The 141,048-nt window shown below is 41.2% G+C and overlaps 8 protein-coding genes across 14 annotated transcripts; 6 read left to right on the top strand and 2 right to left on the bottom strand.

The window, feature by feature from the left end:
* The first annotated feature begins 36,446 nt into the window (after nucleotides 1–36,446).
* Nucleotides 36,447–45,374, top strand: LOC130180159 (thrombospondin-1-like). Its single transcript, XM_056393560.1, has 22 exons — nucleotides 36,447–36,808; nucleotides 36,912–36,995; nucleotides 37,315–37,874; nucleotides 38,017–38,095; nucleotides 38,231–38,320; nucleotides 38,430–38,539; nucleotides 38,833–38,952; nucleotides 39,347–39,443; nucleotides 39,546–39,719; nucleotides 39,811–39,987; nucleotides 40,074–40,247; nucleotides 40,339–40,619; nucleotides 40,706–40,924; nucleotides 41,030–41,137; nucleotides 41,562–41,721; nucleotides 41,833–41,951; nucleotides 42,395–42,629; nucleotides 42,751–42,978; nucleotides 43,072–43,343; nucleotides 43,445–43,542; nucleotides 43,658–43,797; nucleotides 43,897–45,374. The coding sequence occupies exons 2-22, from the start codon at nucleotides 36,932–36,934 to the stop codon at nucleotides 43,905–43,907; spliced, it is 3,516 nt and encodes a 1,171-aa protein (XP_056249535.1). The 5' UTR covers nucleotides 36,447–36,808; nucleotides 36,912–36,931; the 3' UTR covers nucleotides 43,908–45,374.
* Nucleotides 45,375–47,100: 1,726 nt separating this feature from the next.
* fsip1 (fibrous sheath interacting protein 1) lies at nucleotides 47,101–74,203 on the bottom strand. 4 transcript variants are annotated; one of them, XM_056393839.1, is made up of 10 exons: nucleotides 73,890–74,203; nucleotides 73,732–73,789; nucleotides 73,453–73,622; nucleotides 73,248–73,329; nucleotides 73,051–73,146; nucleotides 72,204–72,328; nucleotides 71,858–71,977; nucleotides 69,031–69,192; nucleotides 56,011–56,163; nucleotides 47,101–47,775 (listed from the first exon to the last, which is right to left on the bottom strand). In XM_056393839.1, the coding sequence occupies exons 1-10, from the start codon at nucleotides 74,049–74,051 to the stop codon at nucleotides 47,668–47,670; spliced, it is 1,236 nt and encodes a 411-aa protein (XP_056249814.1). In that variant the 5' UTR covers nucleotides 74,052–74,203; the 3' UTR covers nucleotides 47,101–47,667. The 4 variants fall into 4 exon arrangements, with proteins under 4 accessions (XP_056249814.1, XP_056249815.1, XP_056249816.1 ...); XM_056393840.1 differs by having other exon boundaries at nucleotides 73,248–73,326; XM_056393841.1 differs by having other exon boundaries at nucleotides 73,453–73,598.
* Nucleotides 74,204–74,307: 104 nt separating this feature from the next.
* On the top strand, nucleotides 74,308–81,687 carry LOC130180338 (sushi domain-containing protein 6-like). Of its 3 annotated transcripts, none has more exons than XM_056393836.1 (11): nucleotides 74,308–74,485; nucleotides 75,127–75,268; nucleotides 77,238–77,429; nucleotides 77,639–77,830; nucleotides 78,653–78,844; nucleotides 79,237–79,437; nucleotides 79,715–79,906; nucleotides 80,430–80,624; nucleotides 80,708–80,840; nucleotides 80,964–81,361; nucleotides 81,445–81,687. In XM_056393836.1, the coding sequence occupies exons 2-11, from the start codon at nucleotides 75,151–75,153 to the stop codon at nucleotides 81,468–81,470; spliced, it is 1,839 nt and encodes a 612-aa protein (XP_056249811.1). In that variant the 5' UTR covers nucleotides 74,308–74,485; nucleotides 75,127–75,150; the 3' UTR covers nucleotides 81,471–81,687. The 3 variants fall into 3 exon arrangements, with proteins under 3 accessions (XP_056249811.1, XP_056249812.1, XP_056249813.1); XM_056393837.1 differs by having other exon boundaries at nucleotides 74,309–74,485; nucleotides 79,237–79,431; XM_056393838.1 differs by lacking the exons at nucleotides 74,308–74,485; nucleotides 75,127–75,268 and having other exon boundaries at nucleotides 77,352–77,490.
* Nucleotides 81,688–82,922: 1,235 nt separating this feature from the next.
* On the bottom strand, nucleotides 82,923–87,880 carry LOC130180337 (hepatic sodium/bile acid cotransporter-like). The gene is made up of 6 exons (XM_056393835.1): nucleotides 87,608–87,880; nucleotides 85,988–86,425; nucleotides 84,974–85,178; nucleotides 84,400–84,578; nucleotides 83,377–83,576; nucleotides 82,923–83,220 (listed from the first exon to the last, which is right to left on the bottom strand). Exons 2-6 carry the CDS (start codon nucleotides 86,374–86,376, stop codon nucleotides 83,171–83,173), a joined length of 1,023 nt encoding a protein of 340 aa, XP_056249810.1. The 5' UTR covers nucleotides 86,377–86,425; nucleotides 87,608–87,880; the 3' UTR covers nucleotides 82,923–83,170.
* Nucleotides 87,881–89,452: 1,572 nt separating this feature from the next.
* Nucleotides 89,453–94,996, top strand: LOC130180544 (protein max-like). 2 transcript variants are annotated; one of them, XM_056394117.1, is made up of 4 exons: nucleotides 89,453–89,643; nucleotides 91,846–91,953; nucleotides 93,410–93,533; nucleotides 93,666–94,996. In XM_056394117.1, exons 1-4 carry the CDS (start codon nucleotides 89,608–89,610, stop codon nucleotides 93,848–93,850), a joined length of 453 nt encoding a protein of 150 aa, XP_056250092.1. In that variant the 5' UTR covers nucleotides 89,453–89,607; the 3' UTR covers nucleotides 93,851–94,996. The 2 variants fall into 2 exon arrangements, with proteins under 2 accessions (XP_056250092.1, XP_056250091.1); XM_056394116.1 differs by having other exon boundaries at nucleotides 93,395–93,533.
* A 1,204-nt stretch (nucleotides 94,997–96,200) lies between these two features.
* On the top strand, nucleotides 96,201–100,777 carry LOC130179643 (ras-related protein Rab-15-like). The gene is made up of 7 exons (XM_056392594.1): nucleotides 96,201–96,410; nucleotides 98,687–98,747; nucleotides 98,846–98,906; nucleotides 98,989–99,066; nucleotides 99,266–99,355; nucleotides 99,595–99,660; nucleotides 99,800–100,777. Exons 1-7 carry the CDS (start codon nucleotides 96,287–96,289, stop codon nucleotides 99,956–99,958), a joined length of 639 nt encoding a protein of 212 aa, XP_056248569.1. The 5' UTR covers nucleotides 96,201–96,286; the 3' UTR covers nucleotides 99,959–100,777.
* A 199-nt stretch (nucleotides 100,778–100,976) lies between these two features.
* On the top strand, nucleotides 100,977–102,993 carry gpx2 (glutathione peroxidase 2). Its single transcript, XM_056392595.1, has 2 exons — nucleotides 100,977–101,598; nucleotides 102,081–102,993. The coding sequence occupies exons 1-2, from the start codon at nucleotides 101,377–101,379 to the stop codon at nucleotides 102,432–102,434; spliced, it is 576 nt and encodes a 191-aa protein (XP_056248570.1). The 5' UTR covers nucleotides 100,977–101,376; the 3' UTR covers nucleotides 102,435–102,993.
* Nucleotides 102,994–104,571: 1,578 nt separating this feature from the next.
* Nucleotides 104,572–138,786, top strand: LOC130180160 (signal-induced proliferation-associated 1-like protein 1). The gene is made up of 21 exons (XM_056393561.1): nucleotides 104,572–104,705; nucleotides 120,870–122,577; nucleotides 122,717–122,847; nucleotides 123,953–124,141; nucleotides 124,288–124,462; nucleotides 124,953–125,056; nucleotides 125,356–125,513; nucleotides 128,723–129,302; nucleotides 130,406–130,680; nucleotides 130,790–131,047; nucleotides 131,154–131,297; nucleotides 131,409–131,557; nucleotides 131,677–131,759; nucleotides 131,986–132,404; nucleotides 133,343–133,567; nucleotides 134,223–134,385; nucleotides 134,748–134,949; nucleotides 135,255–135,404; nucleotides 135,594–135,711; nucleotides 136,005–136,083; nucleotides 136,711–138,786. Exons 2-21 carry the CDS (start codon nucleotides 121,089–121,091, stop codon nucleotides 136,852–136,854), a joined length of 5,235 nt encoding a protein of 1,744 aa, XP_056249536.1. The 5' UTR covers nucleotides 104,572–104,705; nucleotides 120,870–121,088; the 3' UTR covers nucleotides 136,855–138,786.
* The last annotated feature ends 2,262 nt before the right edge of the window (nucleotides 138,787–141,048 follow it).

The raw sequence follows: 141,048 nt of genomic DNA, 5'->3' as shown, positions 1-141,048 counted from the left end.
TTTTTTTTTTTTTTTTAAACAGGTGACTGAAAAATACCAAAAAATAACATGTATGAGCCGATGTAGTTTCAGTTGGGTTGTAGTCACATGCAAAACAAGCACATTTCCAGAAACTAGAATATGTTACCTTTCAAATGAGGTTTCATAAATGCATTACACTTTATATCTGCAAAATAGGTTTAAAACAGGTGGACTCCAAGAGGATATAGAGAGGTAAAGAATGAAAATACATTGGTTGGCTATTGTGGGAAAGAGACAGACCATAAATACTATCAAATACAGAGTTTGGAAGTTAAGGATTATAATTTCAATTGCATTCACTACATAATTTGCATTATACTGTGAAGAACACAGCTCTCTATTTGGAAGAGTATGCTTCTACTTGAATTAATGATTTTAATTTCTCATTATGGGTTAATTCTGCAAAGCTTTTAGTCATCAGAGACTTTGTCACCTGAGGGCAGGAATGATCTGTTGAACAAAACTGTGCCCAGTCATCCTCAAAGTTAATCTTTTGGATCAATGAGAGTCTTTGCTTCAGGCAACATCAACCACTATTGAGCTGAAAAACAAAAGTGCCCTGTGCTATAATACTAAAACGTCTTCAGCTTGCCAAAGTCAATGAAGCCAGAAGGTTGAACAAGAGGCTCCAAGCAACAATTAATACGTAATGTAGAGATTTTATCTTCCCTTTCTCCAGAAGGTAAAACACATTTGGTTCTTTCCACTGGCTTTGCTTTTACTTAAGTAACTGAGGACAGATGCGGTGGAGCGATAAACTACACAAGAAGAAGTGGAGAAGGGGCTTCGGGTAGGCCCAGCAGTTCTCCACCTGGAAAACAAAACAGGTGAAATGGTGTCTCCAAGAACCATGGCTGTATTTTCCACAAAGCCCTGTGGATAAACATCAAGCACAATGGGCTGTCTGACAGCGGGCTGTCAGTGGGCAGTGACAGATCCAGGCTCTCATCTCCACTGTCATGGCTGCCTGGTCAAAATAGAAGGGACAGCAGATTCCATAGAGGCTCCTCAAATAAGCAGCACACGGCACGACACCTCCCCTCACAGGAAAACGGGAAGGAAGATGAGATGGAGCGAGACAGAGACCTGACTGTCCTTTCAGCCAGTGGAATGGGAAAACTAAACACCTCGGTTTAAACATTCAATAATGGAAGCCACTCATCCGTACTCAACAGCTCTGACAAAAACGGATATGTCCCTTTTGTTTTTATGATTCATTTTTGCTCTATGCAGTAAAACAGAAAAAGAAAGTACAAGAATTCGCTGGAGACTCCAACTCCAAAACAAAGTTGACCATATCCTCTTTTCCAAGACACAGTACAGCTGCTTCGTAAAGGTTATTTTTTTAGCCATGCTAGCAGCATGGATGGATATCCCTAGGAAATCAGCCCATCACTTTGGTCCATACTGAAATATTTCATTAACTATTGGATGGATTACCATGAAATTTTCTCCAGATGTAAACAGTCCACACAGAGTGAATCATACTTGGTTTGGTGATTCCCTGACTTTTGCACTAGTGCTACTGGAAGGTTTGACTTTTGGATGGATTGTCTTTAATTTTGAAATAGAAAAGGTTATTTCAGTCATATAGATGGGGGAATATGTTGACCCCATGATTCCACTGTTTTTTTTTTATGTCACCTAAGAAATATAAGTGGGACTCTTAATATAACACATAGCAGCTAATGAGAAGCCAAGTCGCTGTAAAAATAATGTATGGAGGTCCTCAAAGAGTCACTGAGGCTTTTGCCTCTTAAGAGTGAGTGTTATTGTAAACCCCTGCCCTGCTGTCGGGGCCTGTTTCCTGCTGATGTAGGTGGCCTCAGACAGAAAAACAGCACTGATTTCTATGATGTACACCTTCAGTGGCTTCTATTGGGGAATGAACTCTTGAGAGGAGGCAGTAAAATGAATTTGCAGCGTAGGTTGAAAACACAGGGTTTGTTTAAACAAAAAGCCAAAACATGTAAATTACAAATCGACTTACGTTAACAAAAATCTAATCATCATAGATCTTATCATTACAGGCCTTTATGCCGGCAGAGAATATGTCTATAAAAGGGTAAAGGGGAAGTGATGTTGTCAGAGAGTAACGATTCGGCAGCTGGTCTCCTGTGGAATCCTGGGCGATATTGGGGATGACGGAGACCAGCTGCTGCTGACTCAGTGACTCATTTTTACCTCAGCAGGGAGAAGGAGGGAAGGAGAAAGGGAAATGGCAGAGCAGTAACTCGCGCCCAGACAAAGAACAGACACAGCCAGCTCCGGCAGGGAGAGTGGCCAACATAACACTTCACTAAACAATTTTAAATCTGCTATATCAGTTTGTACTGTCCTTTTCCTCTGGCACTGGACTTTGATCATACTGCAATGCAATCATTCGGTTTATAAACAAGATATGATGGAAAAAAAGTCATCATAAAAGTATTCATTTTTTGGTTATTTCAGTAATTAGTGTGGGATATCTGGAATGTGAAACTTCGGAGAAAGAGTTTTGCATGTAGCCTTCAGCCATCTTTGTGGCCAAATGACAGCGACCCAAATATTTGTTTCTCTTTCTTCCCTTTCTCTGTCCCTGTTTTGTTCTACAAACTACATGTGCAAGCTTGTGCTGTGTCTGGATATTGGCTTTAGCAATAATTTCATGTTCTGACAGATGAAAATGGATCAGCGGTTCACAGTCCCGACACTCAGGCTTCAGATAAAGGTTTGGAAAACAAAGTGGTACAGACTACTTCGATACTTGGACAGAGAGAAAAATAGCTTACATTCATTACAATACTGCTCAAACAAAAGTAGCAAAGCAGCCTTCAAAACCTCTATTGAACCTAATGTGTATAACACTACTACTTACTATTATATTGTATCTGCAGGTTGAAACACTTATCTCTAAGTACGTTCTCCAACTTTTTCTATCCTTTTTAAACTAAGTTATGTACTGTTATAAAGATTAAACCTGCTCTGATCAATATTAATAATATATATAAACATATATTCATTAAGTCGCCTGAGACACAACTCCGAATGACTGCTCTGTATAGGCTGGATGCGTGAAAAGGCAACTGTCTGCTAACACGTTAGCTACATCAACTATATAAGATGTCAGTGTTGAGCTTACACAGCTTGTAATGCTACCTCAAAGCTACCTTAAAGTGGCCGAAAATCAACTGCTGCAGGAGTGATGCTGTCAAACTGTGACTTTCATCGACTGTTTCCTGGAAGAAGAGGGAAAATTGCTTACAGAATACTCACAACGAAGAGACAGACAGGGCAGACAGCTTGACTTGTCATAAGTGGAAAAGCACAGTTATGCTTTATAGCATTAGTGACAGCTTTGTTGCATGAAGCGTCCCAGTAAGCTCTTTCTAGTGATGCAGCATGCACAATACCAGGAACATGGAAATGGCTCACCTAAATGGAATGCAGCCACTGTCAGTGTTATTCATTACACCTGCGCTTCCCCTGCTGTGACCTGTCAAAGGTCTTGTCCTAAACTGACTGCATCAAAACACTATAACCCTGTCTTCCCCTTTCAAAAGTAGTTGGAGAAATAAAAATAGATAATAGTACAACAAGTGCATGAAGAAGCTCAGTTTAGTCAGTTTAACTCAGTAAGCACTGTTGACAGCATCTGAACCCAATCAAATACATGAACTCTGGCACACCTCAGAGAGCCCCGCACACACACACACACACACACACACACACACACACACACACACACACACACACACAAACACACACACACAAACACACGCAAAATGTACCACAAAAATGTTACAGATCTCTTTCCCCTGTTGAATCCGGGAAAAGAGCATCTTACCCCCGTAAGATTATGATTATTAAAGTATTCAATGGCTTTTAGATCTGATCGGGTGTTCCACTCTGATGTACCAGATGTTTTATTTCACGCCTCTAAAGTGGTAAATCCTCACCACAGAGAGTCTGGGAGTGTATGTGTAGGTATCTTTGAAGATTAATCCAAATGATAACAGTCTTGACTTGGTGGCCCCCTTGCACTGTTTGCCATCCATAAATAAAGTGAGACTGTGATTACAGACGCGTTGTTTTTGATTAAATTCTTCCCAAAACTGGGAGCAGATCATTCTGAAACGCCATCTTAATCATCATTGGACAATACAATGAAATGTTGCGGTGGCTCAGTAGCATATTTCCAGCTACCACAATGAATATGACTCTGTTTGAGCAACAATCAATCAATGTGCATTCAGTGCGCAAAAAATCCCATTACGTCAGCCGTGAATGCATTGGAAAAAAACTCTTAATATAAACAAATTACAGGCTCGCAGCTCTCACAGTCTCACAGACAGAAACGACTGAACGCACACATGTAACTGTTCCTCAAGGAAATATGAAAGAATTAATGCAAAAGGAACAAACAGGACACAGGCACACATGCCAGCACAGATTAAAGACAGCTGAAAAGTAAAAATTGTCATTTTCCCCGGGTACATACCATTCCTGCCTAGGAGATTATGGGAAGTTTTGCGATGACACAGTAGCCTTACCCTTATATGGCCGCCGCTGTCCTCATATTGTGTGAGAGCTGAGAGGGACGACCACGGTAAAAGTCTCAGGAACAGCAGACTTTAATTACATAACAGACTTGGCAGTGACTAAGTGTGTATGCTAAGGACTTAAACCTTGAGCCACGCATGATTTGTCAATGGAGGTGGCTGGAATGTCTGGTATGACTGGTGGTACCAACAGCACACAACCCAGAAAAATCTGCTGTTTGTTAATCCTGAAAAGAACAAACAAGCCTTCATAATTTAGGCTGTGTAACTAAATCAAGCAAAAAGAGAAAAAATATAAAAGAACATCCCGAACTGTGGGTTCTGACAGTGTTGCCAATAATTGTTCTGTAAAGACATCTGCAGTCGAGAATTAGTGAGTTGTTTTCTCGAAATAAGTCCAATTTAGCTTTTCCACTCTGCCAATAAAGTCTGAAGACGGCCTCTGGTTCGTTGATAATCTGATGATACTTTTACTGAAATCACCATGATTCACAGTGTTTGTTTTTTTTGTTTTTTTTTTTAAATGAAAACACACCCTGTTCGGATTTTGTCTTATTTTGGTGTGCTCGTCATTAGCCTGCACCTGAATGATACACACCATTTGGAACAACATGTCCAGAGTGACGATGTGGTTTGTCATTTTATGATCAATGATATAAAAACAACACTGACGCTGATTCCAGAAATGAGACGTGATGGACCTACATTTTTGTTCATTTATTGCAAGTTTTATTGTATAGTACCAGAGAGAAGAATGTGTGAAAAAAACTAATTTTTTTTCTACCCAAATTGCATTTCTTATCACACATCTGCAACAAGTTAGCCATATAAGTACACAGCCAAAAAGAATACAGATTCCTTGTAGCAGTGTGGAGTGGCCTCTGGGAGTCTTTGTTGAGAGGCCTGAGTAAACATTGTTGCTATGCAATGAAAGAAACTGAAGAAAATCCTCAAAACATAGCTTCTGCTGTTCCAGCTATTCAGATATCTATATTTACTATATTTATACAGACTTACATCAGATGGAGCTTGTTTATGTCAGACTGACTGGCACTCTCTTCGTGGCGACTAATACTGTCAAATTTGCGGTATATTAACGTGAAATATGTGTTTGGTAATAATATTAAATAAAAAAAACTTTACTTTTATAGTTCAAATGAAAAGTAATAGAGTATTCTGGTTAAAAAGGAAATGCAATTTTATTAAGGTCAGTAAAGGACAAAAAGAGGTGCTTTGTTTTATGGACTTTTTTATTTGAGAAATCACACTAAAGCTAAAGCCACTGCAGAACAGAAACCCTCAGGCATTCTGGTCATTTATTACTGGCAGACAACTTTCAATGATCCCATTGCTCGATAATTTGCAATCTGTCGACATTGACATGTCTGGAGGACTCGATCCAGCTCTGGACGTATAATATGAAATACATTCAATGTCAGGGAAAATATGGAAAGTAAGCGTCAGATTTTTTTCCTAAGGATGCAGTGTTACACAACAGCGTGTTTCAGTGAAAACATGTTTCATCTTTTTATTGGACAAATCACTGTTTTGGAATTTGCCAAAGGAAGTGCAAATGTTTGATGAGAGGGAGAGTGGAGCCTGCCTTTTGTCTTTATTTTAGAGATTACTGGAACTGCTTCTCCTCGAGTCCAGTCACTCACTAAAACTTCACCAAAAGTTCATAGTGTTTCCCACCAGGAGCATTAACATGATTGTTAGCGTTGGCTGATTGTTCAGTTTTAAAATTTAGAAAAAGAGTTTGTGAAAACAGCTTCAAAATTTGCATACTTGATCTGATTACTGAGCAACACTGTGACAATAGTTAACTTCAAACGCCACCAGGGAAGAAAGATCTGATTTTAAGTTTAAAGGGGCTATGTGAGGGAGCTGGCAAGCATCCCCCTCACTAAGGTGAAAACTATGCACATTGGCTAAGACAGGAAGTTTATTTTTTGTTGTGCTTTTATTTTGGGAACCCCTACTAACCACTCTCTCTGTTTGAGGTCTACTTCCGGGGGGCATGTTTTCATGGAGTGCACACATGGGAATGCTGCCAGACTCAGCAGGTGTCAATTACCTCATCAGGCTGTACCAAGTGGGCAGGAAGGAGAGAGGGGAGTGGGTAGAGGGGTTTTACTTAAGTTTGGCTTTTGTTGGGTATTTCTTTAGTTTATTATGTATTCTATTTTGATCTGTGTTAGGCCAAAGGTTAGTTTATGTAAATATCAGTGTGGTTAAATTGTAAAGGTATTCAATATGTGTGGTGCTAGTGTCTAGGGTCCCTGCACTAGGTGATGTTTGGTAGAGGCTATGGGTACTTATACCAGGTGGGAAAGCAGGGTATGGTGTCAGAGAATGGCGGTCAGGTTGGACATCACCACTGCCGCTGCTGCTATCCAATGTAACCTGCTACACCAGTCAGACTGCTTTGGTTGTCCAGCCATCCTGTGACCTCTATGTAAGAACTGTTGAATGTTGTTTGTGTCATTTGCCTCAGCTCACCAGTAAACTAAGAGCTCTGCAACCAACTTTTGTGTGCCTGATTCTGTCCTCTCTCATGCTTGTACTCCAATCCTGCTGGCCTTCATCCTGATTGTAAGGATTCACCATCATCCAAACCTTACAGGCTATAATCAATATTTTATATTACAAAATGGATCAAATGACTACTTGTTTGTGAAGAGAGACCAAGTAGTGATGAACCTGCAGGAAATTATCACCAGACTCTACAGTGCCTCTCAGCTCTATGGAGCCTTTTAGTGTCTTTCAGCTCATTGTTTTGGTTTTCTGACCTGCATTTTTCCTGTTTGGGTTCAGTCTTGCAGCTTTTGTCAGCATTGTTTTCACCTGCAGCTGATTTCAGCAAGAAAGCTCTAAAAACCCACCCTACACTACCTGCTCAGCACCAAACAGCAAACACACATTTGAAAACATAGTGCAGAGCCAGATATTTCTCGAAGGAGTTGGTGGAGACCAAAAACAAAGCTAAAAGGAATGAAGATGCATTCATCATGTTGACACAAACACAGCTCCAAATACTAATGTTGCTACATGTCAGCTGGATGGTAAATAGGCACCTGTTTTCTAACTAATACGGCATATCACCTTAATACACTGAAAATTGTGTTGTTTACAGCTTGTTTCTCTTCCCTATGGCCAAACGTATCTGTGAATGCAGGTTTATGAAGGTTTAAGCAGGTTTAGGTTTCTGGTGTGGATGGGAAACTAGTGCTCATCAAAGATCTTGTGTGAACCAGAAACTAGCTTGGTGCTAACCAAAAACAAGCTAATGCTTACCAGAAACTGCACTACGTGATGCACAACTGAGATTGGGACTGGTGCAGAGCAGAAATCAGAAATGATCTAATGCGCATGGCTAGATTTTCATACACACCAAATGATATCCAATGTGCAACATATATGTCCTTGTGCACAATAGGAAGTTGATGGTGTGCATTAAAAAGTATCTGGTTCACACAGGACATCATCTGGTGAAAAGTAGAAATATTTTTTAGTCATGTCCTATTCCTTTTTATTATGTGAATAAATCAAATATTCAAATTCAGAACATACCAAACTCTATGCTTTTAATGCATGGGTAATTCACCTTGCTGTATATGTTACACCATAATATTCAATTGGTACTCAGTGGAAATCTTCATTATACTTACAACATAATTAGAGCCACTTTTTCCCAGCGTTGTCCAGTTCTTTGGTTTCACGTATAGTTGAGTAAAACTTTCAAGTTGGGGCATGACATTGTGCATTCAGTGTTAAGAGAGAACGGCTGAACTAGGTCCCCATTTTAGACATAAATGCTGCAAAATGTTACACTGAGTCAACACAGCTAATTTTCATGTTGAAGAAAGAGGCTTTATTTTCCTCTCCAGCTGTGGTTGTTCTTGTTGGCAGCACGTTTCTTCTTAAGAAGAATCCTGGCCGTGATCTGAACAGTCTCTGCAACTGAAGTTTGAACCCTGGGCTGTGATAAATGAGCGAGAAGTGCTGTAATTCACTCTTACTCTCAAGTGGGCCCTAAAACACTGGTGGTACTATTTTCACCCAGACGATTTGCCTGGTAGCTGATGTTGTCACAAACTGTGCTTAACGTATTGTTCAGCAAAGGATGACTGGAGTAGAAAAATCATTCTGAATATCAAAATTAAATCCAAAGGAGTGAAATGTCAGAGATCTATTTTTCAGGCTGAAAAGAGTGACAGGTTGCTGTTTGAAAATTATTTGAGGGGGGTCTGTCTGTAACCTTTGGAAAGTCAGACAGTTGACTCAAAGCCCAGTGAGAAACCTGACATGATATATACAGTATTAAAGCTGTCTTGTTTGAATTATATGAATCTGGATTAAAACAAGGCAACTTTGTTTATGTGAAGCTTCTCTCCATACATAGCTGTGGTAAGCCACAGCATTCCTGCCACAGACACCATTTTAGTCATACCTGCTTCCATGCACAAGCCACAGGAGCAGACAGACACCCAAGTAATCATTCCATTTGTCCAGATGACTATACCATTCAGCCACCCAAGAAATGGTGCAAAGTTTAAAACTGCTTCTATTTGAGTGAGGGAAAGTGAGAACGTTTAGTCCCAGTGAGCAACACAAACTGAAGTATTAGTCTCCAGCACTGATTCATCACAGCGACGATCAGAACACAAAGCTTTCGTTTCTCATGGAAGGTTAGATGGATTTTACGATGGATTTATGGAAATGAGAATTCTGTAATTATAGCTCCATAAAGGGAGCATTTGGGGAAAAATAAATCCTGGTGGTGTGATACGCCTTGACTTTAAAGATGTTGCGGTTTTTAATTCCTGGTGTGTGGTGCACTAATAAATGTCAAGGAGGATATGTTATCTGAACCCCCTTATGCTATTTGTGGGCAAATAAAACTGTGGCCAAATTATTTTACTCAATTTTTAAGTATCAAAACATTCCTTCTTTCCTTCTCTAAGTTTAAGAAAAGTGAAGAACTGAAGGAACTAAAGATGTTAAGACTGAGAGTTTACAGCCATGCTAACAGCTCTATGACGAGCTAAATGCTAACAACATCATGACATGCTCAAAATGACAATGCTAAGATGCTGATGTTGAGCAAATATTATGTTTACTGTAATCACCATCTTTTTCTAAAGTGTTAGCATGTTGCTAATAATTAGCACGAAACACAAACAGGTAAGGCTGACAGGAATGCCGCTGACCGTACTCTAAAGAGCTTATTATAATAGCAGTAAGAATTAGGAAATATTCACATTTGAAACATTTGAAACAACTAATCAATTAATTGACTAAGCATGTCAGCTATTAAGTATTGTTTAGGAAATAATGATACTGCCATGTATAGTGGGTTCAACAGGGGCCTGAAAACAGACCTCCCCTTGGAGGTCAGTCCAGCCCTGGATAGATGAAGTGGTGCTAGATGAAACATCAGGTTATCACCAGAGTCATGAGGATTAATCCTTTGATCATTATATTTGAAAATTTCACAATTCATGGCAATCCATCCAGTGGTTGCAGAGTTACTTCAGTGTGTGCTAAAGGCTGGACATACGGACATTAAGAACTTACTTTTGTATGAGTTTGTTATTTATAGTGTAATGGAGGCCTGTGTTATGATGCAGTTCAGCTTTGCATGAGTCATTTGTCCCTTTGGGTGGCAGTATTCACCTTCACAGCTGAAGTCATTGCTCTTTTATTAGAATACAGGTTATTCTGAATATCATCCAAATGAATGACCTCACCTAATACTTTTTAATTTTAACAATCTGGAAAAACCATTTGTGAATTTGTTAGTGAAGTTGGTGAATCAATGTCTGTGATTAGTATCAAAATTCACTTTCCTTTCTTTTGCTCCTGAATAGACTGTTATTCCAAAAGTTATTAGGGACTTTGTTTTGGCTTTAAAGGTTCAATATTTCATGTGGAGTATTGAGTAGCACGTGCCTCAGAGACGTTTTTATTTCTGTAATACAACACGTTTATTTTATGTGTAAAAAAACAAAACAAATTTCCAGTAAAAACCACTATGACAGGTTGCAAATTCTGAAATGAATAGAACGTTTTCATTTCTTCCTTTTACTCATGTTCAGTGTCACATGAGGCCAAACTCCAGAGACAGGGTTCATTATTGTAGCATCAGTTTTAGCATGGTGACCAAATGTATTTATTTCATTCCCTGCCTGTGTGATTAATGTGGATATTTTAATAAAATATACTCCCTTTCATAGACAGACACTGTTGTGCTTGTGTCGCTAGGCAATATAAAGGTATTACAGTACTTTCAGGTTGAAACCAACATTGGTCTGCTTTTCATCATTTTGCTCTGATGTCTTTGAAGTTTGTCTTTTTTTTGGGGGGGGGGGGGGTTAAATGAAACACTGAAATATTAAATGGCAATAACACTTTAATTAAAATAAACAGAGAAAGAAGAAAAAAACATTCAGATGTCTAGAAATATATATTTTTGTTCAACTGGTGTCCATCTAACGATGAGTTTATGGTGTAATCACGGCGCGTATGGCAGCTTTTTGATTTAAATTCTACTGCCAAACAATCCTTGAAGAATCCTCCCTCTGTTATTTCAATAGAACTGAAATAATGAAAGTTACAAACTACTGTAACAATGCTCTTAAAATTTTGCAACTAAATCAACCATCCATCACTATTCAGTACCCCTTACACCTAAATTACCGACAGAGAATAAAATAATTCCTAGGTAATATCTTGCTCCAGACATTTAATTAGATCCATTTAAGAAAGCCATTCATTATGAGTCTATTCTCCTGAATCAAGGAGGTGTGCCAAGGGCATTTACATGATAAAACTGAGGACAGTTTCATGGTAAAAGGCCTTGGAAAAATCTCCTTATTAAGGAGGATAATTGAGCTTCTGCGGTTGTCTCATATTCCCCTGTTGTCTGTTTACAATGAAGCCTTCTTACTAGACAGCGAATAATTTTGGTGTTGATGACTGGAACATTTATCAAATTCTGATGTGTTTATGGCTGTCCTCTCTTCCTCACATTGTTAAAATAATGAAAGCAGTCATGCTCTGGGAGGATAAGGCCAAACCACAGGCCTGTTCATAACCTCACTGAAGACCTCACTCAAGAAAAACTACAATGTCCTCACTGACTGGATTGTTTGAATTATTACTTAATTAATATAAATGTATTCTGTTATGGTGTCAAAACGCTATAAACTATTTTCCATTTCTCTACCAGGAGCACAATCTAAAGAAGTTGTTTCCAATTTAATATGATATGGGTTGATTTCATTTATTTAGAAGAATGTCACATTTATAATTATTTATTAAAATCTTTTTTTTTTTGTCTGTATTAAAGCGGTAGTGATCAGTGTTTTTGGCCATTGACTAAAAGCTCAACATCACATACGTGTTCGACGTACTGTGGCATTATAAGTATAAATATAAATATTAGCAAAGAGTTGATTTGTCTGTTTGTTAGAAGTATTTGACTGGAAACTTGCATGTTGCAGCTGGAAACAGGTTTGGTGAGAACCACAAATGAAGCAATGGACAAAATTATGTGGTAATTTGGTCCATTGTTTATGTAAAAATGATTAGTGCAGCATCAATCACATTCAAGTGATTGTTAAAGACACACAAGTTGAGGGTATCATGAGGTGACCATTGTTGATGTCTGTTATAGTCTAGTTGAAAATGTCTCTGTTTAACATAGAACCAGGCGAAAGGCAGCATGTAATCCTCTGAGCTGATCAGTAAAGCACATGTTGTTTTCATAGCGAGAAATGGAATAACTGATAAGTAGCCATCACTCTGTGATCTGGATCCTCACATGTATCGAAATGTGTTTCCCTTTTGTCTCGGGATATTATTGAAACAACAGATGGAGCGCAATCCATCGTATCACCCTGATTTGGTTGCAGAGCAGAACTAGTCCAAGTGTGGTGTCTTTTATCAAGAACCTTTTGTACAGCAACCACAAGATGAAGAAAACAGCAGGCCAGCAGTGGTTTGAACGAGGCTGAATGGTGTCTTCACGCAAACTCACAAACCGCCACTCTGAAGTAATCTGTGAACCTCAGACATGACGTGTCAGAGACGACCTGGCCATTGACAAGGCTTCAGATGTTTATTAATGAGCCCGTCAGACTCACCGCAGTCATGCCGCTGGATGCTTACAAAGACATGATCTAATTGAATAACCTTCTCAAGCAGATTACAGCTTCACTCTTCTCTTTGCAGCCTGCAGATCACTTTGCAGTGTCATCTAAGATGATATTGTCACAGATGTTAATCGTCATACTAGGAGTATTGGAGAGTTTTTTCTGACTTTTACTGCCCTGCTGAGGAAGTTGTGTTGGAAATATTAACATGTCGGTGAGGCCAAACGCAAGTCAAAATCATTAACGGCCCAATACCCAGCATTTGTGGTATGGATATCTCTTTCTCTAGGTCTCAAGAGCAAGATCAACACAACAGCAGTGGAGCTATCGAAGCACTAAGTGACTTAGCAGAAGGAAATTGGTTGTCTAATGTCTACAGAGAGGTTTGTGCAGAGGTATGCTCGCAAGTTTTCCATGATTGCATGTTCAAATCACAATAAATATCCCTCTCTGTCGAGCTACTGAGCCCGAGGTAAAATGTTCTGTTGAACGTCCAGATGTAAATGCCATTTAGAGCCTGGCAAGGTGGTTACAGTGTTAAATACCTGCAGCGGTTTGAGCTGCTCGCACCACTAGAGGGGAGAAAGTGAGACCTGGCTGCAGAGCAGAGCTTTGAGTCATTCTTAACCTGAAGTAAAAGAGAAGTCTACCTAAAGGTATAATATGTGACTTTATTTTATTTTTTTTTAAAGTGTCTGCAAACAACAAGACCTGTCATACTTTTTTTTGAGTTGTGTACTCACATTATCCCAAATGTTTCCACTAATTTTCAAACCTAGGGAAATGCGTAATTTTCATCAAGGTAATGGTCCGTTTTATTTGGTCGCCTGTCAGTGACATGAGTCAGCTTTGTGGTTGTCTGTCGGTTCAAATTGAGTTTTTATCCAGTTTTAAACCACGTTTTTATGATACACTTTTAGATCTTGGTCATTTTTAACTGTATATTTTACCCGGATGAATGATTTTAGTCATCAGACGTCTGGACGTTCAGTTATCAGAGAATCAGAAAAGCTGGGCAAATCCTAGCAGCAGGCTCTGAGCCCCTCCGAGACCTCCTGTGTCTGCAACACATTTTAAATGTGAAACTGGATTAAATCATATGGTCTGTTTGTTCTGGAGAGGAGGAGACCTCTGCAGAAGCTGACTGCAATGATGGCAATGGTGGAGAAGACTACCATGATCCCACGCTACTTCACCATCACCAAAACGACTGACTGATTGAGAGACCCCTAGCGGCAGAAAATTACGCATTGTGCATTCAACAGAGGTGCACGTAAGTGCTTTTTGACACACATGCCCTCAACATGTGTATTTACATCATATCCAGTCTGGTAATCATCATATCCTGCAGGTAAATTCACAAATAGTGCAGTCATATTTCCTTGAATCGAAAGGGAAACTTTTGGCCTCTTGAAGAAAATAGGTGCACTCCTCTTGAGTTTACAATTCTCTTCATTACCCCTGCTGTCTCCATGTTCTCGTACTGAAAAACAGAAGAACTTTCCTCACCATATAAGAACTGTGCCATAAACTCAGCCTTACGGTAAATGATATCATCGGAATAAAGACGGAAACGAGGTACGAAAACGGCTCATGGCAGCCCTGAAATTCTTTTCGCTGTAGATAATTTGCAGTGCAGACAGACACCACATGGAATTGCATTTTTGCAAAGCTGTAATCCCAACACAACTACATCAGAAAACGTAACAGTAAATTCCTGCTGTCTCATAATCTGACTTTGTGTGTAACGTGGAGATCAGACAAAAAAAAAAGAAAAAATTAATGCTTTGCCTCAATTTGAAAACCTTGCTTAGCAAAGCCACAAGGTGAACAAAACCACAGAAAAGAGCTTGATGCGGGAGGCTTCTCTCAGGGTGTTAATCCCACAACTTTCCAGAAGGTTTTTTTTTTCAGCTCTGTTGAGTAGACTTTTGGCTGTTATGTTCCCTATTATTGTAGAGGTATAGGCACAATCAGCTTTTCCATGTGGTGGACATTCCAGGCCACATGTGCTTTCAATATATCCACATGTCCAGCTGTTTCAGACCTATAAGCTGCCAGTCTTTTCCCAGTTAGACCACTGAAGATATAAATATGAATGGCATCAGCGCTGCATATAAATACATGCGCTGCTGTGTAGTATGGAAAATAATCAATGAAATACACAGTCATATATCTGGTCGACTTTGGGTGTATCTCTTCAATATAACCGCAGGCAGCGCAGAGCCAGGAGGGATTTGTGTAATTGCTGTTGTGTACACCTTTCTACAAGCCATAACCATGTGTATAATTGAAGTAGCATTCAGAGCACCGTCATTTGTTTGGGTGGCGGACGATGAACAAATTACAACTCTCTGTGGAAGGAAAGGAGTGTACATCCCACAGGAACACCTGCCAGTGCTGAACATTAAGAAATCAAAGGAAACAACCACGTCTTCTGCTCGTCTAGACGCAGTCCTGTGATGAGCCGGGGACAAATTGTGAGGAGCTGATAGAATCTACATCAGACATCAGCAGCTGCCGGCTGGCCCCTGTTCAAAGTTAAACTAGAGGGAGACGTGACAAGGTGCAAGCACGCCTGGCTTTTAAAGGGAATGGGTTATGGCACTCGGGTTTTTTTTTCTTTTTGTATGTTACATGAGACAATATCCATTCAACAACCATTCACATCTACAGGTAATGTAGAGTACCCAGAGGTGACAGCGCCCGCCACCGTGCCACAGCTGTGCTACCACCGTGCTACCTCATGAAATAAACTTACTTCTTCTTTCCTATCTTATCACTTTTCCTCATCTTTTCTTTATTGTTGTTTTGGCAAATGTTCGTCTGGTTAACTTCCCCACTTCTCATAAAGAGCTGACCACAGTTATATTCTCTCGGGGTTCGCCACTGAGATTGACGTCTTTTATCATTACACCATCTATTGTTGATCCATCGTTATTATTGAACTAAGGATTATAACCGCTTTAAACTTTTGAAATGTATTTTATGTTCTTTTATCATCAAGGGAGAGGGATTAAATACTATTTTTAATTTTTTTGTCCAAGGTTATTGAACTGTATTGTGGGAAAAGAATCAGACACTATTAATATTCAAAATATTTATCCATCATATTAGCTGTGTGTTTGATGCTCCGCAGGCTTGACTGTGGAATTTGATCATTTTATGATAAATATCAATGATAAGGAGTGTCAAGCTGATGATGAAGTTTTTTCTATCAGAAACTGATTTGATGTCCAGCGCATCAATTCAAAGTATTAAAAGATGCTTTTAACAACCCACATCAGTGCACCAGAGCCTTGCTTCAGTCTCTCATCAGTCACCTTCTGGCAGGACCCAAGAGAGGCTTTTCTGATGATTCCTCACGCAGCTGTTGCTGAAGATAAACACCATAAACATAAATGCTATTTTCAACTCCCTCGTACATGAAATGCCCTGTCAGTTCACACAATGCATTCGAAAATGAAATGAAACGGCACCTTTGATCCCACACGTCACGTTTCTCTGTTACGCAGTCAACATTTCCTGCCTGACTGGTTAATGTGTCCCTTCATGCAGTGTGTGTTTCACTCTGTCCATTACCACCTTTATCTTTGTTACTGGCTGTCAAGCAACTATTCCCTCCCCTCATCAACCCAAAATGGCCTTTTGCCATTAACTCGCCATCGCCGACCGGGGAGTTCATGCGGTGATAGAGTCTGGACTCGTCTGACCCTGGTTTTCATCTGGACTTTGGAACTGTGTCAAGCTGCCCTGGAGGGGAGCTGGTCAGACTGGAAAGACCCTTCCTGGGGTGTTTCAGAGGGATCGCAGCCAATTGCTCTTTAGCTGTTTATTTGTCTTTTCCCAGGCAATCTTTGACACATTCCTAAGCTTTTCCCATGTTTGTTGCATTTGGTTGTGAAAGATAAGACTAATTATTACATTTTTCTGCCTATAGTGTACGAATGACTGTTTTTAATCGTCCAGCGGTCAAACTAAATCACACAAGTCTCAGCCCAGGGACTCGAGCCCTGATTTACAGTAGTAGACAAGCTTGGCAAGTATACATCCAACTGCTTAAGTCAATAATGCCTTGATCTGCTTCCAGCACAGCCTCACCAACGTTAAACTGTTTCACAGATGAGACGCACAATGCTCTTTCTCAGCAGATAAATTTGCCCCCCGGAGCAGTGTCCGCATTTTTAAGTTGACAGCTGATGCTTGTGGGTCAAGTTCTCTTGTGTGTTTAGACCATCCCCTTCAATCAAAGGGGTCAGTCTCATTGATGATCCCTGAGGCCAGAAGCATGCTGCAGCTTCCACTGGTCTGTGCAGATGGTGAGGAGTCAAGCCGTGGAATTTTAACCTGAGAGGCTTGATCTGTCGAAAAACAAAATGCTCTCACGTTGAGCTGAAATTCAAGTGAAATTAAAATAATGTTGCAGGGATGAAACAATGTGCAGCTCCTTCTTGGGAATCTATTTTTTGGCCATGCATGAGCAACCAGTCAAGTGCACAATAGACTTGAAAAGTTTTCCACTGGAGAGACATTTCAAAATAAAACAGAAGACCTGTAAAAGTGCTGCCGTGTCAGCAGTTTTAAAATTTGAATTCCAGATAAAGACAGCTCCCATATGGGTGGGAATTTCCAGCTTGGAAACTACTTGTTTCTGACCTGTGAAATTGCTTGTAAATGTAGAAAGATGTACAGCATCGCTGTTTTCATATTCCTCTGTCAGTTCATGCAGTGCACAGATAAAAACTGTTCTCACATTGAAACACGTCAAAAACAGGATAAACTGACATAACAGCCCGAGAAGTGTTGAGTAAAACGTTATAAAAGCTATATGGTGGTGCTTGGCAATAATAACGGAAAAGGACTAAATGTGGTCAAGACTTTCATATGCTTTCACCAGAAATATTTACTAAATTGTAGGTTTTAAAACATCCTTTCAATTCATGCCCCAGATATGCCACCCAGGCTCTTTTCATGTATCTTAACAAGTTATGTCTTTTTCCTTTTTCAAATATCCATCTCTCTGCTCCAAATACTGTCCATGTCCATGACATTCATTTGTTCTGATCCTTTGCTGATGGTTGACTTGGTCTTGGTACTGCACTGACACGCCTCTGCAGGAGCGGCAAGAACCCCAGTAATAGGTCGGAGTGTTTTACAAAAGTTAACTGAGAAAGTTTTCAATTTTAAAGGATAAGGCTTGTGTTGGTTTACATTTTTCTTACTGTGAACAAATCCCATGAAAAAAACAAAACCCAAAATGTGTTAGCCGGTCTCTCAGTTCAGTCAGACTTCTCAACTCTGTCTGTAGCTCTCAGCCCAGAGATCATTTGTTCCTTTTGACAATATAAGTCTTATAAATCTCATAAATAAATCTTAAAAAGCTAGATAATTTTCTAAAACAGCTGTGCACTGTTGTTTATAGCAAAAATTACTCAGTCTGGAGGAAATGATGGATTTGCTGGGGACTATTTTCAGCCGCAGATTAATACAAATTTGGTGGAATTTAGTGAGTATTTACCGCTGCAGGACAGTGTATGTGAGACTGATGCAAAATATGTGACAGTGTTTATAGTAATTAAAAAACATTTTCTCACATGTGTTTTTAATACTTTTTGGACAACAATGCCTGTTTATGGTGGGGAAATATTGGATACACAGGCCGTACGTGTTAGTAAGATCAATCTATTGTTGGTTTTTGGTCTTTCCATGGGATTTGTAGACAATGAGAAAAATACCGATATCGCCAGCCTTCCCAAAGGCTGAAGTCAACACTGTCTGCCCCATCTTCTCTGTCAGCACAATATGATGTTTCCAGGACTGTTTGTAATTCATAATTTTGTGATCGCTGTCCTGAGTGGCACTTAAGCAGGAGCTTGTCCAGCAATCATTTACCGTCATCCAACCTGGAATGTCCAGAACGTCAATAATTCCCACTTTGGAAAACTAAAGGACAAAAACCACATAAAATCACATCCCCATATTTCTGCAATTGCATAAAAATATCAGTCACACTTAACCACAATCCCTCGATGGGCTTAAAACAATATTATGATGGAAACTGAGCAATACTGCCCCGTCTAAATTTGAGACTTCAAAGCTATGAATTTTAAGACGACATTTTCCAGTTGTACTCCCTCAAAAGAAATTTTTTCACAGATTACAATGCTGCTCAAATTCTTGGTGGATAGCTGTGCGTTTTAAACCATATTCTCATAGCAGTCATGTTGTGACTATTTTATTCTGGCAGAATGATAGCTCGATTTATTTGCCAACGTAGACCTCGTCAAACTCGTCCACCATCCGGTAAGCAAATTCAAACATCACACATCTGTCAGATGTGTTGCTTGGTGTTGAAAGAAGCCTGGTCAGAAAGTGGAGTTAGGTCAGCGTAAAAAGAGCAGTTATTGTCTGAGAGGTCGCACCAACAGATGTTAAAGTGATCCATGTGCTGATCAAGGATGTGAGGGACATTTATTTGTCCTCTGTAACTGTCTGCAGTGTGATGCCTTCATCAGACCTCTGTCCTGCTGGATAGTTCACATTCCTGTCTGCCTCTTGGATGCCGGATCAGTCAGACAGGATCTGCACACACAGCACAAACACAACGTTACTCTCCCTTAGGAAGACCAAAAAGGCTTTTTGTGTTAAGGTCCCTTTTATTTTGCAAAGTGCTCATGATCAGGGAAGGTTTGCTCTCTTCTGAGCTTCTCTGTGATATAAATCCCCTTGTGATGTCTGTAAAACCTTCAAATTTTTATGGAGAGTGAAGTCAAAACACACAAAAATAACAGTTACAGTACTCGGGTGCCGCTTGAGTATTTTTTATACATACTTGACACCGAATATTCAAGTTAACAAAGTCTAACAAGGGTCTACTTGAATGCTTCCACTTGAACACATCTCTCTCAGGTTCATATATCTGCCTGTAAAACCTAAGTATAGTGCAAAAACAGCAATGTAGGTATTGCTTTAGTGCTTAATGTTGCAGATTTTTCTACTGATACCAGAACAGAAATGCATTCAAGCATGGTTAAGCATAATGCGACAGCTGTTCAAGCTTATTTTTATTGACTGAAGAATATTTCCAAGGTCTTTAATGGTTGTCTGACAGATTGTTCGGAATGGTGGTCAGTAAAAATGTGTTTTATTTTTATTTCTATTTATAGAATTCCTTTCATAGACTATAATTCAACTCAGAATTAGGCAAGATTAGACATGTATGTCTCAAGAGCAAAGCCCTGTTAAATAAACTCACAACCTAATGACCTCTCGTGATGATATGCAGAGGCAAGAAATTAGCAGGTGTGGAGTCCTGAAAAATAAAGACAATACAGCTCTAAATGAGGCTGTGGTCTGAGGTAGACATCAGAGAGGAAGGATCCTTCCCAGGGATTGCAATTATGGTTTTGATCCTTTATAACGTGCTCTACAAATTCATTTAGAAAAGTTATATATAAAGCAGAGTTTGTCTTATAAGTTCAGTCATTTTATATTTTTCCAAAACACCTACCTAGATAATTCGGTAATGTGTAGACTCGACCAGATCAGCCTCCACGGTGGCCCACACTGGGAGACCTCATGTTATCTACTCCCATCAGGCACCCATTCACCCAGGGGTTCTGACGAAGCGTGCATTTTTCTACAGCACAACCTGAGACAGACTGCATGCTGTATGACCGGTCAACAAAGGAGCCAGACAGATAAGTGTACCTTTACACAAACTCAGTGAAACTGCGTTATGCAGTGGTGACTCAGTGAGGTTCGCTTCCAACGAAGTGTTACCTCCAAGTCTGTTAGAAGAGTCACTGTGTTACTCAGACCACAGCTGCCAAAATTAATCTTCACTGTCCACCTGTTCTAAAAAACACGGACATAAGAAACAAAAAAATGTGTGTGTATATAATATTATATACAAGTAGTTATAATACTGCTGCTTTTGGGGGTATAACAACAGTTATTGTTCTGCTAGCAAACTTTATTGACCAGTAAAATGTAACAGGTTAAACAACAGGTCAACATTTTACAAGGACTCATGACTGTGTTGTGAATCCTTACCTACCTCCCAGCCCTGGTAGCAGGAGCAGACACTCACCACATACATTAGACACACTCACTTGAGGTTTCTGTTGCTGGGGTGTACAGTAGCACATTGGTCCTGTGCACACAACAGAGGCTGCAGCGCTGGCTTGGAAACGTGAGAGCCCCTCAGGAGGAAAAAGGGGATTCTAATAAATCCTTCAGATGGGGGAGAGAGACCTCTATAAAAAGTGTCCTCCATTAAACACTCAGCTGTCATGGCTCGTCTTTGTACTCAACACTGTGAGTGATTTCAGTGTCAACCTCTTTACTGCTGGTGCTTTTCTAAGAGCAAAAGTGATTGGGGCAATTTAAATGTGTATTTGTTTAGGCATTACTAACGAACAGTTTTTGCAAAGAGGGTATTTATACAATACCATGTGATACCCTTTAGGAAATTATGTCTTATTATCTTTTATCATACACAATGAAAATATGTTAAGGGTTTTGGAAACATGTCCCACTTGCATAAAATTCTAAATCTGTGAGGAAAGGAAACTTGAAAGTAAAGCATTTTCAAACAATTGAGGGAATCCCAGTCAAACCAGAAAGTATCTCAGCAAATGCTGGAAGCTCCAGGGACGACTCACTACTGTAGCTGAGGAACTGACTTAGATCGGCTTAAACAGGAATTTTGGGAGATAAAAGTCTGCAATGTTTTGGATGTCATGTGACTACTTATATCATGTCATGTGAATTAAATGCAGAAAAAGTGGTTCCATTTCACTTTTGTGAAAAAATATCATTTTTTAAATTTTTTTCAAAATTCACGTTTCCATAACTTTTTTTTTTAGTTCACAATTTCAAAATGCTAAAGACTCCTGTCTCATAACCGTCTACAAACCCTTCCTCCCTTTTGGAGTGTTAAAAAAGTGAAGTGAATGGTGACACAGCTACCGTAGCTTCCTACACTTCGGTCAGTAACATCAGTATGGCTTCCTCCTGAAAGTATTTTTCTCTACTCTAGATGTATTTTTTTCTTTAATAATGATATCTTTAATGTTCCTAAACTAATAAATACAGGTAATGTAAGAACCCTATACGTTTATGTTCTCATCACCAACGTCATTGTAGCTTTCACCCACTATTGGCAATACAGGTAAATTCAGTTTTAAGCTTAATTAGCAACAAGAGTTGAGGTTGTTAAGACGGAACTTCACCTTCACATTTTTAAGTATGTACCTTGGATTTTCTTTTTTTTCCGAAGAACCAAATTTTTTCTGATGCAGTGGTTAATCTTTTATACTGATGATTCAACCAGAAGCGTTTTATGAAGCGGTAGAAGTGCTTCAACTGTGAGTTACATAACATTGTCTATAGGAATAATGAATAGGACAAGTACTTGCACACGGAGGGGGAAACTGAAATAACATTTTTGAAACTGCACCAAAGTTGAACTCTACGATTCCCACAACAGGCGAATCCACTGATCACAGCTATTCCATTGAGATTCCATTAAATTGATCTTGCTGTGAAATTTTGACATTTAAAATACTGATGTCATCGTCAGGCCTTCCCTCTCTTTCTCTAGATTTGTTGCAGCTGTGAGCGATATGATCTTGGTTTGTTTGGAAAAAGCACAGAGTGGAACATGTATATGCCATTAAGCATCTACCTTCCAAATGACTTGAGGCATGATGGAGACAACATTATAGAAGCTGCTCTGAAAGCTCCTCGTAATCCTTTTGATGTTTCAAACACTAGAGGCCTGATTTTAGTCTTAGACAAGGCAGCCGCAGCAAGATTTAGAGCTTTATCTGTTTTGGGTTTTCCGACACTTCAAATGTCAGTTTCACCTTTTGGAGTGCCAAGATCAAATTACATCACAGCCCTTAATCCACTAAAGGAAGATGTCCTCTTCCTCTCCTCACTTTGGTGCTCTTTCCTGGGAATACATACCTGTTCTTATGTTGATTGTCATGTTTGTGTCCTGTTGTCAATATCCTGAATTGCGATGTCAGTAGTTTGTCTCGATCATCACGTTAAGCCACCAGGTAATGAGCTTCAGTGGCTGGAAAGAAAACACATGGTCCCTTCAAAAGTCTGGTCTTAGTCTTCTTTGATGGACATTTTAAAGTTCACGTTTATGTAGGAAACAGTTTACCGATTTGCTGTAGCTATGGCAACACATTAATTCTTCAGTTTCACATTCCGCAATGGCGCTCAGATGGTCAGTTTTAATTATAGGGCTTCTGGGATTCATCAGCTGAGACAGCAAAGTTTACAAAAATATTATGAGAAGTTATAATGAGATTAGAATGATTAATGGAAAATAATTGGGCTCTGTTGTCGTTATTAGGATTATTATTATTACTGGCTCATTCTTCATGATACATCGACTTGTTGACATCTATGTAATGTGGTCATTGTGCTTGTATGTCAGGACCTACAGGCGACGATGGAGGCCTGATCTGTCCGTGCTGGAGACAAGGGCTTTTTCCTCAGGGATCAATAATAAAATACAGTAGATTTATTTACATTGGTATTTGCAGCATTTGAAATGTACCATCTGGTCTGTTTCCACTTAGTATGTTTCATGTATCATTTCAGGTCAGGGTCTAGCATTGTCACTTACTGTGTGTGAGTGTGTGAGACGTGATCATACATTCAGGAAATCCTCTATTTACCTTAATTACAACCTTTAAAAAACAGTATCAATCATGCTATTGTTATCCCAAGATATAGTCGATTTGGAAACAAACTCATGAAAATAATATGGGGCTGCTTGAATTTTTCTGCAGGGCATGAGAGCCCCACCAGCAGCTTTGCTTGGCTGTGTTTCTGCCTCCTGATGGGTCTGGAAAACATATATCCCTGCAAGGGGCTCCACTAGATGCTGCTCTTCATTGCTGCGGCCCAGCAGGCAGCGCACCCCTGTATTATGCCTCCCGATGGGAGCACCACCGGAAAGTGTCAGTCACGAGACTTTGGCATCTGCAAACTGAGGAAAGCAAAACACTTAGCTTCTGTTTCTCCACTCTCCCTGACACAGCACATTGCCAAGGGCACATGTCCACTGTGCAGGACCTCCAGTGAAGCATCACATATAATGAAGAGTGCTGGGACGTGGTGGTGGAGCTGGACATGGAGTATGTTGGTTAGTTTGAGACTGGCTCCACTGGAGAAACGTTTGCTCAGTGTCATACAAAGTCTCGTTTATCTGCAACTTCGGTTCCTCACTTGTGCCATGTCTTCTCTTGGCAGATGACAAAATACCCTCACAGGGCCAATACTCACAGGCCCAGCCGTCTGTAAACATAACATTGCACGAAAGGAGTGTCAGTTACAGTGTTTCCTTGAGCCACACAGAGCTTGGTACCGTCTATCTTCAACTTGTTCTGGATCTGTGATGTTGGCTCTGGTGCATGGTGTGGAAAGCCTCTTAGTCTTTTGATATGAATATCAAAATTAAACTGACATTTCAGAGGAAATATCCTGAATAAGTGACTCGGGGGTTGAGATGTTTCCTGGCGCACTTCTTGTCCAATCAGTGCTGTCTGAGCAAAGTTGTCGGGGAAACAAAAGGGCTTCAGTGCAGGAGTGCAGTTCAGTGCAATCTCTGATTGATTCTCCAGTTTGTCTTCATCAGCATTTAGAGGAGTTTGATGAAAGATGCTTTGACCTTCCTGCTGACTTGGAACATTATTCATCTCTTGCTATTTTTAAAGCTCTAGATGGAGTTTTCTCTTCTCCTCTTCAGCCTGGAATCATCTGCTAAAGAAATCTCACTTTAGACTTTTGGAAATGGATTTGATCCATCAAGTTGCACCAAAGAAATGCACTAGAGAATAAAACTAGTTGAGAGGACCTTTAGTGAGACAGCAAACATCATACTAATGGTGATCTGCCATGGGCCATAAACTAAGAAGGTACAGTAATGTATATCCTAATAAGCCCAAATAATCACGAGGAACCAGCCTTTAAAACCGGCAGGAAGCGATAGGTCAAATGCAGGAATGTGTCTGAGCATGTGTTTTTGTTTAGCAGTGCTATCTGTTACCTTTCACCAAAATAAAGACAGGGATTACACTGATTCCTTCACTGCTCCACAGCTCTGTCCAGTGTCAACCTTCATCACTATCTACTGGAATAAACGCACATGTTTACTCTCATATTTGTTCACTGACTTTAATGTGGATTCATGTGTATATTGTACATGCAGCCAAAGCTCCCAGTTGGAAAATATTGCACGCTGCTGTTCTGGTGACTGGTCATTGTGTTCCCCACGTGCCGAACAAATTACACAGCTTAATACGGTGCCTAACATTTGTTCTTGGCAGTTCATTAGAGATCGTATGATTGCCTATAGGAACTGCAGCGCTCCAAGCAGAGATCTTAACTGATAAATTGTCATAAGGAATAAGAATGGTGTATGCATTTCCACATGAGGTTTAAAGAAGGCTAGTTGCACACGGCACCTTATCTATGCTACAGTTTCAACAGCGATCTTACGCAGATACAACACAGTTCTACTGGCGTCCACGCTCACTCATCAGTAGGCATGCAAGAAACGTGTAGTCTCCATTTGCTCCCCAGAGACATAGCATGTGCATGCTTCAGCTTTACCGTAAATGCTCTGACATGACAAAAAGAGTTATGACTCCACCAGTGGAGATATCCCCCGATTTGTGGACCATGGAAAGAAACGACCAAGTGAGAGGGGAACAAGGGGAGGGGTAGGAAGGGGTTCCCGGCACTCTTAAAGGGTGATGACCCGATATTCCATCCCCTTTTTTCTGAGAAATTACCATATTTTTTTCTTGTCTGTCAGTTTGTGAAGGGAGAAGCCCCCAAAACATTTGGGAAATTCATCAAATTCTTGCATGTTCTAGTAAATCTGGTTGGGTGTTCAGCATGTTCCACTATTCTGAATGACTCTTGATGCAAATATTTATTTTACTAAACCCCTGATAAAATAAATACTTTGTAATTATGAATAGCAGGAAGACACAATCAGCCTGTGTGTGTGTGTGTGTGTGTGTGTGTGTGTGTGTGTGTTGTGTGTGTGTGTGTGTGTGTGTGTGTGTGTGTGTGTGTGGTGCTGACATATTTAAACTAATCATTTCAGAGTTTTAGTAAGAAATATGGAACGTTTTTTTTATGATATGTTTTTGTTTTTTAATAGTAAGGTGTTGCGCAGTGATATTTAGTACACGATGCAGGCTACATTAACTACAGCTCAGAGCCTTCCACTGAACATCTGCATGTTCTGGCGTGTCCCACATTACAAATGTCGGGAAGTGATGCACAATCCCTCTGGGAACTGCAAAAGCCTTGTTCGACTTTGGAATTAATCTGTTTTCACAAAATGTGTGTTGCCCAGGTTGCAGCCAGTACAAGAGTCATCTCTGTGGGATTGATGTATAACAACTAGACCATACAGGTCATACTCATTATGTACTTTTATGGATATGGAGTTAAGCTCAGTCAGAGAGCAAAAACCCTACAAGACGCTTCGCTGGGTAGAAGTAATACAATGTCATGGTCACAGGTAGCACCTGTTGTTGGTTCCAGGAATCCCGGAAAATATTCACCTTGCTAAATGGATTTATTGTAACTCAGGATTTCAAATAAAATCCATGATAAATATTTTGGCAAATGTGGAAGAAGGAAATCTAATAAACCGGATCAAAGAAATATAACTTTATATTATCCACATATGTTCTGAAGCTTTGTATAAAATGGACATGAAGATGCTGCACACGGCTACACCTCATTTTTCTTTTTAACATGACTGATAATGTAGTAGCCATGCTCAGTTCTATATTTTATTGCACTGGTGTATTTTAAACACAGTGTGGTGGTTCACTGATGTTGAACTGCAAGAAAAATAATCAGACGTGCTCTGTTTTAGTGCCCTCCTGAGCAACCAAGACAACACTAGGCTATGCTCAGACTCCAGGCTGCTCCTGAACAGTACCCACGTTTGGATGAGTTACTGTGTGTGAGCCACTCAGCTGTTCTACCTGGTATTAAAGTAAATCACGCACATATTGGCTGTACAATGCAGTAATGTAACTATGTTGGACTGTATCTATGTGACCTGGATGTCATTTAAATCATTCTGATCCATTTGGCTCAGCAATCAGTGAGAGCAATGTTAAAAAGTATTTCTGTCTCATCAGTGTTGTACAATAATACACGGTAGACCACACTGGGCTTACAGTACCTAACTATAATGATACCTTACATGGAGCTGTAATAACTCATCTTGTACTTTATGCCCATGGATGAGAACCCTCAGCTCTCAAAAAACCTCTGCAGCTGCATCTGCAGCTGCAGGAGAATCACTGAGGAAATGCAGTGATAGATTTTCAAGATGTAGCAACTACAAACAGTAGTCAGCACTTCCTTTAAGTGCTCTCCAAGCTGTTAGAGGCCGCCACAGACCCAATGGTAACATATTCAATTGGGGTAAAAACAAAACAAGACAATATCTGTGTTTGGGTACATTCTTAGGCGGCATTCCCAGAGACCAAAAGTGGCTTCAGGACGTTTCGGAGACTGTGCTGGACTTGCCAAGTCTACCCAAGCTACAGGAACATTTGAAAGATTCAAGTAGAAAGAATGAGAGGATTGTGGAATAGATGAGAGATGGTAAGAACATCTTCTGAATCAAAAATTCATGTCACGCACAAGAATAATCCATTTGTATATGTTGTGTGAACCCCTGCCACAAGACTTTTTGAGTTGAATTTGGTGTCTTTGATACTTTGCCTGTGAGACTTGGCTGACATCTTGCCACTGACTGGAAAAAACAGCTCAAACGGCAGTAAATTAAAAAAGGGATCTTGTGTTTATTAAGCACAAAGAAGATAATAAAAGAAACTACTGTCATTAATTCGCTTCTTTACGGTGGCCTTGACATACTCTGTTGATTAGTTTCCAGGAGAAGAGCAGTGGAATGGCTCTTGATGGCTCACTTCCCAGAACACGGTGGACACTTGCTCTAAACCGCCAACTGTTTTGAATCAGTGGTAAATACTGCATGGTACATTTGCAGACCTAAAAAGTGATGCCAAATAGGAAAAAACTCTAAGTAAATGTCACAGAATTGCAAGAGTGCATGCAATCATTCCTCACATGCGAATGTCTGGGCAGGGACCACATGTACACGAACAATTTTATGCCTTTAATGGCAAAAAACATGCCTGAAATTATATATGATTAAGGTTTTTACAATTTTACATGTCTCCAGTCAGGTCCTGCAGTAAGAGACAAAGTTGATAATGTGCAGCATGAGCTGGGAACTCGCTCGTGCAGAAGTGTATAACCTATAGCTTAAGGCAATTCTGTGTAATAAAGCTACTGGAAAATATTAAAATCCCACCTGGTTCTACTCAGCAAAAACATCTGCAAGAACGTAAGGAATTCCAAAGATAGGACAGCTTTCGTCTGAAAAACTTGGGTTATGCATCATAAAAAAGATTTTAATCAGCAGGTAGTATACACAAACAATGATTATCTGGAAAGTGACTCATGCAGAGCACCCCAGAAATTGGCGGGGATGACAGCACTGCACTTTTAAAGTTTTATTTATTTAGGTCAAAAAATTTAAATATATGCTCTGGAGCAGTATTGTAAAGCTAGTTTCTTTTCTGTTATCTCCAAAGTAGGTCAGTCACGTGCCACGGCTCATAAAAGGAATGTGAATGATACATTTACCTCCAAAGGTCCCCCAGTGCACTGAGGGGGGAAGTGAAGGAAATTCATGTCCCAAACTTGCTTCCACAGGGGATTGGCTCTGATCTTCTCACCTAAGTAGCCAAGAATGTTCAACCTATACATGACCGATGATGTTTTCCAAGCATGTTCACGACTTGATTTTCACACCCTGTTATCTCCAAGCGCACGTTAGTAAAGCCTAACACCTGGGATGAAAAGTGGTTCCCTGCCACTGATATCCAGCAACAGCATTTGCCTGTGTACAGCTACGCCACAGAAGTGAATGCGGATGCATGCGTTGATGTTGTGATGTTTTTCTTTTCTACACCTAGACAAATGGAGCATGTAGAGTTTCTTTTGTGCTTGAAGCTGTATATTTCTTTCCTTGATAACAATTTAAGTACCAAAACATAAAACATGAAACGATTTGCACAGGCTGCATTAATGTTAAAATCCTGTTTTCCTCGCTTGTACTGATGAAACCACAGAGAGTTATCATCCTTCAGCTCACTGTTTTACAACCTGCAACTTTACTGTTTTGATTCAATCCAACAGATTTCATAAATGCCACAAATCAGCAATAAATGTATGCCATCAGCCCAGCGCCAAACAGCAGGCCCAGCCAAAAGATGATGAGGTGGTGAAGAAATTTGAGAATTTAGCCACTAAAGAGCTACATAATTTTCTCAGGAGGTGGTGGACACCAAAACAGAGCTAAAAGGAGAGGGGATGCAGGGCTTATATTGGCCAGGTGGTGGAAACAAATGAATGCCAGTGTTGCTACATTGGATGCCAATTTGCCACCAAGTTCACCATATCCACTGTTTCCTAATATGCTGATGTTACAAGGTGAGGTGATAATATGCAATTAATGTGTTTAGAGCTTGCTGCACTTCCCCTAATTTGCCCAAAAAACCCAAAAGTTACAAAATAATCAAATTTTCTGCTGTTTGACTTCTAAATCAGCTTGTTTGAACTTAAAATGATGAACATTTTTTAAAAATCTATGTAATATTTGCTCACATTTGATGCATAAATAGGTCAAGAGCCTCTGCTTTGCTTTAAGCTCAGTGCTCCTGTGAAGAGCCAAATAAAAAGCACTGGAAGTGTTTAGAGTTACATCGTAGCAGTGCTGAGCAGCAGGGCTCCCTGTGGGCTCGTATCCAATTCCATTAATTAATTTTGACAGAATTAAACCCTGCGCATCATCACAGTCCTGTGACGTCATGGGAAAGATGCAAAGTGGCATACTGTACTACTGACTGTGGAGCTTTGCGTTGTAAATGGCTGGGTAATGTCTGAGGAGGTGGCAGCATGGAGGCCTCACCTGGCTGTCCTCACCGAAGGTTGGTTTCACTATGAGTTTGATATCCCTCAGAGTCGACACGGTGAGAGCACACGTCTTAGAATCAGTGGAATTTTAAGGAGAGAAGGCCAAGAAAAGCAGGGTCGCATAGCAAACTGAATTGGAAGTGTATGTGTGGGAGGATGAAATAATGTTGTTAGCTTTTAGTTTGTTCTGTCTAACTCAACACACAATGCCATCAGTGAGGTATTTTCTTTATAAAGCTACTATTTCCTACTGGGGAATTGTGGGAGAGACGGGCTCTGATGGTGCTCTGTATGGAGGGTTTGCCTGGGATCTGTTCGCACCAAAATCACCAGAGTGCCATAAAACCAGTTTCCATAGAGTTGGAGTGTTGAAGTTTCGGGAAGTTCACATTAACTGAACCATTCACAATTCTGAGGTGATTCTCCCTAAAAATAGAGCAAGAAAACAACACGATGATATTTCCAGTGAAATCTTGTATGTGTAACAGAGCCAGACATCTTCCAAAGAACTCTGAAATTCTGCACATAGAGCTCGAAAATGATAACTTGCACCAGTAAACATGTCCCCAGCTGTGTGTAACTAAATGTTTACTTTGTGCCAGATTAAATTAGAAGCAAGACACTGAAAGAGCTGCTCAACTTGTTCATGTGAACTTTGAGGTATTTACATCTGAACATATTTCAGTATACTCAAAATAATTTAACATGCTTTTAAGCAATACTCTGACATTTTGGTAGATATTTGCTCTGCTGATATGGTTGTTATAACCTAGTGTTGGTAATGTTAGCTAGTGAAAGTAAGCAACTAGCTGGTGAACGTAGTGGATCATTTTGTGGTTAAAGAGCCAGATATCTTTGATGGGAGTTTGTACAGACCAAAACAGAGCTTAAAAGGAGAGTGAATGTTGGATTTAGATTTGTTGGGTGCTCAGAAACATGAGTCCAAATGAATGCTAATATTGCTATGCGTTTTATGCGTAAGTAAGCAACTGTTTGTTAACACATTAGCCATAAAATCTTTATATGCAGATAATCACCCTTTGTTCTATGACTATAGCCACAAGGTGTTCTTAAATAATCTGACAACACAGCTGCTGCAAGTTTTCACTCTTTTTGACTTTTCTCAACTCTACTATTATAAGCTTTTCTGTAATTTTCGCTTTCTCCAAAGAATACTGCCTCAGTGTTGTCTTAAGGTGGACTTTTTCTTGAAAATCAAGTCATAGACAAGTACTGTGTCGAACCATTTACAAAAGCTTTCCAAAAGTCATTATCCACTTGTGTGGTCATCAGGAACTCCAGTGTGATGGGCCTCAGTTCTTTTCACAAACCAAACACTCTCTCATGCCTCTTTCAGAGGACCTTTAACATTCCTAGGTACAGTTGTTACAGTTGAGTGGCGTGTGGTCTGTCAGCTCATTAGTCAAAGGTGTGCATTTAGCTGCAGAAAAGTCACAGCACAGTAGCGAGCATTTACCGCCATCACTCACCAAACCTAAGGCACTCTGTGCTTATACAACTGGCATGCGAGGAGTAGCATGGATGACTTAGTGTCTGTCTGTAAACAGTAAGAGAAGACAAGCTTTCAGAGCGTCCATCCAACATAATCAGACTCTGACATCACTTGCCGGAATCGAGTAGACTCACTGCAACCAATTAATCATTTTCTTCCATGCGTATATCCAAAGATGAGCTAGCTAAATGCCACCGCAGGATCTAATTCCTCTCTGGTTTTTTGCTGCATTACAGGTTCCCTGAAACTGAAATCTAATTAATTTTGCATATGCAGCTAAACGTCTACTGTATATGTCAAATATGACTGATTGATGGTGCATAAGAATAAGTGCAAAATATTGGAAAGTATTTTGCAACAATTAGATTTCACCACAGACAGAACAGGTTCTTATAATGCTGTTTCACAGAACATCATTTTTCACCAAGCTACGCCAGCTCCAAAGCCACCGGTAATATCCATATTTCCCTCTTTTATCCCACCGAGGCCAGGCATGGATTACGATCAGTGATTTACAATGGCAGAGGGGTCCAAGTCATTTTAGTGTTTCAGCACGTGCCAAAGAAAAAACAGCTGAAAGAATTAGCTGATAAAATTAGTTTAGTCTGGCAACACACTACCTTCAGTTCCTTTCACAGATGATATCTTTTGATTCCTGATTTTCCTCAGATAAGATGGTCCATTACTGTTACAAAAGCACGCTTCTCCCAGTATTCCCAGATTAGTAGAATAAATAGCCTGTAAAGTCACCCATAATGTAAACATCAAGATGATGCTCTAGCATTTTTTCCTCCTCCTTTTACTGAATGTCTAAGTCTAGTAACATGAATCAACAATTGTTCCCAAAATAAAAAATAATCGCTGACCAGCGGCTGCCCACTTTGTTTATCAGTGACTCATGATGTTCTGTGTCTGACTAGTAGCTTTATAGGTCTCCCACTAACTCTTTCCACTTTTTGTCTCAAGCTGTTGTAAATTTCTTTCCCCTAAATCATGACTTACACAAGCTTTTTCCCCCTGGACATGTTTTTTACTGATAGTGGCAGTAGAAGTGAAGAATGATGCGTTCAAGCAAGGCCTGTTTGCCACAAGAAAAAAAAGAAAAAAAAGAAAGGTGTTACTACACAGCTTGTCTTTCATACACACCTCTTCCTTAATGAGATAAAAAGATATTCTGCAGTTAAAAACCACAGCTGAAGGGAACAAGTGGAAACAGCGTTTGATGACTTATGATTACGATAGTCATTTTCAGGAGAAAGTTTCAACCTGTCAGTACAACAACACGGATTCGCTGCATCCAATAAAGTGCGCATCGCCAGATGTTGTTCCAAATCTGCGTGCTGTTTCTATGCAGTCATAGACATATTGACTGACAGTATTAAAATGGAAAAAACCAGCGCTGGCTTCATTTGCTTAGAGTGAATAAATGAAAAAGTCAAACTTTTAATAGACCACAAAATTGCCCAAATGTACATTCCAGATGTTAGGATTTAGAAAAAATAATAATATAATTCTCTCATTTTCTATTATTTCAGCAAAATCATTGTTCAGCGGCATTTGCGCTTGTCACGAAGATAACGCACGTTACAATTGTACAATACTCATTCACGATATAAAACAGCTGCAATCCTCACCACTAACACTGATCAAGCTTTGTTTTATTTCATTCCTTAAGCACTTCATTGCTCAAGCACTGGATGAACTCAATTTGACATGCACACACAACAAGTGGTATAAACAAGTGTTGAGATCAACAGAATCCTTGAAAACACAGTAAATCCTCTCTGACACCTGTAAGCCCATGTTTGGTGGGTATTTATTCTTGTTATAATACCTGGTGATTGTCTCTCATGTAGCTGCTTATAACCTTAAGCCTGCAGCGCAGTAATGTTGACCTGATCTTTTTCACCTGCCTGCTCAGACGCATGCCATTACTCATCACCTCTCCAATGTATATGCAGTTTAAGGTGGAGCTCTTGCTGTTGTTTTTGAGATTGTATTTGTTACCATAGAGTTTTTTTTCCTTGGTATCCTGACGGTCTGCGTCATTTCATTTTTCTCTTGCTTATTTGGACTGCGAGTCTGTTGCCTCCTACCTACAATATCTACTGAGTACAATCTTTCGCCTCCGCACCGGCAGCAGCCAGGGCTGCAGGCATTATGTTTATGGGTTGTCCATACGTATGTCTGTCTGTCCTACTCTTGTGAATACGATATCTCAGTAAAGCTTGAGGGAATTCCCTCAAATTTGACACAAACGTTCACTTGGACTTAAGAATGAACTGAATAGATTTTTGTGGTTAAGGGTCAAGGGTCAAAGGACAAGGTCATGTGACCTCACAAAATACGGTTTTGGCCTTGTGAATGCAATATCTCAGGAAGTCTTCAAGGGAATGTTTGCTTTCTGTCTGTAAATTATATGAAGTTATATGAAGTTACTACCAGCTGCTGCTTAGCTTAGCTTAGCTTCACGCAAACAAGAGATATAATGAGCCATAGAGGTGCTGGTAGGCAGCTCCACCTACCAGCCCCTCTAAAGCTCACTAATCAATAAGTTACATTTGTTGCTTTCAGGCTTCGTACTAAGCTAAGATAACAAGTTGCAAATAAGTGTATTTTGAGCTATTCCTTCATGTCCTGATGTGTACACAAAGCTAATCATTTATGCACGGAACTTTCCTTTCTGCAGGTGAGGTGTATTCATCTGTCTGCGTCACCATGGTAGCTATTGTTACTCATGCAAACCATATTATAAACAAACTAAGGCTTGTTTCAGTGCTCAAATAAACACAACTCTATGGAGAGAGTTTCTTGATAAAAACTGAACATAAAGCCTTTCATGAACTGGGCATGTAATCGTATGACAATGTCAAAGATTATGACAGTAATGATACGGGAGCATAGACTATGAACTAATGTGCAGAAACAGAATATACAGTAAGTTGAATATTTTCATTTGGAAGAAAAGAGCAGAGAAATTCAATGAACTCCCCCACCCTCTGATGTGTCTATGTAAGCTCCCAGAGTTGGAAAAAAAGAACTCTATAGGGAATACACTCCCAGTAAACACTTCCTATCTATGGGCCTGTTTCCGCTGTAGTTCTGGCTCAGTGTAGCGCGAGCCTGGCAAGTCTCGTCACCTCCAACACAGTTTTGTCAGTTACACCTCCCACACTGTGCGTTCACAGTCACGCCCACAGAGCTGTTCCCAGTAACACCTGCCTATGATATCTCCACAATTGATTTGCAGTGAAACCAGGGACTCTCATTCCAACGTCACCCCATTTCACAGATTTGTAGTAACTTTCCTATTGAATGTCAGTTTGAGTGGTGCAGCGTTATTACTGCCTTATCTCTTCCTGTAGGCTTATGTTTCACCGAGGTGAGCAGTACATGTTGTAAATCCTACATGTCACAGAAACGCCAGAGGCCATAAAAAATCCTGTGAGTTCCTGTGGTATGTTTGAGGTATGTATGTGGTATGTACTATATCATTTGTCCATATATCTAACCTATTTTTAGACAGCCCTTTATTTTAGAGTCATCGCAGCATGAAGGCGCCTCTCTGCTCTGCTGTTTGTCCAGAAGACTTTCATCACTGTCACACACTCATTCCCTCTCCTCAACTGTCCTCTGAATCCACAAACTCTGCATGCTGGCATGAGGCATGAGTCAAACAGTTACACATTTGAAAAAGGCCAAATGCTCCTCTGCTTCTCAGGAGTGAACTGAAACAAATCTCTGTCAAGACGGTTCTGTCTTTACTTGTGGTGGGGGTGTGGGAAAGAACAGAGAGAGTGAGAGGGAGAGAGAGAGAGAGAGAGGAAAGAGGTCAGAGGTTAAATGCTCAGCCATCAACCTTAACCTTCATCTCAGTTGTGATGTCATCATGTGTTTGGAAAGAATTTAGACAAAATACTTGAGCAAATAATCTTACGTCTCTTCAAAATGCCATTACATACACTCTTCATCATCACCTGGTACAGGTAACCACATCCCCTCAAGTGTTGCTCCATTTTATTCTACTTTATTCTTCTACTCCACTACTACTGAACTTTTCTTTCTTCTTTTCTACCCCATTAATCTTGCGACCCTTTTGACGGGGCCCGACCCCTAGGGTTGAGAACCGCTGGACTAAACTTCCCAACTGTATATAAAATATTTCAAACTATCTCCAGCTCAGCCAGTTACAAAAGTAAAATGCTGCACACTGATACACCAACAATCTAATGAAGCAAAATATTAAATCATATCATGTATCAGATTATTATATCTGTCAGTTTTCGGCAGAGAAGGCACTTTTTACTTTTTGTATATTAAAAAGATTTTGTTGATAATACTTTACTTTTGAATAAGCAGGGTTTTGGGTGCAGGACTTTCACCTCTAAGTTTTAGACTGTTACTGATACTTTGACTTAAGAAGAGGATTTGAGCACTTCTTCCACTGTTGGATCGTTGGAGTAAAATCTGTTCAAACAACAATAACTAGGAAGGAAAGTCTAAATCCACCATTTAATACACCTTATTCATGTATTATCTTCATTCATTCATTATCTTCTCCAAGCTGCCTTTCAAGCTTAAATTGGACTTTCATACACTCCTTTAAATATGTTTTTGCTTGTTTTTACACAAGAAACCCGCAGACAAGTATCCTCCTATTGCTCTCACTGTCCTGGGCCAGTTCACACTTACATTCATTACTCAATGAGTCCCCTGGCGGCCAGAGTTGTAACAGCAAAATGAAAAGTTCATCATAAACCAGTGAGTCTTCTGCTGTATGTCATAAATATAAGATTGAATTAATACCTGACTGTAGGTTATGGAATATGATTTAATGTTTTATATGGCTTTTGAATCTGCCCATAACTGGTTTTGTACTGAAGTAATTGACCTTCTTATTTTTGGATTATATTAAAAAAAAAAAAAAAAAAAAAAAAAAAGAAAAGAAAAGAAGAGAAAAGAAAAGAAAAGAAAAAGAAATCTATATATTTTCTAGACGTAGACAATAAAGTGAAATTAAGACGATTTGACGAATAATTAAGCTTTTATTTGACCGGAAACGACCACATCTTGGCTCTGGAGCGTGTATGAAATATTTGTCCGGTGATGGAAATTCAGCTCAGGAATGCATTTTTCCCCTCTCTCTCTGTGTGTGTGTGTGTGTGTGTGTGCGTCTCGGATATTACTGTGACTGGATGTGAGGTAAGAAAGCAAGTCCGTCCCTCTCTCCTGCTGCCATCCCATTGGTCCAGATGGGACCTCAGGAATGTCCTTAAACTGTTTAAATAGCTCTTGTGTTGGTGGGACAAGTCAGAAGAATAAGTGAAAGCATCGGAATAAATCCGGGACAGGAGCTCAGAGAGACTTTGCAACTCCACTCTAGTGATCTTCTACAAGAGCTAAAGGAAGAGAAACGGGATAAATAATCTGACAAGCAAGGACTTTCCTCTTCTTTTTCTATCTGTTTTCGCAGGACCTTTTTTTTTTCTTCTTTTTTAAAGGTTTGTAGGCTTCTTTTATTATTATTGTTATTATTATTAACTGTTATTTATTGATGCTCAGATGCAGCCTTGATGTTTAACTCTGTTACTCTGGTTGCAATAGGAATCATTTGAGATTTCAAGATGATGCTGTGTGGCATCTTTTTGCTGGTGATGCTTTGGAGTTGTGAAGGCGCAAGACTGGCAGGTGAGAATGGAAAATGTCTTTATATTAGTTTCTTTTTTTTTTCAACCTGTTAAAACTGTCTAAGTTCTTCCATAGAGAAAGTAATTATTCCTATAGGGATTTTAAGTGACTATAGGTTTCAGGCTGTAGTAATCGCATTGCAGATCACTATTATATTTCAATAATATTCATATAAAGGCATTATTTTTAAACGTTTTGCAGTTACTTTGATAGTTCTGGCTGATGTTTTATAGTTTCTTTGTTTTCCTGCATCTTCATGGACACTGTCATTATGAGAGAGAAAAAAATGACCGGTATCTATTCTTTCCTTTGACCGCAGAGAGTCGAGATGATAACAGTGTGTATGACTTATTTGATCTGGCCCGAGTCAACAAGAGACACCACGGAGTGAGTTTGGTGAAAGGCGCCGATCCCTACAGCCCCGCATACAAAGTCCTGAACGCAGACCTGATCCCCCCCGTCCCCGACAGCTCCTTCAGGGACCTCCTCGACTCCATCCAGACTGAGAGGGGCTTCCTCCTCCTGGTCAACCTGAAGCAGTCCAAGAAATCCAGAGGCAGCCTTTTGACCATCGAGAAGACTGATGGATCCGGACCCATCTTCGAGATCATTTCCAACGGCATGAATAACACCCTGGATGTGGTCTACTCCACCATGTACCAGCAGCAGAAAGTCTCCATCGAGGACGCGGACTTGGCCACTGGACACTGGAAGAACATCACGCTGTTCGTTCAGGATGACCGCGCGCAGCTTTTTGTCGGCTGTGAGGAGATCAACGTGTCAGAGCTGGACGTGCCCATCTACAAAGTGCTGTCCCAGGAGGTGGCAGACAGCGCCAGGCTCAGGATCGGAAAGGGATCTGTGAAGGACAGATTTATGGTAAGATCTATCGACTGAGATGACAAAGATGATGACAAACAATATTTAGTGCACCATATTTTGTGCACACATAATGATTGATGTGAGAAGATAGAAGTTTAATAGTTTGAAGTATCTCTAACTTGAATTTATCTTTCTTCAGGGAGTCCTTCAGAATGTGCGCTTTGTCTTTGGGACCACTCTTGATGCTATACTGAGAAATAAGGGATGCCAGAGCGGAGGTAAGTTTGAAAAATAGAATAAAATGTATCTGTTGCCAGTAACTGACAGGATCTTAATCAGGTGCAAAATCTGGAAGTGTGTATGAGGATGCCACATTGTCTTCATTTGTCTTCTCTCCTCTTTTCCCCCTGCAGCTACCTTAACTGATGTCATGACCTTGGACAACCCTGTCAACGGCTCCAGCCCTGCCATTAGAACTGATTACACCGGCCACAAAGCCAAAGGTGAGACCTCTCCTCCCAAAAGAGACAAGTTTGTGTCTCTGTTCTACTGCTCAGTTGTAAAACTTTAAGAGTTGAGGTAATTTATTGGTTTCTTCTCTCCTGTATTCAGATCTGCAGTCTGTCTGCGGCTTCTCTTGTGAGGACATCGCCAGCATGTTTAAGGAGCTCAAGGGACTCGGTGTGATTGTTAAAAACCTGAAGAATGACCTCGAGAAAGTGGTAAGCTCCGATGGCCATCAGGTCCCCCCACCCCTCATTCCAGTTAACGCATTCCCAGTGCGTAGCCACTTGTCGCTGTAATGGCAGTCCCCAGCCAAGTTCTTAATGAGACCCATGTGAATACACAAATGTGTTTGGCTGCTGGTTGCATTTGCACTGCTTCACTAGAGTCAAGCAATGTCTTAATCACGGTGTCAGTCGCTGATTCATTTGTATTGGAACTTTGGCAAAGTGAAAGTTTTCCATCCTCCATCCTGAGCAACCCCCTTTTCTCCCTCTCTTTTTCCCCCCAGTCTGAGGCGAGCACAATCATGATACAGAACCTCAACAGCGGAGCTTGCTACCACAACGGCATCCAGTACAAGGACCAAGATGAATGGACCATGGACAGCTGCACTGAGTGCACCTGCCAGGTAAGCATCACCGTACCTGCTGGAATACAACCTTTAGACAAGCCAGTAAGCAGCTGAAGGTAGTCATAATTGTGTTTCCTGTATTCCTGAAGTCATAATAGTGTTTCTGTCAGCACCTCCCTTTATAATCACTGAGAGCCATCAACACTTCTTCTCTACTATCAACAAAGCAGCATGAGGAATTTTCCCCGCTAGCAACATTTAGTGAAGGTGTTAGTGAGGATTATGTTTTCTATCAACACAGCAGGACAGTCATATCCCTGATAAAGATCACTCAACTCGCAATTAGGTTTGGAACAGTACCAACATAGCCAGTTTTTTTTCTGTAGCAAGTCCAGTTATCCATTCATTTAACTCATTATTCTTGTACTAATTTGACTGCTCTCTCCTCCAGAAATCTGTCACTTTGTGTCGCAAAATCTCCTGCCCTCTGATCCCATGCGTTAACGCCACCGTGCCCGACGGAGAGTGCTGCCCTCGCTGTGGAACACGTAAGTTTAATTTTCATAACTTCTATGATCGTCTTAATTTCTTTCTTGATATCTTTCCCTGGAAGTAACGATCCTCATACTTCATATCTTCCCCCCCTACAGCGAGTGACATGGCCGAGGATGGATGGTCTCCCTGGTCTGAATGGACCCACTGTTCAGTGACTTGTGGCCGTGGCATCCAGCAGCGCGGACGCTCCTGTGACCGCATCAACAGCAACTGTGAGGGCACCTCTGTCCAGACCCGTGACTGCTACCCCCAGGAATGTGACAAACGCTGTAAGTTACTCAGTATTCTCGACACGACCATTGTGATGGTAAATATTCTCAGTTTGATCGTATGAATTAATTGGGTTTGTGTTGCTCACAGTCAAACAGGATGGTGGCTGGAGTCACTGGTCTCCCTGGTCATCATGCTCTGTGACCTGTGGTGAGGGGGTCATCACCCGGATCCGCCTCTGCAACTCCCCCACACCCCAGATGGGTGGCAAGGACTGCCAGGGAGAAGGACGTCAAACTGAAATCTGCCAGAAGTCACCTTGTCCTAGTAAGCTCAATTTCAGCACCAAAGTATATGTGATGGAGTGTATGAATTTAGGGCAATATAATGATTTTTTTAAATGTACCTTTTAGTCGATGGAGGCTGGGGACCTTGGTCACCATGGGACACCTGCACTGTTACCTGTGGTGGAGGAATCCAGACCCGCAAACGTCTCTGCTCTGACCCCGTTCCCAAATACGGTGGAAAGGATTGCGTTGGTGATGCCACTATGTCTCATGTGTGCAACAAACAAGAGTGTCCTGTTGGTAAGTATTTACGATTTAAAAAATATCAAAAAACTAAGGCATCACTCAAAACAGATCACCCTATTTAAGTACGAATTCTTTCTCTCTACAGATGGTTGTCTGTCCAACCCATGCTTCCCTGGCGCTAAATGCATCAGCTTCCCTGATGGCTCTTTCAGGTGTGGCAAGTGTCCACTTGGCTATCGTGGAAATGGCGTCATCTGCAAAGACATTGATGAGTGTAAAGAGGTTCCTGATGCCTGCCACACTCATAACGCAGTCCATCGCTGTGAGAATACTCAGCCTGGTTACAACTGTCTGCCTTGCCCTGCACGTTTCTCCGGTCCTCAGCCCTTCGGAAGAGGAGTGGAACAGGCAACTGCTAAAAAACAGGTTTGAGTTATTACTTTCTCACTGTGTTTGTGGCCAGTAGGCTAGCTGCTTGCTTTTTTTTCCTAACCCTCTGTCATTTTCTTTAGGTTTGCACACCCCGCAACCCTTGCCGGGATGGTAGCCACAACTGCAATAAAAATGCAAACTGCATCTACTTAGGCGTCTACTCTGAGTCCATGTTCCGCTGCGAGTGCAGGCCAGGATATGCCGGTAATGGCCGTATCTGTGGAGAGGACACTGACCTGGATGGATGGCCCAACACTGACCTGCTGTGTGTGGAGAATGCTACCTACCACTGCAAGAAGGTAGCCAGACCCCACGTGTAGAGAAATACAAAAGGCCATTATTACCCATCTGCTCTCCATTACTGTGATGATTGCTTCCTTAACCACTCTTTTGTTCCTTCATAGGATAACTGTCCCAACCTCCCCAACTCTGGTCAGGAAGATCATGACAAAGATGGCCTGGGTGATGAATGTGACCATGATGATGACAATGATGGGATCCCCGATGATAGGGTGAGTCATTACAGCAGTTTTATTTAGCCCCAAACTGTGCCTTCCTCAGAGACCAGACATAGCAATCAGCTGTAGCCGTCCTTCCTCTGGGCAGGAGGAATGTGAAGTCTCCATGTTTGTGTGCTTTCAACAGAGAGCTAAAGTGAAAAACCAGTGGCATAGGAATAGTGTAATATAATTTCAGCATAAAGCCAGAATTGAGGAGGTGGCTTGTTGCCCATAATTCTTAGTGTGGATTTGGAAAGTTGGGCAAGAAAAATGCTGTGGTAAAAATTACCAGCTCTCATGCAGTGGAATTTCACATTCCAGCAGAAGTAAAAAAAAAAAAAAAGCCTTTGAAAGAAAAGTTTTGTTCCTATACGTATGATTTTTTTGAGTCGTGACCCATTTTAGTAACTGAATTGATATTTCTCTGCCAATTTAGGACAACTGTCCAAGAGAATACAACCCTGCCCAGTACGACGCAGACAGGGATGATATTGGCGACCGCTGTGACAACTGTGTGTTTGAGGCTAACACCGACCAAACCGACACTGACAACAATGGAGAGGGTGATGCCTGTGCTGTTGACATCGATGGCGATGGTAAGAGATCTTTCCAAATTTTATGCAAGAAGTCTTGCCTTTACTTATCTTTAAAAGGCAGTGACACAGACAGTCCCTAAAGGCTAAGATGAGTATGTTTTCACTCAACAGGCATTCTGAATGAGAACGACAATTGCCCTTATGTTTACAATGTGGACCAGAGAGATACTGATAGAGATGGCGTGGGAGACCACTGTGACAACTGCCCTCTGGAGCACAACCCTGATCAGGTAACGTCAGATCTCAACCTTTCGTCTTTCCATTACAGCTACTCTGACTGACGTAGTTTAATCTGTCATATAACTATGTAAAAGTTTCCGTGGGACACTGTATCAAGACCACAAACTGCTTTAATGTAAGACAGGAATGTGACAGCTTGAAGGAGAAACAATGCAAAGCTGCCTATCCTCCTCTCTATTCATCCGCCTTTGGAAGAAATATGAATGTGTAATTCTGCTGAGGTGTAGGGACACTGGACACTTGTCTGAAGGGACATTGCTTGCATACCTGAAAACAAGGGGCTATATTTAAATCACGTCCAGAGTAGCACCTCTCATATTGAGGCTGGTGAAAAACAGTGAAGTGAGTTATTTGAAGTGAGTACAAGAGTCTTACAGTGTGAGAGCCGTTCTTTGGGAAAATCTCATCATAAAGGAATTCTGTTCTCTTGCAGATCGACTCTGACTCAGATCTCGTAGGAGACAAGTGCGACAACAACCAGGACATTGACGAGGACGGTCACCAGAACAACTTGGACAACTGCCCCTACATCCCCAACGCCAACCAGGCAGACCATGACAAAGATGGCAAGGGTGACGCCTGCGACCACGACGATGACAATGACGGCATTCCCGATGAAAAAGACAACTGTCGACTGGCTTATAACCCTGATCAAAAGGACTCTGATGGTGAGTCAGTTTTTCAGTGTGTCAAATGGGGTATAAATCATTGGACAAAATTGGGGTTTGTCTTTTAGAGAGTAGCTTCCTGTCTGTAATCACAATCTAAATATCTATATTTTTCTCTCAGGTGATGGCCGCGGTGATCTGTGCCAATACGATTTTGACCAAGACAATGTTTTGGACATCCATGACGTGTGTCCAGAGAACTTTGACATCAGCGAAACAGACTTCCGCAGATTCCAGATGGTTCCTCTGGACCCCAAGGGTACCTCTCAGATTGACCCCAACTGGGTGGTCCGGCATCAGGGCAAAGAGTTGGTGCAGACAGTCAACTGTGATCCCGGCATTGCTGTTGGTACGTAATAACCAGACAGTCATCTCACTATAAATACACACACACACAAAGTAGTAGTCAGCCAGTTGTGAACCATGTTTTCTCTTACTTCAGGGTTCGATGAGTTCAGTGCTGTGGATTTCAGTGGAACATTCTTCATCAACACGGACAGAGATGACGATTACGCCGGGTTCGTGTTTGGCTACCAGTCCAGCTCGCGCTTCTACACAGTCATGTGGAAACAGATCACACAGACCTACTGGTCCCACACACCCACAAGAGCTCAAGGCTACTCTGGCCTGTCAATCAAAGTGGTCAACTCCACCACCGGCCCCGGTGAGCATCTGAGGAACGCCCTGTGGCACACCGGAGACACCCCAGGACAGGTGAGCACAGATTCAGCGGCTTAGAGTTTGAGATGTAAGGTACAAGTTAACACAATGTTTGACTGTTTCTAATTTTAACCTTTACAATTCTTCCTTTCCAGGTGCGCACTCTGTGGCACGACCCTAAGAACATTGGCTGGAAGGACTTCACTGCCTACAGGTGGCACCTGACCCACAGACCCAAGACTGGACTTATTAGGTGAGCTGAAATCCTCAGAAGCATGTCATCTCAGAAGCTCTGTCACTCAATTACAAAAAGGCACAGTGTATTTTCAAAATAGCAATGAGCTCATGTTTTATCTTTTCATTTGCAGAGTGGTCATGTACGAAGGCAAGAGAATGATGGCCGATTCTGGAAACATCTTTGACAAGACATACGCTGGTGGGCGACTAGGCTTGTACGTCTTCTCTCAGGAGATGGTTTACTTCTCAGACCTCAAATATGAATGCAGAGGTAAGCACATGAGAAATGTTTGACATTTTTTAAAAAAAACACACTTTCATCACCTTAGATTTAGTTTGTAACATATTTTCTTTCCTTAATTTCTTTCAGATGATAAATAAAATGGTCCACAGAGCCTTCTGGAAGAAGTACCAGTCTGCTGGTATGAATATATAATATGAGACCTGGATCGATATCTTTGACTTTTTCCTTTGAGAAATGCACATTGGAGGAATGACGGGCAAGTGAGATAACGTGAGGTAAACTGACCTCAGGACTTAAAGCCAAATTGAAAGTTCAATGATGATTCTGCACCACTGCACCAAACTCAAATTGTGAGCGCAGCTCTGCTCAGAAGACATTGGCCCTCTCATCCTTGTTGCTCTGATCTGCATTGAAAGAGGGCCACATCTTATTGCTTTGCACACCTGAACTGTTGTCAGTTGGCGGTATTCCTCCGAGGATGAGGGACCAAAGAGTGTTTCATGTTTGTTTTTTTGAGGGGGAGGGGGGGTTTGAGCATTAATATACATCTGCTGTGGACTCAAAGATGCTTGTTTCAGTATGAAGAAAGCAGTAGGAGAACTTTCTTAGGCAGGGGTAAATATGCCTCTTGAAGGAACTGTTGAGGGACCACGGACAGTATGGACTGACTGTTACTATCAAAGAGCGTGAATGTTGTTTGTGTGTTTGTGCACGTGTTCCACCCAACAAGCATAGTTATGAAGACAACCAAGTCAAAATTGATTTTAAAATTCTTTTGATACACCGTCACCCCACATTCTGGCAGACCTGTATATACAAGGTCTTGCATTCAGCTGAGGCTTAGGGCTGGCCTAAAATATTCGTCTTCTCAGGAAAGAGCACTAGAAGAAACAAGGAGAGCACAAAATTCAGGACAGCACAGGGCCACAAAGCAGACACGCTGCACACTGCTTTGGAACAGTAATTATTAGCAAATATTATGTTAATATCTCTAATCTTTGCTGAAAGTGTCAAGGGACGTAAACAGCGAGGGCCAGTCTATATCCTGTCATTAGTTAACCATTGTTACGTACGGCTGTTTGTATTTACTTATTCATCATAGAGGCTTTAATTCTCGCTCATCTTTGCATCTTACTATCTTAAAATTTTGCAAGCAACCTATTCCAATTAACTGAAACCATAGTTATAGCATTACATCTGACCAAAACAGTGAAAAAGTGAAAGATAGGCATCACTTCCAGTATCTCCAAATATTCTGCTTCTGCACAGTGTGCATGACCGGTGTGCCTGAGCTTGTGTGTACATTTCTGACAAGGGAAAATCAAAGGAAACCCTTTATGTACAAATATTACCTCATTAATTCTTTTTGTATTGAGGCCAGCAATACACAAGAATCACTTTTCTTAGCAACAGAGTATAAATTGGTTGGCTTCTTTTTTTTTTTAAAGCAAGACTTTAGTATCATTTATATGCTGTATATAAGATATTTTTGTAGCAAAAGAAGCCCAAACAGGAACGTAAAGGATTAGAGAAATGTTGTCTTGACTATGTTGTGCTATATGTATTTCCTGTGCATTTTTGGATAAATTATTATGTTTGTTTTATGTTGAGGTTATTTCATTTGTGTAGATATATGCTATTTAAATAATTTATCTAGAGGCGTAGCCTCATATTGGAAGCGTTTCTGTCTGTATAAACTTATTTGCACACTGACATGAGGATGTCTTTGTTATTTTGGTTTTTGTATGTGTCTTTTTTTAATTATTAGTGAAGCTTTTCAATAAACTTTGTACTATAGTTTCTACCCAAAGTGCTGTTTATACTCCTACCTGTTATTTTGTAATGTCAAGTGAACAATAAACACTTCAGGAAAAAAGTATCTTGGTTGACTGTTGTCTTTTTGGTCAAACAAGGATAAATAGTCAAGTGGATTGTTCAAGACCTAAGCCTCTTCCTCTGTGATTTTTAGACCTCATATCAACTTTTACTGAGGTCTTCTCAATAGAAAAACAAAGGGAGGCGAGGCATGCTTTGTCAAGCAACTGGAATCCATTAGTTGAGTCTAGTGAAGCCTCGGAAAAAGGGAGTATCCTCGGGAGTCAACAGCAGGAAAACTCAACATGAAGTATAACCCACTTAAACAGCACATCTATACAGATCTGATTACACATTACACAGGCATCTCCTTACACCTTCAAAAGACGGCACTCCACGTGAGAGGTACACATAAGGAGTTTTGCACGATTCTCTGGGGCTGTGAACTTTAAGTTATGGCTATGGTTTACTGTATTGCCAGTAAGAATGTGCATTGAAATTCCAGTTTTCATAAAAATGTCTGAATCAAACTTGTCAAAATAGATTCGGTAGACATAGCCTAGGTCTGCAGCTCACTTAATGCTGCAAGACCCTGCACCAGCATATATCATCCGCAAACAGAATTCACACTGCTCATTTAGAAGGAGATGTTATCTAAAGCACCTGTGAGGGTCACTCCAGAAAACCTAGACAGTCTCAGTGTGCCGCTGGTCTCTTTACATTAGAAGTGACCACATTCTTAGAATGCTGAGCTCACTGTGTTTCCATTACCCCAGTAGTATATCTGTCATTCTGAAATATGTTGCGCAATTGCAGAGATGGTATTTGTAAAATAAGCATTAATGTATGAATGTAAATATTACAAATATATGGAATTAGTATAAAACTAAAGTCTAATCAGTGTGGTCTGAAAAGTGATTGCGTGTGCTCTTTTCAGATTTGTGCTGAGGCGTCTGTTTAGATTCCTGGACAGATAGTGCAGCAGCTTTCACTGATAGTAGGCCTCTCATCAGGATGTGACCTTGGAGGGCTCACCTGGCTGACGTGTTTTCACTCCAGAGGAATGTGAGATAATTCCCGTCGGCTAGACGGGGTCAGAATGTGTGGGTGAGGTGAAGAGTGAGACGAATAGGCCCGTAGGTGTCCAGTGCCAGTTGAGAGGCAAGGCAGGACCTCTGTGCTGAGGTCAGCCAGGTGCAGACCAGCTACTCGCACTGTGTAAGCAGCAGCAAATAGGAACCGTGTCAACAGCTTCCACAAATCTCCAAAACAAACCAAACGGGATAATTCTCAAAGATGGCCATCTTTTGTAAGCGGAATCCTGTTAAATGAAAATAAGTCTCGAAAGAGGTCACACGGGCTCCAATTTCAGTAGATCCAACTAATCTGACCCACTCTAAAGCAGATCACCTATAGAGGCAGGAATGGCAGGAATGTTTGGAGCACACATCATCCCTCTGTCCTCATAAACAGCCACGCTGGATGTCTGGCCACACATTACTAACACAGACATACTATATTTCATAGGAGAGGGCTTAGCTTTAATACATGATAGTGTTCAGACATCACCCCACAGACACACTGTTATCGACTAATGTTTATGTGTGCAGGAGAACATTCTGCGGCCGCCGTACCCGGTTGTTAGATTTAATGACGGCAATTTTCTGTTCTCATCTATGATACTAAGCCTAATACAAAGGGTGTCCCTGCTGCTCTTTTTCCTCATGCTGAGACATAGACACAAATAAAAACAATGGGAAGCAATCCAGGAGACCAATTAGGACAAAAAAATTAACAGTTCTCATCCCGTTTCTCAATTGACTAAAAGTTAGAGCTACATTTTTGTAGCACATTATGGAACATATTTATAATGATTTTATGTTACTGTCTATGAGACATGTTATTTATATCTACATTAATCTAAAAGCTAATTATTCAGGTGAAATATGTTTATATCCATTAATGTGTCTCTTACAACCCCTAGTTGCCTGATGGTGATATCCCAGCAATGATGCCCTATTTTGACAGACGTTCTGAAAGCAGGGCTTCAGAAGGATGTAGTCAATGTGACTTAGTAGGGTCTCATGGTGTGGTGTCAGTTGTCTCAGGGTCCAGGCTCCAGCTCTCTGTCAGCTCACATTCATCCAGCAGGCAAAGTAACTGCTCCTCCGTAAGGTCTGCAGACTCTTCCTGCAGAAAGAAACAAACATTATGTATGTATGATTTTAAAAGGATAAGTCAAGAATATGTTTGGATGGGCTGATGTACTTGTATCCACACAGAAACCCAGCATTTCATCTCAGACACACACAGTAGACCTCTGGTAATCCAGACCTCTGGTAGTATCAAGGACACATGTGCGTGTTATTATTAAAGTGATGACAGAATATTTTTCAGCATAACTGCTGCTTTTTTCCTAACATCCTCCCTAGATTTGTCCAATTACAAATATCAAACTCAGTTTTGGCAAATCCAGACAACATGTCACATTAATGCATGACCTATGATAACAGTGGCAGTTCATAATAATTGCACTGCTGCATTTGTCCCCTGTGCGTAGTTGGAAGCTGTCCGGGGAAAAAACACTTCCAGTTGGATGTAACTATTGTTTTTCTACTGATAAGTCAGACTCCTCACAGGCAGCCTTCTGGGACTGCATGAGAGTTCAAGGATGAAAGTCAGCCTTTTTAAATTAGGTTATGAGGACAGGGGAAGGTTTCACAATTTGAATGAATGTCAATGCGAGTGATGTGTTCTCTGGAAACTGCAAGCGTAATTTCTGATTTCATATTATTTGGCTATGTAAACTTTTAATTCCTAATAATAAGGTCAGACATGATTAATTTACCTATCCACAAGTGCTCATAGACAGTTAATTGCCATACCTTTGTGTGCAAATCCTGTACTTTATTTAGACAGCTGCGACGCAACAGTCAATTTGTTCCAATAATATCAACTCATTACCTTTCATGATATGAGCCAAAGCGTGTCCAGGAAAGCCACACCGTAAATCTCACCGTTGAATAGTAATCATCGTCTTCATTCACTAAGCATGTGTCCTGGTGTTTCTAGCTGTCATCCCACACCGAACAGAAAGTCCCTGGCTTTAAAGTACGGATCTCCTCATCCAGTAATTCTGTCCCTGATCCAGATGCTTAATACATGATTAAATGATTTTTCCCCACCTGAGGGAAGCGAATCAATCTGTTAACACATAATTATCACCTTATTAAAGTGACATAGCCAAATAGTAAGCAAACAATTTTCTTTTTACAAATCCAGCAGTCAGGAGTCAAGATGAGCATTCATGCTACGGGACACCTAAAGAATTTCCACTAAATCCTGAGGGAAATATCTGGCTATTTACCTGCTAAATGTTCTACTTTGTTCACTAGCTAATGACTAACTTTACATGCCAGTTGTTTGGTGTTGGGTAGTAAGGGTATTGCCTGCTGTGGCTAAGCTAAGCTAACTGGTTTATCCAACTAGCTAGCTTATACCTTGATTTTGTATGAATTTTTATGTATTAAACAAACAATATATCATGTGTTATCTAGTGAGCCTAGAGGTACTAGTCAAAGTTTTTTAATTCAATTGTATTTAAATTTGGGAATGAGGAAAATTCAGCTTTCACCACAGTGTGACTCATCTCAGGCGTTCTGTTCTGAGACGGAGAGAATATTATGCCCATGCAGTTGTTTTCACCTCTGCCTCATTTCCCGCTGAGTCACTCGAGACAAAATCACATTCCTGTGTCTCATCTACCCTGCTAGCTAAAGCTAATAGTCTTCATCGATCATCTGTATTCCTTCTCTGACCAGACCACCCTCTGAAACTCTCCAGCCCTTCGCCAGATCCCAGTTGCTGATAGACATCTCTACCAGACAATCCTGTCCATGTTCAAAGTCCTCCAGAATGTAATGACACCCCTTAGGTCATGGCGTGTTGGGCCATGTTACTCATTTATAACCCCTGTGGTTATCCAGATGCGGCATATCATCTTCTACCACAGGCCACAGACACCATGGACACATTCCAGCCGCGAATCACGATGCCCCCTGTAACACTCAGTGTTTTTGTACTTTGACATGCATGTAGCAAGACATGGTCCTTTGCCTGTGCACTTCACCTTTACCTAAATGGCAAAGGGGGGCCATATCCTGTATCTTCATGCATGCACATAACCATATGCATACACTAATGACATGCTTAGGCTCTAGGCATTTTGGATACACTTAGCTTCCCTCCATGGTTATTCTGTTTCAATGTTTTAATAGGTATAGCTAACACCGTGCTCATAGAAAAAAAATGATTTGCTTAGAATAGCAACTGTAACATAAATTTACACAAACATAAGTGAGCCATTACTGCAACTTGAGACATATGGCCCAAAGAATTCACTGGTCAATTACAGGCATGTCAGTGTTTGAGTGCTCATGAATGGGGCAATAAAAAGAAGTGCCCCACTGGCGGGAGTATTAATGGCCAGAAATGCCTTTAACCAGTACCAGCCGTCTTGGAGATGGGAACTACAAGTGAAACTTTCCTACAGAGAGGAGAGTAAAAAGAGATGGAAGAAAGAAAGAGTGCCTTTTACTGCTGTGACAAAATGCTGTGACTCTTTATAAGTGGTTGACCTCAGGTGCCCTTAATACTAGGAGGGCCAAGGGTGTCTGTGGGTGACTGATGTGTATTTTCCTGTCTGACTGTCTGCCTACTCTATACAGAGAAAGTTAAACTCAAGTGTTAGAGCCACTTCAGCGCATCTCAGTCCACCCGCTACAGACGCCACATTCATTTCAGTAAACAGCAGAGAGAAGTACCGCAATTACAGGAAAGCTGGCCAAAGAAAATTTGATTGAGATAGTTCTGTCTGAGTACCATAGTTCTGTCTGAGTACCATAGTTCTGTCTGAGTACCCCTCTTCCACTGGGATATCAGTGAGACAGGAACAACTGTGTTGAGCCTGGTTGGAAATGTGTAAACACAGTATTACTATGAGACTCAGTCCACAAGGAAAAGGATGAACTGAGCGGGAGAAAATAAGACTTTTTATCAGAACAAGCAAACTGCTGTTTTTAAGCTATCATGCATGGCTTTGGTAAAAGTATCTATACACAAGATGTTAATACATACATTTTCATAAAGAGAAAAGAAAAAAGTCAGCCCCCAGTCATAGGAAGTGTGCAGCTGTGTGAGCTGCTACAGTTGGAGGCTGACGTGGGAGTTATTCCCAGCCATACACCCTCTAGCATAAACATGTGAAATACAAGCTGGAGGCAGAGAAGCTATATATGCAGGTAACATCCTCCTAATGGGGAAAGGCAGAGACCTTTGACAGCTTTATGGAAAGACAGTACTCCATCACCTAGTCTATGTTATATTGAATAGCAACTTTTTAAACACTACTAAGTAATAACAATGGGAGACTGACATTTGGATAACATGCTTTAAAGGATATCTTCGCTTTGCAAACACTGTTTTCTGTCAAGTTCACTCAAGTTCACAACAATGTATCATTGAGGAAATGACTTTGACATGGCCGCTCATCAACCCAACACATTATTAGATAATCATTTATTTCTCCACAAATGTTCACTTCCCTGAATTATAAGAACAGCTTTTGCCTTGGGCAAACCGGCTCACTTTCATTCTGCAAGAGCTACTTTAAAGAGCTGCATCCTTCATTTATGTTTCATTACTAAAGTCAGTGAGTCTTGGAAAAGACAAAGTAAAAGTCAAATCAATAACACCCTGTGTATGTATATGTCTGGTGGTGACTGTCAGACTGCTGGCATTAATGCTCCAGACATCTCATACTGCTCCCTGTTGTCTAGCTCTCCCACCTACTATCCAGACCCAGCAGGCTTACTGCATCTGTCTCAGTCTGGCCTGTAACCACACACAGCCCATGTGCAGAGAAAGTAAGTGCAAGGGAAAACCTGTGTCACTGTTCTGTTTAGCAACTCTTTACGGTGTATTCACTACTAGTCTTTGCACTATCATTTTCTCACTGCCTTTACTCCTTGTCCTTGTGCATTTGAATAGCACCAAAATGACGATGAGTTCAATGTGTTATTTGCCCTATGGACATAGGAGTCCAGTTCCTCTCCCAACAAACAACGGCTGGGTGGGCGAAACCCTGACCTTTGGTGAAGGATGAAGGTTCTCTGTCACTGTCCAGTATCAGTTTCCAAGCAGGAGTTGAATCTGACAAAGCCGGAGCTGTTCAGCCCTGCAGCTATCTGCCCCCCAGTGGACCACCACCTATGTACAGCTCGGTGTTGGCTCCTGTACACAGAGGTTGCAGGGCTGTTTTAACACAAGCGTGGGCTGCTCAGCTTTCAAGGTCGCTGACTTCAGTCACATACCTCAGCTTTATCGGCCACAGACCCAGGGGCAAGTTCTCCACTAATAGGGAGGAATTCTATTCATTACACCCTATGTGCTCCCATTAAGATGCTGAGACTAACTCATGAGACAAGCCAGCAATACTTCCTGCTATAGTATACCTGTGGCATCATTGTCAAATGTTAGATAATGAAGATAACATAGATATTAAACCTCATTAAAGTCAGTCTGTTGTAGTGATTGCTGGCTGAATCCCAGTATTCGCATTTTACCCTATTATTTTACACATTTTACCCTGCATATGTTTTGTGGCTCCTCTTTTCTGACAAACCAAAAGAGTTGTGAAACTGCTGAGTTGCCAATTCATTCAAGGGCTCAATAACACCTGTAAAGATTAAGGCCAACTTTGATCTGCCATGGGTGGGGACCCTCTTTGCATCAAAAAGATTATAGGTATGTTTGTGTTCACCTAATACCCTGCACTGCTATCAACATCCTTCCTTTGACTCTGTTTACAAGTTTCATTTTTATATGTATGTATGTATGTATGAATGTTTCTTATGATGCTATAACTACTTTTTGTAGTTTTAGTATAACTATAACGCAGCTAATCACACACACTCGAGTTTTCACATGAGATATTTGGAACTATTTTATAATCCAGCCCCAATGCTAAAAAATTCAATGATTGAATATAAAAAAGTGTGGATATAAAGTGATGTGATCTCCTGAAATCCAGAACATCCAATAAAAATTCTATGTGCCAACTGTGAACTTGTATAATATACAAACATAAAAAGCATAGCCCTTTGATTAGAACTTAGGTTAAATTGCACTAGGGAATCCTAATGTAAGAGATATATGCTGATGTAGTAGAGAAAGTATGATTGATGATGTTGGCCTGATTAGAGATCCATCCTGTTTTACCATAAATGTTGGGTATGTCCTTCCTTTTGCAGTTGATCTAGGAATGCAGCCAATTGAAGTTGCAGGAAAACTAGCACCAGATTAGCTGCAGAGTATCACAGATTTAGCAATGACACAATGAACAATAAACAGTCAAACTAACAATAGCTTTCTTTGGAAAGGCGAGGCTACTCCTTTACTGCACATGCAAATATCTATAATGGCAAAAAAAGTCAAATCAAAGTTGAAAGAGTAGATTCTTTGGCGAAGAGGTGAATTTCACTGGAATGGGGCTTGTTTGGATTGAGAGAAAGAAGCAGGGATGACGCACAAAATGACTGGTGTCAGATCTGAATCCAGCTTAACATGGCTTTTGTTTGAATAAATCAGTTCAAAAGGTAAATCAGGTAATTCTCTAAACAAACACTTGAATTCTTAACATCACACACAGGAATCAATCAAACTGAAGTAGTGCAGGGAATCTGTAGTCACTCCTACAATGTATGAGGCATTTTCCACCTTTACAATAGGTGCTACACTCCAGCAGCAGCTGGCCAGACTAAACACGAAGCAGCATGCTTTCCATTTGGAGGGAAAACATTTAATACCTAATCCATCGTAGGAGTCTGGAGATGTGCTGTACTTCAATAAAACATTTTTATTTCAAACATATCCCTAAAACAAATTCACAGTCAACCTCTTACGCAGCCTCCTTCTCTGGAATTCAGGATTCATTTTTTAAGTCTTGTCATCACTAACTATAAGTAGACAGATTAACACAAGGAAACAAACTGCATCATCGGGGCCACAGTGTCACAACTCTCATACATGTTTTAGGAATTATTTTGAAAAGGGCAGATTTTCTAAATAATTCTCCTATAAGGCAGAACTCCCTGCCTGAGAAACTTATGTTAGCAAACAAAGCCCCCTCTTTTAAATCTTAAATCACTCCTCAAAATGTACTTCTACAGGATGGCTTTTCTTCAGTTAATCTATTTTTGCCTGTTTTTATTATACACTCTGTTTCATGAGGTCCTATGTTTTATGTTTTTATTCACATCTCTGTTGTTTTTATCTGGCCCCATGATCTTACTTGTGTTTTTCTTCTTTTTTTTTTATAATGACTGTGTATTGTATCTTGTTCTAAAGCACTTTGTAACAATGTTTTGAAAAGTTGCACAAATGGATGAGTATCATTTCAAATTGGGCAATACCATTCTTATATATCAGGAATTTAATGGCCTTTCTAGCTCATAAAACTTCTTTTTTTCTTTCTTGTCCTCATTCGAGTATTTTATCATTATCTTTTGTTTATTTTTTGTCTGTGGTGGTCATTGTATCTATTACATTATTATTAAATAAAGTTGTTATTAATGCTAAAAGAGGAAACTTTGGCACTAAAAATAAAGAAGAAGAAGAATTGAAAATGCTACTAATACTAGTACTTAAAGGAACTGTGTGACATTTTGGACAATTTGCTTATTTGTTTTCTTGCTTATAGTTAGATGAGAAGATTGATACTACAAGCAATAAGCTAACTATCTCTTGATTCTCACAACATATTCACTGCACAGATATGAGAATGTTAATGATCTTCTCATCTAACTCTTGAAAGAATAACAATACACCTTCAAAAAATGATGGACTAATATTTTCATAAAACCAGGATTGGTAGCATTTTCTGTTCACAAACGGATCCCTTCTTATTTATCATGCTCCTAATCTACCAGAGAACTCCACACAAACCCTGTGCGGTTGGTAAAAACACTTCAGGTGCAAAAATACTGTGAGAAGACACTTGAGTTATGGATGTTATACAAATCAACTTTACGAGTATACCGGAGCTGTGTGAAACTGTTCAACAGTGCCCTCCCACACAAATTCTGTACAAATAAATCTCCTCTAACTACAAAACAAGCCCAGTAGCACTCAGTCTGTATAGCTGTTTACATTGCAGTCACTGGCTGGGTTCAATTATTCAGTGACAGTATATAAAATGCAGTGACACACAGCTAAAGAGCGTCTAGCTACACCAGCAGTTAAGAGACTGGTGGTTTTGATGTTATGCGATCATAATGAAAGAACAGTTTCCTCAAACGAACCTTGGCTTAGTAAGCAAAAAATTCCATTTGTTTCTCCTTAATTAGGCCAGGAATAGGTTAGGGTTGCATGGCATGGTGCCTTGCTTGATGTAAGGGAGTGGCCGCCACGTAGTGCTTTTATTGCCTTACTGTTTGTGAGTCGAAAGGGCATCTTTTATCTTTAAATTAGGCATGTATACATCACATTGTGGTTCATCAGTGTTAGAAATGATGTGCTGGATAATACATTCGAATTTGTCTTCCATCAACAGCAGCACTGTGATGAAACAAACATGTAGTTTATTGCGCAAGACCGAGAGAAGCCACCCATTTGAACAATGGCAAAGTCAAACCAATACATTTATCTGTAATGTTTTTCTTTCTGTGCACACAAAATTTAGAGTCATAAATGTCAGAGGAAGCAGAAATCAGGCCTATTCACCTTTGTTCTTGCAACATTCTTGTGTTGTGTCTTTAGCTACAGGGTTTTGGGAGAGAGAGCGACAGTTCTGCGGCTGTAATTCTACAGTGGCTCCTAAAAGCAGACAGAGCTCAATGGTTTCCAGGGAACTCCATGGAGTGTGGACATTAAAAGTAATGAAACACCATAGAGGACAAAAAAGCTATCAGTGGAGTCAACAACCATCAGTGGAGTAAACGACCATCCTTGTCCTCAGATCAAGGTTGTATACAAATAAATAAAAGCAAGAAATATAACTCAAAAAAACACTCAAAAAAAGTCAAAACAACAACCTACATTTTTCATGCAGCTGTGAACTAATACTAAACTGTGAAGTGAATGTGTTAGTGATACAAAGAGAGAGAAGGAAAATGGGGAAAAAAGAGGAAAAAATATGGGCCTGCAGAGACACAAATATTGCATGTGATTTCATTGTCCCCCTGTGTGAATGACTGTGAATGAGCTGTGTGCTTGTAATAATTTGTCATACACGTGTCTACAGATACAAGCTCTGAGGACTGTAATAACGCAACATAAAGTACTCGTGTGAATTTGAGCATATGTTTTGTTGTGTGTGTGTGCGTGTGTGTGCGTGTGTGTGTATGAACATAGCTGCTTTGAACTCACAGTCATCTCCTGGCTGTGGCCCAGGATCTCCAGCTGCTGTTGGATCTGTTGGAGCTGCCTCTCCTGCCCTCTCCTCTCCTTTATATCCTGCAGGACCTTCTCTTCTGGCTGCGGGTCCCCAGCGCACTTCCATCCAACCTCTGAGCCACGGCCCTGATACGCAACAGACACGAGTGGTTCTCACAGGGAGCAAACAACACATTTCACACGTCGACATGCTTGGGTGCTCTCGTAGAGCTGCGCTCACAGCTCATGGCTGTCTGTGGGAAACATTTAAATAAGAATCAAAACCATACACAGTTCATCACAGTTAATTTGTGCGAAAGTTGTACATTCCAAAAACACTCTGGAGTTGTAGTGTGTTTACCTCTATCAAAATGTCATCATTGTGGTATGTCCTAAAGATGCATGCAGCCACAGTTCTTTCCTGTGTTTTACAGATTGTAGAGTATAATCAGGTAATCATTATAAAGCCTGAGAAAGTCTCATACTTCAGCTACAGTCTACATGGGGTCCAACATAAATCACATTTATGGCATCCACGTGCACTGGGTTGACACAATGCACCACAAGCTGCATCCAAAGAAAACTTTGAAAATGGGTCAGGAGGAAATAGGAGAGTCATGCCTAGAGAGCCATCAATGGACAGCTGATAAGTGAGGAGCTTGTCTTTCTGACCACAGGCCGGATCTTTTTCACTAGGCCTGGGTCACAGAGAAAGAACAATTCAAAGTGAAGTCATCAGAACCAAATGACTCATGTTAAGATGTTGGGTTTATATCATATATTCAAACAGGCAATAGGGCCGTCACATACTGTATTTTGCTGATACTGAGTCTCTACGCCACGATGAGGAAATAGCTTCTGTAGATGCAGCATGATGAGCAGTAGGTGCTGAAAAGGGAGCATAACTGTGGTAAATCCCAAAGATTAGATCTGGTAAAACTGGTGAAATCCCTTCCCAAACCACCCACCATTTATATCTTTAGGATGGATGGAAAATTCATGACAAAACGAACAATACTGTAGACACAGACCAGTGAATGACCTGTGGTGGGGTCATATTTTGACCTCTAAAAATGCACTGCTACTCTATAAAAGCAGCAGCTAGGTCAAAAAAATTGTTGGGTCTGAGAGGATGTTGCCAACCGCAGGACGGTTTTGGAGTGTCAGTCCAGCGCCATGTGGTTGAAATCTCCATCTCTCTTGGTTAGTCTGGATGCCAGGCAGGCGTATGTATGATCTAATAATGTTGAAATTGATGGATACTTCATAAAATGTCGACATCTCAGCAGGGACTTGCATACAGCGAAATGGTAGGTTACAGGAGACAGCGGGAACCGGCAGAAATTATGAACCTAAACACTGAATTGCTAAATCTGTTATGACACATTTATGATTAAGGATGTAATCTTAGTTAAACCCAGGGTAGGAGGGAAGTTCAGCCAGTATGTTGAGAAGAAGAATGAACGCTACTGGCCTTGTCTTGTTAATAACCAAAACAGACATGTCTACTTGGGTACTGTGACACATTACATGTACACAAATTTTAGGCAACTGGATGCTACCAGTGTGATTTTAATATTTAAATCTTGGCAAAAACAAGAATTTGCTATGAAGTGTGTGTGGCCTCACCTAGCAGTGCCCTCTGTCTCCCTATAGGGAAATAATGACAGCTTCTATCTGAAGCCTCTTTTAAGTGGTCGTTACTAGAGCCCTTCTGTTAAGACTCCCTCATCCAGACTACAAAAGCCAGGACCACGAGAGGATCAGACTCCTGTCATGCACCAGAGTGAGAAACACAGCATTCCAACCAGGAAAAATAAAAATTAAAGTCTAGCTTTACCACCATCCTCACACCACTAAATGCATGTTTCCAAAAAAGCCCAAATCTTTGGGAGAAACAGTTTATTTAATTTGGAAACGACAGCTGCCCTACTTTGGAAGAACTATAGACTCCAAACTTTAAAATTGTCTGCAAGGTTTAGTCATGATAAAGCTATCACTGACCAAAGTTTGAATGAATTCGGCATGTATGTCACATATTTACTTCCATTTTGTAAGATGGATTACACAGAAAGTACTGAACCAACACCACACTAGGTGGAGGGATAGGGCATGAGCCAAGGAAGACCCCATTAAATTTTTATATGTCGATCCAGTTCCTTGACATTGAATTTGGTGCAGATCCAAACAATAATCTGGATCTCACGGACATGTATAGGATAGTTTGGTTTTGGCGGAGGTACATGCTCTACTGAGTGCCATTCTAGATTCTTACTAAACTAATGCTCTCTGGCCAAATTAAATTCTGATGAGTGTAAGGGGAAAGTCCACAGTCCCTTTTTTATAAACCTTACTAATCTGACCCCAATTACAACATTAAATGAGACAATATCGCCCTCGTTATCTCTGCATTGGTCCTGAATCGTCTTCTTTCACAGTAGCAACAGCTTAGTTACAATAACAGAAAATCAAGCTAATCTGAGAGGTTTCAATAGCTTGTTGCAAACGCTATGACGATTAGCAGGTGACATGTCAGTCTCATACAAAATCCCATAGTTCATTTCTGTGTCTCTCACTGAAACTAGCAACAAAATGTAATGCTAGCACAGACAGTTTACGCATTAGTGCTGATATTTGCTAATCAGCACTAAACAGAAAGGGCTGAGGTTGATGGGAATACTGTTAGCTTTGCAGGTATTTGGTCATAAACCAAATTATATTTGGACTTGATGATGGAGAGAAAGGGATCACGAAAGTCAGTACGCGTCACTGTCTAGTGCCAGTCTACGCTGTAGATGTGAAGATATTTTAGTCTCTGTCTGTGTTGAGACATTTCAATCTGAAACAAAGTGGTGGACTAACTAACCACAAGAACACTTCCCATCTCTACGGAGCCAGAGCGCTTGCATAGTTAAAAAAGAAACAAACTGTAAAATGGCCGTGTCACGAGAGGTTCATCAGATCTAATGCTTGAAATGAAATACCAAGTTAAAACAAATTTTATTTTGTTGTAAACTTTAAAATGTGTGAATATAGTTGCTTTGACAAGTGACAATTGAAAACTGTATGAGATCAGAAGTGTTAAATAGGGTTGACATAGGGGTTATTTTCAGTTTCATAAAAGGCCAATAACCGCAGTGCTTTGTTCACAGTAACTGTAAATGTATAATTGATTAAGCAATAATAATAAATCAGTGCAACAACTTTAGATCCATTTCCAAGGCACTGGCAAGGCAAAACCATATATTAGTCTTTGCTCTTGTGCCAGTCAAATTGTAGTAATGATTCACTTCTTGGAGAGGACTGAGAGAATAATGTTTCTTGAACTCAACAGACTTCAGTGATTGTTCCAATACATTATGGCATGTGTGCTTCTTCTCCTGGAATGTGTGATAGCTTTCACTCAATAGGAGGTCAGACTGAGTGACTTCCAAACAGAGGACTGGGGTTCTTCTTATCTGAACATCAGCCAAATGCTGGTAATTGGCTCTCCTCAGAGTAGCCACTTGACATACTGTTGAAGAGCTCCAATAATCACATCACCTATCTGGGTCACACTACTGCCTGAGAGGCCGTGAAGATCTGGACTTTGTTTTTTGTTAAGTAGGACAAACATGTTAAATATGATTCACTCTTAAAAGAAAAGTAGCTCAGCATGCTGAGGAAATATCAAATCACTGCCCCTTGATTTGATGTCAAAGCAGTGTCATGAGTAGATCTGAAGTACAGCATTGTACTTATTACTCTGACTGCCAAGTGCACCTTGAACTCATAATAAATGTTATTAAAACAGAGAAAAGGTCTTTCATGCATGATATGACGACTCAAGAGAAGCTGTCCTTGTTTTACCTCGTGGATCAGATTTTGCTTTCCCTCAGTATGAAGAAAGAAAAACAGAATGACTTGCCAATTGCCATGAGCAAAACAATTGTTAGTATATTATTTGTATGACCTCCAGATATCTTACATCAAGCATGCCTTTCACTTTTATTAAGTAGTTATTGATATCCTGTGATCAATTTTATGATTTCAAATAGAAGCAATACATTCCATTCAGAGGTTGTCATGGCATTTCATTGTGAAACAGCTGCAGCAGTTGATGGATGATCTGCTGTTGTCCAAAGTGACGAAATAGGAATAATAGTGAGGATTATTTCATGCCAAGCATTTCACTTCAAATTAATTCAAAACAAATCTTGGATGCCTCACACTCAGCAATATTGAGTGTGCTATAGCTTGATGTTCCCATTAAAGGAACATATAATCATATCACACCAATCATATTAGACAATGGAGAGAGCCATAGCCTGGAGCTTCTTCTCTGCTCCACTGTGGGTTGCATTTGTGGTGCGCTTCACAAAATATAACAGCTGGATCCTCTCATGCAGACACATTCTCAGATGTATTTCATAAACAGCAAGAAAACAAGACAAATTATGAGGTCACCATTGCATGTAAGTATCTCTTGCATCCTGCAGCAAAATGTGTTTTATAAACATGGGTGTACCAGGCCACCGGTTGCTTCCAGTTCCCTCTTACATTAGGTGTTTAGGAGGAATGTTCAAAGGCAGACCAAGAACCACTGAAACAGCTTGATGGCCTTGTTCACACGCTCAAGACAAGCAAAACAAGGCCAGTGTGTTCAGAGGCAGCTAATCCAAACAAGTGTCAAAAGGAAATTCATAAAAGCTACTGCACACTCCAAACAAATTAATTCATACAACATGCGGCCTTTTCAACAAAGTTCTTGACACCTTTTTCAAACTATCTAAAATCAAAAGTAGGTGGAGAAGCCCCATGCCGTAGGAAGGAAAACAAAGACTTCTGGGTCGTTTCTGCAAACATGATGCAAAGGATTCCACAAAACAAACAAAGGGAAATATAATGACTTAATGGGTTCTTGAAAAACACTTATGTGATGTGGATGCTAGCCAACATTTCAAACAGCAGTTTGTTTTAGTATGCAGTAGCCACAAAAGTGCTTATGGGCCTAGACTCTGGGGGCCTTTGTGAAATGAACAATGTCTGTTGGTCACATTAAGTCACTCAGTCATTAAAAAACAGGCTACGCAAATAATGAAAACTTCATGGTTTTGATATTCACTGAGTTACCAGTTTGCTTAGCAATATAATGCAGTCCAATAAAAAAGCCCTGCAATATTTCCTTTCATTTTGATTCAAATCTACAGTGTACTGTATTTTGTAGCTAGTGATAGTGTAGTAGTATTGGACTGTATTACATTTGAAAGGCCACTTTTCAGTACCATGCAGTATGTTGAATATAGCTTCAGCCTAAAAAATATTATAATTATTATATACATTTGGCCTTGTGTCAACAAAAACTGAATATTGTTGGCTTCATAAACATAGCACTATTGTATTGGTTTGCATGAGATATTAAATACTCATCTGATAATTGTTAACTCAGTGAACTACTTACTGACAGACTACTTACTGTATGTAGAAACTGATTCCTACTGACTGGAAAATATACTCCCCTGTATTTAAGGACAATGCATTTTGTTAATGGCCCTTGGCTACACATTGCAAAGGGACAGAGCTATTATTATCAAAAACAGCCAGCCACGCTGACTCACCCAGAGATGGCTGGTGTTGTTCAGAACACCAGCTATCGCTTTCTCTTTCTGCATCTCTCTATTTTCTCCCCCTTAACTCCCTCTCTGAAAATCTGAAGTATAGTAGGAGCTCTGGCTATGCCACGTGGACCCAGGCTACCTGCCAAGGCCTGTCCACATGCCTTGCCACGAGCACTCCCTGTGAGAGCTCAGGAGTAAGCGGTTCGGAAGCTATGTCTGAGTTTCTTGACGTCCTTCTCTCTCTCTCTCTCTCTTATTTCTTTCTCTCTGAGACTGACATTTTGCCCAGTTATGACCTGTAGTCATCTGCCAAGTTCTGAGGCAAAGGTTCTGCAGAACAGCTGTCTGCCATACATACATGATATACCTACCTGCATGCTGACACTTGGATAAGCAAGGTAATGCAAACAAATGTTTTTAATTCTGCACCACTTGCTTTGCACAAAGTCGAAAGTCTTAATGCCATACCCCCCCCTTCTCTCTGTGAACTTAGAGCACAGAACTGTGTGTACTGCTCCGTAAGAGACGATGTGAGGGTTTGTATATCACCATCTTAAAAACGTCCCAGATATAATATTTCTTTGCATCCAAGTTGTCTTTTTCCTTTCCCCATCCTTATGACTTTAGTGACTTTCAGTATTTTGGATCCCTGGTAGATGACTTGGTGATTGTTGAACATTCCTGAAGTATTAGAAGATTCACTTGTGGGTCATCTGGACTTTATACTTGTGTTTTTTTCAGAACTGAGGGTGGTCTGGAGCAATCACTGTTGCACAAATCAAAACCTCCTGGTGCATCCCACAATCAAAAAAGCATGTTGAACGTGACATTGGATTAAAAGATCTATACCACCTGTGTGTTCTCACTATCTTTGGCATAATCCAAAGAGCAAGCGAAGTTCAAAAAATGTTTGATCTGTTTGAAGTTTTCACTGTTTGGGTTCTGAAAAAAAATGCATTTGTAATCCCTCCAAACCTTTGTAAATAATTCAGTGTACGATTTTATTGTTGTTAAAGAGAGACTCATAAGATCATCTCTGCCCTTTATCACTTTGCTTCATTCCCTTTGCTAATATAAGGTAATTTTAATGTTTGCCAAATAATGACACAAACAAAATAAATTTGAACAAAGAGCTTATGAAGCAGACCATGCTAAATGTTTATCAAAAGCATCTGGTGGGAAAAAGCATCCAGGCATCTTTTTGCACTTCTTGTCCCACAGTGAACTGTGTATTGTACAGTACAATATCTGACCTAGATTTCAGCTGCTAACAGTCTTGCACAAGTTTATGTTACTTTTTTCATAGACAAACATAGGACTGTGAGAATTCTCAATGTGATGGTTACAAGAGGAGTTAACCAGCTAACAGCCAGCCAAGCTATGTCTGAAACCACAACATATCTTCATACACGTTTTTTTGTGATAATTGAACGAATGAGATACACGTGGTAATTAGTTTAATGCTGTGTTCCAAATTTTTACCTCACATCATTGATGCAAATTTGACTGCTGGACCGTTTGTGCAGTCTATGTTGATGCAAACAGCCAATGTTTGCTAGGATAGCTAGCTAGCAGTAGTTTGCGCCACCTTTGGTGAATTCATGTCTCATGGCATGAGACTTTCCATTGACTTTGTACGCCACACCAGAAAATTCACAGCATGTTCACTCTGAACACAAGGTTGGAGATTTTGTTACCTCTGGACAGAGCCAGTTGAGTTTTTCCCCCAGTTTCCAGCATTTGCGCTTAGCTAAGCTAACTGGTGGTAGCATATTTAGTAGCACTGATCTTCTCAGCTTGGCAAGAAAGTAATATATCCCAAAATGTCAAATTATTCCTTTAAAATATGGTGAGCTCTGCCCATGTATTGAAATATAAACAATAGTGGGTTGTGATAATGTTCTTAAATACTTGAATGGTATTTAACTTGGGCCATGGAGACGGGAGATTAGCAAATATTTTAAGGTTGGTTTATTGCTAACAGATGACTTTGAGCCTAAATTATCCACTATGGGGTGTCATAATGAGTGGAATAGTCAAAAGTTAGATCTTAAGCAAGACAAGGAAAAACCTTTGAAATCACTTAACACAACTGCTGCTGTGGATAACACCAGTGGGAGAGGCGTTTATAAGAAGACAATAAACTGGGTCTCATGGGAATTATAGGGTGGGGAAGGGTGTGGAGGCTATTCTTTTTAGCCAAGTTAATCTTGTGAAAAAACACCAAGCATGCCACATGACAAACCTGACATCTAAATTCTCACCATGCAGCTTTCCAGCCATCAGAAAAATATGTAAACCACAGAGGTGTCAAAGATATTAGACTTTTTCAATGGGTAAATTTAGGTGTTTTTATGCTAATACACAATAAGAGCACATTCATTCACTGCTGGCTACTAGTGTGATGAGTTTCTGTTGTGAATTAGCATATTTTCAATATTTCATTAGGGATATGGACAAGATATTCCAGAGACGACAGTTTCTTCCTTAGCACAGAGGATAAATTGTCTTTTGTGTCGTCCTGCTGTCATCATTATTAAGGAGAAACATATTGTTCTACTACTTTTTTTACTTTCTAGTTGTGGTTTTATTTTGAGGTCAAAGCACATACTTGTGCAGTATATTGCCTGTATACTACCTGTATCACATGAGTGAACAATATGAATATGTCATGAATTCTAATACATTTGGTGATGTATAAATAAGGACTAACCTACATTTTCGATGAATATAACGTGACCAAAGTTTTTCCACACATGTTTAATTATATGACCGGACTAAATAAGATAAATTTGCAAACTGTCTGCTGACCGCATTGTGTTGGTCAAAAGGGCGTTTTCTGCCCAAAGCTCTGCTCTCTCACTTAACATTTGCTGTAGTTAAAATCATGGGTGCTCATCAGCAACCACACAGTGTGACTAAGTGACCTCATCGTCTTACATCAAAATATAGCCAGCCAATACACAACAAAAACACAGCTGGAGTTACTATGCAAACACACAAGAAGCTGAAGCCCTGTTGATTAAGGGAGGCATCTAATGTGAACAAACACAACAGGACAGTGACTTACAACCATAATATAGTTCATTAATTTTCATTGTCACCACACTTTCAAAAAAGCCACATGTGAGAGAATGGTATATGTCTCTGATCTGTGAAACACACACATACAAATACTTACACACCCATGTCACCAAACACCCGACACCAGCCAATGTTCATGACAGAATCCCCTCTTCTGGCTTAAGGCTGTGGGTGGTGCAGGCATTACCACACAGTGGTACAGTAGGAGGGGTGTACTGTACATTAATGTTATGTGCCAACAGATGTTTTTAATGACGGGAAGGCTATTTCAGCTGAAGCCTGAGAATGGGGGAGAAGAATAAAGAATTCACAAGAAGCGATGCTGTCATAAGCACAATACTCAAATTGTCCAAGTAAAACAGTGTTTAAAGTCGTGTTTTGATTCCATTCAATCCAGATCATTAAAGTCGGGTTTGTGGCTACCTGACCTTTTTCCTATCATCAAAAATCATCAAGGAAGAGCCAGAGGCAAGGAAAGGAACTTTTTCCCATCAAGACTTTCACTGTGACTCACCATTTGGCCATGTGATGAGTGATACTGTGCTTCCATAAACACTGATGCTGTGGTAAATGGCACGATGACATGGATTTTTCTATGCCTTATCAGTCAGTACACTAAGGTACAATATGCACCTGCCACTGCAATGCCTTATATAGACGGAAAGAGAAAGACCTTTGATATGTGCCTTATCACTAAACATGCAAGTCTAAAGTCCCGAATCCACAGATGAAGACCTCTATTAAAGACATTTTGCCCTGTAGAAAAAAAGTACAAAGTACGCTTTCTTATATTTCTGTACAAAATATATTGCTCCAAATAGATGATAACCAGTAATATATGGGCTATTGGTCTTTCAATTTAGTATACAGCAGCCTTCATATGTAAGGAAGCCGTTCTGCACGTGTTAATCTCTCCAAATGAAAGGGGAAGCCTTGTTCTTTTTCTGGAGCTGGCACTCCTTCACCTCCACGGGCTCTGTAATTAGGTTCTGATGGGGGGCTGACTCTCCTCTGTGGCAGTATACCAGCTGGTGCCAGGCCTCACATACTGCATCCACCCTCACAGGCTCAATCGACGAACTCACTTAACCAGAGAGAGGCTACTACTAAGATGACTGCATAGGAATGTGCAGGCTGCTTCTTTTTTCTCCTCAGGATATCAATCACGACTTATTGGTGAAGGATGCCGCCAGGTTCTGAAGTCACTGATTCTGAAGCCCTGACTGATCCTTTATGAGCAAGCGCTCACTGGGGAGACGTGAATAATTCCCTCTTCCGTGTAAAACGTGACAGATGATCGATCCGACGTAGCCAGAAGGCAAGAGACAATGACAAACGTGCAAATCCAGGCCATGATTTAATATCGCAGGGGAAAACAGTTTCAGTGCTGTTGAAACAGAGATATGATGATCTCTTTTGTATACATTAGAGACTGCTCTGGAATGAGCAGGCAAACAAGCAGATTCCTGAGCTGCTGTCCAAATGGTTTCTGTTAGGAACTCTGACTGGTGCAAGCTGCTCCCGAGAAGAAAGGTAACCGCAAAACAAAAGCATATTTACTTTTATGACCACCTTTAGGATTTATGGTCCCCCATGTGGAATGAATGACTGGCTCTGAGAGAGATTTATTGTGTGTGCTGTATATCTTTAATATACACCACAACAGTAAGGAGGAATTAAGGTAGTTTAAGAAAAACAGCTACTTTTTAAGCCCTACAGGTGTGGTGTTCCCCAACCGTCTTACATACTGCATGAAAAAACTAGAATACAGTGAATATGAAATTGTTTGTCATTAGCAGTCTGAAGGTGAATCATCTGTAACCAGTTACTTACGACACAAAGTCTTGTGTCATTGTTTAATTCATATAGGCATGCCTGCATTAGACGTTTCAGCAGTAATGAAGAGCAGATGATGGATGGATGATGGGGAATTTTACTTTCTCAAACTCCTTTAACCCGACAACATGATTAAAGGGTGGGAAGGGAGGGAAAGTGGGTTACACAAACTAACACATCCAGCTGTCCAGTAATGTTACAGTTGTGTACTATTGGCCAAAAGTCGGCTCCACATCACGTGCCAAAGTGTTTTGCACAAGGGAGTATTGCCTTATTTTGAAAAAAGTCTCACTCGACAGTCACGATTATTGCAGTGTTGTACTCATTCACCCATAGCACCAGTTCAGTCATTACAACTAGTTTAAACTTTTATTTATGATGTCTGGGAATTTCAAGAGGCAATGAGTCACATCTTCATCTAAGCACTCCCCAGAGTTCAACTATTGATCATGTACACATCTGGTTGAGCTCAATCAACTCTCAGTGGAACTGATTGCAGCTAAATCTTGCAGTAAAAACTGGGCTTTTGAGATTCAGTCCATCTTCATCAGACAATGGGTTCAATCATTTTTTCTCAAATCTCCAGGCCGACTTTCTGTACTTCACACTGAAACAGCTCCTGTGGGGGCGTCATGTGGCTTAGTGGTCTAAGCAGGCGCCCCATGTGTAGAGGCTACAGTCCTCGCTGCAGTTGGCTCCGGTTCGAGTCCCGCATCGGACGGCCCTTACTGCATGTCATTCCCCCTCTCTCTGCCTCCCCATTTCCTGTCTCTCTCCACTATCCTGTCCAATAAAAGCCCAAAAAAATATACTTTAAAAAAAAAAAAAAAACAGCTCCTGTGTGTTCTCAGTGTTTCGTGCTGTTAGTACTACAATTATTTGCTTTATCGATTAATCTGCCAATCATTGTTTCAGGGAAATCAATCAATGAAAAAGAACCCAAGATGTTTTGTCCAACAAGTGGTCCAAAATCCAAAACTATTCAGATTATTGTCATAGAAAACTAAGATCACCAGCAAATGTTCATATTTGAGAAGTTAGAAGCAAAACATTTGTGCCATTTTTATTTGAAAAATGACTTAAATAATTAATCAATTATGAAAGTAGGTACAGATGAATTTTTTGTCAACTGAATTGAACTGAAATTATTTGTCTGATCACTGCAGCTTTACATGCAACACAGAATTTTGCGTATTACTTTGATCTATTCTAAAGCTACATCCCATTCTACTACTGGATCACTTATACTGGATTTTTAAGGCCGATAATAACATTGATATTTTTGTGAGTTTAATAAATCTGACAGGTGATAATCTAATAATTAATTTCCTCAGTGATACCAGTGTTGGCTGATACACTGTATCTGTCTGGCAGGTTTTTCAGACTGGGTCCACTGAAGACCGAGAGGGCACAACATAAATGACTTCAGTACCTCAACTTCAAACGTTAAGCTTTGTTTTACTGCCATTTCCATATATATTTTTATATATATATATATATATATATATATATATATAACATCAGATGACTAACACTCTTACTGCTGGAAAGTGAAATAATTAGACCAGTGACATAAATATTCTCAGCATTTTGACATAGATCATGCCCTATTCCAGCACTAGTATTCAAGTGCTGCAGTTTTTCCTTGTCTACATCCAGTAGTGATAGTAGAAAATGGCACCCTGGGTTCTCAAAACTGCATTATAAAGTTTTTACGACTTCAAAAACATCAAACATTTTCCACTGACAGGCTACACAAATGATGAGCATGCCATCTGGCATTAAAATGCAGTGAGATAAGGTCCTGAGATAACTCACTGAGCTCATGTCTAGGAGCAGGCCCAACCTCACGACCAAGGCCTGGAAAATTTTTACAGTTGTAAATATCTGTGAAGTTGGTTCTCCACTGATGTGGTAGTGATGTACAGATCACTCAGACAATGTGCAGCATATAAAGGGTGAGCATTATGGCTTGCGTTAGTGGTACAAACTAATTCAAAGTTTATTAAATATATAAATGCAACTTAAGCAACACAAAAAAAAACAAACAATTAAGATAATTTATGAAAATGATGAATATAGAATCCAACCATGGACTAACTCAACATGTTACCACTGCTCATATGGAAAAAATAAAGTCCCTTTAATAATGAAGCAACAGTCTAAGAACGTTTTTTACACTAGGTTTACTAGCAGGAAATAAAGCACCACAGGCTTTATAATATGGCCTTCCTATGGAATTGTGGAAATGTGGATGGAAAAATGAGGCAACCCACAGTTCCTAATTCCAGCATTTTACACAATACTATTTTTTCCACTTACGAATAGGGGTGTAACTCCCCGAGGGTCAGTAACAAAAGATTTTACAAGATGTTGCCATTGATGCCCTACTGAGCTGACCCTATAATGACCTCATCTCAGAGCAGCCCTGGATGGTGTCTGATGGCGCTCTGAGAAAACACACTGCTATAGTGCTGTAGTGCTGTTGAAAACATACCTGGGGCTCACTAAAGTTTGTGTAGGAGCTCTGCAGCGAGAGAAATTCTTCAGCTGGAAGAAGGAGGCGCATTTTGGAGTCAATGTCAATCAGCTGCTCCAGGTCAGAGGGCTCTGGGGTGTAACCTTGGCCTGTCAAGAATGACACAGCCCACATGTCCTCCTGGAAGAAAAGCATCACTGAAATAAGTCATTGTCCACTGGGTATAAGCCTGCTTTATTTTGTGGTGACCTAAATGAGGGACTGATAAATAGTATTCATCTATTGCTTATTCAGCAACCTTATAACAGTGATGTCCGAAACAGGGAGGGCTTAGCACTTGGAATTCACTTCTCCACACAGTATAGTCAAATGCCAAAACTTTGATAATTGTCTCTTCCTCACAGTGATTGTGGGTCCCAGCGAGACACCCATTATATTCTGTGGGAAACAGTGGGTGGGTATTGAGCTCATCACGGCCCAAAGGTGATGTAAGATCTTGCAGCAAGGCTATCTTGCCAAAGAAGAGCACAACTCTACAAAGAACACAGCCGCAACCTTTCAATGTTCTCAGGAGGACGAGAAGAAAGCTGGCATTAGAAAACAGCAAACAGTAGAGTCTGTAAACTAGGTTGAGCACCGCACAAAGCCAAAAGTTAACAAATGAAGCCCACAAAATTTTATGATCCCGAGTCGTGTTTCAAATGTACAGATCTGCTCTGATCGAGCTACTAACACAAGCAGTGGCTTGCTTGGATTTTGCAGCATACTTCAGTCACAGACATCAGAAAGCCCTCAGTTTGCCCTTTGTCTTCATGTACATGTCTTTAGACTATTGCATAAAATATATACGGTATTAAACAGACATGAACATAAAAATGTCAGGGACAGATTCACAGAATCACACCATCACTTATAATGGACCTAAAAGACAAGATGTAGGCTCAGCCTAAAAAAAAAAATTTTTTTTTTTTTTCATCCTTTACTCAGCATTACTCTGTCTCACTGATGGTATAGTCATGATAGCTAAGTTGACATTAAATCGATTCCATCTGTAAATGAATAACTGTTCATTTTGATAAGTGTATTTTTATTCTTCTTTGCGGAGTGAGAAGCTAACTGGCTGCGGGTTCTAATACAGACATGAGAGTGGTATCAATATTCTTATCATCTCTCGACAACTATTACTACTTCTTCCTTAAGATTTCTTTGGCACATTGGACAGTCCATGGTCCAGAGACAGACAAGAAATGAAAGGAGAGAGATGAGGGATGAAATGCAACACAAGCCCCAGATGGAGAAGGGACGTTGCTACATTATTTTGCCAAATCTGGATTTCTCTAGAAAAAATCAGTCATTTCATTTTTCAAAAGAATCATCACATGGTTGTTCTTAAATCCCCAAAATGAAAACTACTCTTCCCACTTTCATATAGTATCAGCCTGGGCCTATAGGTAAGAGGTGAATGTCAGTGCTCCACCTCTCAAGCCCCAAAATGTTCTACGATTTCTGACTGGTACTGATTTATTGCCTCAGGTGACCAGAACTAAACAAAACTGTGGAGCTTGTAAGGATGACAGTCAGTAACATCAAAAAAGTGTGTGCGGAAAACAGTGAGCAGCGGCTTGTGGTTGATGTGTCCTGAGGGATTCTGCCAAGAACTGGGTGATGTCCTCAGAACTGAAGACGGATCACTGCCAAAGTCCTGGTGACATAAATAATGTGCTTGCTCCGTTATGGCCATTCATAATAGCAGGCCTAGCAATAACAGGAAGTCTTCTTCTGAGCCAATAAAAAAAACGCAGAGCATCTGCACTTCCCTCAGTTTGGTATCTGCCGCCACAATTACTCCAGTATTGTTCTAAAAGTCAAGGCAAACATCATAAATAGAGTAGCAAGATGTAAAAAAAAACAAAAAAAAACCACTGCAAAGCTGTCTCACGGATGCAGAGCTGTCGGGGTCAGGCTAAATGGAACCGTATGTGAAAGGTAACTATGTTCTACCTCTCACTCCCCAACAGGCTTCATCCCAGCTCACTTCAAACTGGCCTCACAGCTGCCAAAAGGGCTATTAAAGCAAATTAAACGTGAGAATAAAATCATTTGAAGTTAGGTTATGGTGAAATGGTCTACTGCTCCAGGTGGTACAGGATGAAGAGCCATCAGAGAAAAACAAGGGGCCTCATTCTCTTTGGTTTAAAGTTCTATCAGCACACCCTCACTATGAGTGCAACTACAGCTTATAGTAAGGCTATATGAAAGATCCTGGCTTCTGGATTTCACAGAAACACCACAGAGGAAATTGTATGATTATAAAAAAAAACTAATCCTTAAAATGTGCCATATGAACTGCATATGGCACCTCACATCTGGTTCATAATCAGAACTGTTCTGAGGAGTCAGAATCTTCTGCCCAGAGGCTGTCTCAGCTGCCAAGCACTCATCAAAACATGAATATCTGACCAGTGTTACTCTGTGTGTGCTATTCTGTGGGCCAAAGTGTGGCTGAGTTATTCAAAACTGTCTTCAATAACATCATTCAAAAGTTCCAAATGTTAGATAATGACACGCATTCCAGCAAATAAGGCCCCAAAAAAATAAAACTGAAGGCAGAGACTGCCTTAAAAGGCTGTGAGTAGACCGTGAAAACAATATTTCTATAAAACAGCTAACATACTATATTTTAAATATAGTAACTATAAGGTAGCAGAAGCAGTGGATGGGATCATCTCCTGCAGTGCTGCTCACCATAAGACCTGTAGACATGAGGGGGAAGTATTAAGGAACTTGAAAAAGAGAGACTGGTCCTACAGCATATGTTGCCTGTTAGCGCTTCATGTCAGCCTACCTCTCTGTCTGCGCCTCTGGCACTGTCCTCTTCCTCTTTGTCTATTTCTCGGAGGAGCTCATCCAGACGCTCTTTCTCTGCCTGGGTCAAAAGCACTTGGCCCCCTTCACCATTTACTAGCTATTGCATTACACAACATTTGGAAAGAAAAAAGACAATGAAAATTATTGTTTGCATCACATTTCTATTCTTTTCAGTGGTGCTCTAACAGGCTTAAAATATGTCTTTCTTTTGAACTACAAACAAACATTTTCCTCATTGGAAAAACAAACAGTCGAGAGACTTGCTCTAAGTCATGTATTAAACCGCAGCACTGCATTTTGGCCCAACGTGAACTTTGACATACCTCAATGTTTCTCTTGACAAAGTCCTTTTGTTTTTTCTTGCCTTTGGAAGCTTCACAGTGGCTGCCTTCAAATTGCTCTTCCCCAGTCTCAAATGATTCTGTTGAGCTGCTTGGCGTCTTTTCACCTGTCAGACAAGCCACTCTTTAGATTCCAGAAGGTAAATATTGAGAAAGTAAGTTAAAACTTTAATAATAACCATTAGCAAAATCTGATTAAAAAGAAAAAAAAAATCACAGAATTTCTGCAGCAGTCATTTCTCAGTCGTGCGTTCTTATTCTGTCATCTGATCCACATGATTAAAGTTTGCAGCTGCCCAAATAATCTTGAAACTTGGTGAAGTATAAATCATTTCTAAAAATTTAGACTAATCTAATGCTGTAAGGTGGCATATAGAGTGGGAAGATTGTGCTTCATTAGAATTGTAAGAGGTTCAAGCCCCCATGATAGCAAGCGGCTGACTGCCTAAGTATCTCTGAACAGAGAAATGTATTGAATTCTTCACTGTCTGGACTGCTGTTTTGGGGGAAAAACAGAACTTTTTTTATTCCTTAGGGGATCGATATAATAGAAAACCACAAGAGCTTGATCAGTAAATTGTTCATGAGTCACACAGTGGGTAAATTGTTGCTTTCACCTCTGGAAAACTGCTGTAATATCTGAGTTAGTGCACTACTGTCTGCATCAGCCTACAGTGGAAAAATAACAGATGCAAGTTCCTTGAGCTCATGGCGCCATCAAGTGCACACTATAGGCAGTACAACTGAGAACATATATTTTACCACATGAAGGAAACACTGAAAATGTGTGTGCTGCATTTTCTTTCATGTTTGATTTTCACTAACTCACTCTGCTCCAAATGTTGGCTGTGCCTGTCATGGTCATTGTAAGGAACTTGAGTTTCAAACACAGGCACAAAGTCGCTGTCCTCCTCCTCTTCTGTCCCTTTAAGATAAAAAACATATTTTAGATGTCTCACAGTGACTGCATGTCCTACACTTTTCAACACTGTTGCCTGTATACTGTATACTGTTGTTTATGCTTACCACTGGGTACTTCAAGGGCCAAAAACAGCCTTGTGTTCAAAGCTTCATGGGCACATTCAGACCAACCTTCTGGCTTATTCTGCTGCAGGGAAAATACACAGTATAACATTACACCATAAGTGAAAAGAGTGAACACCATTTTGTAGTCAGAAACAGTGGTGCTGGTCCAGGGAACTGGTAATGTAAGAAGAGTGAATACACCTACCAGTAGTTCTTGCCAGAGTTTTGTTTGAAGTTCTTTCCTTTGACGTTTGACTTCTTTTTCTTTGCTGATCTTTGCAGACAGTATTTCATCAAGTCGTTCCATTTCCTTAATGGCTTGTTGTAGTTCTGAATCTTCCTTCTCTTCATCTGTAACATCAACGTGACACTGACCTTAAAGAAGCATAAATATTCCATTACTGTGTGGAGTAATTTAATTATAAAACTGGACCATACTAAAAGTGAGTGGAACACTCCATTACACATTATAAATAACACCTACCTTGGTCAGGACCGCTGGCCGAGGTACATATTATAGTTTCTTCAGAGCTGCTCTGGATCTACAGGGAAATGTTTTCTAAAGTTATTGGAAATTGTAAACATTTTTAAGAAAATAATCACAATTTTAGTTCTGCCAATGTATCATCTTTACTTAATTACCTGAATATCAGCAGCATCGTTGGTCAAAACAACAAGGGCAAAGGGAGTTGTAGGACAGATTCTGTCAGTATGAGGCAATGACACGCTGGACACACGGCAACCCGTTTGGTCACTCGATGCAGGTCGGGAAATGTCATCTAAACTACCTCTGATAATTTCCATAGTGTGGTTCTCCTTAGCTGTGTTTCAAGAGGGAAAACGTATTTGTTTATTAAATAGCTGTTAGCTAAATAAAAAAAAACGTTTGTCAACAGAAACTTTCTACAGTTTTCCGCTAAAGGTTTGGTAACTATGGGCGCAAACACTCCCGGATGTTGTTACTATGGAAAATATGTTTGTTACTATGGCTACCGAACGAAATCGAGGCAGCTCAGCTGATCTTTCAATCGCTGCAGCTAGCTAGCGTAGCGGGTATCAAGTTAGCCTTTAGGGAGCTAGCTAGCGGTTAGCTGTAGTAGTACCGCTCAGCTCGTTAAATCATATTTTTGTCGTTCCCGCAGTAACTTTAAATGTCTTCGGTGTAGTTTGCGTATTGTTGATAAAAGACTGCAGTGTAAGAAAGCGAAGGTGGAGGTTTCGAGGCCGATTTTTTTCTGGTAGGTAACGTTAACAAACGAGCCATTTTAATGTTTAGCTAGCGTTAGCAAGCTAAGAAGGCTAATATTGATTGTCCCAGGTAGGTAACATAACTGAAAATCAGTTGTTGTGCGCAGTTGGAGGTTACTTAATTATAGGTTTTAGCACAGTTGCTAGCTAGTTATCATCAACAGTATGTATTTGGTATGTAAAATGCAGCATCTATTTTTTGGCCTTATTCCTTCTAGCATTATCAAACTTAGCTATAATAGCTAATAAGGGAGAAGTGAAAATGGGTGTGTAGTCGCGGAGACGGAACGATTCAGAACCAACGTTAGCTCAATTTTATATGTTGAAGACACAGTTAGCTAAAGTTAAGGCATCGCTGACATTGATAAATATCGGCATTAATGAAAGGAATTGGGTGTCCGTTTATTATTAACGTTAGCTTGCTAAATGGCTGTAGCATCAATACTATTTTTCTCAGTTCTGTCATTGTACCACCGTCCCAAACACCCACCCATTTCTCTGGCAGCTGCCCAAGCTCTGCAGAGTACCTGCGACAGGCAGGTGTCAGCAGATGGTCAAGGCTATGGGGGACTGCCTTTTCATCATGACATATTTATACCTTTGTAATAACTTGATTTTCTGTTCATTCCAGGTTGAGTTGACTCTGCAGGGGAAGATGAGCAATGGAATGATAGAGTCAATATCAAAAGCCTTTTGGGCCCACTCTTCAGCCACTAAACGGTCTTTCTTTTTACTGCTGGGACTGACCATAGTGTCCACTGGGCAAGGGTCAGGTAAGAGACAGGCTTTATTGTTGCACCCTCCTTTAATTCAAAGCATTGTGGGTTATCTCTGTATTATATTAACCTGACCTTTTTTGCTGAACAAACAAAATCAAATCCGTTTTGGCATGATACAGGTCAAATGGGAGACTAATTCAACTATCTCTAATCACTGATTTGATTATGTGCCAGTTTATCCCAGCATATTTATCTTGAGAATCAGTACAGTGCCAGAACTACTTGTCATGATTATGTTGTATAAATATCAAGTGCTTTTAGCATAGTGTTTTTATGACTAGGGATCGACTGATATGTTTTTTCTGAGCAATACCGATACCAATTGTGGGTAATCAAGGAGCCCGAAAACCGATATTTGGAACTGATATGCCAACACAAAACGACTGCTGTATGAGGACACTCACCATGGCATTCAGGTGTTTCTATTGCGTTGTCCACCACATTTATGTCAGTGAAAGTAGGCTAAATAACAGAAATGCCTCTGTAATGTAATACAGCTCAACTGCTCATCACACTACATCCTCCATAAGGAGCATACAGTTGAATAAACAACTGTCTAAAACAATTTTATTACAAACTAAATATTATAACCTTCATGAAGCAGTATTTAATGCAGGACTGTTGTAATACTCTGCATCAGTTTTAGCTAGATGTTCCTAATAAACTGACAACTGTGTATATTAGTAATTATTAGGTGTATGCACAGACTGCAAAGAGCCTGACTGGAATTAATTGGTTGATTTCAGTGTTGTCCTCACCTGTGAACTGATTCACCTGGCAGCCTAAAGATGTTCTTTAATTTAAGTTTTATCATATATTATTATTAATATCACCAAATAAGATGATTCCTCTTTTAAAATGTAACATGTTTACCCAAAGACTTTTTAACTGACTTATTTTGTACTTTTATCTGAGAAAATTTTTACTCAGTGATTTTACTTCTACTGTAGTAAAATGTCCTTTCAGTAAAAGTAGTTATTGGCCATTCACGTACTGACGTGCTGCAGTCAGTGTAGTGTCCCATCTCCAGTTCCAGGAGTTTCTCATACTAGTAGTGTTTATTGCTGCTCTATTTTATCACAGGTAATGCTTCCCTTTTTCATCATAGTGTCTAACTACCCGCTGTACATTTAAACTTACAGTAGATCTGCTTCAGCACTCACATCTTTCTGCTCCTTTTAGGGTTACATGCTGTTCAGATTAGCTAGTTACTTTAGCTTAGCAGTTAGCACTAGCTTCTCTCTCTCTTGCTCGCTATGTCTTGGATCAACAGATGAACTTGTTCATCAGAGTCTGGTGATGTTGTAACTTCAGTGTAGAGGATTGTGATGTTTATCACAACTTCAATTATGTCTCCTGTCTTACCTTCGACATAGAGCTCCACTCATTAACTGGAGCCACTGCTCTAGTTTCGGTCGGTCTGTGTACACAGCAGCCTTCAGCGTGATAGGCTATTACTCGTGACGTGTAACCAATCAGATGGTGCTGTGGGCGCTACATTACTCCAGACCACAGATAGCTGTCTAGAGCAGAGACAGGCGGCAGCATCAGAGCCAAAGAAGCATCTTTTTAAAGTAATTTGTCAGCAGTTTAAAAAAAAAATGATACAGATAAAGAGAAAATGCAGAATTGGTCGATCCCTACTTATGATATATATGTACAATTTAATTGCTGTATATTGAACTAGCAAGAACTCAACAGTTCCAGATTTATATCAGGCAATCTTCCAAAGTGTTGGAATACATTAAAAGCTTTTGTATGTTCTTATTTTTGAGTTGGGGGGGCTAGTATTCAACCATGTTCAAAACAGAAAAAAAGAAATGCCTTTCTAGTAAGATGGTTACAATGTTTCATTAAGTGTCTGTATTACTTTTGGCTTCACTGGGTAAAATATCTCAAACCAGGCTCTAATCCTACTGAGAAAAAGTAGTGAGTAGTTTCACAGAATTTGTTCTCTTCTCAGGATGTGTGAGGCCATACATGGTCCAGAACAGCTGGGTAAACCTCACAGAAACCAACAGGGGCTCGTTCCCTGTGGGCACAGTACTGCAGTACAGCTGTGACCCTGGTTACCTGCCAGACGGACCCAGCATCCTCATTTGCACCACGCTGGGACGCTGGTCCTCTGAACCTCCTCACTGTATACGCAGTGGTGGTAAGATATGCTGTCAGCCACTGTCTTTTCTGACCTGTAAAGTAATAAGGAGCTCCCTCAGGTAGAAATATTTACTTTCAGTAATTTTCAAGTTGTAAGTTTTTTTTTAGCCATTTTTACTAACATATAAAGTTAAAAACAACAACAACAAAGAAGCACTTTTTATACTTGGGCTGGTTCTTCATATGTTGTATTTTTTCACCCATCAGCATGTCTACCCATCACCAAACCCGAGAATGGGGGCTACACTTGCCACCCATCCCCCTGCCGAATGTTTTCCCACGGCACTGTGATCGAGTTCTTCTGTGATGAGGGCTTCGTTCTCAGTGGAGACTATAACTACCTGACCTGTCAGGATGGGCAGTGGGACGGCCCCATGCAGATCAGTTGTGTAAGCCAAGGTTGGTCAGACCTCAAACTCGCTATAGGGCTAGAGCAGTGACATAAAATGCTATCTTACAATCTTATTATCTTATTTAATGGTGGTGGTGGTCAGGGGGTGGGGTGGGGGGTTGCCTATGTGACAGCAATGACATCTGCGGTGTGGGGTGTGTTGCTGAGTATTTTGCGTTATCATGTTGATGAGACCTTGTGCAGAAGCAGTAACACTCACCTCGAAACTGCGACTGAACAAAACACATCACAGGACAGGAGACTTGCCAACCATTAATCACAGGATATGTAACTGCCTTGAACTAGGTAACGTTGGCATAGACCTCTGCCAAAACAGTATAACTTCTGTGAAACGTTAACTTTCATTTCATTAATTCATTCATTCGTTATCCATAATGATACCGTCACATTCACACCTATGAGCAATTTAGATTACTAATCAATCTACAGTGCATGACTTTGGACTGTGGGAGGACGAGGTGGGGACAGGGAGAACATGCAAACTCCACTGGTTTTATTTTTCAGTATGTAGTTTTTCAGAACGTACTAGCCTTAAACACCTGCAAGAAAAAATAATGCCTGGAAAAAAAAGAGATAGTCTTAACACTATTAACAATCAGCTGTGAAAGCTAATTTAAACTTTCTTCAAAACACATTTTTATGTCAAGCTTTTTTAGTTATATTAATTATTATATTTTTTGTCATATTTTTTAACTCTTTTGTCTGTTAAACTCATTTACCTATAACTGTAACACTGTCTTTAAATATGCTATATATTTATTGTTAAAAAAGTACAGATATTAACTGTATTTTTGTTTTCCTTTTTTAAGGTTGTATAAGACCCTCAATGGTGCAGCATGGCTCAACTAATCTGACAGACACCAACAGGAGCTTGTTTCCTGTGGGCACAGTACTACAGTACAGCTGTGACCCTGGTTACCTGCCAGCCGGACCCAGCGTCCTCACCTGCACCACACTGGGAGACTGGTCATCTGAACCTCCTCGCTGTATACACAGTGACGGTAAAGACAACTCTCCACATAGTAGAAGTACTACATTACATTATACAAATACACAACATAAACCCTCTCTACACCTGGTGTCATCATGTACTGTAACCTAATTGAACAGCTGGTACTTTTAGGTGTGTTACAGTTTGGGATTTTTCATTATTTTTTCTTTTTGATTTAGTTGCCAATATTAATTTCAATTTCATTTTCAAACTTACTGTATGTATTTTCTGTTTTTCAATTTACATCTGTGATTTTAAGCTACAGTTTGTTTACATTAATAACTTACTTACATACTGGGGCTCTGATCAGTCAAACCAATCACAGGAGTAGAGAAGCATTTTGTATTTATATAGCACTGGAGCTTATATATATTTATTGTATTTCTTTCTTTCCATGGACAGTATGCCAGCCTCCATATCAGCTGGAGAACGGGGGCTACACATGCCATCCCTCTCCATGCGGAAGACTTTCACATGGCACCATGATTCAGTATTTCTGTGATGACGGTTATGCTCTGAAGGGAGATTATAAATTCCGTACATGTCAGTATGGGAAATGGGACAACCTAATGCCAATCAGCTGTCTCATGGAGCGAGGTAAAGGTAGATCAGATCACACATTTGAACTATTAGATAAAACATTTTAAAAAAAGTGTCAACTGTTTATCTGTCTCACAGACTTTATGTTAGGGTCTATTCCTTTTTTTATTACCATGATTTAATTAAAATTTTTTGTTCTACCTCTAACATTTCACACCATTTTGTTTTATAAAGAACCTTGTAACACTTTAATCAACAATGCTATATTAAAAAAAAGCCCATATTTGGTAAATATTAGATATTAACTGTATTTTTGACTGTTGAATGTCTCATTTTTAAGGTTGTATAAGACCGTCAATGGTGCAGCATGGCTCAACTAATCTGACAGAGACCAACAGGAGCTTGTTCCCTGTGGGCACGCCACTAGAGTACAGCTGTGACCCTGGTTACCTGCTAGATGGACCCAGCATCCGTACCTGCAGTGCACAAGGGCACTGGTCCTCTGAACCTCCTCGCTGTATACGCAGTGACGGTAAAGACAAACCTCTACAAAGTATTGTCTGCAACTTTGATTTTGTAATGGTTTTAATGTGGCTATTAAAATTATCCATGACTACACCAAAATTTCTGGCTTAGTTTGTGGTCTTTAAAGATTCAAGCTGAGCACTGACTTTGAATTGTTCCTTGGCTCCAAAAACAATGATTTCTGTATTTACTTTTGCTTAACTTGAGACAGTTTTGGCACATTCAGTTATTGACTGGATCAATGCACTTACTCACTGCTGGTATGGAAACATATTCACATGGTAATATTGTTATATTAACCTTTGTGTTGTCTGCATAATTGCTGGTCATTTTAGGTTGAATAGAAAAGGCCCAAGAATGGAGCCCTGGGCAATTCCATATGTCATTTTGTACAATCATGTGTAATTACCAATTGACACAAAGTAGTCACTGTCTGTCAAATAGGATTCAGGCCAGTTTAGCACTGATAGCTTAGTAAAACAACTTACAACATTGATATATTCATTGTATTTCTTTCTTTCCGTGAACAGTATGCAAGCCTCCGTATGAGCCAGAGAATGGGGGCTACACCTGCCACCCCTCCCCATGCCAAAGACTTTCTCATGGCACTGTGATTGAATATTTCTGTGATGAAGGTTATATTCTGAAGGGAGACTACAAATACCTTACCTGTCAATATGGGGAATGGGACAGCCAAATGAAGCTCAGCTGCCTCATGGAGCAAGGTAAAGATTAGGTGACACATTTAAAATAGATACAAATACAAAGTGCTGTTCAGATAACAGAGTCAAGTGTTTATGTCTCACAGACCGTGATCCAACTTTACCATTGGGGATGCCCGCCTTGTCCATAGTAGCATCCACAGCCAGCTCAGTGGCCCTCATCCTGCTCCTTGTGGTGCTCTTTGTACTTCTGCAGCCAAAACTCAAATCCCTCCATCGGTAAGTTGGCCCTCAAAGTAATGTTTGTTCATTACCAGCATCTTATAATTGAAACCAGAGGCTATTGTAGATGTTTTAGAATGAGATTGAGATTCAAACTTTCATCTGGTCCTTTACACCTAGACGTGATCAGGGTGTGTCCGGGCAGCCTGTGTCCATCATGGTTGAAGGAGTCCAAGTGACTCTGCCCTCATATGAAGAGGCTGTGAACAGTGGTGGAGCCTCAGCTTCAGCTCTTAGCTCTGAGTCTCGAGTCCAGATTGTGCTGTCCGAGGGTCAGCATGCCACAGCGCCAGAGGCTGGCCCCTCTAGGCCTTCTTCCCTCAAACAGCAGCATTCAGAGATGGCTGTGGTCCACCCTGTCCCTCTATCTTCATCTTCCTCATCACCCTCACCCTCATCCTCTACCTGGGTTCTGGAGCACGCAGGTGCTACAGCTCCTTCATCCTCACAAAGTAGGCCGTCTGCAGGCAGCGACCAACACAGCCTCTCTCTGGACTCTGAGATGGACTACTCTGATGGTAAAACCCTCTCCATATACACTTTTTACTTATTTTAAGTCCCCACTTTGTACCCATGCTACCTTTTTATCTGTATTCCACAGATATGCCATTGTTGAAGGAGGCCTGAAACATGCTGCAGCCTTTGGACTTGCTCAAAACAAACAGAGTTACTACTGGCCTGAACTGGTGAGTGGGATGCCTCTTGTGAGTTTGTCAACACAGCTGTCAACACAGACCAACCCACCTAAGGAGGATCTGAGTGAAGCTGTGGGTCACTCAGAACAGTTCCTCTGACCATCCCAAGGAGAACAGAGAAGGGATTCACATGTACATACATGCTTACATTTTTTGGGGGGGGGGGGGGGGGGGGGGGGGAATGACTGATGTATTTCATACGAATGGGCAAAGTTACAAACTCATTTTCGGAACTAATAATCTCATCAGTGTCTTGTTTACTGTTACTTTTCTTTAACCACATATCATACCACACCATTGAAGACACACATTGGAAAAGATGCATGAAGGTCAGGTAATCTAGGTTGTTGTCCAAGTTATGTACACTCACAGAATTGTCCTTTTGTGATTATATATCATTATTTAAAGTGTTATTAATCATGACTCACACCATCCCACATGTGACTGTACAGTATAAGGCTGCTTGTCCACCTAAGAGATCACTCTACTGTGTGTTCTTTGGATTGAGGGCAAATGTTTTAAGTGACTTATTTTTTTCAGGCCTGCATTCAGCACATTTCATCCCTACAAAGAGTCACATCTCCATATGTATTCTCTTATTCATACCCTTTCCCCCGATGGCCTTAGCTTTCCACTTCTATGCACAGGTATCTATAAAATGTACAATAAGGAATTTTAAAAATGAATGTCAGTTAAATGCCTCCACTGCTTAGTGATATTATATGTGGCTTTGTTAAACACATCACTTGTACACCAGAAAATATTATCTTCTTAATTTATTCAGGCTGCTTGGAAACTCCTGTTTCACATCAGGAAACTGTGTATTTTATTTATTTGTGTCCAGAATGCTGTTGATCAGCCATGGCTTCTTTTGATGCTTCCACAGCTCTTGGGAACTGAAAAAAAGGAGTTCTTTTCACTTTGCCACTTCACTTTGATTTCTACTGCAGGCAAATTATATGTGACACCGTAAAAGTGGCTGGGAAGATCCAACACAAAAAAGTTAAGTGTATAGCTTAGTGTAATGTCAGTGTTCACTTTGACTGTCCATTGAGTTTACATTTGGACTGAGGAATGGATTTTTTTTTTTGTGAAGATGGTATTTTAATATATATGTAAAAAATATTAAGTTAAGTTTGCTCTGTATATATCATATGATCATTTTAATTAAATATTTGAGATGTTCGCATCGCCTTTGTCGTCTTTTTTCATTAGACTGCTTTTCATATCTGAGATTGACCATTCTCTTTGGTTTGATACATTTTAATGAAACTATTAATAGCAAATAACACATCAACAATTCATTCACAAAATGAAATCAAAATGTGATAAAAATTGATTCAGTCATAAAAACTTACAAAAATACAAAAATATAAATACAAAATGTCATGTGCAATAAGCTTTTTACTTCAGCATGCACAATCCCTGTGTACAGACTTGATTAAGTGAACAATAATTAAAGTATTAGTTGTTACACATGCTCTAACTGTTTTTGTAAGTATCACAGGTCAGAGTGAAGAATAAGCAGATGATACAGAGACAGTGAGGGCACTAAATAGCTATATCTTTAGTAGGTAGGACTCGGCGCTTCTCTCCTCCCTGTGCAGCACTGCGTTGTGATCCACGATGCTGTCATGGTTGTTGCAACTTCTCTTGTTTAATGTCACCATTCCAGTGTTTTGCTGTATTGGTAAGATAGTGAAGATTGATGATGATGATGAATATTACACTTTTGCGTAGTTTGATATGATTTCAAAAAAATGGAGAGATTGCATGACCCCCTCCAGCCCTCCTAGCCTCATTCTACAAAAACACACACAGGCAGCTGTGACATTTACCCTCAGCAGGTGCCTTGAATCTTTGGTAACATCTGAAGCACAGGACCAGGAAAAGGGCCTCAGCACACTGGAATGTCATGTATATCAGGGGGAAGAGAAACATGGCTCCAATGACCTCTATGGGAAAGGCCACCTTTATGATGGCAAAGCACAGTTGGATGTTTTGACACCCTGTCTCCATGGAGATGGTCCTGCTGCATCTAAAAACAGGTGAGTCATCTGTCATTGTCACATCATATTGATATAACATTGTTTGAATTTGATACTGAAATCATATTGCAATAACGTTGTGAAATGTTGAAATAAAGTCAGTGTTTGGTGTAACAGGTTTGTTCTAACTGACTAGTCAATTAATTAAAAATCCAGGTTAAAATATTACCATGATATGGTTGTGGAGGAAGTATTAAAATCCATTATTTCAATGAAATTCACTACATTGCAGTATAAGAATACTCAAGAGGAAAAAGTCCCACATTGAAATATATCACATCAAAAATATAAAGTATTGAACAAAAACCCAAAAAGCAAAATTTTGCTCCTTAGCTGAACTGTTAAATCACATCCACACTAAGACTATACCCTGTGAAGAGGGGTGACTAGCAGATACTGTGTCATTTTGTAGAGTCACAAGCCAAAGAGGTTGGGAATCAGAGATGTTCACAGTTCTCTCAAAAAGCAAAAAGAGAAGAGTGGGACTTATTCGCAGCTGCAAAAATGTAAAATAATTGTGGATGGTGGTGAGACCATTTAAAACAGAAACAAACAATTAGTCTATGGAAAAAACATATTTTTTTCAATTTGTTGCCGACTGTTTGTCTGTGCATGTATGGCATCTTTTCCTGTTAGTCCAAAACAGTAAAGTACATTGATTTTACTGCAAAAATTAGTACAGAATATAGTGCTCTGACTCACTGTATACATACAATATGTAGTAATCAGGACACAGATACACAAATGAGCTACTGTGTTGAGTGGCTTTTTAACAGACTCAAAGATAGGCATATCTAGTGTGTGTTCACTTACTGAGCATTGAGTCTGCATAAGACAGACATGCCATATCCCAGCATAAAGCCAATCAGTGGCATCAGTGCAGCCGTCCCCACAATGTCTGGTTTGAGGGCCATCCATAGAACGTCTTTGGTGGCAATGACAGATAGGATAGAGAGTATGATGCAGGAGGTTGTCAGGATGCTGAGACCAACCTGTTGAGAAAGAAAGTTTGAGTGAAAGCATGTTACTTTGGCTCCATTAAATATTAAGTGAATCTGAATAAGAAAACATGAGGTTCTCAAACAACATCTAAAAGCATCAAGGCCTGTTCTGAGTTAGAATAATAAGACTACGGCTTCCTGTTGCACATACCTTCCTGTTTATTTTCCCCAGAATTACACCCGCACCATGTGTTCTGGGAAACACAACATTGTGCTCACTATTTTTTCTCTGAAGACAGTTTCATGTGTCACAGTAGGAAAAGTACCACAGTATATAATAATGTCAATGATGGCATTCCTTTTAGCTGCGTTAGTTTCAGGTTCCTGGTAGTGAATCAAATGATCTGTTGGCTGTGTTAATGTAAAGCAGATGTCAGGAGTCTCACTTTTTTGACCACTGGCGTGTAGCTTGGCTTGTAGTGGTTAATGGCAATGCCAATGGCACAAGGCACCAGAGTGAGAGCGAGAGCCATGGTGATGCCAGCGTATGGGACAGCTTTTTCCAGGCCGGTGAAGCCTTGGCAGTAGATGAAGAGCAGCAATGGCATCAGAGCCAGGGCTGCGAAGCTGGAACATGTGGTCATTACGATGCTGGGAGGGTATCAGAGAGATAAAGAAACATTAGACTGACGTGTCAATAGTCCAAAATGGTACATGCAAAACGAGGATCTTGTTTTGTACATCACTGTTTATTTACAGAAAAGTAGATGACAGCAAATTGTGCTGACACAGCTTAAGTAGTAAATTATTGCAGCCATTTGTAATTTTCCAACAAGACAGGAAGCAATACATCAATAAAGGTTTGTAGGGTTAACTTCAGGCACACTCCCACAGAGCCAAGGATATTAAAATGCCTTTACTTAGTTAGGGCATGTCAGAGTAAAAATCCAGAACGAAGATCCCAAATAAGGGAGTAAAACGCCGACCAGTTTTGACACCTACAGGGTCTTCCTCAAGGCGTGGTTGGAAAAGGAAGTGAAAAACCAAACAGACCGGTTTTTGACAGAAACGTTGATGACAGTATATTGTGCCGACACAGCTTAAGTAGTAAATTATTGGTAAATTGGTTAATTATTGGCATTAACTGATCTGGTTGGCTTTTCATTTCCTTCTCCAACCACACCTTGAGGAAGACCCTTTAGGGATCGAAACTGGTCGACGTTTTACTCCCCTATTTGGGATCTTTATTCACGATTTTTACTCAGATATGCCCTAACTAAATAAATGCATTTTAATCATATCCTTGGCTCTGTGCGAGTGTGCCTGAAGTTAACTCTACAGCTTCACTGTGTCTTAACTTCAACTTCAAGAGCACCTTGCATTCACCTGGAGACTCACTATGACATGACCGAAAGCACCTCGTATTTTTCTTTGCATTTCCATCAATAAGGGTTTTTTACCTGAGGTTCATGTCACCATCAATGGCCAGGGAAAAAATGTTTGATAGGCTTCCCCCTGGACAGCAGCCACATATGAGCACAGTCGCAGCCTTGATGGAATCCATCTGCAGGGTTTTGGCTAGACAGAAAGCAGTGAGGGGCATGATGCCATACTGGGCCAGCATTGCAATGGCGACTCCTTTTGGCTGGAACAAATGGGCCCTAATTTTGGAAATCTCCATCGTACAGCCGAGGGATATCATGGTGATGGAGAGGGTGACGATGGTGAGGATGTTGATGACGTGGTTTAGGGGGGAGGGGGCGTTCAGCTCACCCAAGCTTCCATTGCGAGAAGCATTTCCCTCGCTGTAGATGTATGCGATTTCCCTGTAGATTTCTGTCACGTTCATTGTGGCACTCGTCCCAACAGAAGTGTGATTACAGTTTTGTGGCTTTCACCTGTCACACAGAACAAATTAATAAATATGGAATTCAAATCTTAGATTAAATATTTCAGATCTTTTTTCTTTTTCTTTTTTTTTATTTCACAAATCTTATCCTAAACTGCACAGAACTTTTGCCTCCTACAGGCAAAGTAAGCAGCAACTGCTGCAATTTTAGCGTTTGCACCACATGCAGGCAAAAAAAAATGTTATAGCTCCCCTATGTGTGTTTTTGACATTTTTGAACCACCTGTTAGCTGGAATACAAAAAAAAAAGAACAAGTAATAAAAGTTAATAAAGTATACAATGATCAGCACTCTGCATTTTCTTCAGAGTCACACAGTGTTTGTCGAAATATTAAGTCATGTGCACCCAGTCATTAAATTGCTCAAGTGAATCATGTGCTCAAGTAACTTAATTTTGGGTCAGTCATTGAGAATTGATCCAGTAAACTCTGTGGTTTGGAAGCCATTTGTGATGTAATATGTGACTTAACAAGTTTGTGTTTTGACATTTTGTATCCACTTAAACAACATTTGTACATTAATCAATTCTGGAGTGAGGAAAAAATGAATTAGTGTGAAAGTCATGTTATTTTGTGTATTTTCAACAAAATAATTGAACTTTTTTGTGGAAAAAAAAAACAGATCAGGCAAAATTATTTAAGTGCTTAAGTGCTTTTATATTAAAGAGCGGAGATAGACTGAGGCTGTAAAACATCTACAATTTGTTCTAAGGTTAAAAAACAACCAGTCAATGAAATCAAATAGGACATATGTGATAATGAACAAAATTAATGGATAGCGATGGCATTCTTTGGTTGTTTTATTAGGATCAACAAATCTCCTGAAGAGACCATATGCCTCCATGCCTAAACTAATAAACATACATAAAAGAGGCATACTCTTGCTCTACGTTACAAATCTCTCTATTACAAATTGCTTTCTTTGAATAGGCGAGAAGAGTAATTACATTGCACATGTTCCTTGTAACAAAGGAATTTATCACACAATGCCACAGCATGGCTCTTCTATGTGTTTTAATCGTTTTTTGGATTGAAAAGGAATTCTACAGCACAGAATGATGAGTTTTAATTATCTGATCATTTCTAATGATGACATAAGGACAAAGTAGTGCCAGTCTTACCCTTGAAAAACAAAGATATTTTAATAATAGGCTAAGTAACAATGTTCTTACCTTCATTTCAGGCCAGATCCAGCAGCTTCAACCTGTGCTCCCTCACACACTTGCATACATCTCTCCTCACATTTTTATATCTAACTCCTTTTTCTCTGTTTCGAGTTGCAGCCCTCCCCTTTGTGTCACATGGACTCATGATAGACTGGTAGCTGTCATCACCTAGGGACTTAAAACACATCCCATTGAACTCTCTTTCTAACTGCTTTTCGTTTTTATATGTTACGCAGACTTCCTGCGAATCCACATTTGAACCCTGTTACTGGAAGTCTCTCTCTGTCTTACTGTGAGTTACTCGTATAACTCCACTATTTCTGGGCACTGGGGAAAAAGCTTGATAATGGTGAAAGAATGTAACTGTTTGTGTACCCATCCCATTTGGCCTCACTTGCAATTGTGAACAGACTGACAATTAATATTATGCAACCGGGCTGATGAATGAGTTTGCCTGGCAGAGTTACCATCTTTTCAAATTGAAGGGGCCCTCTGCTATTGTGAGACTGGGGTACTTTGTACACCAAGACTTTATTTACAACTCACAATACAAATCAAACAAGGCTCAAATGTTGTTGCCCTAATCTCTTCTGGTATGGGAGAGATTGGGTCAAAGTTAAAGGGGCCACGTCAGTAAATCTGTATGCATGTGCATGTTCTGACATTCAGTGGAACCTCTTGAGCCTGAGCTATGTAAACTTGGTCCTTCTAAATACAACTAAAAACTAAACTGAGATTGAAACTTACATAACAACAGACAATACAACAAAACAGATGTGTGGGAGAGTAAGGGCTTAAGAACCTTTGCGAAAGAGCAGTAAAATTCAAACCATAAACACAAAAGGAGTATGAGAAGAGGGCAGGCGGATATAAAGACAGGAGACACTTTGGTCTATAATCGTGAACCCAAACAGGGGCAGATTATATCGCAAACTTGAACTTGTTTAATAACTTAACCCCTATTCTAAATTAATAACCAGAAGAAAGAGAAGTGGGGAAAAAATGCAAGGCACTGAGGGCAAGCAATTAATTTATAAAGTAAGATATGTGTATTTAGAAACACATTTCCTACCATTTAAATATGAGCTGACGTTACTTGCAGTAAGAGAAGCAGAAAAAAGTGAGAATGATGAAGTTATTAGGTCTGTATTGCATTACCCAACGATCACCAACAATTTAGATAAGAATTAAACAAGACAAAGTCCTGAAATACATTTTTGTAGTGCTGCAGTAGGTTTATAAGCAGTGATAGCTTGCTGCAGAAGCTATTTAAAGGTCCTATAGAGGCAAGTGTGCAGCCATGGATGGTGAGTGGGGGAGGGCAGCCGAAGTGAGCTAGGCCACCATCTGGCCTCATAATCATATGCAGGAAGAAGAGCCTAGTTATTGTGACACACTGCCCTGCTGACAATGCAGTGGAACAACAGACTTTAGCATGCACCTTGGTGCTTAACATCACAGAATCATATTTGCATGAAAGGAATGTTCATAGAAAACATGTTGCATCAAATATGATTGTATATGTTTAGAGCACCATTGTTTGTTCATGCCAATGTAATTAAATTGTTTTTTTTTTTAACTAATATATATTCTAAAAACTGCATAAAAAATGAACATCGTGATCCACTGGATAAAAACAGTGACGGTCCTGAGGCTGCTGTGTTTGCAACTTGGAGGAGATAACGGTACATTGTGGTGGGCGCGTCCAGATCCGTGGGCTTGTGGGAAATGTAGTTCAAGTTCCAGACACTGCAACAGTGCCATCCGGGCTGCGTGATGGCGAATGACTTCATTACCCACAATGCCGTGCTTCATCGCGCTTGCGCCGTGTATGTTTTCCCGTCCATGTGTAGGCGAATCACGTGTAGGGAGACCGTTGATCGTCATGTCTCTGCTGTAGCAGAGCTCCGTGCTATATGTTATTATTTGCCTCCAGTTGTCGCTGCACTTTGTTTTGACAGCTGCTTGTTTTCTTTTGCCATACTCCATTTTTTTTTTACCGAAGAATGAGCGAAAACGATGACATCGAAGTCGACAGCGATGTATGTGGTTTAGTTTCCTTAAGAAGTAGCTAGCCAGTTTGTTAGCCAACTTTAACATTCCTGTCAACCTACGCTATCTATCTAAGCTAGCTAACGAGCTAGCTGGGGGTTCTCGGCCAACACTACATTTTAAGACAAACAGGGTTAGAAAAAAGTGTTTTACGGAGAGCTGGCCGGCTGGGTTGTACGTGAAAGTCGACCTGGTGAATAAGTTGTGTCGTTTGGTTGCGTTAAAGTTGTTCGACATTGAGCGTTCATGTGAGTCAGCTCAGCATAAGACAACACCAACTTGTTTAATACATTGATAGTACTCCTTCTGGTCGTCCATGTTGCTGCAGTCAGTTGGAGTCAAGCACACTTGTTAATAAAGCGCTGTGTTGAAGCTGAAGCTGCGGACATATGAAAACCATGTTGCGACAGTCATAAACAGCCGTTAAACTGTTGCTGCAGGCAAGGTCAGCTCAACTGAGAGGTGAACGACGAGGTGGCTGTTTCAACAGTGTTCTCCCTTGCAGAAATTAAAGTCACTATTTGGGTTTAATAAGGTTTTCTTCGCTGTCCTTGTGATACTTTTACTATAATGCAGCTCTTATCTCTTTTTTTTTTTTTACTGATAAGGGGGTAATCCCTTCACGTCAGCCTAGCTATATTTAGCAGACTTGTTGGGTAGCTAGCAGGTTAAATGTCATATTGGCTCCATATTTATTTTAATCTTCAGTTTTATGGACCAAATTTTAACCAGGATATAATTTCATTTTACCCACAATGCTAATGTAGCAAACCAGGACTGAAAATGCATTAGGTACTCGGTGTTCTTCTTCCAACGTCGGCTCGTGTTGCCAAACCTCCCTCCACATTAGCTCTGCACTGTTGTGCAGCTGCTTGTAACGCCAACAGGACACCAGAGAGGCTGTGTTCATGTTGTTTTGTTTTTTCGATTATGGATCTGTCAGGTTCGTCTGTTATTTTCCTGTAGCTCTCTGGATCTTTTTAAATACGTTTAATGGCCCATGAATATACTGTGTTGTTTTAATGCAGCATGCATGTGAAATCATGTCAGGTCCTTGACCTCATTACATATTTCACAGAGCCGTAGATTGATAAAGCTGGGCTCTCCAGCTTTGGATGCAACCAGTATACATATATTGTTAGGCCTTTTAATCCTGCATTGATGTATACATCTAATGTATAGGGTTATTATTATTATTATATTTTTTTATGTTGATTTGATATACTTTTAATAATTGTTATATATTTTGATAACATCCACATTTCCTTCCAGGATAACATATACCAATATCTAAATTCAATATGTGTCTAGCAACTACAACTATAGCAGTTCTTAAACTACACTACATTTGACCTGGCAAATTGTTTTAATGAGTGTATGATAACTGTAAGATGTTTATTTGCTCCATTCAGCCATGTAAGGCCTACGGTCTGGAAAGTCATCCAGTGTGACTGAAATTTTCAACCCATACCACACAAATATGTGTCTGTCTGTAATCTTTCATTTAAAGAAATATGTCTGTTTATTGATCATGCAATTTGCATGGGATATTGAGGGATATTATGTTTTCAATCATGGTGCCAATTTTTATGTTGCCATACCTTATACCTTATACATACCTTATACTGAATGAAACTCTTGTACCAAAGAGACACACATTTTTGTTGCTAGCTACTGAACCTAATATAAAATTTTCCGTCATCAGTTGGTTCTGTTCAGTCTGTTCAAAACAATAGAGAGAGGATGGACATTGAGTTGTTTTTGGGCTCCTGTGAAGGACAATGATTGGACAGTGTGTTGAGACTGTCAGGATATACTGGTCCAACCCTTGAAGCAACAGAAAGCAAACAACAGATATTCAGTTGAGACTCTGTAAACAGATATCACATCCATGTAAACCTTATATATACACCACAGGTTCCTGCTGTATGTTGTCAGGAAAATGAGATTTCCATATGTGCACACAAGCTCACTGTGAAAGAAAAGGCCACTACTTATTTGCTATTTAAAGCTACAGCATTTGCATATTGCAGCTTCAGATGACCTGCTGTTTTCTTCTCATGTGTTAAAAGAAGAACGTGGATTTAAAGTAACAAACTTTTTTGTGACTTCATTGGTTTTATCTTCTGTGTTTCTGCATAAGTGGCCTGTGTTTTACGAATTGCCAGTATAAACTGTGTGTTCCCTCACAGGCAGACAAGCGAGCACATCACAATGCGCTGGAGCGCAAACGCAGGGACCACATTAAAGACAGCTTCCACAGTTTACGAGATTCTGTGCCTTCATTACAAGGGGAGAAGGTGAGAGGAAAATATATACAATTTCTACATTTCACAACTGTACCAGAAAAGAAAAGAAATCATTCTTAAACACTACATCATGTTAAGATTCAAGGGGATAATGTTAGCAGCCTAAGTGCTCAGCAGCCTTTTTCACATAAAGTGCCAGTTTTAAAATTTCTCATCAGTCAGAGTACCATGTTAACACATACAAAAAAAAAACCAACATAGATTAACCGCTCCTAAATTTAATCATCCCATCCATTCATCCATCCTCTTGCCAGCTAACTGTTCACATAGGGCAGAAAGCCTGAATGAAACACCTGTATGTCTTCAGGAAAGCAAACAGATGCCACACAGTCAGCAAAAACCCTCTGCCCTTATTTCCTTTTCTGAAGTTCCGTGACATGTCTAGGGGTTGTATTAACTTGTGCAAATGCAAAGCACCTTGGTAATTCATGAGAACTGTATGTCTACCTGAAGATGGTCAGCAAAAGCAGTATAAGGTGCAGGCAACAGCGGCATTTGTCTGAGGCACATGATAAAAAGGTGAAAATGCAGGTTCTGTCATATTGTGTCGTGCTTTCTGACTGTTTTCACAGCTTGCAAACTTCATCAATAGTGTAGGCTGCATTTCCAAGTCCAAAATATTCAGTCGGTTTATCAGAGATTATTACAGTTTGGACTCATTGTTGATTTGTCCCATGTTATCTGGGAATTGCTATAAACTCTATATAACTGCAGCCTGCACCCTTTTTTACACTTATTTTACAAACGTTTTTACTATTATACAAACAATTATCACTAAAAATGTATCAAATGGAGCATTTTGCTGTTGTAGTGGTTCAAGTGGAGCTAGTTTTAACTACTTCATATACAGTCAGGAAGTTTAGTTCAGTGGTTCCCAAGGGACAACCCCTAGGGTTGTGCCCCTCCAAATGTTCACAAGATAAATCTGCTGGGTTGTGAGATGATTAGTACGAGACTCTGCTCCACAAACATGTACTATTTTCTTTTCATTTTCTCTGATCTTTACCATTTTAATGAAATGTTGGATAATTTGGTGGAACTGCTTGTCTTAAGCTTGTGACAATGGGCCCCAAGTAGACACACAGCTTTTTTGTAATCGGCCACAAGCCAGAGAACACTGCTTTTATCTTTAATAATGTGTTGTGTTTTATCAGCTTATCATATGTTTATTTGTAAAAACTTAATATGAAAAGTACAGTTTTTACAGTTTTACAGTACAGTATTTCTAAAATACTGAAGTACAAGCACCTCTAAATTGTACTTAAGTAGTGTGCTTGAGTAAATGTTACTTTCCACCACTGAACGAGACTAAAAAGTAACATAAGTGTATAAGATTGAGGTACTGTTGGTTAGGTAAGAGAATAACATGTTGTGCCTGAACAAATATTCACTACAGCGTTGCCCCATGGCTCTCTGAAATTTCTGCTGACAGAACTCTGTTAAACAGGCTTCCCGAGCACAGATTCTAGACAAAGCCACTGAGTATATCCAGTTCATGAGGCGGAAAAACCACACCCACCAGCAAGACATTGATGACCTAAAGAAGCAGAATGCACTGCTGGAACAGCAGGGTAAGTGGAGGAATGTTTTTGTTTTTGATGTCTCTTCACAACAAAGTGTGATGTGGTCATTCTGTTACAAGTGATTAGTGTGGTATTTACCACTGTATTATTTGGCTTGCTGTCTGTGTTGACTTCTTGCAGTTCGCGCACTGGAGAAAGCCAAGGGGAACACTCAGCTCCAGACAAACTACTCTTCTGACAGCAGCTTGTACACAAACCGTAAAGGGAGCGCGGTGTCTGCCTTTGACGGCGGCTCCGACTCCAGCTCTGAATCAGAGCCAGACGAGCCGCCCAACAGAAAGAAGCTGCGTGCGGAACCCAGCTAGGCTTGTGCCGCCCCCGGCTCTCCAAACAGACTCTCTTTACCCACCAGCCCCGACTCCTCTTACTTGTCCGCGCTCAGTCCTGCCTTCTTACGCCAGTCCAGGAGACGAGGTGGAGACTGTGTGAGAGAGGTGCTATTATGTATAAAACGCTTCTACCTTTCTTTTTCCACTTGGCAAGCATCCTGTCACTCCTCTTTTGGCCCAGCAACAACTTTTAAGACCCACAAAGTGAGGCAGCTCTGCAGTTTTGAAGGACTGATATTTTTTGAACCTCATGATAACCATTCATAATCAAATGTGGAGAAGACAAGGTATGAAGCTTTAGTAAAGCTACAAAAAAAATAACCTTTTTTTTTCTTTTGGTTGTTTTGACCAACCTCTGCAATCTGGTGGAGGAGTTGTCAAACTTTACGACCTTTGAGAAAATGGTAATTAGGGTAGTTTACCTTTTTAATATTCATACTTTTCCAGAAAAAGAATGTGAAGTTGCTTTTGAAAAAAATGTATGTTATGCAAGATGCAACCCTCCTTCTTCAGTGTAGGTGGCTGAAGTTTTTGTCTTTGAAAATGTTTGTGTAATCAAATGAATCCTTCTATTTATAGTGATGCACCAAAATTGATTTCTTACCCTTATATATTCTTATGTCTGATCTCCCTTATGTTTGGCTTGAGATTTTCCACAGAACACAGGAGGATGAACAAGTTGACCTGTTGTTTTAGAGGATTTTTCACAGGTTCAACTATTTATTTCCCTCTATTTTTATTATTATTAAATGAAATGTGGGTATAAAAAAATCCCCTAATGGATACTGAATGTTACACAATGCAGTTAAAGGGCAGTGATCTTTATTTTTGTTAATGGAAGTCCATGTCAGTGTGTAGTATATAACACTGTATACTCTTAAATGGTGTCAGCTCTGCAAAAGAAAAGCCTTCCCTTGAAATATTTGCCTGTGCTGGGAACGTTTATCTTTCTTTTTTTCCTTCTTGCAGAGGTAAATTAGTGTGTACGTAATCGATATTTGTTTGTTCCATTCCATGGAAATTACAGGTATGTTGTACATACTGCCAACGGTTGTCTTGCAAGTTAAGGCATACCTTTATTATGAGACTATAAATAAAACTATTTTATCCTTTTGGGATGTATTTGTGATCCAGTGTGTTTTTATGCTTCTATGCCGGCGACAGTCTTGGTTAGAAGATTTTGGGCTGTTGATTTCTCTGTCCTATTCTTTTGGACGCAATATCTCAGGAATGCCAACTTAACCTCAAGGATGAACTGATAATATTTTGATGGTCAAAGGTTAAGCTCACTGTGATTTGAGAATTCATACACTAATTATGACACAATTTAACACAAATGTCTAATAGGATAAAATGATGAAGTGATGACATCTTATATCCAAACAGTCAAAGGTCAACTTCACTGTGACATCATCATGCTCTGCAAAAATATTATTCAATGCTATAACTCAGGAACAGAAGAGGAGATTGTGACGGCAACTTGAGTGGTTGGATTTGGTGAAGGCGGTATTTCTAGTTTTATAAGATCTTGTGATGCTTTTGTACATTAGGCTTCCTAACTGACTTATTGGGTATTAAACTGTGCTCTGTATGTGTGTGTTGGATTTGAGGGAAACAGCTGAGTGATGGAATCAACTCACCTCCAATCCCAGTTAATGAATTCTAATATGTATAATAAAATGTAAGAAATTGCGAGTGGAATTAAAGCAATTAGAGGGAAAATGTATTGAAAGACGGGAGGATATTAAGCCCTTAAATGTTTGTAGATCACATTATATTTGAATTGTGGTTTGAGTGGTATGAATACCTGGCCACAGCCTTACCTGTACTATCTGTTTAAATATTGGTAGTCAAGTGTGATGTGTCCTGAGATCCTGAATGACACTCCCACTAAAGCAGGCAGCCTCTTCAAGGATGCAGGTTGTATGCGGTCTCCAAGAGCCGTAGGAAATTGTACAAGGAAACGTAAAACACGACTGAAATCATCAAGTTGACATAGTGAGATGATTATAAAGCAGGCGAAGTGTAAGCCATGACAAAACAAAAGACAAACGTGATGAGTTTGTGACATTAGATGGACTAGATGTAAATAGGCTAATCACAGACGTAAATGTTTTTACATTCTTTTTAAATCCTGTAGTGAAATGCTTAATTCTGCCGATGAACCATAAAAATAAACCACTAAAGTTTTTTATAAAAAAAAAGCTATGTAAACAGTTTACTTGTGTAAAAACCTAAACCTTGCTGTACGTTAATACATCCATGGTTCAGACTGATTTTACGACCTCCGAGCTTAGATGTAGGCGTTTCCGAGGGGGCCTGAAGGCAGCACACGGCGACACATTGAATGAGAGCACCAGCCAAGAGTTTCATGGAACAGTCATGCTTTCTCTAATGTTTTAGTTTTCAGTCATGGCTAAACAGTACGACATTTTGTTCAGGCTGCTCATGCTCGGGGACTCGGGAGTTGGAAAGACTTGCATGTTGCGCAGGTTCACGGAAAGCGAATTTGATCCGTCACATATTTCCACCATCGGTAAGCCATCCAACAAGTTTCCTTCTTTCTCATCATATGTGTCAGCCACAGGTTGAACAAGATAAACATCAGTGAACACGTTTTACAGAGTGAATGTCGAGGCTGTGACTGTTTTTCAATTTAATTTTCAGAGGAATATACTGTAAGTTTCCCTTTTGTAACAAGGCCTGCTTAGCTGGTAGGATTAGTAAAAACTGCCTCGGGTCACAACAGCCCTGAAGAAAATATCAACACTCAGAAAGCTAGAATGCTCATGTTGTTCAAAACATGCCACACTACATTTTGCTAATTTTCTAATAGAGATTTGATCCTGACCACAAACACAATGGAAAGGAAGGTCGACAGGAAAAAACATAATTATTTCTGCCTTCAGGGTGTTTGATTTTTTTTTTTTTTAATCTTGTATTTTTATTCACAGAAAGTAACTCTTGATTATTGCTTCATATCACAGCTGCCTATTTTCCTGGTTGTTAGAGACTAATTACTTTGATGAAAGCAGTGGGGCTGTTTTACACAAAAGAGTAAATTATGTTCACATCAACAAAAAAAAATGGTCAGCACATGCTTCAGTGATAGGATATATACTGTACTTTGTTGTGACTGTAACAGAAATGGCTGTAATGCAGAGTGGAGTCTACTTCAGGGTAAAAAGGTTGGTTGTCAGCTTGCAGGGTGGGAAGGCTTTGCATGGGATTAAACCCAGTTATTTGAGAAAGTGCATAGTACATGAAATCTCCTTGCTTTTAGAGCCCAGATATTGTGATTATCTATAAACTTCATTCAGCTTCTGTCATCCCTTTCACAAGCCTCTGCGTCCCCCATGTCTCACAAGTACAGTGTCTTCCTGGGACCTGTAGGACCAATAAGGTGCTGGCATGGAGGCTGAGCAGTCAGAGCTGGTGACTGTACAGCTCTGCATATATTACATGGCACATTTTAATGGTGACAAGGTATTTAAAAAGGCTTTGTGTCTCATAAGAATCGTGGCAAATAAGTTATCCTGTACATTAGAAAGACTCAGTCGCTTTTGTATTAAAGGGAAAATACACCAAAATGTGGTCATTTCTGGAGCTGTGTAAAACTCTGAACATCAGACACAGACTACAGTGATTACGTTATCTGCTGACAATCCATGAGCAGCTTTACAGACACTGAATAAAAAAATATACAGTGAAAGCAGGATTCTATAGTGCTCTGTATAGTAGGTGCTTTTTTCTGATTTACTAGAAGCCCTACATTCAAATGAAACATCTCAAAATAAAATTCTGCTTGTCAGTGGACCAACTCACCTAACCAACATAGAGTTGATACTTGATAGCGGAACTGGCGACAGCACAGTGTATAAGATGGGATAAGATGAAGTTGATTGATCCCACGCAGGGATTATGAAATGTCAGAGCAGCAAAAGTAATAATAAGTAAAGGAAGAGGTATGTAGTATAATGTATTATAGCATGGTGTAACAGAGATTCACAGGCCTTCTCTGTGCTCGCTGTCACTCTATCAGAGCCGTGGTTAATGTTATTAGTTACACCAGTGATTTTTCCTATTATGACAAGTTAAAAATGTCTGCTGTGAAAAACACTCGTAAATCAACCATTTAATCAGTTTATTTTCAAGCAGAAACGACAAACATTATGTTACAGCTTCTCAATTTCCCTGCTCTTTTTTTTTTTTTTTGGTTCATGTGATGATGAAATGAAAATCTCTGGGTTTTTGACTGTTGGTCAGACAAATCAAGCAAATTGAAGCCTTGAGTGTTATGAAATTGGGATTGTCATTCTTCACAATTTCCTGTTCTTTTTTGTTTTTTATACCACATGCTTAATTTAAAAATTTGAAAAATAATCAGCAGATGAATTGTTCTTGAAAGTAATAAACTGCATAACCTTAAAAATACTACAACATATACTTAAAGCATCCAACATATACAGCATATAGCATGAAGAATAAATATATTGTCTATTGCCCATGCTTTAATAAGAAGTGACTGTGACATTCCTTAGCTCTCTTGTCCTGTCACCCAGCAGATACCACACTACTGTAGTTGACATGAGTTGCACCCCCCTTGTTTAGACACAGTGATTTAAAAGTTGACACTGAGAGTGACTGCGATCCTATTCATTAGAGAAAAATAGTGTCTTTGAGCAACACTCATTAAGCGCTCACAAACACACAGCAGCCCATATAAAACACTACAAAGCAGGATTTCTTTTTCACCATTCTGTCTCAGTTGCTGAAGTAAAGCCAGGTTGACCTTGTGTTCTCTGTTTGCAGGAGTTGATTTTAAAATGAAAACACTAGAAATAGATGGAGTCAAGGTGCGAGTACAGATATGGTACGTTAAATGTCTTTTTTTTTTTTAATTATTTCCATTTGCAGTATGCGGACATGCACATTATGTGGTTTATTTATGTATGTTTGTCTTCTGTGCAGGGACACGGCTGGTCAGGAGCGTTATCAGACCATAACCAAACAGTACTACAGGCGGGCGCAGGTGATATAAACAATCAATTGGAGTCAAGTTACCCTTATGGGCCACTGTAGCATTCACTCTGTAATCCCTTTTACTTGTCCAGGGTATCATCTTTGTGTACGACATCACAAACGAGCCGTCCTTTCAGCACATAGCGAAGTGGGCCAGTGATGTGGATGAAGTAAGGCAATAATCTCTCTCATTTCACTCCCCTTGCACTCGCTGCCCTTCACGGCGACCAAGTATTTGTATTGCTGCCTCCTGAGGTGTCGGTGCTCGCTGCACATCCAGTGGCTTACTATGAGTGACAAGATGATGAAGTCCCTTATCCCCATTCTGTCTGTCTTGTCTTTGTTGTTGTTGTTGTTGTTGTTTTGCAGTATGCCCCAGACAAGGTGCAGAGGATCTTGGTAGGAAACAAGTCTGATGAGGAGCTCAGGAGGCAGGTGACGAATGAGCAAGGAAGCAAGGTTTGATGGAGCCTTATTTTGTGTTTTTTTTTTTTTTTTTTTAGTTTTCTGAGTGTAGTCAAAAAATTAGTTACTATTATTAAAATGTTCTCATTGTTGGTAGTGATTCTCTGTGAGCACAGTGTTCAAATGGGAGCAAATGATCACCAGCCAGTGTCCTAAACCATCTGAAAACTGACTACAACTATACAACGTCTTTGTTGTATGTGTTTCTAACCGTATCCAACTGAACCTTTCAGCTAGCAGAAACCTATGAGATGGAGTTCTTTGAAACCAGTGCTTCCACCAGCAGTAACATCAGCGAGGTAGGACACATAGTGTATCTCCCCAGGAATCTGCTCTGTCACATCAGGAATGTGCTCAGATATTATGGGGGAGCTCCCCCTTGACTTTCGTTTTTGCATTCGTCTATGTATTTATTGTTTTTCTTCCTCCTTCTTCGAGTCATTCACTCGTATGACAGAACTGGTGCTGCAGGCTCACAAGAGAGACGTGGACAGCTTGTTGGGATCCCTGGATGATTATCTAGAAAAGGCCGATTTGGAGGAAGAGAAGGGGAGTCAAGATACCGACGACAACGCTCAGAGGAGTTGTGCCTGTTAGCAGAACGTGCCATGGCTGACACATTAAAAGACATCTGCTCTCCACTGTGACTTGACTCAGCCCTCCTCTGCCGTCTTCATAGGTACTTGGACCTGCTGGACAGGCGCTTTGCTGGTGTCACTATTTGTCAGTGAAGTTACATGGTGGTAAATGCAGTTGGCAGCAGCTACCAGCAGAGGGCCAACTTTGTTGCATGATCACTGAACCCTGTTGCCAGTGAAGAGTCTATAGTTCATGAAGGGTAGCTGTGTTCATTTTGCGTCCGACAAATCTATCAATACAAATGCTCTCTTCATTTAGTTTTACACTAAACATGTACTACATCAGTTCACTGTATTCCAGCGCTTTTGCTTTCTTGTTTCTTTTTGATTTGATTTGCAGGCTGCATATCCGCAAATTGACTGATAACATGTGATTTCATATCAAAGAAATGTGTTTATTAGGGTAAGTATCGATGCTACAACAATTTAGATGGAGGAAAGACATGAATTATTTACACATTTGAAACTCAAACCAAGCCGACATGGATTCATTTACACGATGGCCTTATTTCCTCAAGGGAGACATTGTTGTGCCATGTTCAGTGACCTGAAATTTACCATTCTGAATGTATATTTGTGGTTAGTTTTATGAATGTGACTGACATTGCCTGCTGTAAGTTGTGCATTGAAGCATTGTCACTGCTGGTTAATTTAATGTTTTCAGGGTCTTCTGAGGTGCCACAGCCACAATAATTTTAATATAATGTTTGATACTCGAGAATGATGGGGAAAAAAATGTAATGCACAGTGTTATCTGGGTCAATAAATTGAAATTTCATATTTAAATCTAATTAATCGGGTATCTGAGCCTTGCTGAGTCACTAAATTTGGACTGAGAGTGGAGTTAGGTCCACAGAGAGTTCAAACAGTAGATTCATTCATTTTTCATCACATGCTGTGAAAGACAGGTGATCACATGTTAAATTTTTGATGACTGAGAAAACTGATACATGTCATAAAGACACCATAAAAGAATATGCTGTTTCCTGCTCAACACTTAGATTTGACTACATATAGTCAAATACATGCCTGTAATATTATAAAAGGTAAAAAAAAAAATCCAGTTAACAAAAGCACATTATGTTGGGATTCAAACACATGAATACTGATCCTATTCTGAGTAGGATAACACACGTCTTACTGTTAATCATTCAAAAAAACTGCTTCATGTTCTTGTGTGGTTTTACAATCACTTATATCAATTTATCTGAAACTTGTAAATAGTGTTGTGTGTCAGGTGTAGATCAGTATCCTGCAGAGCTATATGACACCCATGAAAGCAGCTTTCTGCCCTAAGTGAGTCAGCTGACCAAGCCGTTGGGTGCTGTCACACGCTGAGTTCCCGTCTGGCTCCAGTGTGGAAACACAGGAGTTAAGATGACGTTCATCGCCAAGACGTTCTACGACTTGAAGGCCACCACGCTGGAGGGAGACCCGGTGGACTTTAACGTCTACAGGGGACGGGTGGTCCTCATAGAGAACGTGGCCTCGCTCTGAGGCACCACCACCCGGGACTTCAGCGAGCTCAACCTGCTTCAAAGCAAGTACCCTCATCGGCTGGTGGTCCTGGGCTTTCCCTGTAACCAGTTTGGATATCAGGTCAGTTGAACAGCATTATTGCCTAATGAAGTTCAGTGGTACCCTGCAATATCTGGTCTTGATATAAGTCAGAAATCTCATAAAATTGCTCGATGTGTAGATGATGTTTCATTATTCATGTTAAACCCTGCTGTATCAGTTCACCACTGCATACAAAACTGTACCTAGTTTAGAGATTTCTTTGGATATAAATTCAGTCTTCTAAATGTAAAGCTAAGTCTGGGTAATTTCCATGCGGTGCCCTGCTTTGCTGTCGCATATTCACTGCACCTGAATTTGAGCAGAGTTTAAAAACCTATTGAAAACCGTTATTTGAACAGGATCTTGAGTGTTGGTACCCCATATCCTGGCTAGGCTGGATTTCACCAAAATTAGAGACAAACTTTATGTCTTAAAAAATTACATTGTTGCTGTTCAGTATAGAAATAGCTGGACTAAATACCATCATTGTCATTCTGAAAGTTAATATCTATGTTTTGCAGGAGAACTGCTCCAATGGCGAGATCCTTAGTTCACTGCAGCATGTGCGTCCAGGCGGTGGCTTTCAGCCCAACTTCACCATCTTTGAGAAGTGTAACGTCAACGGAACAAACACACATCCAGTCTTTGCCTATCTGAAAGACAAGCTCCCCTATCCCGATGACGACCCCAACTCCCTCATGCAGGACCCCAAGTTTCTGGTTTGGAGTCCCATCTGCAGGACGGACGTGTCTTGGAACTTTGAGAAATTCGTCATTGGGCCAGAGGGAGAGCCCTTTAAAAGATACAGCAAAAAGTTCCCCACCATTGACATCGAGCCTGACATTCAAAGACTGTTAAGATTAACCAAGACCTAGGAATAGCCTCCACCTCTTAATGATTACCCATCCATTAAAGTCATGATATGCTGTCCTCCATACTTTTAAGCCTTATTAAATGAGGGTAATATTCTGAAAAGTTAAGGGAATATTATCTGAGGCCTTATAAGTGCTTAACAGTAGTGGATGAATAAGTTCAATATATTTTTTAAGTTTGCGGAAACCTATTGTAGTGGAAAGAAAGCTGGGATTTTACTGCATAGTACCAGGTTTAAACAAATGTGGATCTACATTTAAAAAAAAAAAAATCACTTTTGAAGAGCAGAGTATTTCCTTTTGCGTGTGCTTTTGTTTCTTGCCCTGTGCTGGCCTGGCCAGCAGATGGTGCTACTGATTTGATCATACAAACACACAACTTCTCTCATACCTTTATGAATTAACATTCACCACACATGCATTCACAAAATGTTTGCACTGGAATAAAACATTAAAAACAAATTTCTCTATCACCAGTGTATCTTTTTTTTTTTTTTTTGACTCTACAAACTGAAGGGCGTCTGCCATAAAGATGTGCACCTCTGATGCAGGTTGACAAAAACAGATGTTGTCATGTCTGAAACAGCTCTGTGTAGGCATAGTAATGAGGCTTGAAATAGAGTAGAAGGATCTCCAGTTATGATGCATGTTGTCACTGCACACTTAGACTAAGACAACTCACAGGCCATTCCTCTGCATTATGCATCCTCCAGCCTGCTGATTCATTCTTTATTTGCTGAGATCTCCTTTCTCCACTAATTCACTAAATCTACCATTCTTAGTAGGATCTGCTGATACCAGTAGCCTGTACAGCTATGGGAATGCTTTAGTACCACAGTGAAACCTGAAGATGAGTCCTAAATCATGCATTTAGGAAAGCATCGCCCTTGCTGCTGTGTAATGAGCGCATATCCAGCCTTAGTTCTCTGTGCACACTATGCATTGTTTGCAAGATCTGCAGATTAGCAGTGGATTTTATGCACATCCGCTCACATCCACATCAGCCGATGATGTCAGAGCCACAGGCTACACAGGCCAGACACTGCCCTAATGTCTTTGGCAGATAGCTCCGGGGACATTTGTGACAGCAGTGAAACTCAGTCACCTGATACAGGATGGGTTTTCATTCCACTTACAGTGGCTGTGGTGTTTGTAGCCTGGCTCGTTATGTTTGCATATCAAATTTAAATGTTTGTGGTGTCATGAGACATGAGGACATTTGATTAATATGCTTTCCACTGGCCAACTGGTCAGGGCTTGACTGCAGGCTGCTAATACAGCCTACACAAGGAGTAAATATTAGAGGAGGAATACCAGGGGGCTCTCCTCTCTCTGCACTGCTCCCCCACACACATACATACAGCTTGCAGAAAAACACCACCAAAGATTGTTTATGTTTGAGATGAGCCACTATATTCAATTCTTGAAAATAATTAAGAATATAACATAAAACTACCTCACCACATCTGAATCTGTGTTGAATGTTACACACTGTAACTTCAACTCTGGACAAATTTGGTACAAATTACCATTTTGGTACAGGCCCTGCATGTGACTGCAGCAATATTAGATAAACTATAGAAATAAGTACAATATTTTCAAAATAACCATTGTACAGCATTGTAAAAGTTAATTTTCCTTTAAACACATAAGAACTACTCAACTTTTGGTGGAGATGTTCTCTATTTTTATCAGCCTGCAACAGTAGGTCACAGGTTGTTAGTTTTTCATTATGCAAGTGAACAGGACCTGCACTGGGGCCCCTGTGTGTGTGGTTAAATTTGTTTGTTGAGAGTGGAGAGACCAAATTTAGGCAGATTAGAGCAGAAACACCCAATAAACTTTGTTCAAATGTCACCTAAATTAAACATAGCAACACATAAAACATATGGGTATGTAAAGGGTGTGTAACTGGACCTACAGAGAAAAGGTTGTAGGTAAAAAATTCGGAGTGAAAACCTAGAACTTGCATGCTAGGTAGGTTTCAATCTTCAAAGCAGAGTGAGAGCTCTTCGTTTTCCCTCGTCTCCCTTCTACCCACTACAGGTGAGCACTGTTGCCACGGTAACGTTTGCTTTCCCCCCATGAAGCCTTCTCGCGAGACTCCGGGGCAGTGAGAGAGGGGAGGCTGCCTGAATGATCTCATCCCTCCAGCAGCTGCATAGCGCAGCAAGGCGAACCCGTAACTTTCTATCAAACTTCCAAGTTGCTTTTCAGGAGGAAGACACCGGGGCATTTTCGGTTCGAAGCGAAGCGAGCACGTTTCCCGCGAAGGTAAGGAAGACCGGTGCGCAGTTTGTGTCTCGGACTTGTAGGACCTTTTTACGAGTTGAAACAAAAAAGAGGAAAACCCCGCTTCGTATTGTGTGACATCCTAAAGCTTGAGGCAGGCAGGAGAAAAGGTGAGTTGGGAGCGTGGTGCTAGTCATGTGCGGGGTGTTGTTCGTGGTACAAGGTGCCTACACACATCTGTCGGTTGTGTGAGGACAAAGCACATCTTTGTGCTGTGTGAAGGTGCAGTGTGGAGCCAGTGCGCAGTCAGTGCCAGTGTTTTTTTAACTAATAGGGCTGGTGGGTAAGGAGCGTTTGTACTCGACTATCACTGGGGCTGTCAAAATAAATGTATGCGCTGCGTCGTTGTATATATGTCAAGGGCATTGCTCCCAGAAACGATTCACAGGTGGCACCATGCATGCTACATCACTACATATGGGGATGTATAGATGTCTCCTTGTGTAACCAGAAAATCAGTGTTTTTTCAGCATGGTATACCCCGTGTTGTTGCCACACGAGGAGGGATTTGAGACGCCAAGTGATTTCCTTGTGCCACATCTGCCTGATTTTAGATCTGATTTATTTATTTACAACCTGCCTGGTTCATCATCTGTTTTCAAGAACAGATTAGACCAAGCTGATTGCATGGTGATATGAGGTACCACGTTATGTGTTCAGTTCTGTATACCAGGGTGTCTAGTGGTCATGGTCCCCAGTGAATGTTCAATAAGCTGGTATTGTGAACATATAATACCTATTCAGATCCTCCTTTTGGGGGATTTATTTCTGCTTAATGTGCAGAATATATACAAAACCACCCTTATTGTCCAACATGGGCATGAGGACACTGTTTTGGAAAAGAGAGAGGGGGTACAGATCATTACAGTGGTGGCAACAGGAGAGAATAGGACATATCTGGCAGTGCAGGGCTACAAGGCAAACAGAGGTTTGTTTAGATAGTTATAACCAGTCCACAGTGCCGACCTTGCAAAGTTCAAACACTGTATTGTATTCAGTATTTACAAAATACCAGCTGTAACAAACCAGTCGCAACTATGCAGGTAGGAAATTAAAAATTGCTGGGCTGCCCTCTAACTGAATCATAGTGCACGCTCCAGTAGCACAGCTTGGCATGAGTCAGGTGAAAAAAAGGAAGCTTTGGAGTTTAGCTTTGGGCAAGGATCAAGGATTTTTAGCATTCTTGATAGGCTTAGCCGACCTGCGGTAGGCATGACTGATCATACAGGTCCACTGCCATCTTTAATAGTGAGTCTAATCTCAGCTTTGTCCCGTTTACTTGTTCTTAACGTAGCTATTATTCACACTGGACTGCTTCTTGCTTTCTCTGATGGGATTTCTTATAGAAAATGAACCAAATCAAATGCAGCAGCTCTGTATCATCACTGGAAAGTATACTCACTCTGTTTCAGTCTATCACAACAGACCAACAACTTTGTGTTTTATTTTGTTTACAGAAATACCATTCAAGGTTAAGATAAGACAGACCTGCATGGGCCTGAAAACTGCTCATTTAGGGAGACAAGTTTGGAGCCATAGCAGCGTGAGACCCATATGAGAAGCAGCAGGTTGACGATATCTGCCAAAAGATTTATGTTTTTGTTTGCTTTTCTTATCAAAATTCATCTACAGGCAAATACCAAACATGTCTGTTTCTTGGGGGGTGGGGTGGGTCCGTTGCTTCTCACATTTCTTATCAGCATAAATACTCCTCCCCCTGTTGCGTTACTGAAGGACAGTGTTTCTATTTTCACTTTTTGCATCATACTTTTGACATAACAATAACAATTGTTATTGTACTTCATTTGTAGTAGTGTATTTCTAACGTGCCCACACATTCACAGAGGGATGCTTCCTGTTGCTAAGTTGAGCTTTCATTTCTATTGTCTCTCGTGCATTGGCTCAAAGGGAATAGCTTGAGCAAAGATAAAAGGCAACAACAAGAGGAGCATTGTACTGCTTTATAATTTGCCACTCTGGAATGTGTGGGCTGCAATTATGCTAAGTGGCCATCATGAAATTCCTAAATTAACTGTTTATTTTATATAATGAATAATGAGATTATTGTTATGATCAGTTCTCAAGTTCAAAGTGCTTTATTGATTAAATGATCTTAATGCCTACAAAAGTTTTATCCAATTTCTTTTTACAATGATGGGGTGATTATTCCCTGTCAAACTTTTAAGATTACATCATTTCTCAAACCTCTTGACCTCACCTTTTGGGAATGTGCCGCACCACCTGACTGGCTGCTCTGAAGTCTGTGCCCCTGTCACCTCTCAGTGCCTGTTACTGATGACAGACCAGACAACAAACTAAACAGACCTTGAGATACGGCCCTACATCATCTGGTGTACCAACATGGCCAATGTCAGCAAAAAGGCTGATTTTTTTCAGGCTTGTTTATTCTGTGACAAAGACCAAAATGAGTCATGTATTCCTGAGTTTTGACATGACCTTTAGTAATGGCATGAAATGTATCACTTTTTTCGACCAAAAAAAAAAGGAAGGCCTGTCATTTCAAACATGTGTCTGACCAGTATTAGTCAACCTATAGTCAGAAGTCAAATGACTTGATGATAATATGGCCTCAGGCTTTTTTGGCTTTTTTTTTTTTTCAGTGCAAGCGTCTTTTTGCGTGAGTGAGGGGGTTGATGAGTTTGACTGTAATGAGGTGCGACTGTGGTTCTCTGTTTCCTGCTTGCTAAACTGTTGGAATGCTCCGTCTTTGTCTGGATCGGACGATCCATCGTATATCAACAAATGGGGGGAAAGCAGAGGGCTCGGAAGCTACAATAGTGATGATGTAATCCCTTTTCAGCGTGCTGTCACAGAGCAAATGCAAGCAGACAAAGGAAAATTCCCCTTCTCTTCACCCCCCCCCCCCCCCCCCCACACACACACACACACACACACACCAACCACAAAGTTTGGGGAATTTTGACCTTGCAAAAATGCACGGCAATACGGACACTGTAATTATCTGTGATTCTGTAGGCCCCACTGGCACTGGGAGTTCATCATTGGGGCAGGTGCAAAGTGTTGCTGTTGGCTCTGTTCTGTACCTGATTGACAGCTGGGTCTCAATTTGGTGGTCTGTTGCTTGTTTGTCCATGAACTAAGGCAACCTCTCTGTGAATGGTTTCTGTCATCCTGCTTCCAACTCTCAACTCTCAACCCTAAACCAAAACCCACAGTCATGCAGAGATCAGACACTGTGTAATTCCCCTTTTCTGCTCCCATTAAACCTCATACGTGCTGAAAATAGTACAACATTGGACAGAGATTGGAAGATGGAGAAGAAAAAAACAAAACAAACCGTTTGACAAACAACCACGTAAAAAAACTGAAAGTGAGAATGAAAAAAAAAAACTTTCCATAAAGAAATGTGGAATTCTGACGATGATGTGTTGCTGCAGGCTATCTCCTCTGCCACACAGTGATGACGTGCTCGGTGTTGTCTCGACATGTCTGCCGGTTGCTACACTGTCTCTCTCCTCAGACTGCATGCTCTCTCTGGAACGGATTACAGAACTCTGCTCAGAGAAGAATCAAAACATCAAGCAGAGTTGCAGGCCCGTGCCCCATGCAGAGCCTATGTGGGCAGCGGTGGAAAATCATTCCACATACAAAAAAACCAACAGAGGTTTTGCTGTTGTCCCTCCTGTGGACAGAAATCTGAGAAGCAGGAATGCGTGAGGGCTTGGTCATGGCTGAGCTCTGAAACAGATCTCAATACGTAGACAGGTCTGTTCAGCTTGTCCTCATTCCTGATCGTGCTTATAACTGTTGTAACTGTCAGGCACTGCTTTTACCATGTGATGTGTAGTAAAACAGGAATGCTGGCATAACAGTACACTGCGTGAGGTTTTCCCCTGAACACTCCGTTTAAAAACACAACTTTAGGAACACCACCTGAGCAAAAAGCTGCATTAAATACTGAAAGCATTGTTGCTGGAGTTTGTGTTGTGCTTTGTTTCCTGTACTGAAACTCAAAAAAAAAAACATCCAACCCTATATTGCGCCAAAACTCCACATCCTTTGCTTTAGAAGAGGGGAATCCATTTCCACCCTGTGAGTTCCTGCTTTGCTCTCGGTAAAGCTGAGACGGAAGAATGAGACCACTGTGAGCTAAAGGCTTTTGCTGGATTCAGATGACTTTTTAAACAAATAGAAGTTTCAGGTTGGACTGAGTGGAGTGTGCAGGAAAAATGTCCCATTCACTTTCCATGTGGCATATTCATGTAGGTCAGTATTATTACCTTAGCCTTATGAATGCAGCATAGAAACAACAAAATATTATTCTTAATGTTTAGGTTATATATTGTATAACAGCACACTGTCTGACAAATTAAGCCATAGTCTTTTTCCATGTTGCTCCAGGTGCAAAGGGCAGATAGGGTTGGCTAATAACAAACATGGCTGCTTTCCCAGCCTTTCCTCTCTCACTGCCTGTTTCCTGTGTGTTTCATTGATGTATTCCTGGATACCCTGCCTACAGCTTCGCTACACAAGAAACACAGATGAAACTGAAAGCCGAGTTATAAATATACGGTTAGGCATGTGCTTGTATAATACATGAGACACAACTTTCTGACCATATTCTTACTGCCTCTTTCTGGGTTAAATTGATGCAAGTGAGGGAGTGTGTTTTAGTGTTTCAGCGTTATGTCTCTACAGAGCTAATGCATAGTTCAGCATGGTTATCACTACCTTTAGTGCTAGGAAGAATGTGAGTTGGTGTTGTCATGTTTACATGGTACTCACCTTGAATGCTGATTAGGAGGTAGTCACCAGTGGCTCCTTGCTACTATTCGTTGTGTTTTTTTGTAATTCCCTGAATTTTCACCTTTAGCCCTAATTTTCAGCAGAAAAATCAACCCCAGAAACCAAGTTGAGGTGTTAAAAATACCCACACATGGTAAGAACACAATCTTGCAAATGAAGTACTCACAGAGAGCTCCAGTCAAAACTTGCATGTTTTCCTCCTCTGTGACTTGTGGGAATGCAAAGTCCTGATTATAGCCAGCCGGGGGGGGGGTGTGTGTGTGTGTATGTGTGTATGTGTGTATGTGTGTATGTGTGTGTGTGTGTGTGTGTGTGTGTGTGTGTGTGTGTGTGTGTGTGTGTGTGTGTGTGTGTGTGTGTGCAGGACTACAACAGAGGAATTACTAGGCCAACTGTCGGATGTTGTTTGATTAACAAAGCACATGTTAATTTGCTTGCATTTTGCTGTTGTGTCTTTTAACACTTTTGTTTTTTTTTTCTAATAGAAACAAGAGTATTGAAAACACCCTGGGCTGCTGCTTAATTTGAGATATGGAACTGGCTCAGGGATCATGATAAACCATAGTTGCAGAGCCGGTTGGAGTGTGTGAGTACATGTGCAGAGCAGTGCAGGGCCAGCAGCAGCTCACTGTGCAGGTTTGCACTGTGATTTTTCTGGCACAGACTGTGATTTAGCAGGGCACCACTGTTATGCAACACTAGCTGACTTATCACAGTCTAAATGACTCTGTATGAATTGATTAACTCTGCGGCCCGACTGTTTATAATTGGACTGAAAGTGCACTGGGCTATGCACTGGACACGTGCCAAAATCAATGACTGGAAATGGTCTACGTGAATAAGTTTGCTACACTGTTGTTGTGTATTTTGTGTTCTCATCAAGCCTTTCCACATGCACAACAGTACATTGGGAAACTACTTTCAATTTCTTACAAATAATGCTGACTACTGAGGCACACCTGAGCTTTCCACCGAGTTGGGGAATTAGGCAGCCCTCCAAGCTGTAGGGGACAGCTAGGCTTCTCAAAGCCCCTCCGTTGCTACCTCCTCCCACCCCCTTCACTTCAATGGCCCTCATATCAGTTCAAACTGAAGCTCTCCCTCTGTCACCGGCACTACAGCCCATTGTGCTCCCTGGTTAAAATGCTTAGCTGGCAAGAACCTGTCCTTATTTTTTATGCCTCCATCCTTGCAAACTTAAAAGGGTTAATTACAAATTTGTAGAGTACATCTTGTGCACTGGGCACACAATTAATGTCCGGTTGCAGCAGAGCAGCTATTTGGCCAATGTGAGGGGATATTAATCAAGCTTTCACCTTGACTCTGGCCTTCCAGGACGGTCTGCCCATGTTTTCCTTTTGGCTGCTGCTCTCTCAGCTAAGGATCCTCTTGTTTCCTAGCAGCACTCTCATGCTCCTCTGTCACTGATATTAGTCTGTGGGGAATCCTTACACATTTGAAATTCCTCCCACTATGGCTGCCCTTATTCATCTGTGTAATCAAATTAGTTTATGTGCTCCATCCTGATTGCTGCAGAGGTGTATTTGTTTCCCAAGCAGCTGTTGATCGATTGAAACACCAAAGGATGTGTAGAGCGTCTCGTGATGGATGTGATTACATTCTCTGGGGGGGTGGGGGGTGCTTTTAGATAGCCTGTGGTCAGTGCTGCTGCTGCTGCAGTAGAGCTCATGTTTCTCATGTTTGCACAGCAGGGTCCTGACCCTTCCCAGACTGCCTTATCAAACCATTACATCTGTTCCTCTTCCATAACATCACCTTGCCACAGCTTGTCCAGAAGACAGCCCCGTCGAAGTGCAGAGCGAACCTCCGTGTCATCCTTAGAGTATTACATTCTTAAAATGCTATTTCAACAACACATGGAGTTCCTATTGTAGGATTGTAGTTCCTTGAGAGCTTGAGACAAATGTTTTCATTCTTTTTTTCCTGTCAAGCTGTTATCTGATCCGAGCATTCAGTTATTAATGTGTCTGTGTTTTAGCAACAGATACAGTCTTGCTGTTGCGTGGACAAATAGTCTACGATTTTCCTCTCCAAACACTTGACTGGCTGAGTTTGTAATTAATAAATATATACTCTATTGTGGTAAAGCTGAACGAATCAGGATTCCCTCTTCCTCTGTGTCCTGAGTGATTTGGCGTGTTTGCTACCTGTGTAATCAGGCAGAGGATGTGAGAGGACAGGGCAGTGGATGACTTCAAACATTGCAGGCATCTGTCAGATTGACACCTCTGCTGTGGGAATCTGTCAGGCTACCGTCTACTGACCTTGCTGCTCATTCAGTTGTACACGAAGAGCTAATTGTCCTCACCCCGACCCTGTCCTCATCCCAGAAGAAACACTTACACACACACTCGTTCACTTTTTTGCAAATTGAAATACAGTACAAAAGATAGAAAACTAGACGCGGAAGTGCGAAGCAGTTCGGAGCTGGAGGCTCACCAATCCAGGACATTTGGAAAGAAAACAAGATTTACCCCATTAGATTATGATGCATGACCAAAGAAGTTTGATCCAATTGAGTGACCAACATTTTAACATTGATTCGATTGTATCCAGTCGAATCTACTGGGCCACGTGACTGGTATTCAAATAATGATTTTTATGTGTCACGTTTGCTTGTTGTCTTTAAGCATTATAATTTTCAGGAATATTATCGACGTCCTCCATTTTATTTCCACTGCTAGTAGCCATGAGCCACAGGAGTAAATGGCTGTATTGGCTCGGGCCCAGCTACGACTGACACTGGGCAAGTGACCAGTACTCACTGATGGGCACACACATGCACACAGCACGATGCTCTGGCAGGCAGCGGGGGATGCCTCCAGCCTCGAGCGGCCAGTGGTGCATGGTAGATTGTGAAACATCTCATCTAGGGCACCAGCCTTTGCATTTTCAAAATACCATGATCTAATTGACATTTTGATTGACGTGTGGTGAACCTTCCCTGTTTATCCCTGTGCAAACTGTCCTACAGCTCCACAACTCTGCTGCTACCCGTGGTGATGTGACATCGATCTCGTAGAGTAGTCAAAATTAATCTGTGCACACTAGATACATAAGATGAGTGAGTAGCACTGCGGGCGTACTCTGATTTGTTTTGCTCGTGAGTGCCTGTGATCCGAGAATGAAGTAATAGCAGGCTTGGAAGTGTTTGGCGGGCCCCCCGGCTGAGCCCCATCCCTGTCTTCTGGCACGTGGTGAGGTTGAATTATAGACGGCAAACACACAAACTATTCACTCAGCCCTCCGTCTTGCATGAACACTGTTAATTATACTGCTGCTACTCTCACATCCCTTCTATTTAAATCCTCATCTGATGGAAACTGCTTCGTCTCAGCAAACACACTTGAGCACATATAGAGGCGTGTGCCAGCCCCATGCTGAGCTGGGAGTATTTGTTTTATAACAAATAGGTTCACTGCTTTTCAGATATTAAGAGAGGGGGGGAAGTTATCCTTTGTGGGGGTAACAGGAAATGGAATGCCCCTATAAACACCTCTCTGGACCCAGCCCACACTGTCCTGTTTAACAAGGCACACTGCTGGGAAATGCTCTCATTGCACTGGTGGCCTGGTTTCTCAGGGTCAGCAAGGCAAATGTTTGTGAAACACAAATGATGCCTGCATCTTTACAACAAGTGAAAACATTTAAATATAATGGCAATAAATCCACCGTGATGAAATTCAAATGCGTGACTGAAGGTGGGAGTCACCTTACAGGCTCTTATAGGAGCTGCCAGTGGAAACGGTAGAAAGAGAGACTTTCAAAGAGCGAGGGGTTAGCTTTGAAATCGAAAGCTTTCTCTGTCAGTATGTCACAGCGAGACATTCTCATATAAATCACAAATCTTTTTCACCTGGAGGAAACGGTGCAGTAGGTTGCTGGGAAAAGGTACTCTGTCTGGCACTGTGTGAACGGTTGTCATGATGTTTCCTGTGTGGAGCAGGATCGACGTGAGACTGTCATATTAAATTTCTCAAGAATCTTTTCGAAGCTTTTGTTTTAATTATGCCATCTGATATCAAAGTATGTTTGCCTTTTCAGTGAACCACAGCATGCTGATTTTCCTGGCGTGTCGAAACTCAGCATGGCTAAGGACACTGATTATTCAGTTTTCAATAACAAAGTATCAAAGCCTTCAACAAACCCGCATCAGATTAATTTATAACCAGAGATGGATACATAATAAAAGTGTGTCTGGGCTGCAGTTGCCCAGGACATCTTTTCAGAATTTCTTTAATGAAGGGCCATATTAATAATAAATTAAAAAATTTAGGAATTAATTACTTAAGATATGATATAAGTTGGGCCCTCACAGGTTGTGTATGGTTATACACAGTAGCAATATCTCGAATGTCAATGACGACAACGTGATTGTGCTTATCAAGCACCTGCAAGTGAGACTGTTTGTTGAAGTGGCAGTTGACAGGATGAACTTTGGGCTTTATCTTCAGCTTTTGGCAACGTCCCATCACTTGTGCCAAGGCTTCCTGTTATTATCTTTATGGTGCTCCATAAATAAGTACATATGAAGGAGCTTTTGAAAAATGTGCATCTTAAAATGAAGTGTGTAATTTTCCAAAAATGAAAGTGAAATAGGCCTAAAAAGTGTAGCTTGACTTTACCTTTTTGTTTCTTGTTTTTTTTGTCAACTCCATTTCACATCTTAACAGTCTCAGCCAATTTTATGATAAACAGTCTCATCAGTCTCATCTTGTCTCACAGTGTGTATGTATCTTACTCACTGACTCGAGTCGCAATGACTGGCTGAGTAGCAGCATGTGACCAGTTCTGTAAAAGCTTGAAAAGCTGCGCCAGTAAAATATACAAAACTTTACAATTCTCATTGATTGTGTCTGTAACTACACTAACACTACTACACACTACTACTACACTACCAGAACCTGTTAAAATACAGTATGTGCTCAGTTATCAGTTCATTAAATGTAGTTTACAATAAAGACAAGATACCTATTTCAAGGATAGAATTTCTTTCTTTGTACCCTTTATAAAAAGATTATGAAGAACGTGGTGGTTGAAATGGCTGAAAATAACAGTCTGTATATCCTGTTAAGGAACAACATTGTGATCCCTCACAGGCTTCCCACCTGCAAATACTGCCGGTTGGGTACATTATGCCACTGATTACTTACTGATTAACCTGGAAGCACGACTGCAGGAGTTAAACCCAAGTCTCTGCAGCGGTGGTGATTGAAAGTTTGGTTTTGCAAATTTAATTCATACCTGCCCACTGTGTTTATTTGAATGCACTGTACATTATTTTATTGTTTATATCATGAAGAGACGTTGCGGAGACATTGCTGCATTTTGTTGCGGGCAGCCAGATTGGACTTCACACAAAGACCATATCTTGCATTTCAAACGTGATTTCCAAGAAAAAGTATTCTTAGTTTGAGACAGGTAATGCAAAAATAACATCTCTCCAAGCTGGCGGGGGGATAGAAAAGTGCTGTCTCTGATGTTGGCAAAAGCAAGAAGCAGTTTGGTTTGTCTTATTCAAAAATAGCTATGGTCCCATGAGTTCAGAGTTTATTCTTATGAGCCAAATCAACAAATGTGCTGTTTTCTTTTTGTTTCAGTAGAATTTGGTGTTTTATTCTCAGGGTTTTTGCTTTGTCACGTATATGTGTGTTGGAGCCTTTGTCTCTGCGTGTACCTGTCCATGTGCATCAGGAGCTCCCTGTCTGTCTAATGGAGTCCGAGGGTTGGAGGCGGCAGAAAGGGCAGGGAGAGGGAAAGTGCAGCCTAGAGCAGACTTCCACTTTTAAACCTCAGCTCCCGACTGCCGCAGTTCAGCAGCCAGGCAGCCACCTCATTAGAATTTTTTACATTCCTCTTCAGGCAGCAGCACACTGCTTCCCCTCCATTGCTCTTTATACGCACAACTTTTAAAAGCTGACGACCTTAAATCTGATCCTTCTCAATAAAGACAAGTCATCAATAACCCCAGCGTCAAATTTGAGCCTCTAAACCAACTCAGGCTTGGCCTCTGTAGATTAATGTATGTATGGACCATAAATTTGTGAGGTTACTGAGCAGAATGTTGGTGCTTGCTTTACAAACTTTAAATCAATGAATACATGCCTGTTAAACACTGTCGACTTTTTTCATCTTCTTGTTTTGACGGTGCAGCTGTTAGATTAAAGTATGAGAAGTAGTAATTTGTCTTTACTCTGGACAAGCAGACCACCTAAGCTGTTAGCAGTGCAATTAGGTTTTTTTTTTTTTTTTTTTTAAAGAAGTAATGGCCCTCTAAGAGTTGGACAAAGGCTTTCATTGTCAAACTCCTGGCCCACCCAGATAATAACATTGGAAATAGGAATGGTTTAGTATGGCTAACTATAAACTGTGTCAAGTGTTTCAAGTGTCTATTTATCCTGCCATGTCTCCCATGTAAAAGGCGAAACCCTAGCGGAGAGCTTTCTGGATAAGAAAAGAGGAAGGATCGAGGACACCCTGCTGGAGATAATGGCAATGAATATATTCTGGTGCTCGTCCAGAGCTGTCTTCTTGTGTAAGGCTGTGAGGGAAATTCACTTTGCCAGTGGTTAGCTATGCCCATTACTCACTGAACTGTGCTGCAGTGATAGCGAGAGGCCCAGAGTTGGGGCAGAGCAAGCAGCACATCACAGAACAATGGCGATGATGAATGTCGATATACTGCCACCGCGTTTTCAAGTGCTCCGACTGCACGTGGTGTTTGCGTTGCATGTGTGTGTGGTCAGCTGAACAATTTGTCGGCCCCCGCTTCTCATTTTATTGTGGCATGCCGCTTCATCCAGAGCTGACATCATGGATCAAAGCTCTCAGTATAAGTTGATTGCAAAGATAAAAGACAAGCTTGTAGTTGTAAAGTCATGGCAGACATAAGCACCATAAAAAGTGTTTTATAGCAGATTATCACTTGGACAGTCAGTGTTGCACTTCTCTGTAAGAAGCTGCCTCAACATGCCCTACTCCTCTTCCCCGCCTCACACAGACGTTCATCACTTCCTCCAGTGAAATTGGTGGAATTCCAGGACCTCGGCTCGCGGTTGGATGATGCTAGTATCGTTTGTCTGCCAGCGGGCCTGTCTGTTTTTCTCTGAAGGTGTCAGGTTCTCAGGTTTGCTCAATCAGATGGGCAGGTTTGTGCCTGGTTCCCAGCCAAACGTACGTATTCAGGCGGAGGATGTAGACAGAAAAAGGCTTTAAAAAAAAAAAAACCAAAAAAACAGCGTGGCAGATGGAAAGAGGGGAGTGGCGGAGATGCTTTGTTACTTCCAGTGCATCTGTTGTGCTCATGGGCAGCCGTGTTTGGGCTACATCTCAGTGGATATGTCGAGACCTCAGTTTACCCTCACTCCTCAACACTTTCAGCTTGACAGGAAGTGATGTTGTGTAGGAGTCGGTGGATTTACTACTATTGCAGATTTTTCTCCTCCAAAGCCGTAATTCTCTGTCTGACCTGAGCACAGCCCTCTGTTTAAGCTTTCTCATTGTGGAAGGGTTTGAGCTTTAACTGCAGTCTTAGTCATTTATACAGACTTCCCATGAGAGAAATGTTTTTCCCATGTTACTTCTCCAAATCCCAGTCATCTGACAGTTAATGTGTGTTGCAGCAGTGAGTCAGTGGATTACAGAACAGCAAAGTGATCCTGATGTGATTGTCATATACCGACACTCAACAGAGATCATTTTCTGCTTCATGTTGTAAGTCGTTCTTCTGCTTTTCAGTGCCCACCCTCTTAGTTCTTTGTTCTTCTTGTTTCCAACTTCTGGTTCAGCGTTTTCTTCATCTCCAGCTCCACTTGCATTTAATTCATCTGGTTTTCCTGGCAGGGCTCATATATGCAACCATAGTGGGGTCCACTTGCCAGGCAATTTTTTCAAAGACTTCACCGTGCTGGAGTGGGGCCCCAGTGTTGCCCAAGCCAGCACAGAGGGACCTTTGTGCCTGTTGCCCAACAGCCCAGTCAACCCTTAGAGCAGGGGAAGATTAGGAGACAGTGAGAGCCATTGGGGTAAATGGTAGGGTGCCTGTTTGAAAGCCAATGGTGTCAGCTAAACAGCCCCATAGTCCCTTTCAAGCACGCAGTAATTACAAGCTTGTAGGGCAATCCTTCGGCTCCTTTGTCTCAGCTTTGGAAACACTTGCCCAGTCCACTGGGAAACCTCATTCCCTCTCTGTTTGGAGACGCAGGGCGAAGAGTCTTTCAACTCCAGCAGGGCGTCATTTCTCTCTGGTACACCAGTTAGCCAAACCAGCTCAGCAACTGGGATTCCTCTCCAGGAGACCCTAGCTCTGAGAATGTCTAGCGACCCGAGCTGGGTCTTAAAATGATGACTCAGGTTTTGTTCTTTTGGTTTGCTTGAGTTGCTCTGCTTTTTGTGAGTCAGATTTGGAAGAGTCAGACCCTCGCTTCACACCTGTGATTCATCACACGATTCATCTGTGCTGTTGAGTGACTGTTGTCTGTCCTCCACTTTTAATTCCATGTAGTATGTGTGTGTGTGTGTGTGTTTGGTCACAAGAACCTGCAACATCCTGGAAGAGCCGCTGTCTGAGTCACCTGTAACACACACAAACACACACACACACACACACACACTCGTCCCTACAACCAGGAGGAACAAATTGTAGCTCTTCAGAGGTGTGCCATGATGTCACCAGCCCTTCGTCTGTACCACCGATTTGCTCATCTCTCGTCAGGCTTTACAGAACAGCTGGGGGGGTCGGAGCCCCAATTACAGGAAGTTAACCTCATTTAGTCAACAGGCTCAAGCTGTTGGGGCATGTCCCACCGACCTGGGGAAAAAAAATCGCTCAGTTTAATTCTGTGGAGGATGGAAAGAGTATGGCAGGATGTCTGGAAAGAGACTGTTATGTTGGTTTTATTTAAATTGTTTCTTGGATATCTCCTTGTTTCCCCCCTCTCATGCTCTCAGTCTGTCTTTCTCAGTCACACAAATGTACAGAAGACACGCTCTCTCAGTCTCAATGCCACACTCTTCCTTTTTAATCTGACAAGACCATGAAGCCAGTCGTCTGTCTGCATGTCCGTCAGCGAGGAGATTAGAGCTCTGTTTTCTGGGACGTGTGTGTGTGTGTGTGGGTGGGTTGGTGTGTGTGTGTGTGTGTGTGTGTGTGTGTGTGTGTGTGTGTGTGTGTGTGTGTGTGTGTGTGTAGACACTAGGCAGCATGAGGGAATGAGGACCAACACTCTGGGAGTTTCACTTGCATTCCACTATTTTCACTCTTATTCATGTCAGAGAAAGAGGGTATTAGTAGGACATGAATGAGTTTTTTTTTTTTTTTTAATTAATTAACAAGTTTTTATTAATTTGCTCCAGACACTTAATCTACCGCCAAATAATAGATGCCCATTCATTTGAGGAGTGTACAGTGGAAAGATTCCTCGTGTGACAAATGGAAGATCACAGTGGGGATATTTTCTTTCATCTTATTTCAAAAGATGCATGAAGATTGCATAAAGTGATGCGGGTGTATCTCGGTGGCCTTGTAGTTTAAGGCGCTTATCATGTCACCATGAAGCTGTGACATCCTGGGTTTGCATTTCATTTGAGGCTCTTTTGTAAAGAATTATGCTCTGATTGGCTTATTATTAGACCGTGAGGATATCGGGCACCACGTGCAACATTTTCCAATAAATGCCTTATCTGAGGATCCTGATCACGACTGTTGTTTGTGGTTTTTAAAAGATTCCATTTTAAGACATTTCCATTGCATATCAAATGAATCTTACTGCATGATTTTAACAGCTTGTTTTTGCACAATATTGGACTAAGAGAGGGGCTCTCTGCTTCATAATATGCACAGTTTTAGAGGTTTGTTGTTAGAAGATACTCTTCCATGTTTTGAAGTATAAGGCTGACTGGGGTACTTTGCCTCAGGCACTCTGAAAACTGAATCATCTCCAAAGCCTTGAGATTTTACACTTGCACTCCTTGTGTGACTTGTAGATTGACGTTGATCCTATCAAACACACTGCTTTCTCTCGTGAACGTTTGACCCATCTCTCAGTTGACTGTGGTACTGTTGCTGGCTACATGGCACTATACATTCCTTTCCCCTTCCTTTGACTTTGATTACTTTTATTGTTTAGAGCAAAGGTGAATTTCCTCTTACTACTAAGGAGAGTCTGTGTCTTTGTTAGTATAAAGTCGGCCCTGATGTTGAGATGCAGTGTGAAGGTGGCTGTGCTGTAGGCCCGTCACAGTGCACTGATTGCTTGTGGCTAATGTGATCACAGCCACAGCCAGGCAGGGCCGACTCAGAGTGGAGCCTTAATCTCCCCCAGTGTCTCACTGCCAAATTGGCTCGATTTGTCAGGCAGAGGATCATCATCCACTTCTCAGATGACTTTCAAAGGGCCCCTTTGCTTTTTGATGTGCAGCTTGGGATATTTGATCCCAAAAACTGCAACTCTGCATTACAATTCAATAATGTTGGCTACTAAAGAGGCACGTGAGAGACTTCAGACGAGTCAGAAGCCAAGAGTCGGTGACAGAGGGAGGTTAGAGCTGTGCCGGCTAAAGAGACTTTAAGTTTACCGATAGATCCACATGATTTTTCTCTCACTCATATGTAATCTTGGTTATGACATAAGTCCTGAACCGGTTTATTAAATTTCCAGCTAAGTGATCTTTACCGTCCCCTTTGGGCAAATTAACTGATTAGGGCAAAGGAATCACTCTGCTCAGACTTTCAAGAAAAAAAATGACACACATTGTTGAACTCATTTTTGAATTTGGCTGAGCTTTCATGTTTCCCCTCGATGCTTATGCTGAAATTGGTTTGAAAAGTAGGCCCCCTTATCTAAAATTGAACATGTCAGTGACTTTTCACTGGCTCGTGAAAAGCCGTCAGAGAAAAAAAAACATCCACAGTCTGACATTCATTTCTGCAGGCAGGTTTTATATATACATATATATATCCACACACACACGTATATATATATATATATATATATATATATATATATATATATATATATACTTGTACAAGTCTCTCTTACTCCTACTACTCTTACAAGTAGTAAAAAGGCGGAGGTATTTCCTTTCTTAGCTTCAGAAGTGAGATTGTAATTAGATTTACCATTGCGCTTTCTCCAAAGTTTGACAGGGCACTGATCAAAGCCAATCAAGCGTGAAGTTGTCTGGTTTCCCACTAATATGGATCTTATCTCAGCAGCTTCGTTATTGAAGATCTGTTTCTCAGCTTTCCATAAACTCCAGTTTTATTTATGTAAGGTAAAGCTGTGTGTCAGGGTATGGATAATGTATGTACTGATTGATTTTCTCTTTTCTCTCCAGGGTTGTGTAAGGAAAATGCCATGTGGCAGTGTCGACGCAGTCGAGGAAGCAATATGCAAGCTTGAGTGCTGAAGAGGTGGGTTTGATCCGTCACGTCCTTCTGTGTGTTCACTTGTTGATCCAGACAATCAATCTGCTCATGAAGTCAGGGATCAGGATCCCATCCCAGAGGCAGCCATGTCTACCTGCTAAGTGCCTTTAGCCTTTGGCACTGGTGTCATGACCAGCCTGAAGCGCCCACCCATGGAGCGCACCGTTGGGGGTTCCATCCCAGCCACTGATGAGTTTTATACCCGCCACCTCCGTATGGTCAATGGAGGGGCTGTGCCAACCCGCACAGACAATGTCCACGCCACTGTGAGCACAGGAGTGCCTAAAATGGGTGTACGGGCTCGGGTGGCTGACTGGCCTCCAAGGAAAGACATTGCAGGGGCTCTGTGGCACTCAACTACAGAGCCAGAGAACTCTGGTGTGCCCTCTGCTGGAAAAAGTCACATTAAGTTAGGCTCTATTATGAGCCCTCAGGACTCATCAATGCTGCGTAACATTCACAATACTTTGAAGAATCGCACCCAGGCTCAGGCTAACAACTACAGCCCTGATACCCGTTACCTAGCCCCGGGAGACTACAGAGGACCTGCACATAGAAACCCACGGCAGAGACGCATCCGTCAGCGCAGCAACAGTGACATGACTATCAGTGAGATGGACGGCAGTGGGGACAGTGGAGAGGACTGGAGTCCATCACCAGGAGCTAAATGGTCCCCTCTTCACCGCGAATACGGCAGCACCTCTTCAATAGATCAGCATGGAGCATCTGGAGAAAGCTTCTTTGAAATGCTTAAGGGCTATCAAGGGGATAAAGTTGACCAGCGTAGCCCTGCTCCAGAGAAACTGGAGGACATGCTGAATGTTGGGCCCAAGCAGGCCATCCTTGATCTTCAGGAGGACTCGGACAGCCAACCTCCTAAAGCTAAGGACAGAGATAAGCTCCCCAAAAGACGCACTAAATCAGAGACAGGGGGTGAGTCTATATTCCGCAAACTTCGGAACGTGCGGGGTGAGTTGGACTCTCCGAGGGCGGGGTCTGATGTAGAGGATAGCCGGACAGAGGACATGGGCCCCCCTCTTAAGCCCTGGGTGTGTCAGAAAGGATTTGCCCACTATGATGTTCAGAGCATGTTGCTTGACCTCAACGAAGTTATTCAGTTGCGGCACACTGCAGGCAAGAGGAAAAACACCACCACTGGAGCTTCTGCTGCTGCTGTAGCCTCGGCTACCTCCACCCTCTCGTCCACCCACAGCCTGCCTTACAGCTCCCCGAGCGGCAGCCAGGAAGAGCTCAGTTCTAGGGACAGTCCTGGTCTGGACGCAGCAGATGAACAGAGCAACGAAATGCTGCTGAGTTGCCCTTGCTTCCGTAACGAGATAGGTGCTGACGGCAATGGAAGGCGCAGATTGGGAGCAGGTGGGATGGGTTATCATGGGCTTGTAAGTGGTGGAACAAGTAACAGTGGCTCAGGGACCCTGAGTGGGGAAGGCAACTTGTATCAAACATCTGTGAGCACACACTGCACAAATGCTGGAGTAGCAGTGCTCGAGGGGCCAAAGGAGGGCCCCAGCACGCTCAGCGAAAAGGGAAAACAATACATTGTGGAGCATGTGGACCTAGGAGCCTACTACTATAGGAAGTTCTTCTACCTTAGGGGTAAGATGCATTTAACTGCTTTCATTACCTTATTTATCATTACACTCGTTAGCATATGAATGTTTGTTTGAAATAATAATGTTGAAAACCCCCCAACAAAATTCTGCCTGTTTCTCTGCCGCCACCCCCCCCACCTCAGAGCACTGGAACTACTTTGGGATGGACGAGGCACTCGGTCCGGTTGCGGTGAGCTTGCGCAGGGAGAAGCTGGAGGATGACAAGGAGCACGGCCAGCAGTACAACTACCGCCTCATCTTCAGAACCAGCGAGGTCAGTTATAGTGTCCTGTCCTGCCAACAACCCAGCCTCAACCACAGCACCACATCACATGAGTCATTCCTGTCCTTTTTTTTTTTTTTTTTTTTTTGCACTCACAAATTTTGGAAATTATTTTGTTTGAAAGTGAGAAAAGGCATATTTACTCTGTTGGCTGTTTTTGTCTTGTTAGACTGGTATCATGTTTATCCATATAGAAGGTGTGTAAAGCTCAGTTACTATTTTGCCAGCTCGAGGTAAAACCACTCTCAGTCTTTGTTTCTTATGATGTGAGCAGCCCTTGGGCTATCCAGCTGTCTCCCAATATCAGCAACGTGTGGAGAAACTTCAGGAAGTGCACTCATCTTCCAGCCTCCAAGGCCTGTCATATCCAACAACCTCAAACCACTGTGTGGAGAGCTTTGCTTCTCCTTCCTTTTTCAGTAAAAATAGACTGTTGTATTTAGTTGCAATATTGGCTCCAAGTCTTCTGTGTTTGGGTTTCGAATGTTAGGTTTGCGGTAATATAGACATGCATTCCCCGACAGAGGGTAAAGGCACCTGCCTCGGGCTGTTTGTTGTGGACAGGTGCATGTGATTAAACCCCCACACTTTAGACGGAAGTACCTCAGGACCCCCGCCCCCCTATCCTACCTTCCAAACACAGGGAACACAGGTCCATTGTAAACACAGCCCCAGAACAGCCTCAAGCTTGCAGGGGAGAAAGTCTCCGTCCGTTCCAGCTGCTTATGATAGCCGAGCGATTGAGTTCACTCCCAGAGCCCAGCACAATGCAGACTCTGTGTACACAGAATGCTTGGACAAGCCCTCCCACCTCTTCTTCCTCAGTTCCACTTTTCTGTTTACCCTAAGCCTTGAGTCACAATTGTCTTGTTATTTTATATCTTTAAGGGTAAAATAAGAAGTTGCTATTACTTTAAAAACCACAGTAGCTTATATCTGTTTTTTTCCTGGTGTCTATGCAGGCAGGTTTTGCTATCAGCGTGTTCTATCTCCGTGAAAAACTTCAAAGCACAGCAAGGATTCCTTGTTGCATTCTTTGTCCTCTCCCTCTCCTCACTGTAATCTCCTCTTCCCCCCCTCGTCTCCGTCCATTCAGCTGACAACCTTGAGAGGTTCTATCCTGGAGGATGCAGTGCCTTCCACCTCTAAGCACGGCACCACCCGAGGGCTGCCCATCAAAGAGGTACTGGAGTACCTTCTCCCTGAGCTGGATCTGTCCTGCCTCAGACTGGCCCTCAACACACCCAAAGTCACAGAGCAGCTGATGAAACTGGATGAACAAGGGGTAGGAGGAAAAGATCAAAAACCATGTGTGCAACTGTTTATCTGTACAGTAAGGGAATTGATGTTTTGTGAGTTTCAGTCCTGCAGAAGTCTCTGTTAAAGAAATATTATGTCTGTCGGTGTGTCTGCGCGTTTGCTGCTCCCCAGCTGAGTTTTCAGGTGAAGGTGGGGGTGATGTACTGCAGAGCGGGCCAGAGCACCGAGGAGGAGATGTACAACAACGAGACGGCCGGCCCCGCCCTGGAAGAGTTTCTCCAACTGCTGGGGGAGAAGGTTCGCCTTAAGGGCTTCACCAAGTACAGAGCCCAGCTGGACACTAAAAGTAACAACTCCCGAACACTCTTCTAAATGACACACACACACACACACACACACACACACACACACACACACACACACACAGATCTAGTCTTATTAACACCCAGGCTGTGATGCATCTTTACGGTGACTTCCTCCTGCAGTTGATTCGATGCTTTATCACATATGAAAAAGAAGATGTAATGTGTCTTTTGCTTAACAGTTGCTCTGCTGTGAATTAGTGTCACCCCATTGTTCTGGGAAGTGTAATGTTATACAAAAATTCAAAAAGCTCCACTTACAGATGACACTTGAGTATAACAGTTAATTGAGCGTTGGTTTTGTCATCTTATCCACGCTGACAATTATCCACTATTGTCTAGTTGTTTGGGCTATAGTGAAATTGCATCCTGCCTTGCGGAGAAATAACTGAACACAGAATACACATGTGAGGGAGATGGATGGCAGTTATCGTACCTCGGGGCCTCAACGCTATATCGCTATTTTTCCTGCAGCGGATTCCACGGGCACTCACTCCCTGTACACTTCATACAAGGACTATGAGATCATGTTCCATGTGTCGACTCTGCTGCCTTACACACCCAACAACAAACAACAGGTAAAGATGGAGGGCACAGCCTTTTGTGCTATACCATTAGCTGTGTATCAGGAAATGGAAAACTCGCCAAAGGAAACCATAAAGGAAGGGTGTATTGTTTAGAAGAATGCACGATATGACTTGTGGCTCGGGTATCAGATTTGATTCCCGTCCAACTTTCATTTTAAAGAAACTTTTATTGTATTCAAGTGCCATGTTTTTGACCATCCATAAATGTAAAGTACCACATGAGTGGTATGCTTTTGCTTTCAGATTCAGGTCTCCATACTTCTCTAATTAAGATGTTGTTGTTTTCCTAGTTATTGAGGAAGCGCCACATTGGGAACGACATTGTGACTATCGTGTTCCAGGAGCCCGGTGCTCACCCTTTCACCCCCAAAGCCGTTCGCTCACACTTTCAGCATGTCTTCATCATCGTTCGGGTGCACAACCCCTGCTCTGACAACACATGCTACAGGTGGGTCTTTGCATTAGATCAGGAGAGATAAAAAAAAAGCAGAATAATGACTGAACTGGACGTAATGAGCAACCTATAGAGCTTGGAGGTGTACAGTAAATTTGTAAGGACGACAGTGGAAACTGTTTCTTCTTCTTCTACACATGTATATATGATATATGGTCTTTGTCCATACTGACCAAACACACTTGCAATGTTGAGTAAAAATCTGGTTTTAACTTCTTATCTCAGTGCTCCCTTAAAAGCTCCACACTACTCTGAGTTGTTGTCATGCAGGGAGCTAGCATTAAGACAAAAGCATTGACTGCAAGGCATAGGTCAAACATAAAAGCCTGCTACATGACCACCATTCCAGTGTCTCTGGGCCGTGCATGTTTATATCAACTGTATCTCTGCAGAAGTATAAATTTGTCTGATTATGATCAAACAGAAGCGATTGGCCCAGCAGTAGCTGTCGAATTGATGGGAGATCTCCTCCTCTTCTCCTCCGCTGGCTGATTCTTGGCCTCGTGATGATCAGACTGCAACTCTGTGGCGTTCACACTTACACATCACTACCCTACCACACACACACACACACACACACACACACACACACACACACACACACACACACACACACACACACACACACACACTTTCTGTGCCGTGCATACACAGATATTATGCACACATAGTTGCTCCCTCTCACTCTCGTACGCCTGTTTCTTCCTTTTACCTCTTTCTCATGCTCACTTGCACAAAGTTACACACACATGCACACATTTTTTCCCCTCACACACTAATTCACTCAAAGACTCACTCATCACACACTCACATAATACAAGCCCCCCCCCACTTCTTCTCCTCCTCCTCCTCCTCCTCCTCGTCCTCTCCCAGCCTGCCACTTTGCCTTTGGGCAGCATGAGCCGGAGTGGTCTGAAGGAGTTAGCGCCATGCACACAAAGTGCTCTCTTCACCCGGACATGCATGTGAGCGGGGAGGATTGTTGAGAGCCGAGTCCCTCAGATCTCATAGAGTCCACCTCAGGAGCGGACGTGTCAAACCAGCCTTCTGTCTCTCAGCTCACACCTGCATCAGATTTGGGCTAATTTATTTCGAGCCCTTCTTCTCTCTAGGCAAGTTCCTTTTTTTGTCTGACCAGCTACTTCATCCAATCGACTAGTGGACGCCTTCATTCAGCGTGCTTTTTGCCTAAAGGGTACATCTTCTGGTTTATAGTCTGGGAAAAGAGGAAGAAGAAAGGGTGAAATGCTGGTTCTCCTGGTTTGCCTTATGGATGAAACGGAGAGGCGCGAGACACAGAATCCTTGAGGACAATCCCAGCTACCCCACCCAGAGTCACTCACAAACCAACCCAGCCTTTGGCTTCTTCTCATATTCTGTGGATCGAGGTACCATATGTCGAGACTTCACTCCTGACTGTCACAAGTCTTTCCCTGGATGCTTTTCCCTGGTGGTTTGGAAACAATTCTGGGACAAGAGAACTGGAACAGCTATAAAGATTTTCCACTCCATACTGAGTGGTGTATCTTGAGTATTGGACTGTAGCTACAGAAAAGAATAGAGTTAGCATTGACCTAGCAAATCGTTTTGTCGCCTTACATTGATTCCCACAAACATTCAGGATATTTTGCAGCACTACTCCCAAGATCATGATTATTTTTTGGTGAAACCGGGAGGTACGTTATAGGTGTTTGTGTTGATGTTTGTATGTTGTGGTGTGTTGACTTTGTTAATACCGTACAGAGTAGCCGATGCTGTGTTTTAACCAAGTTCTGTGGATTTGAGATAATCACAAGTCACCCATTTGCAAACATAAACACACACACACATTCTTACAAAACACACATACTAGCCTGAAAGAGTGAGGGTGATTGTTTGATTTTTGTCATCGTTTCATATGACTCTCTTTATATCTTACGTAAGACTATTTCAGTAATGCATCTTTACTTCTCTAATCTCTATTAATAAAGTATATGTTATGATTTGATGAGTCATCCAGTTATTAATAGCCCGTTGTTGCCTGCTGCTGAGATTTGGATAATGCTCAGGTCATATTGAGCCAGGCCGGAGCATTAGAGGAGTAAGTGGCCTGGGGCCAGCGGGGTGCTAATCTGCTGCTTTCAACCGCTGCCTCAAAGTCACACAGGGCCAACCAGGCAGATTGCATAACTAGATCTTTGTTTGGTAAAAGTAGGCTGTTTGTGCTTGCTAGCTCCAGCCGCAGTACTGCCTCTCCATACCATGATGTAGCAGAGAGTGGCAGGGTGTCAGCGCTGGGATCTAGCTTGTCAGCTGTGATTGGATGTATAGTATTTATATGCCGGGTGTAGTCAGGCATGGTTTGTAACATTTCCGCTGCAGGCAATGGCTTTGTTATCTGTTTAATGGACTGGATGGAAACTTGTCAGGACTGTCACATCAGCTTATCCAAGGCCAGTTCTCGGTTTTCACATACTCATGGGCTTTTATTGTATATGCTCCTGACTATATGTATATACCCTCTATATTACTCTCAAACCTAACAGTAGGAATTATGTAGCCAGTATAGACATGCTACCAACTGCCTGGACAATCCAGTCATCTTTCCACAAATGGTAAATGAATCCCAATATGTTTAAAAGCACAATTTGCTGTATTTGTTCTCCAATCGAGCCCATTTTCTCAGGAACAACAGGTATGAGACAGCATTACCTGCACCTGTTTACTAATTCATAGTAATGCAACTCCAGCACGGTCATTGTGTGCAAATGGAATAGGAGCAGCAGAGGGTAACAAGAGGAGAACCTTGCCCTTAGGAATTTTAACGCCCTCCTTTATACTCACAAGTGAAACAGGTCAAAGGCAACAGTACCTCAGGGAAACCATGTAAAGATGTCTCCACTATTCTTTTTTTACAAGACCATGTGCTGTTTGTCCTTTCAGTGTATCAGACCAGACTTTTTCCTGGTTCCTGGTTATAGGACCATGCACATCTGTTTTATATTTCATGAGTACTGTTTGGTTATTCCATATTATATAGAATTGAAGTTCTTTTATTGATGTGTTTTGTTACTGCATATTTTGTATGTTTCATGATATTGTTTTATGATGTCATAAAACAGCACTTTTAAACTACTTGATTCAACGACATAAAAAAAAAAAAAGTTTTATAGATTCCAGCAGCAGTAACATCAAACCCTTCTCGTCTTCTTCTCTTTCTGTAGTGTGGCTGTTACCCGTTCCCAGGACGTTCCCTCCTTTGGCCCCCCAATCCCCAAGGGCGTGACCTTCCCCAAGTCCACTGTCTTCCGGGACTTCCTGTTGGCCAAAGTCATCAACGCTGAAAACGCCGCCCACAAGTCAGATAAGTTTGGTGCGATGGCAACACGTACGCGGCAGGAGTACCTGCGGGACTTGGCAGAACGTCACGTGACCAGCACCCCAGTAGAACCCACTGGGAAGTTCCCCTTCATCTCTCTGGCACACAAACGACGGGAGAAGGTGCGTCCGTACAGCGGGGCGGAGCTTCGGAGTCTGGGGGCGGTGACCTGGCAGGTGCACGCTGAAGATCAGGTAGCCGGTGCTGAACGCGAGTGCTTATTGGCCATTTCCAACGACTTCATCATCCTATTGGATCAGGAGGCCAAAGCGGTCGTGTTTAACTGTGCCACACGTGATGTGATTGGTTGGTCAACGGGGAGCCCCGCCTCCATGAAGATCTACTATGAGCGCGGTGAGAGCGTCTCTCTGCGCTCCATCAATAACAACACGGAAGACTTTGGAGAGGTTGTCAAAAGACTGGAGGTCAGTGGAGCTCTACTACTGTCTATGACAGTACATCTCATTAGCACACACCATCTGCTGAAGCTCTGAGAGGTCACACTGAGCCAGACAAACGGCTTGTAATGAACACACATGAGTCCTTTTACCTTGGACTCTCTTGAATGTATTACTACTTTTATCATCATACTTACATTTTATCCAGTCACCTGGAAAGCTTATCAAAACATAAACATACATTTCTAGATCAAGCCACCAGTATCAATGAGTACAAAGGTCAGGTCAGGTGTGTCCCTGTAGCCACTGAACAGATATGAAGGTAAAAAGTGTTTAGTGAAGTCCCATGATTGAGAGTGTGAGGGCACGCTTTGTCCTCTGTCCACTATCCTGACAACAGTTGTATGAAAAAAATGAGTATTATTGATGTTATAATGGAAACATAAGGGCGTAGCCTCAAATTATACAGTCACCAAAAAGCCACAGCTGTTTTGTTGACTCTATGATTATAAGTCACACTAAGCATAATACATAGTCATTTGGTGATATGATATCATTACTGAGGTTTTCAACGTGGTGTAGGTAACGCTGTGCTTTTTGGTGGGGCTTTTAAATCACTCCTCTGACAGACCGAGCCTTTCTAGTTGATGGTAAACAAAATAAGAAATCACTGTTGCCTGCTACCAGTTCTGACACGTGCTTTCTTTGGAAGAGAGGAAAGTGTGTGTGTGTGTGTGGGGGTTTATCTTCTTTCTTTTTTTAAAGGCTTTTGTTGTGGGCATCATGACACTCATCAGAACAGTAGGTAACTGGAGCTCTGCTACTGTTGTGATTCACTCCTGGGCTTCACTAACCAGTATTTACTTCTCAGCTAACTTCCCACAGCCAGGGGGAAGGGTGAGACAGGGTTTCTAAAGATTGTGAATATTTTAAATTAAAGTACTTGTATTCATGGTATGTGCTGCAGCCTGCGTGGGATAAGAGCTACTGTTATATGAGATGCATCTTTCATAGAAGACAGTGTTTGAGTTTTTGTAAATGTTTTTCATTGTGCATGTACATGTGCATTCCATTCCTCCCCTTATTCCTACCTCTGCACCTCCACCCCTTCACTCTTGTCTGTTCTTTAGCTGTTGACCAAAGGCAGTCAGACCACAGAGATGACCCTGCGTCGTAATGCTCTGGGCCAGCTGGGCTTTCATGTCAACTTTGAGGGCATTGTAGCGGAGGTGGAGCCTTACGGTTATGCCTGGCAGGCTGGGCTCAGGCAGGGCAGCCGACTGGTTGAGATCTGCAAGGTGGCGGTGGCCTCGCTGTCCCACGAGCAGATGATCGACCTGCTCCGGACCTCCGTCACTGTGAAGGTGGTCATCATTCCTCCACACGAGGACTCCACACCACGCAGGTAGAGTGCACTTGGAAGTATCTATAGATGCAAGAGAGACTGCAGTTAAAGCAGCTGTTTGTAGCTTTCAGTGTAGTATTCTGACTGTGAACGCTTCATGTGCCAACAGAGGCTGCTCAGAAATCTACCACATGCCACTAGTGGACTATAAGAACCACAAGGAGGGCATGCCCTACGAGTTAAAGTTCCCCTTCCGCCCCACCAACAACAACACCAAGTGGCCACGCACCTCATCCAGCCCTCAAACACGCGCTGCTGGCACAGGGGGAACGCTAATCAAGGCCCCGCCCTCAGACTTCAGTGACCGTACCTCTGCCGCTATGCCTCGGAGTGTATCCAGCGATGGCCGGCCCCTCAACCCCAAAAGGTCATAAAATAAATATGGTGCTCTTACAAAACTTGCAGACACACTGAACTCAAAAGTGTCTGGCTCCAGTATTTGTCTGTAATGATATCCATATGTGTCCTCACAGATATTCCCCAGGAAACGACAACTACGCTCTTGCCTGCTCCATCGTGATGGGTCGCACACTGCACAACACAAACTCCCCTTCCAGCCTCTCCTACACAGACACCATGAGCTCCAACCATTGGAGGCAGAAGTCTATGCCTGATGGGTAAGATTTTCTGTCCCTTGATAGAAGGTTACAGAGGGTTACATACTGAACACTGAATTGGCCTACTGCACTACCTGGCAACATAGGTGACCTTCTTTATCTCCCCTTTAGATTTAATAACAACAACTGCCAGTCCCCTGTGCCATCTGTGCGGCAGGTAGCAGGTGACGGGGTCAAAGTTTGCTCTAGCACTGGTGTCGGATGGTCCCGAACTGAGGAGGGTGACGTAGCCAGCAGACTGGGGGACAAAACCAACGCAGGTAAGAGGAACTCTGACCTTTGTTCTTGGTATTAGCAATAGCATCAAATAAAACATGGCTCTTATCATGCTGTCACTTAACTACAGACCTTATTACCCATGTGTATTTGCTTCCTACAGACACCGTGGTTTCCAAGGTGGTGATTCCTCGACTGCAGCCGGCAGAGCAGAGCAGCCACATGTCTCCTAACAAAAGCTCCAAGGTGAGCTGGAATCAACAAGCACCACATGTAATTTCCTTTCACTGAGGACAGTGATTAAAATGTTTCTAACATCTGGTTAAGCACCACAGTGGCATGTGCAATCGTGAGCTCTTTAAGTCAATCAAGTGATGCAGAAGAGACACCCTGGACTATTTACAGTAAAAACATGAAGAAATTGTGTTTTTTAAGTTTGAAAAATAACATTCAATTACTCCTCTGTCAATAGGTGGATGCTCCATATTCATCCAGCCAGTCAAGCAGCAACACTCTCTCAAGCAACGGCTCCAGCTCCACCCACAGCGATGAGAAATGGTACGAAGTCGGCTCGCGTTCAGGAGTGCGGAGCGATCTAGAGCTGAATGGCTACCTCCAGGGCGCCTCCACCGACAGCGGCATCGACGCCACCTCCTTCACTGCCACCCAAAGCAGCACTGCTTCCTCCACCGGTGCCTTCAGGGCGAAAGACAAAATCCCATGGCAGGATGACTCAGCAAGCAGCCAGAGGGCCAGTGGCGCTTCACCTCCAACGCCAGACTCCCTTGTCGCCACTGGTGGCGGGGAGGTCCCAGCGCAGAGCTCATCAGCATTTCCACTGGTTCCTGATAGTGGCTCCTACAGCCTGAGTGATGCAGCCTCCCACTCCAGGTGTGTTGCTGTTCGGTTAGCGTCAGCTGTGTAGGCAGCTAAGGAATTTTGCGCCCTCGCATCAATGTTTCATTAAAGAGACAGTGATTCATTGTAGTCCAGATATATCCTGTACCGTACCAGATGGAAAAGTCCAAAGCTCTGCGGTTTGGCATTAACAAAGGGAGAGAGGAAGAATGGAATAACTTTTGTGTGTGTGTGTGTGTGTGCGTGTGTGTGTGTGTGTGTGTGTGTGTGTGTGTGTGTGGTGTGTGTGTGTGTGTGTGTGTGTGTGTGGGTTTTTTTTTTTTTTTTGCATTTGTATGTGTCTCCATCTCCCAGTATCCATGATAGAAACTAAGTGCTTGAAGTTTCTAGAAACGCAGACTGTGAGCTCAGCACTGTTCCTCCTCTTTTAAATCCCACTTCCTTTGAATCAGCCGAAGCTTTCCTCCCTCTCTTATTCACTCAGCCAGGAATAACTCTGCTCCACCAGACTTGTACATTAGAAGCTTTGTTTTATACTATGTGCACGCACATGCGCACGTGCACACAGACACAAAACTTGCTGTTTGAAAATTTAAGCTTTTATGTCAAGCTATGGAGAAATATCATTTGAAGTGCAAGGACATAGTGTCCCATTATTTATTTATGAATTCATCACTTGATCATATCTGCAGAAGTAGTGGATGTAGTGATGGGACAAGTTTACCACTGGGTTTAAGAGAATATGGCTGTTGTGCATATGCAAACAGCCTTAATGCAATGTGCCAATGCCTATTTTGATTATTTGAACCAGAAGAAATTCATATTCAGTCAAATTAAAGATGTTGATCCTTTATCATTCATACTAACTGAACCAAGGCCAAAAAAAACAATTAAGCAACAAAACCCCTGATAAACAGATGAATAGTCCTCTCTGTGACGCCTTACTTGACCCATACATGTCTTTTCTTCAGCACTTTAAGTTCTGGCCACTCAGGGAGTCCGATGGGTCAGGGCTGCAGCCCCATGTCACCACAGGACGAGGCAGCTGCCGCAGCCACTTCACCCACATCCCAGAACTCCCAGTCTCCGGGGACCAAGAGTTTCTACCCCCGTCAAGGAGCAACCTCGAAGTACCTGATTGGCTGGAGGAAACCTGGAGGAACCGTCAACTCTGTGGACTTTGGCAGCACTCGCAAGTAAGATAGGAATAGTTTTCACTAAACATCTGTGAATGTTTAAAGCTGTGTCTCCTGCAGTGCTGTATGTTGTGAGAAGATTATCATTCAGTGTAGAAATGCATCCCGCTGTCAGTGGTGTTGATGTGGAAGAGGCCGGGGAAAAAGTTTGTATTTTGTGACATTTTGTCCCAGTGACTGCTCAGCTAACAGTGATGTGTTTTTTTTTTTTTATTTGGTCAACACTGCCACCATGTGGTGTGGCTGGGTTTTGAATCTTTTTGTTTGGCTGCCAGAAAAAGGAAATAAAATTATCTTTTGTTTCTTTTCATTCATTAAAGGCAGGGCAACATATGTCTTTGTGTTTTGGTCAATGGGTGAACACATCATTTGCGGTTGATGACTACCACTGTTTTCACACCCTGCAGCTGCTCAACAAACCACAGTTTTCCTGGTGAAGCAATTTAGTGGTTAGGTGTCATGTCAAGTGCACGTCGAGGGAACAGTTACAGCTACTCATCATTCACAAATCTTCCCAACTGGTGACCTCTCATCGCAGGAATGCCTTTGTTAAATCCTCCTCCATTACCCTCGCTTCCTGATTTTTATAAATACTGTGCGTTACTTTGATATAAGAGGTATCTGTCTCACTTTTTACGTTGCTTTATACCTTCAGACGGCACCAGAGTGACGGTCTTCTGAGTGGTCAGCCACAGCTCAGGGCCAATCTGCGGGGCTCCCAGTCGCCCCAGCGGCACACTGCCAAGTCCAGCCTGGAAGAAGACTTGAAGAAGCTCATCACACTTGACAGCCCTCCACCCACGACAAGTGAAGAGAAGGTACTGAGGAAGGCTGTGGCCTAATTGTCTGCGCTGACGCTTGTAACACAGTAACATAGTACAGTGAGTCCTGACCAGGGGCACTTGTACCCCAGGAGGTACCTCTGCAGTTGCCAGGGGCTGGCTGTGTAAAAAACTAATTAACTAAACTCAAATAAAAAAGAAAAAAAAAGAAAAATAGAAATTAAGATTTTATTTAAAAAAAAAAAACATGAATATGGAGCGTAAAACAGCCAAAATGGATTACAAAGCGGAGCAATTCTGATCCTTACAATTTTTTGTTTATTTAAAAGTGATTCTTCCATATCATTTGCAGTATTTCTTACTCGCCACTTCTTGTTTGTTTCCATCCCTACCTGAAGCCGTTGTTTCCAGGCCCGCCGCCCAGTCGCCGCTCCCTCCAGAGAACTCTCTCAGATGAGAGTATCTACAGCGGGCAGAGGGAGCCATCCTCCAGTGGCCAACGTGACACGCCTACTGACCTTCTTTTCAGCTGCTCCACCATGCCACGCTCACCCACCACTCGCCACGGACCAAGCCGGCGAGCGTCACACAAATCCCTGGGTGAATATTCTTATAATTCTTATTTTTGTAATGTTATTGATGATCACGGAGGGGGTAGGAGTGTGATACATATTTTGTTTGTGGTTACAACAAACATAATGAAGGATGATAATGTGTCTCAGTCTTTTTAGATAAAGGTTTGTCATTTCAATCTCAAAAAACATTTACACAGGCTGAAATATTACCTATGATCTCTAAATTTAATGTAACGATGCCTTTGGTTGCAAAATATCTGTTTTTCTGTCACGGGGGAACAGATACAAATACTGCCCAGTGTGTTTCACTTTCCTGTTTCTCCTTCCCAGGAGACCTGTCGGCCCCAGAGACCTCAGAGCTGGAGCAGGAGAGGAAGAGGCAGCAGCTGCAGGACACTGTCCTCATGCCCCTGCCTGACGCTGGGGCAGATGGTCCGCTGGACTGGGCCCACCTTGTAGACGCTGCCAAGGCCTTTGAGGGTAGGCACGGATTGTTTTCATTTCCTCCTAGAAAATCATTGGAAGTGAAGGTTAATTACTGATATTACTTTTCAGAAAAGGGTGTGGCAGAGAAACCCAACTGTTTATAGTCACCAGAAGAGGGCAGTGTTACTCTGTATTTGTTCTCTCCAGGTCTAATGATATGTCTTTCAACTGTTTTCTATTCAGAGCAGAGGCTGGTCTTCCTAGCAGCCCAAGAGGAGAGCTCCATGGCTGAAAATGCAACAGCCAGCAGCCCCCAGCAGGCTGAGCCTCAGGCAGCCCCACTGCGACAACCCTCGCCTGGGTAAGAGGCCTCAGGGCCCAGTGTTTGTTTTAATCCGCTGGTGTCTAGCTCTGTGCCATGGAGGACCCTGCAGATTTCCCTCCAATCAGACACAACTGCAGCTCAGATCACTAATTAGTCCTCTGCTCTGGTTGACCACATACTAGTAAAAATCGGGATAAATTAGCAGTTGTAGTGTTCGGTTGGAATTGATAAGCTGCTCAAACATCCAGAACATCACTCCTTCAACCACTGCTTTACTCTGAAGTTTCAGTGTTTGTCCCAGCTCATGTCCTGGTTGTCTCTTTTCACAGAGAGACTCCAGCCTGTCTAATGGGGAAGGTTAGCCAGCTGGAGTCAATGGTGAAGGCACTACAAGAAGACCTGAAGAAGGTATGTTATGCTTCAGATTCATACCATTTATAAAGCCACTACAGCCATTAAAGAACATCACAGTCTCCTTACAAATCAGCATATCTAAAATTAAATAAAAAAATCAATGCCGATGCTTGAATCACTTGAATTTGACAACCATAAAGCAGTTTACCATTGGCGACATCTACAAAATCTGTTATAGAATCAAAAGAGTAAAGGCTGGAGAGTGTGGGCTGGGTTTGGGGCATGGCTGAAAGCGTGACTGCTTTGTTGTGACATCACAAAGTTACGGATGTCCTGACGGCTCGTTTTAAGGTGAAGTTTCTGAATATGGGCTGTGTGCGGTTCTCTGTGGACTAAGCGCGTTGATACTTTCACAGTGTTAATATATAACCTAGACCTGCTTTATGATCAAAAAAAGAAATGGAATTCTCACTTTATACAACATGGGACCATTAAGACCGATTTGAATAACTGTAATAAGTTTGTCTTTGCCTTTTCCCTTTTCCCAAAAATGGAACCTCACATTTCTGATCAGATCGCTCACAAAACTGTGTTTGGTACCTTGGTTACATCAGTCATCATAAGGTGCTCATTAGATTAATATGTAAAAGGTCACATAGACTGTGTGTGTGTCACCATCAGGAGAAGGATGCCAAGGCGTCACTGCAGGCTCAGATCCAGAACCTGCGAGAGGACAACCAGCGTCTCCTGGAGGAGTCGTACAGCGCCTCAGCCAAGCTCAAGAAGTTCACAGAGTGGGTCTTCAACACCATCGACATGAACTGATGCATGCAGCTGCTGACTGCTCTTTATTAGGAGTTTGACCACTACTCAAGCTGATCTGGAACTTGGTTGTTCAGTACTGTACACACTCCGTGATCCTTCGAGGATCATCCAAAAGCTTTTTCATAAAGACTCACAACATGAACTGTTTCTCTTGGGCTTTTACGAACCAGTGCCAACATGGACTCACACGCCATCCTTCTTCCGCCTTGTGGATCTGTGGTATTATCATATTGAAAGACAAAGAATCGTTACAAGAAAGGACAGAGGAATACAGAGAAAGAGCAGTGGTGTAACAGTTTGATCAGCATGCACTCCCTTCTTAAAATGATATGATGCTTTGTGTCCAATCTAATGGGTTGTTGGTATCCCTGCATGTCAGAGAGAGCAAGATGTTGAAACTTACCTAAAGGGATTTAAAGTTACTGTCCCCATTTAGCTGCCTAGCTAACCTAATTACAAGTGAACAGATTTCCAATTAAAAAGCTCCAACGCAATTTAAAATGTGTTCATTCCATGCAAGAATTGGTGAAAATAGCCCCGTATTCCCCTGATGAAGCTTGACACTTTTCAAGAATTAAGTGACAATGTGTTGTAAATGCTGCTTACATATTCTCCAGTTTTCACAGTTCAGTGATAACAGCGCTGATTATTTGTTTTCATTACTAACCAAAAGAAAACGAGCTCTATGAGATGAGACACTATGCTTTTTACAGTAGCAGTGTGGGTAGATAGACACAGACAGAGAGACCCTTGGCATAGCACATACTGTAAACACTGTAAGGTCAAGTGCCTGTCTGCATTGCCTATGTAATAAGATTGTACAAGTGTATCAAATGTATGATTTCTAGAGGGATAAAAGCAAGTAAAACTTGTACAGGACTACTGGTCACAAGAAAAAGAAAAGAATATATATTGTAAAAACAGAATAATATGGGTGCCATAAATATAGAAATTTACAGTTCAGTGTCACTTATTCAGATTATTGTAAATATATGATGTTAACAGGTATTTTCTCACTGCTTCCCTTGATATGATACTGTATGTAAAGAGTATTTATGACAAAGATGATGGCCAATTTAAGAAAAACAGCCATATGCAGTTAAAGATCTGCATGTACTTATAATGGTCAGCCTCCTTTTATTAGAGAATATATATCCTTTAACTCAAAACAAAGGTTCCCACACGAGAAAGCAGGCTTTTGATCCAAATTATTAATTCTTCTTATGTTTTATTTTTTTTTGTTTTTTTTGTTTTGTTTTTTTTTATCCTCACAGGTTATTCCAGCCTTTGCTGCTGCAGTGGTTTGATAGACAGTGCCACCTAGTGTTGACAACATGTAAAATGCTACATGGAATTGACCCCTCCTCCATCTATAGCATGTTAAAAAGGCCTCAATCTGATCCTTGACTCTCTGAATAGAGTGAATCGGTACTGTTCAATATATGATTACATAGTAAGATATTGTGTAAATCCTGAAATTCCAGCTACAGGCTTCTGTAGTGTGTAAATCTGCTTGTCAGCCCAACCTGAATTAGTTCTGTACATGACCAGACAAAGTCCTTATTTAAGCCTCACATTACACCTGTTTCCTTTTGTACTAAGATACTGTGCAACTGTACATAAGGAGAATTTGATATTCATCAGAATTTGCACCTTCATTCTTATTTTTTAAGATTATTTTTGATGTATTTCTGCTTTATTGGCTTGGATATAGTGGAGAGTGACAGGAGCAATATGAAAGATAAACAGGGGATACGACAAGGACAAACACCATGAGCCAGACTCGGACGAAAAAGGTCCCAGGCCCCTAGCACAGCAGATCGTCCCTGCACCCTCATTCTTAACATGTGTGACAGCATGTGATTCTGTTTCCATTGAGCTGTGATGTGTACAAAATGTTTATATCTATTAAAGATATTTTGTTGAATTACACTTCACCTTGCTGAGTGGCCTTTTGGGGTGGCATTTTGCGGCAGATATGATGCGACTGACACGCCATTAATATTGACAACGCAGAAAGACGAAATGAGACAGAAACAGTAAAGTAATGTAACCGCTGGGGCCATCTGAGGTGGCTGCAAGAGTAAACGGATACCTGTCAGTGGCCTGGCAGGAGGTGGCTGCCTGCTGTTGTATTGTGATTAACAGAGTGGTGCTGTTTTTCCACTTAGACATGATTACACAAGGCATTCCCCCTGACAGAGATGAGCCTGGGTGGGACAGATTGATGGATGAGGATAGCCTAAGAGACGCCAGGGTGAAGACATGGACAATTATGGTTCCACGAAATGACTGCAGTTTGATTTCTTGCAGAGTTTTGATTACTGCAGCCTATTACTGCAAATCTGTGTTGGATATTTATTACATTAAAGCATGGGTTCACATTTTCTTTAACAAATAGTGCCATGGCCACGTGCACATTAAGGTATTGTTGTTGTAATTGTTCCTCTTGTCCATACTGATCACGAAGAGATTCCTTTGTAATGTGATTCCAGTGGAAGAGATGGGAGATAAATCTGTGCAGAAATGCTTTTCTGAAGGTGAGGCTACTGAGGCTTCAGCAGTCTGAGTTAGATAAATCGAGTGGGTGTCTGGATTGGATTCTTTTTAGAACAAAATTCTCTCTTCTGTTTTCACAGTCTTTACTTGATGAGCTGCAGCGGAGGGCAAGCAGCAAGTAAAAATGGGACAAATGGACAAACTTAACTTCTGACATGATAATTACACTTCACAGGATCACCAAGGACATGAGAATTTACCTTCAAGGGACCTTGAAGAATATCTGTAGGTAATTTCATGGCAATCTGATGTTATCTCTATAGCCACACTGCTAGCATTGCTAAAAAGCAGGAATTTGGGGCTAAACAGACTACTGACTATTGACTAAAATACAATGCAAAATATAATACAACTTAATTCAACTGACTGGAAGCTTCATTGGCTTTAGCTAAACTTCTGAACACATTTCCGCATGGAGCATGAAGCGTGGATTTTTGTCCCCATCTCCTGTATTGGAATTGCACCAGGTAGACTGATGATAGACTCTTCACCGCCAGTGAACGAAATTATGAACTCATCCTTTAAATAATTTCACACCTGTGTGGTGGACCTCTGTGGTGCCACGTGCATGGCCTACGTAGTGTTGCTCTCTGGCAGTGGTGAGGCTCTGAACAGGCTGTTCAATAATTTAGCATTAATGCAGATTATAGCAGGGCTGGCCCCCCTTAAAGCAGATTAGAGAAGTCCCTGTCTGCCTGCCTGTCACCTTGTTAATGATGGTACTCCTTAATGCCAGAGCAGCTCATGGGACAGGAAGATATGCTGATTGCAGGTCAGTGCAGTCAGTGTGGGTCATGTGTGTGGTTTGTTGTTGGTTATAATCAGGGGGGGTGGGATGGTCATGTCATATAACAATATGGTTGATGTATAGAAAGGTTGATGTGTAATTTTGATAGCAGAGCTCTAATAATTGGGGGAAGGCGGTATATGACTTGCTCTTTTCCTCCTGAAAAGTGTTAGAGAACTGTGTGGGGTATAAGCAGTCTGGGCCGAGGAATGCTTTCACACTGTAATAGGCATGCCACTCACTCACGTTGTGTGACCTCGGTTTCCCTTGGTTACCACATGTACTGAAAGCAGCATTTTTGAGTTGTTCAAATTTTAATCTGCCTTTTGCCTGAAGATAAATACTGAACAAATTTTACTTTTATTAATGAGAACTGGGCTTTCATCTGTTCAGCTTGATAAAAAAAAAGGTCTTTCCTGTCTCTGAAGAATATTTGAACCACCCCCGATATTTTCAAAAGCAATGAAAAGGGGGGTTTATACAGAGCCAAGACCTCCACTTAGATACCAACACCCTGCTGGAAGAGAGAAGAAAACACACAGTGAGGAGAAGCAAGCAAGATACTTCTTTGATAACTGGTGAACTGGTTCTGTCAACACAACAACATCTGTATGTGTGTGTCTGTGTGTCTCTCTGTGTGTGTGTGTTCACTCTGCATGCATGCATTCACAAATTGGCCATGCCATGTATTTCTGGAGTATCTTCCTCGGGGGCTTTTGGGATCTCATTTATTGCAGGAAAAAAGGTTCATTCGTTCGGGCTGCCATTTAAGCTTGAATGATTCCAGAGTTTCCATGAAGAGAGAGGAAGGAGGAGAACATAGACATGCAAGAGTGGAATAGCTGCAG

This window comes from Seriola aureovittata, chromosome 13 (genome assembly GCF_021018895.1).
Source record: "Seriola aureovittata isolate HTS-2021-v1 ecotype China chromosome 13, ASM2101889v1, whole genome shotgun sequence".
In the NCBI taxonomy this organism is placed as follows: domain Eukaryota; kingdom Metazoa; phylum Chordata; class Actinopteri; order Carangiformes; family Carangidae; genus Seriola; species Seriola aureovittata.
The sequence above is the reverse complement of the archived record's forward strand: the minus strand, read 5'-3'. Positions and strand labels throughout refer to the sequence as shown.

Coding starts and splice junctions, on each gene's coding strand:
- LOC130180159 (XM_056393560.1), top strand. CDS start 36,932: ATGATGCTGTGTGGCATCTTTTTGCTGGTGATGCTTTGGAGTTGTGAA. Junction 38,321..38,429: donor CACCGGCCACAAAGCCAAAG/GTGAGACCTCTC, acceptor TCCTGTATTCAG/ATCTGCAGTCTGTCTGCGGC. Junction 41,138..41,561: donor ATGGGATCCCCGATGATAGG/GTGAGTCATTAC, acceptor CTGCCAATTTAG/GACAACTGTCCAAGAGAATA.
- fsip1 (XM_056393839.1), bottom strand. CDS start 74,051: ATGGAAATTATCAGAGGTAGTTTAGATGACATTTCCCGACCTGCATCG. Junction 73,147..73,247: donor GGCCCTTGAAGTACCCAGTG/GTAAGCATAAAC, acceptor TTTATCTTAAAG/GGACAGAAGAGGAGGAGGAC. Junction 56,164..69,030: donor CAAACTTTAGTGAGCCCCAG/GTATGTTTTCAA, acceptor GTTGCGTATCAG/GGCCGTGGCTCAGAGGTTGG.
- LOC130180338 (XM_056393836.1), top strand. CDS start 75,151: ATGAGCAATGGAATGATAGAGTCAATATCAAAAGCCTTTTGGGCCCAC. Junction 77,430..77,638: donor TCACTGTATACGCAGTGGTG/GTAAGATATGCT, acceptor TTCACCCATCAG/CATGTCTACCCATCACCAAA. Junction 79,907..80,429: donor TCGCTGTATACGCAGTGACG/GTAAAGACAAAC, acceptor TTCCGTGAACAG/TATGCAAGCCTCCGTATGAG.
- LOC130180337 (XM_056393835.1), bottom strand. CDS start 86,376: ATGAACGTGACAGAAATCTACAGGGAAATCGCATACATCTACAGCGAG. Junction 85,179..85,987: donor GATGGTGACATGAACCTCAG/GTAAAAAACCCT, acceptor ATACCCTCCCAG/CATCGTAATGACCACATGTT. Junction 83,577..84,399: donor TTATGCAGACTCAATGCTCA/GTAAGTGAACAC, acceptor ACCTGTTTTTAG/ATGCAGCAGGACCATCTCCA.
- LOC130180544 (XM_056394116.1), top strand. CDS start 89,608: ATGAGCGAAAACGATGACATCGAAGTCGACAGCGAT. Junction 89,644..91,845: donor ACATCGAAGTCGACAGCGAT/GTATGTGGTTTA, acceptor GTTCCCTCACAG/GCAGACAAGCGAGCACATCA. Junction 91,954..93,394: donor CTTCATTACAAGGGGAGAAG/GTGAGAGGAAAA, acceptor TTCTGCTGACAG/AACTCTGTTAAACAGGCTTC.
- LOC130179643 (XM_056392594.1), top strand. CDS start 96,287: ATGGCTAAACAGTACGACATTTTGTTCAGGCTGCTCATGCTCGGGGAC. Junction 96,411..98,686: donor GTCACATATTTCCACCATCG/GTAAGCCATCCA, acceptor CTCTGTTTGCAG/GAGTTGATTTTAAAATGAAA. Junction 99,356..99,594: donor CGAATGAGCAAGGAAGCAAG/GTTTGATGGAGC, acceptor TGAACCTTTCAG/CTAGCAGAAACCTATGAGAT.
- LOC130180160 (XM_056393561.1), top strand. CDS start 121,089: ATGACCAGCCTGAAGCGCCCACCCATGGAGCGCACCGTTGGGGGTTCC. Junction 125,057..125,355: donor CACCCAACAACAAACAACAG/GTAAAGATGGAG, acceptor TTGTTTTCCTAG/TTATTGAGGAAGCGCCACAT. Junction 135,712..136,004: donor CTGCGACAACCCTCGCCTGG/GTAAGAGGCCTC, acceptor CTCTTTTCACAG/AGAGACTCCAGCCTGTCTAA.